The 102,595-nt window shown below is 42.7% G+C and overlaps 1 protein-coding gene and 1 long non-coding RNA gene across 7 annotated transcripts; one reads left to right on the top strand and one right to left on the bottom strand.

Annotated features, from left to right (window-relative positions):
* Window positions 1–18,291: 18,291 nt before the first annotated feature.
* Window positions 18,292–88,472, bottom strand: LOC138767483 (fibroblast growth factor receptor 1). Of its 6 annotated transcripts, none has more exons than XM_069945013.1 (18): window positions 87,899–88,472; window positions 75,068–75,233; window positions 51,376–51,639; window positions 48,434–48,520; window positions 44,263–44,429; window positions 43,480–43,603; window positions 37,156–37,346; window positions 35,454–35,604; window positions 30,300–30,502; window positions 27,589–27,734; window positions 27,176–27,297; window positions 26,088–26,198; window positions 23,485–23,675; window positions 22,290–22,412; window positions 21,612–21,682; window positions 21,367–21,504; window positions 20,925–21,030; window positions 18,292–20,826 (listed from the first exon to the last, which is right to left on the bottom strand). In XM_069945013.1, exons 2-18 carry the CDS (start codon window positions 75,156–75,158, stop codon window positions 20,662–20,664), a joined length of 2,451 nt encoding a protein of 816 aa, XP_069801114.1. In that variant the 5' UTR covers window positions 75,159–75,233; window positions 87,899–88,472; the 3' UTR covers window positions 18,292–20,661. The 6 variants fall into 6 exon arrangements, with proteins under 6 accessions (XP_069801114.1, XP_069801106.1, XP_069801136.1 ...); XM_069945005.1 differs by having other exon boundaries at window positions 87,903–88,472; XM_069945035.1 differs by lacking the exon at window positions 35,454–35,604 and adding an exon at window positions 33,443–33,587 and having other exon boundaries at window positions 87,903–88,469.
* A 1,651-nt stretch (window positions 88,473–90,123) lies between these two features.
* On the top strand, window positions 90,124–92,953 carry LOC138788507 (uncharacterized). Its single transcript, XR_011362612.1, has 4 exons — window positions 90,124–90,349; window positions 90,616–90,823; window positions 91,535–91,953; window positions 92,755–92,953. It is a non-coding gene; the product is annotated as an uncharacterized lncRNA (long non-coding RNA).
* Window positions 92,954–102,595: the final 9,642 nt, after the last annotated feature.

Here is a 102,595-nt window from a genome sequence, read left to right as displayed (position 1 = left end):
GGGAACAATCTGCTAAGTGCCTCGCTCTATATGAATGAGTGGTACATCTTAAAACGTGTGTATGCGCAAATTCCGAAATTATGAGTGCGATGTTTTCCTGTAGAAAAATGACCTTTACAAGATAGGTCTTGTTTTTATTACCTCGGCTCCCTGAGATTTCCTGCCTAGCCTCGCTAATATCCACAGGCTCATAAATCATACAGGCCTTTCAGGAGATTGACCCGTAGAGCAGACGGCCCAGAATTCCCAGCACTTATCAGCGGCTGTCACTCAATCAAGTAATCAGGTGAAAGGTTGGCACTCGGTGCTGGCATAATAAATCTGCCCGTCTGGAATTAATACCATGTAAATCAATGAAATTAAACTAAATATGTAAATCCAGCGCAGAGAGCGTTTATTACAGTGTCCTGTTTTACCTTGGTGGTGCATGCATTGTGCTGAGCTGCCGAGATGGTGAGGGGTGTGGGGGGTGCGTGGGGTGCTGGGCCCCCCATTATGCTGCAGGGTTGTACAAGATCTGCAGCAGATTTGATGGCGCAGATTTAAAGTTGCGGATTCAAAGCAAATCTGCAGCCTCAAATCTGTGCCATCAAATCTGCTGCAGATCCTGTACATGTGATCGCACCCTTGAAGGGAATCTTTCACTAGGTTTATGCTGCCCTAAATGAGCATGAGCACGGCATAAACTAGTGACAGAAATGCTGAATGGTGGGCGGAGTTTTCTGCTTCTCATGAATATCCAGGACTACTGGGCTTATGCACATAATGGAGAGGACTACTTATTGTCCAGAGGGAGGAGACAGAGGGAAAAGCTCACACACAGATTTTTGTGTCTTCAGCAGAAAGCAGCAGCTACGAACTGGGGGAAGGAGACTGAATAGCTAATAACAAGTATGGAAGGAATTGTTAGTCTCACCATGGGCAGCAACATATCAAAAGTTATGTTTAAGAGGAATACCCCTTTAAAGGACAACTCCGAGCAGAGAGATTTTTTGTAAAAGTGTCGAGGAGGCTGAAAGAAATAACATGCTCTCATCTCCCCGGGTCCAGTGCTGATGCTGTGTACTGCCGCTACGGTCCCCCGGGTCTTCAGTCGCTTCCTAGTTAGAGAGGGGACCCATGATGTGACCACAGCCATTCAACCAGTCAGCGGCCGTAACAGGGTCCCACCTCCGCCGCAGACTGGCTAAGCAGCCCTGACCTGTCACGTCCCGCATTCCCTCACTAACCAGGAAGTGGTCGGAGACCCAGGGGACTGTAGTGGCGGTGGAGATGAGAGCATGTTATTTCTTTCAGCCTTACCCTTGGCACTTTTACCAAAAATTGCAATTCCCGAAGTTGTCCTTTAAAAAAGAAAAGTATTTTATCAGTCCTTTTTATTATGAGTATATAAAAAAATATTATTAGTAAATATTGCATTTTTTGTGTTGCCCACTAGGTGTCAGCATAACAAACTGCGCTCTTTCTTTTTTTCTTGTTTTTATTTTTAAAAACCATAACTGCACGACCGTAAGTAAACTTTTTACATTTTATCACTAGTTATTGTTGTGGCCACCCAGAAAAATTAATAAAATATTGCAATAACACTGTTGTCCACCAGATGTCAGCACAACGAGCTGGTTAAGAAAACCATCTTGTTTTATGTCCTGCTGTAAAACTGAAAGTGTAATCTCAATATGATTAATAGACAGCATGGATTGTCTTCCTGATTTGTAAGTTTCTTATCAGTTATTGAGTACTGCTGTAGGGATATAATTAAAAGCTCAATTGTTAACAGATTTGAAGTTTGTCTTTGGTAAATTAAAAATGATGTATTGCACCTCAGTAACAGTGAAAAAAAAAGAAGAATAAGAAAACCGCAATTCAGCAAGGTCCCATTCACCTTTCCTTTTTGCTGCCCATTACTGGTATATGTACTGGCAGGAGTGCTGTGGGAGGGGAGTAGGCAGGGTGGGAGGGCTGTGATGAAAAGCTTTCTGGGAATTGTAGCACTGAGTAACTCATCCACCAGGAAGTACTGAATTAAAACCTCTAAAACAAATGGTTTTATGGTGGTTTCAGAACTGAAACAGACAAATAAGAAATGCTATATGCTTCTGAAGCAAGTTTTTTTTTTTTACTTGATATTGGAGTACCCCTTTAAAAAGCGATAAGATTGTTTTATGTTTTCTAGTAAGTGCCTGTTCACACTATGGAATCCGTGCAGAACCCCCACCCGCGGCTTGGAATCTTGTTTGCTATCTGTTTCAATAGGAGGCCTCGCACACCTCCACTTCACACAGCGGAATACAGACAGAAATTCCGAGCGGAACCCCCGCCCGCGGACTCTGCTCAGAAATCTGCCCGCCTCAGTGCTTCCATGTTAAGTATAGGGCGCCTCTGCTCTCCGCTGAAAGAATTGTCATGTCAATTCTTTCAATGGAGAGTGGAGGCGCCCTATAATTAACATGGAGTCACTGAGGCAGGTGGGTTTTCGTGTGGATTCTGTAGTGTGAACGGGCCCTAACAGTGCCGATCCTGCCTATAGGCTCTGCCTGGTATTGCAGCTTATTCCCATTCATGTAAAGGGGGCACAGTCCATGCACAAAGTTTTTTTTCTGGAGAAAAGAAAATATATTTTCTAGTCTTCTAGAATCCCTTTAAGCTGAGATGTGAGCAGTGACTAATGTAGGCCCTGATACATTAATATACAAATATCTGCCCTGTCATAGCAGAGTTGGTTTAGCGGCTTAGAATTGGGGTTTGTGGTGTAACAATAATTCCTGGCGCTTCCTGTAGTAAGAAACACGCGGCGGCCATTGATCCATTTATTTGGCTACCCAAGACATATAATTATGACAACCGAACCACAGCCCCCCCTACCCTAAGCCTGGTGAGGTCATGACCTCTGTACAATGTAGTCATGTTCTATAGCTCTATGTGAAAGGTTTATTTAAACCACGTTCAGGATATCCAGACGGGGTGCGGAGACTTCTCACGTACATGTCAGCAAACTGGATACCGGATTGAACTGTCGGTGATGTCGTTTTTATTGAACGAGGCTCCGGCATTGGGAAGAACTCAACAATAACATTTCTGAAGGCTCCACAAGTCCAGGTTTGTTCGGGAACCCTATAAGGAACCTGATTTGAACCACATCCTTCCCCTTAAGAAAACACCCTTCAAAGTAAATGAAGGTTCTTGGCAGCGAAAGTGAAATTCTCTGTTTGAGGCAAATTCTCTTAGAGGGATGTGTGTCCCAGGCAATAATATGTCATACCTTCTGATGCCAGACCATATTGTCCTGTAGTCAAAGGACCATTGTTCGGAATTGGGTTAAAATAATCCCATCTGATCCATAGACTGTCGACAACCTGACGTGACTGTGGGCAGGGTTGTCAGTCCTTTGTTTTGTTCATTGCCTCATACTAAACACGACCTGCGAAGAAGAGGACAAGAGCATCAGGCATTTAAAGGGGTTATGCAGTGTTAGAAAAACATGGCCACTTTCTTCCAGAGACAGCACTGCTCTTGTCTCCAGGTCAGGTGCGGTTTGCAATTAAGCTCTATTCACTTCAATGGAACTGAGCTGCAAAAGCTGCACCCAAACTGGAGACAAGAGTCATGCTGTTTCTGGAAGAAAGTCGCCATGTTATCCAAGTCCAATAGGTTCAGCCTTTTCCCATTCCCGATCTAGGATTACAGCTCAGCTCCATTCACTTGAATAGGGCTGAGCAACAGTATCAAACACCACCTGGGTTAAGCAATGGGCTAGCTGGTACTTGTAGTTCCACAGAAGCAGCAATGTCAGGAGTAAAGTGAAAGGCTGCAACGGATGAAATAGTATTTAGTCCTCCGGGGACCTCCCTAGTTAAATGGGTACTCCGGAGAGAATTTATTTATTTGTATTTTTACATCAACTGGTGTCAGAAAGTTATATACATTTGTCAGTTACCTTTATTTAAAAATCCGAAGTCTTCCTCTACTTAGCAGCTGCTGTATGCCCAGCAGGAAGTGGTGTATTCTTTCCAGTCTGACACTGTGCTCTCTTATGTGGGTTTGCTACTGCTCTGGACAGTTCCTGATATGGACAGAGGTGGCAGCAGAGAGCACTGTGTCAGACTGGAAGGAATACACCTCTTCCTGCAGGACATGCAGCAGCTGTTAAGTATTGGAAGACTTCAGAAGGGCTGGTCACAGAATGGTGTTGTTACTGAAGATCATCCCAGCCGGGGTGATCTTCACTTCTGGAGATTTCGGATGTGGGCACACCCGTGTGCACCCGCATCCCAATTCTCCACTGCGCACAATGGAGTGTGCGGCCGGAGCCGCACGCTCCATTGTGTGAACTGACATGTCAGTTTTTCTTGCGGCCGGATGGAATCTTGGCCGGAGGGTATGCGGGTATACTATGTGTATACACTCCAGCTGGGATTCCATTCTTTCCAATACAGCATATGTTTTGTATAAATCACGGCCATTGTTGCAAATTGCAACAACGGCCGTGATTCATGCAAAACATACGTTGGCTGAATTTAGCCTTAATGGGAAGACGGGGAAAAAAAAGCGATTGTTCAATCTCTGATCACCATAAAGTGACAGTATTTTCTAGTGACAGTATTATAGTAGTACTATATGAGAAATTCTAGGATGAGATACTATATTTCATTATTATGTTATGCACCTGCAGAATTCGCTTTCTTACTAGCTGTAAACCCTAAAGCTGTAGTTAATACATTCGACAAATCCCCCCCAACGTGTTTCACTAAAACACAGTAGCATCATCAGGGGTAAATGGGGGTAACGGCCATAAAAGAGGGATTTTATTTGGGAGGAAAGTTTCTACTAATTTATGTACAATAAAAGTGGGCTTTGGCTCATACATGTATGAATGAATACATACTGTATCTTTAGCAATGGGGATCAAACAGAAGGAAAGTTTGCATTTTCTTTTCATCAAAGCCACAGCTGAAAAATCAAATAACCGCGACCGGGTTAACATTTTTTTTGTGGGTTCGGAGGGCTTTTAAGTAAATGCAAAGTATACCATAATTAGGGAAAGGGTTTCCAATCCTAGTGCCAGCTATAATAAGCCGCCGGTACTGCACATTGCTTCTTTTATCCCCAGCTCCATCTCCTAGGCCGCAGCACATTGCTTCTTTCATCCCCAGCTCCATCTCCTAGGCCGCAGCACATTGCTTCTTTATACGCTGCAGCAATCTCATCATCCATGGTTTGATCATCCGCCACCCACCAGAGGATATTACTAACCCTTTTTTATACTTTGTGGGGTTTGTGTGTGAGATTTATGAGCTCGGACTTTTTAGGCTCAGTCTGGAAACCTGTTAATGATCCTTTACTATAAAGAAAACAGAGAGATTTGCTGACAAGGTGTAATGGGCAGGAGAATGTGCGCCGGGTGCCGCAGAGAGGAAGTGGCTTTGTGCTTTCAGCAGCTGTTCGGGAGGAATTGCTTCATGGCTCCGCTCCCACTTCTAGTTTGGAAAAGACCCTGGGGCATTTGGCGGATAAATTATTGCGTGGATCCTGCTGTAAAAGCACAGAGATTGTCTATCTATGAACAATGAATAATGACGGGTTTCTCTATACAGTCATAATGTACACGGGCACTGTATAGCATTATGTGGGCACTGTGTGGCACTATTTGGGCACTGTATGGCATTATGTGGGCACTGTATGGCACTATTTGGACACTGTATGGCATTATGTGGGCACTGTATGGCACTATATGGGCACTGTATGGCATTATGTGGGCACTGTATGGCATTATGTGGGGTCTGTATGGCACTCTGTGGTTACTGCATGGCACTATGTGGGCACTTGGTGTAATAGGGCCTTTACCCTCCGATACGCTCTTATGTTAAAAAAAAGCCATAAGCTGTCTTTGGGCAATTGTGCTGCTATTTGTTTGTATCCTCAGCCACTGATGGGCTACTTGGCCGCTTGTGCACTTTATTACCCTGAGATTGCTCGTATCTCCCCTGATGAGTCTTATTAGATAATATACATGTGTAGAGAAATGTGTTGAGTGGACTGGCAACATTCTTGGAGTCCGAACTCTTGGCCTTTGACTCCTGGCAGCTGGAAAAGTTAGATGCCACCCTAGGGAGTCCTGGAAAACATAGGCTATGTTCACACCATGTTTTTTTTTTCTGGCGCTAAAACGTGTTTCTTTTATGCCCATGACGGCTGTCATTTGCATACGTCGGTTGTGTTTTGGTCAGTAATCGCGCGTGAAAGAAAATCTCTGCCAACCCCTTTGTTCTGGGGGAGATAAACCAGAGCTTGAGCTCTCTGGTTGTGGCTTATCCCTCCCCATAGAGAACACAGCATTTTTGAAGGTGTATGTGTGGTGTCCCACCATGGGTGTTTATAGTGTAGGCACCTGTTGCAAAAGCCTTGTGCTTTAAATTAAAGTGGTGATGAAGGTGTATGTAAGTTTTACGACTAGATTTCACTATGTATCACTTTGTATGTTGCACAGCTGTAGTTATTCAAGGGTTACTGTTTTACTGTGTGGTTCAGTGCACCAATGAGAGATGCTCTTCTCTTCTGCACACTCTCTTCTCCACCACTCACAGGGACTGTTACACACCCCCTGTAGGAAGTAGTCACATGGGGAGAGGAAGTGTAGCGTCACTTTTAGTTAGTTCTTCTCTGATTCTTAGTGAAGCAGGACACAAACAGATCAGGCATCCCTGCTGAACTTAGCCAGGAGCCTGCCTTTGCCAGGTTCCCTGTCTGGGACAGACCAGCTGTGTTAATGGACACACGTATGGAGAACGCAGAAACTCTTTTCCTAACAGCTACACTTACAGTCAAGATGCAGTGCTACGCACTTAAGAAGGACAAGTCAGGGAATACCCCAACCCACTCGTGAACCTCTCTATACAGTGCACCGCGGTATCCTAGACAGAGAAACTCACCCGGATAGATCAAAGCAGCCGTATGCAAGGCCTAGGTACTTTAGCGCAGGTGACACCGGGACACACTCGGACACTTAGCTTAACTCAGGTAACCAGGACTGGGGCTTGTGTCACCCTCGTATGACGGGTAACCCGACACCACAGGGCAGAAGGTGGTTTAGCGACACTCAGGTCAATACACGGGCTCAAGTATTCTTCTTCTCTCGAGTATTTCCTCTTCAAGTATTTCTTCACACATTACGGCAGAGCACATTACTAAATTGGGTTGGGGCTCTCACGACAAACAGCTCTCCACTCCTCTGAACTCTCCTATTCTACCTCAGTACGTCAACATCTCTCAGCACAGATTCAGTGAACTCAAGTCTGTATCACAGAAGTCACTTGTTGCACCACTATTCTGTATCACAAGAGACAGTAAAGATAACATTATTTATTCTACTGGGACTCAGTGATAATTGCACCAGCCCCCATATACACAGGCTACACCATCCTTGGGTCATTCTCCCCTTTTTGTGGGTGGCGGTACCGACAGTCCGGATTGGTCATCTCTCTACTCCAAACCACCGTGATAAGAGCCCAAGGGACTCATCACAGCTCGGCAGGTCACCGACCATTGGGGAGCGATATAGCCAGCCACAAAAAACTAAAAGCAGGTATACCATCACACCTGCGTACTGCACCAGCACTGGCGTCACAACTACATCCTCACCGGCTGAGCTATACACCACCAACCAACCACCATAGCTTAGCAGGTGACCAGTTGAAGCACCACATATGGCCCCCTTTAGTATGTCTCAATTATTGCTTTTAGCTATGGGAAGCAGTAGGGAGAGTTTAAGATCCCCTCCCCAAACCTTTATCATTTTTGTAAAGAAATGTAAAAAAAAAAAAAAAAAAAAAAAAAAAAAAAAAAGCTTAGCCGTCATTCCAAATCCAGAAAATTTAACATCACACAAAATCATTCATAGAAATACACGGCCAAAACTGGGCCAAGGGAAAGTTTCCAGGGCTGCATATGAATCTATTCTTGCTCCCTTACCTGGTGCCTTTCCCGTCCGTGTTGCTCAGGACGTGGTGATATATAAGCTCCTTAATGTTGGAAGCATCATTTCCTGGTCGTTACCGATATTTATTACCCCTGCTGGCACCGCAGACTGATGGACACAGTAAATAAGCTGTTTATATGCTGTTTGTGGCTCTTAGAGGGGGATCGTTCATCATATGAAGTCATCCAGATTATCGCACATAACCGGCCATTCACCAGCCTCATTTACATGGTGAACGCGTTCGGTGTAATCTGTCTTCTTAATATACAAGCAGGAGTCATTTGGATGGAGACGTTTCAGGTGTTTTCTTTCCTATCCCTTAAGGGCCGGTAATAGCAGCCTAATAAATATAATAGATGGCGGATGATTGACAGCTTATTGATGCCTTGCTGCTGCGTGACAGCGAGTATGTTATTCTTATCGTCAAAGACATCAGGCCGTAGAAGAAAGCTGATTCTATAGAGCACTAGGTCCCCTGATAGACATCAAACATATCCCAGCAACGCATTTCGAGAGTTTTGTTTCAGGCCATGAGGAAGAGCACATTCCAAGTCTTGAAACATGTTGTTTGAAAATCACTGTGCCCACCAGGTTTGATGGCTATCGGGGAACCTAGCACTCACCTTTCTTCTATGGTCAGTGGTGCTCGAGGCAGTAGTAGCCAGACAGGTAATAGAGAAGACCTGGCAGTCACCAAGTATGTTCTGCTAAGTTATTATAGTGCAGGCGACATCAGGTACATACAGGACGCATTTCAGACAAGCATGTCCTTCATCAGCTCAGTGGTAGTACTGAGCCGATGAAGGACATGCTTGGCCGAAATGCGCCCTGTATTTACCGGATGTCACCTGCATTATAAATAAACTAGCAGAACATACTTGGTGAGTGCTGGGTCTTCTCTATTACAAGTATGTTCTGCTAAGTTATTATAGTGCAGGCGACATCAGGTACATACAGGACGCACTTCGGACAAGCATGTCCTTCATCAGCTGATGTAGGACATGCTTGACCAAAACACGTCCTGTATGTACTTGATGTCACCTGCACTTTAATAACTTAGCAAAACATACTTGGTGAGTGCCGGGTCTTCTCTATTACCTGTATGGTTTCATGTAAGACCCGGGTCATCATGAACTGCAATCCCGCCACATTACAGTAGTTCCTAATGAATGACCTGCATTCCCATATAATTTCATGTGGATTCACCCACCTAGTTTAAACTGCAGAGGCAGAGCCTGTTTAGTCCTTTTTTTTTTCTTCATATTTCTCTATTCTTATAATCATCATAGATATAATAACCTCTCCTCAAATGGCCTATTTGGGTATATCTATCTAAACTGAGGACTTATCCCCTATGCTGCTCTACAATGCCCTCCATGTGATCAGGGTCTAAACACTCAAACACTGATCATTCAAAACTTTTGATATGTCTGACAGTTTTCTACAACCCATCACCTCCCTCATCAGGGGCGCAGACTGCTTCTTCACATCACTGTCTTATGCTGCAGCTCTGCTTGTTCTGATTGGCTGTTATGTTTAAGCAAAGGCTCCTTCTAATGTCAAGCAGCTGATTTCATCAAAGAATGAATATAAAGATCAGATAAAAGAATTTTATTTTCTTATACATATTATGCCATGTTATGTTTCTATATACTCTTATGTACAACTATATACTTCCTCAGATATGCAGTTATTAAAGGGATTGACCACTTTATAGTAAAATAGTTCAGTGTACAGTATTAGTAAGTTTACTCACTGCATATACAGACAGCAGCTCCCTGTGTACCTCATAGAGCTAAAATCAGACTCCTCTCACCCAGGCTGTGCTGTCCTGCTCTGTGGTGAGTCTGTCCATAAGATGGCCGACATGGAGGAGCATGTGACCATGCCTCGCTCCCCAGTGTCCACCACTGAGCCTGTATATTGCTATGGAGGACACTTGGGGGCAGGATATGGTCACATGTTCCTCCATGTCGGCCATCTTATGGACAGACTCACCACAGAGCAGGAGAGCACAGCCTGGAGGAGGGGAGCCTGATTTTAGCTCTATGAGGTACGCAGGGAGCTGCTGTCAGTATATACAGTGAGTACACTTACTAATACTGTACACCGAACTATTTTACTATAAAGTGGCCAACCCCTTCAAAGGGTGGGGTGACTCTTTATCAGGGGTAGGAAACCTTGGCTCTCCCACTGTTGCAAAACTACAATTCCCATCATGCCTGGACTGCCAAAGCAGAGGTACTTGTCGAACCAGAACCCTGATGCCTGGGCATCATTAAAGCCAGATAAATTGGAAACATTTGCACCTTTTCCTGTGTTTTATACCTACTACTAGTTTGGATAAATATACCGACCAATTTACTATGTATAAAGCCAGTCTAATAGGTGGCACGTGGCTACTGGGGGCTAGTTACAGATATTGCATGGGGGCCTCAAGTGATGCTATGAGACGTCTAGCAATCAGATGTAATGTGTAAGCAATATAAAGTAATATGCCTGGATGTTTGTGTTTAATTCCCCCTACAGCACTACCACAGGGAGGATAAAGCATTACACAATGCTCATCAAGAGCTATACAGCATTAGAACAACATGTCTGCTTTCTTCCAGAAACTGCGCCACTCTTGTCCTCAGTTTGGGTGTGTTATTGCAGCTCAGTTCTACTGTATAGTATAGAGCTGGGTCATAATACCACACACATACACAACCTGAGGAGAGGTGTGGTGCTGGTTTTGAAAGAAAGTGGCTATTGGGGATAGTCCGAAACTGCCGTGGTTCAGGTTTGTATGAACCCGAACGCTTGGCATCAGATTCCCGCTGTCTGCCCGCTCCGTGCAGCGGGTGGATACAGCGGGAGGACCGCCTGGAAAACTGGGATACAGCCTATGGCTATGGCTGTATCCCGGTTTTCCAGGCGGTCCTCCCGCTGTATCCGCCCTCTCCAAGGAGCGGGCAGACAGCGGGAATCATTACAGAGAGTTCGGGTTCATACGAACCCGAACCGAACTCGGTTCGGACCATCCCTAGTGGCTATGTTTTACTAATCCTGGACAACCCCTTTAATTCAGCATTTTTTAGTATTCTATTAGTAAGAGGGTGTTTTAATCCAGACAACCTCTTAAAGGGAACCTGTCATCACATTCATGCTACCTGTACCATGGGCCATGGTGTCTTCTCCTTGCCCCACAAATCGTGACTAATAGACGTTTAGGTATAGGGAGAGATTGATGACTGACGGCTGACAGAAAGAATCAAAGGCACTAGGGATTGCCCCAATGACTCCTGGTTTAGGCATACTTCAGTGAAATGTTTTTTTTTTCTTTCAAACCAACTAGCTTTAGAAAATAAGACAGATTTGTAATGTACTTTTATTTAAAAACCTCCAGTCTTCCAGTACTTTTCACCTGCTGTATGTCCTGCAGGAAGTTGTGTTTTGTCTGCAGTCGGACACAGTGCTCCCTACTGTCACCTCTGTCCATGACAGGTAGTGTCCGGAGCAGGGGAGGTTTTCTATGAGGATTTGCTACTGCTCTGGACAGTACCAGGGGTGGCAGCAGAGAGCACTGAGTCAGACTGGAGACAATACACAACTTCCTGCTGGACTTACAGCAGCTGATAAGTACTGAAATACTGGAGATATTTAAATAGAAGTCATTTACAATTCTATATAACTTTCTGACGCCAGTTGATTTGAAAGAAAAAAAATCCGCTGCAGTACCCCTTTAAGAGAATGTTTGGATTAGAAGGCCCCTTTACATAATACTAGAAAATGCTGAGGAAGGGTATATGGACACATAGTAATTCTGGCGCACTCCTGCTTCCCTCTCCATAGACTCCATTATATGGTCGGGCAGGTTCTGTTGTCTGCCCAAAGAATTGACATTTCAGCGGAGGCGCCGTAGGGTTACTGAACACTTCCAGGTTTTCCTACATATATTACTTATATATTATGTGGATCACAGATTATATCAGATTGCTAGAAGTGTCAGCAGAATTTATAATCTGGGGGACCTTCCACCTTAAAGTGGATAACCCCTTTAAATCCAGTGTTACGTATCACCTGCCTCTCCATAAAGGATACTATGATGTATTTCCATGTAGCGGGAAGTGTACTGTGACAGTGCAGACTCCATACTAAGGGATCATGATCAAAGATCAATGCAAAACGTGTTTCTTCTCCTTTATTTATGGTGTTATGCCGTCTACCCACAGCTTTCATTAGACACAGCAAAACAAGTGCGTCTCGGCAATTTCCCGAGGAGTTCATAGAAAACGAAATGACTCATTAAGCCCAGTTAGATCATGGAAAATCTACACACCTCTCCCCTCCGTCTATCCTCTACCTGATCAAGCATCCTAATGCCAAATGCCAGCAAAAGACTATTTTCTGCATCGCTGCCAGAGATGACTTTATGGCTATTTATAGACAATTACTCACAGTTTCCATTTTCAAATATATTTTGCTTCTCAGCTTCCAAATTTTTAGAAATTTTAGAAACAAAAAAAAAAAAAAAAATCCAAACAAACAAAACCAGTTAGAAGTTAAAGGGGTTATCCAGCAAAAATTGTTTTCTTTCAAATCAACTGATATCAGAAAGTTATATAGATTTGTAGTTAAATAAAAAAAAAATCTCAAGTCATCCCATACTTATCAGCTGTTGTATGTCATGCAGGAAATGTTTTATTTTCAGTCTGACACAGTGCTCTCTGCTGACATCTCTGGCCGAGACAGGAACTTTGTTTCTGTCTCGGCAAGAGATGTCAGCAGAGAGCACTGTGTCAGACTGAAAATAAAACATTTCCTGCATGACATACAGCAGCTGATAAATAAGGAAAGACTTGATATTTTTAAATTAAAAAATTTACAAATCTATATAACTTTCTTACACCAGTTGATTTGAAAGGAAAAAAAATTTGCTGGCACCCCTTTAATATCATATATTGGACAGATCTGATGCCTGTAGGCGTCATATAGTACTGAATGGGGTTAAAGGTGTGGAATCTAACTTTTGATATGTTGCTGCCCATGATGTTGCTGCCCATGGTGAGACTAACAGTTCCCTCCATACTTATGTATTCAGTCTCCTTCCCCCAGTTCTCAGCTGCTGATTTGTACTGAAGATCTGTGTGTGAGCTTTTATCTCTGTCTCTCCCCCCTCCCTTCTGAGACAGCTGATGTAAATATGTCCCTGGCAGGTTGTATCTGCAACATTGTTGCTGATGAACTCACTGTGATTAATCTTCCCAGCATTACAAAGAAGCTACAATGTTACAGATACAACCTGCCAGGGACTTATTTACATCATCTGTCTCAGAAGGGAGGGGGGAGGAGGGGGAGACAGAGAGAGAGAATCACCATGAGCAGAAACATATCAAAAGTAACGTTTGATTGAAATACCCCTTTAAAAGGGGGTTATCTATATAAAACATAGTTGTTTTCTAATAGAAACAGCACAACCCACAATCACGCAAGCTGCATAGTCTCTTCAATGATGATGGATGCTTGTCCTTGCATTACATGTGGTAGAGACCCTGACCGGCTAGGAGCTCAGCCTGCAGCTGACTGTCAGTCAAGCAGGGTCAGGTACAGGAGGAGGAGGTAATACAGCAGATCAGGAGCTTGGAAAAGACATTGTGACACTTCGCACCAGAGAATAAAAACATTTGTCTACATTCTGGAAGCACAGCTGGATATATGAAAGGTACCATGTGTCTCCTTGTCCTAACAGCTATCTAAGGATCCTATTCCACCGGACGAGCAGGACCCGATCAACGACGTAAACGAGCGCCGATCTGCTAGTTTACTGGGTCTATTCCACGGCCCCGATGACAGTGAAATAAGGGCTGCATGGACATCGTTACCGATGTCCTTGCTTCATACATTACCTGTCCGGGCGCAGGTCTTCTTCTCCCGGTCCCGCAAGCCGCAGCAGCTTCAGAGCGGGGCTGTCTGAACTGACAGCCCCGCTCCGAAGCCGATGCTGCCGTGCGGGACAGGAAGAAGAAGACGACCTGCGGCCCGGACAGGTAATGATTGGTTCTGCTGAAATCGTCGGTCGCCACCGAACACTGCTATTCAACCGTAGCGATGCACTGGTGGCGAACGACAATTTTAGGTCTGAACCCAAATGAACGATCAGCCAATGACACGATCATCGGCTGATCGTTCTCTCTATTCCATCGAGCGATAATCGGCTGATTCTCGCTCCTGTGGAATAGGCCCCTGGCAGTGTCAGCAGTTTGGAACCTGAATTACAGCTGGCAGATTCGCTTTAACGTTTCACCCCCTTTTTTTCTATAGATGTGAGGCATTGTGGCAGTCATACCCCTACTAATCAGTCGGGGGGCTAGAATAGTGATGTCATTTCTTATCATCATGGAAATATCCCAATAATGGGTTTGCATAACCCCTTCAAACTGAGCAACTATAGAAAGTTACATGGTTATCTCCTAGATAAATGAACTTGTTGACCACTACTGGTTTTTTAAGGCAGTAATGCCATAAATGCAATGTGAATGCATCATTAAATTGCAGTAATTGATCATTTAATTAACGCAGTAAATCTCCAGAGTGTGTGAGCATACCCGGACTCCTTCATTCTTTGATTTCTCAGCTTAGCCTGGCTAGAAGACAATATTGTTTCTACATGTGATTTGAGCGTTTTACAAAAAGGGAGAAAATAACCAAAACTGCCTGCATACAAAATCTTTGCACAAAAAAAAGGAAGAAACAAACAAACAAACAAAAAAAAAACATCCCCCCCAAATGCTTATATTTATTGTGGGGAGAATTGTGTCTCTATTCCTGGGATTGGTGGGGTCTTATTGGTTGGAGCCCCAGCTTGTTATAACAAACTGAGTTGGGAATACTCCCTGAAAAGGGGGTTGTCCAGTGAAAATCTTTTTCTTTCAAATCAACTAGTGCCGGAAAGTTATAGAGATTTGTAATTTACTTCTATAAAAAAATCTCAAGTCTTGCAATACTTATTAGCTGCTGTATGTCACGCAGGAAATGTTGTTTTATTTTCAGTCTGAGGCAGTGCTCTCTGCTGACATCTCTGGCCGAGACAGGAACTGTCCAGAGCAGGAGAGGTTTTCTATGGGGATTCATATAAAACAGAGACAAGAGTTCCTGTCTTGGCCAGAGATGAGAACACTGTGTCAGGCAGAAAATAAAACATTTCCTGCAGGACATACAGCAGCTAATTAGTATGGGAAGACTTGAGATTTTTTAATAGAAGTAAATTACAAATCTATATAACTTTTTGATACCAGTTGATTTGAAAGAAAAAGATTTTCGCTGGACAACCCCTTTAAGTACGTAAAATGCACCACAATTCTGCCCTAAAACTAAGCCAGTTTCCCCTGACTTCTCATTGTAATTGTCTGTACATCCAGAACCATATCTGCCATGAGACGAGATAAGTATCTTGCCTCAGGCAGCACATTGCAGAGTCCTTGAGGAGCAGCACCTTCTATGATGTGCCTCTAAAGGTTCTGTCTAGCACAGGGGTAGAGAACATTGGCTCTCCAGCAGTTGCAAAACTACAACTCCCATCATGCCTGGACAGCCAAAGCTTTAGCTTTGGCTGTCCAGGTACGATAGGAGTTGTAATTTTGCAACAGCTGGAGAGCCAAGGTTCCATAGCCCTGTGCTAGAATCTTTATCTACACACCACACTCCCCTCATCTTCCCCATTCTGTACCATTTCTGTTTTCACCTTAGGGAGAAGGAAAGCTAGAATCGGGCTTGTGTACTGTGTACAACCCCAAGCTCCCATATAATTGATATCTGGTGAAATACAGTAGATTTCATAAAAGATTCTCTTGAGAAAACACAGACATGGTAGCACATCTATATACTTATCACTGACCGCTCTGCTTCTCAGCTCTATATACTACTAACATCAGGAGTTAGTTACATTTTGATCAAAGTGCATAAGCCCACACACCACATTAGGGTTCCTGATACTTGTGGGCTCCTAACTAAAAAAAAAAAAAGAAAAGAAAAAAAAATACTGCAGCCCCATGTGGCGACCACCATTGCAACAGCAGCAGCACCAGAGGGGGGAGCCCAGCAGCCCCAATGTTGCTAGACATAAATTAGATATTTTTACAGGATAAATACCATTGGGTGGGTTGACCTAAATTACAAGAGCAGCTACATACTGTAGGTCTAGGACCATTTTATGCATATATACCGTATTTTTCGCATTTTAGGACGCGCCTTTTGATAAGACGCACCCCTGATTTTAGGGGGGAAAAATAGAAAAAAAAAATATTTTGCTCATTGTCACAGTTTGGAGATAGCAGCAGTGTGATTGGTGCCAATCCCCCCATATAGTGCCCCACATAGTAGCCAATGCCCCCATATAGTGCCCCACATAGTAGCCAATGCCCCTATATAGTAGCCAATGCCCCACATAGTAGCCAATGCCCCCATACAGTGCCCCCCATTGTAGCCAGTGCCCCCCATAGTAGCCAATGCCCCCATACAGTGCCCCCCATAGTAGCCAGTGCCCCCATACAGTAGCCAATGCCCCCATATAGTGCCCCCCATAGTACCCAATCCCCCCTGCGACCAGAAAAACAACAAACAGGCTACTCATCTCCCAAAACTCCGGTCTCCCGTCATCCTCCGGCACAGGCAGCGGGGTACAGAGAGACTGCCTGTGCCAGAAGTGTCCTGCAACCGCTGCAGAACACTTCCGGGACACAGGCAGCGTCTCTGTACCCCGCTGCCTGTGCCGGAGGATGACGGGAGGCCGGAGTGTCGGGAGAGGAGCAGCTCGCCCCCTCCATCGCCGCTTAGCCGATCAGGAGCCCAGGAAAGTGCTGCTCATTGCACTTTTCCGGGCTTCTGATCGGCTCAGCTGAGCAGCGATGGAGGGGGCGGGCTGGGTGGGCGGAGGGGGTCGCTCAGGGCCGCTCACTATGCATATGCATAGTGAGCGGCAATACAGGGGTCGGGCGGGACAGCTTCCTTGCGGTGCTCGGCACTGCTTGGGAGCCGTCTTCGCTTTATAGGACGCACTTGGTTTTTCCCCCCACTTTGGGAGGAAAAAAAGTTCGTCTTATAAAGCGAAAAATACGGTATATCATAAAAATACTTATATACAATAAAATTAAATAAAAAAAAATAAATAAATTGAACCTTTGGAACTAGGCCGATAATTAGAGATGAGCGAACTCATGGTAAGTTTGGGTTCGCTTAAACCCGAACTATCAGCATTTGATTCCTGCAGCCTGGAAAAGATGGATGCAGCCCTAATGCCGATAGTTGGGATTTGCGTGAAACCAGGCTTAGGGCCCTATTCTACGGGACGATTATCGTTCGCATAATCATTAACAATAAACTATACAAATGACCGCTTGCGGAAGACCTGAAATCGTCCACCCATTTACATGGAAAGATAATTGTTACTTATGATCGTTCTTGCGGTCGTCTTGTCGTCGCTATTGCGTTCGTCACTACTGCGAACGACTGACTGATGTCTTATTCAATGCGAACGATTTGCGAATGAGCAACGATAAAAATAGGTCCAGGTCTTATTAAACGATCAATGATTTCTCGTTCGGTCGTTAGTCGTTAACTGCTATTCAACCGAATAATTATCATTTAGATTCGAACGATTTAACGATTAACTGAACAATAATTGTCCCGTGAATAGGGCCCTTACTGTAAGGGTCCTATTACACAGGGCGATTATGTGCCCAATCAGATGCCACTTCATGTAATAAAGAGAATGATCAGCTGAAGAGCTGAGTTGTTTTTCACAAAGTTAAAAAAAAATCATTGGGCGTCAACTGTGCCCTGCTCCATGTAATAGGAGGTGCACGGTTAGCAGCCGATGAAAGTGTATAGAAAACAATAAAGTTATGTACTTACCTCTCTATGCTTCCAGGTGTTGTCCTGCTCTTCTTCATTCACTGTAGCCGCCACTGGCACATCTGAAGGAAGCAGTCTGGGCACTAACAGACCACTCAGCCACTAACTGTCCTGTATCGGCACAGTGGGCCTGTATGTCGCTGCCCAGACTGCTTCAGACGTGCCAGCGGCGGCTCCGGTGAGTGGGGAAAAGTAGGACAACACCAGGAAGCATGGAGAGGTAAGTACAACTTTACTATTTTCAATATATGCAGCAAAAACTGCAGGGACATCCCTGCGGATCATCGAGCTGTGTAATAGGCTTGGTAAGCAAGCGCCGATCCAGCACATCGACGCTTGCTAACATAAAAATATTGTGTAATTCGGCCCCAAGTTTGCTCATCTCTACCCATAATGACCAGTTTGAAACCATATGTAAAAATAGGAAATGAAGCCGAATCTCTTTATTAAGGGACTTGTACTGGAAATAAGAAAAGGTTTAGAACATAATTTAAAAAAATACAAACTGAAAACATAGCAAAATAGATGATTTTTTTTTTCGTTTATAGCAACTGAGCTACCAGCCAATTTACTACCAAACTGGTAAATATTTCATAATAGTTTTTTTTTTTTTTCTTAAAAAGACATGTAAATATATAATTCATATTTATACATTTCTAGCTATATACACAAGGAAAGCATTAACCATTCTGCTGACCATTTTTATATTACATAATTAGCTTGAAATCTGTAAAAAAAAAAAAAAAAAAAAAAAAAAGGGTTTTTTTTTATGTTTTCAGGATGATCTGACCTAGGCCTTTATTCTGGAACTTTGCCCCTGGGTGTAGGTCTGAGCTACACTTATACTAGAACTACACTACCATGAGGCTTCTGGCTAAGAGCTGAAAAATAGGCCTGGCTCAAACAATCGAGAAAACAAACGGTAAACTGGAATCTAGCTCGTACCGATAGCTGGCCAGCAGAATTTCACTTAATATGGAATAAAATCAGTGTGCAAGATTAGAGCACAGTCCATTTGTGGTAGGTGCTTTAACATTCCTTCAGTTTATTAAGACATGACACATTCATAATATATGAAGAATAGTGGCGTCCGTATCAGTGTGTCTGCATTCGGCATACAGTTCAACTAATGGTGGACCGAGCTGGGTAGAGACTTCTCCTAATCTCTTCGTGCAAAAGCACACACAGTCATTTTTGTAGTATTTGTAGCGTCTTCATGGCTAAGGCATGCCCTTAATGTGTAGAAAGGATTGAGATCACTATGCACTGAACAGACTCCAGATCAGAGGTGAATGGTGACGTGAACATAGAAGACCATGAGTTGTGATGGCACGTAAAAGGCGAGAATCCGACGGATGCTTTTATTCCAATGTGTGTAGTATGATGAGTTTTCCCATAAAGAAAAACAACCACCACGTCTAATGTTGCGCCTATGAGATCATCAGATGTTCTGGTGCTGTCACTACTAAAAGTGCACTGGCCATATGTTAAAGAGAACCTATCACTGTATAAGAGCAGCACTAAGGAAACAACTCCTTCTGAAATTGGCAGTTCAGCCACAAGACACGTCCCCAGATTTGACATTTGTACGCTCAAGTATTCCAAGCTTGTGCGTATCAATTTTTTTTAAATCAAATTTTAGAGGATTCACCATTTGTTTTATCAGGGTTACGCACTTTGCAATGTACAGGGACTTTGATGGTGCCCTATGCTGTTCACAAAGGACATTATGGAAATAGGAGCAGGAATAGTAAGTCAGGGATGTTTTATGCATCCCTGACTTATTGTTAATAAACACACGTCTGAGCATACTGGTAAGGAGTAGCTGCAGAGCTCTGCACACAGCTCCTTGTACTGGGAGCTGCTGCCGTTCTCTGTATCTTCTGGGCCTGTTCCAATGATAGCCTAGTCCTGATGGGCTCACCCCCCTGCTATAGAAACATATATGATCTGTGTCTTAGAGGGAAGGGGGGAAATCACACCATCCACCATGATTAATCACAGTGGGACAGCATCATACACCATGAGGAATCGCGGCACAGTGGGGACATAGTCATCCACTGCGAGAAATCAGAGCACAGTGGGGACAGCCCTATCCCCCGTGAGGAATCAGAGCACAGTGGGGACAGCGCCATATGCAATGAAAAGCCTCTGTGGTTGGCTGAGCAGGCAGTACAGTGAATAAATTATGCAAACTAACAAGAGCAGGACACGGTGTGGCAGATTGCCAGAGTTGGAGTGCTCCTGCCTATATAGCTGCTCACAGTGTCAACTTCAAAGCCTTATTTACACTTTACGCATATACCTAGGAGCTTCTTCAAGGTTTCCTATCAGCCACTTTAAGATGCCTGCTGTGCTGACCTAGCTGAAGTCTCAAGATTACATACCTATAGCATCATGGAAAGGCGGTGTAACAAGTCAGGGGTCGCTGGGACCTTTTGAGCAGACTCCGCTCATAAGCATGAAGCTCAAAACATACATAAGCTTTTCAGGTTTTGGTAATTTTTCTTTTTTAGTAACTTATATTGGAAAATATATATATATATTTTTTACATGTGCTATTAAAAACAAAAGGTAATCATTTTAGTGATAGGTCCTCTTTAAGTAATACTTGAGTCTCCATTCCGAACATCTGAAATATAAAGGAGTTCCATCAATGCATGAGGTAAGACTAAAGACACAGGCTCAAATGGTCCATTGGGTCTTGGAAATCAAGAAGCAGGTTGAATGTTTTTCGGTTTCAGGAATGCGTACAACCATGTGTCCATAAGCTGTGGCGATGGCCTTGAATAAGGTGATCAACGCTTTTTAAGTCCACCATTAGCATATTTGGGAAGACATGGTTCGTCTGGTAAGGGATCGTGAGAAAAAACAGAATCTTCCCCCGATGAACACGTGGAGCTTCGTGTATCTGGGAAGCATGGAGAATACTGACTGATTGGCATGACAAGGTCGAGATACTCCTGCAAAAAGAGAAAGGGCCATTAATATATATAGTTAATATATAAAGACAACGCAATGATCAGGTGCTGTCCCACCTCCCTCGACAGACATTCCATACCTGGTTAGAGCTTAGGGCCACAATACGGTCCAAATCTTCCACCAGTTGTACAAAGGTCGGTCTCTGACTGGGAACTGCATGCCAGCAATCTCTCATCATCATGTATCTGCAAAAAAACAGCACAAAGGGTACAAGGTTACAGGACTGACGATCACCAGAGTCCTAATTGAATGGGTGCCGATCAACGAGATTGGTGCTTGTTTTTACAAGTGGTTCAGGTAGTGTAATACAGTACAACCCTATCCCTATAACATTTATGGTAACTGTGCACACATCCTAATAAAAAGTCTTTCAGGGCAAACAATTTTAGAAAAAGGGGTCAGTGACCCATCGGTAAGGTGTACATTGGTTGTCAATGCAAGTAAATATATATATATATATATATATATATATATATATGGACAGTTGTATATGAAGACTTCTCATCGAGTTCTATACTCACAACTCATTGGTGCAGTTTGTTGGCTTGTCCATCCGATGGCCTTCCTTCAGTAACTTGAACAGTTCTTCCATTGGGACACCGGGGTATGGAGAACCTCCTAGTGTAAATATTTCCCACAATAAAACTCCAAAAGACCACCTAGAGAAAAACACAATAGTCATTTTTTTTGTATTACGATATCGAAAAAGCCACAAGGAGGATTTCTGGGTAAACTCTATTGAGTAAGAACTTGACATTGTACTTACACATCACTTTGATGAGTGTAAATTCGGTCGAATAGGGCTTCTGGGGCCATCCATTTTACAGGCAAACGACCCTATAAAAAAAAATAAATAACGTCAATGTCCAACTTTGTTTTTAATTCTGTCTATGGTGTAATTTCTGCTCATTCAAGATCATCAATGACCAGGTCAGCTATAACCAACTCTGCATTTAATGAAATGTAAGCATGTTGCATACATTGCAAGCACCATGGACCATGCAACAATAGACAGGCCCAGTCCCATCAGGATGGAATAAAAAGGGCTTCTGAGTGTTCTCAGTGACCTTTACAGAGGTCAATGTACAGGAAGAGGGTGTTGAGTTGTAAGCAAGAGCCATGTGTGTGAACCCCTGTTATCTATATACTGGTGTCACCTCATAGGAGGAGGACACTGCTGGGGTATAACCTGTACAGGCAAGGAAGTCGCAGCTTAGTTTTAGGCCTAGTGGCCAGAATGTAAAACTGCAAGATTCCAGATATTATTTAAAAATATAAATTATAAATTAAAAAATTAGAAAAAATAACCCTCAAAAAAACAAAAACTTCTAAAAAAATATCAGTGAATATGTGGCAGCTAAGGGTATGTAGAAGACCAGCCCGCATCAATAACCAAGAGCGAATACATGCACATCTGATATGAGGACTAGTCAAAAACACTTACATTTGTTGTCTTTTTGTAATAGTCAATGTGGTGGATATCTCGAGCAAGGCCAAAGTCGGCAATCTTCATCACATTATCGTCTGTGACGAGAACGTTCCGTGCTGCCAGGTCTCTATGAATGCACTGCACAAAACAATGAGAAACAGGACATTAAGTATAATTTATCACAGGTTTACAGCATGAACAGAACGTTCAGAAATCATCAAATTCAGCGTTAACATTTTGTTACCTACTGAAGGGGAGCACTGAGAATCATCAACTAGCCCCCAGGCAATAAGGGTCATGAGAATCTGCGTATACATCTGGATCTGTACATGTACGGCCCCCCCTAAAGGTAGTGGAAGGTAACCAGAATTCTATCTTTTACCTTGAAAAAAGTCAGCCTCCCACTAATTCTTTGGCCCAGTTGCTTGCATGGTCCCTTTGTCCATCTTACTCTATTTTGGCTCCCACTTTTATATTTGTTGACTGAGAGCATTGTTTCTCATTGAAGAGATCTCTTATTTTCAGGCAATGATTCATAGGTAAAGAATATGCAAATAAGCTAAACCCCATAACTCAGAAAACTTTCAGAGAAGCCAAGGTCTTCTTTAAAGGGAACCTGTCACCCCCCTGTGGTGGGGCAGAGCCCGGCCGACCCCTGGTGGAGACTCTTATGCTTACCCCGTGCACGAAGTCCCGCTCCTGAGATATCGCCGTTGGAAGCCCAGCGCGCGCTCATCAGAGATGAGTCCGACGCTCAGAGAATGACTGGAACAGTCATTCTCTATGAGCGTCGGACTCATCTCTGATGAGCGCGCGCTGGGCTTCCGACGGCGATATCTCGGGAGCGGGACTTTAGTGCACGGGGTAAGTATAAGGGTCTCCACCGGAGAATTGGCTGGGCTCTGCCCCGGCACGGGGGTGACAGGTCCTCTTAAAAAGAGGAGATGCCCATATTTACGTGCATATTGTTTTCCTTCACTTGTGTCTTCTCCAGTAAGAATACAACCCCTAGCATGCACAGATATCTGCTTCTAACACTACACTTCCATTGTAGTAGTCATTGTAGGGGAAATGAGCAACCAGCAATTACTTCTAGCTGATGTAGCCAGAACTCTCTGGAGCTGGACCCAAGATCATTAGCAAATTGCCCCAGCGGCTATTAAAAAGGGTCGTCAACTTTGACTTAGCAAATTCATCATTTGTAAAATACCTTTTTAGAGGCCAGATATTCCATGCCCCGGGACACCTGATAGGCACAGGAGACAAGGTCTTTGAAGGAGAGCAATTCATCAGGGGCACAGCTGGGATTGTAGCAATATTCCATGCCTGGTGGACGTCTTGCACGCAAGTACTCACGCAAGTTCCCTTTGGAGGCGTATTCTACAATCACATATAGAGGACCTAGAAGGAACAGACAAAAAAAATAATCAGAAACAAACGACAGATCCATCTGGATATAGTTACAACTTTTTATTTTTTCCTCCGGAAGACGATTCTGTGTCTTGTCCTGAAATGTCTTCTTTTAGACGATGCGAAATTCACCCAACCCTGTTTCATATTTTACACTTTTATGATGATACTAAACCACTTCCCTGGGGTTTTCTGTAGGACATAAATGATAGTTCTTGGAAGCCCTTATATGCATTTTATCCCCTGTCTACAGGATACATGAAATGTGTAATCAATGGGAGTCTGACCACTGGGGCCTCCACTGACCATGGGAACAGGGGCCTCCTGTGTCCCTCTGTTTAATAAGAGGGTAAGTTAGGCATGTATACTTCATACTGTATGAATGGGGTGGCAGTTGAACATGCATACAAAACAGCAGGGACATGGGTCACCCATTTTGATGATCATGGATGTCCTAGAGGTTTGACCCTCCCACTGATCAGACACTTCACATATCCTGTAGAGCAGGGGTCCTCAACTGGCGGACCTTGGTCCGAAAACGTACCACGGAGGCCAGCTGTCCAGACCCCTGCTGCAGCTCAGTATACCTGCATACTGAGCTGTGCTGCTCCCCTCTGCACAGTAACTATGAGCGCTCGTAACAAGCGCTCATAGTAACCGCGCAGGAGCAGCACTGTCAGTCACTCTTGTGGCCGCAAAGGTCACAAGAGGCCACTCTGTGTCTCTGGTGCCAGTGCTCGAGTGACGTCACTGGAGCTCCGACACCAGGACAAGGGGAGAGCGGCCTCTTGTAACCGCTGCAGTGCGACCACAAAAGGGGAAGAGAAGAGGAGACGCCCGGACCCAGGTGAGTATAAGTGTTTTTTTTTTAATGTTATATACTATATGGGAGGGAGAGCACAGGGGGGCTATATAACTGGGGGAGCACACAGCAGGGGGGGGTTATATACTTGAGGTGGAGCACAAAGCGGGGGTCTATATACTACTTGGGTAGCACACAACAGGGGCTATATGCTACTAGGGAGCACAAAGCGGGATCTATATACTGCCTGGGGAGCGCACAGGGGAACTATATACTACTGGGGGAGCGCAAGTTTACTAATGATGTTCAGTTTGGACCTTCACCTGACAATAGACCCCGGTAAGTGGACCTTCACTAAAAGCTGTTGAGTAGCCCTGTAGAGGTTCAGTTCAGGCCATTGTAGGTGTCTGGACTGAGGAACTCAGGCACCACTTGAAGTTAGGATTCATGTCTGAATATGAATGCCCGTCGGCTTGATACAAAATAAAAGTAGTAATTTACTGGATATTACAATACTGTGCATAAAACCACAAACTACTGACATACTAGTACTCTATATACTCATAGGGGGAGATTTATCAAACATGGTGTAAAGTGAAACTGGCTCAGTTGCCCCTAGCAACCAGATTCCACCTTTAATTTTTCAAAGAATCTGTAAGGAATGAAAAGTGGAATCTGATTGGTTGCTAAGGGCAATTGAGCCAATTCTACTTAACACCATGTTTGATAAATCTCCCTAACAGATACTAGTAAGTTGGAGGGCTGGTTGCTTGTTTGCCCACATCCTCCACCATTGTTAGGGTACTATTATAAGGAATGATAATTGGCCGATTATCGTTCCGTGTAATAAACACAACCATCAGCCGATGACAGCGATCATCGGCTGATCATTGATATAGGTTTGGACCTATAATTGTCGGACACCGACCACGCATCTCTACGTGTAATAGCAGTGCGCGGTTGGCGGCTGATGATTTGCAAAGTGCATACATTACCTATCTCTGGTCCAGGGCTCCTCCTGCGCTCTTTGCTTCTCTCCGGGTCCCATGCGCTGCAGCTTCAGAGCGGCCTGTCTTAGCTGACAGGCCGCTCAGCCAATCACTGACCGGGACCACCACAGCCAGTGATTGGCTGAGCGGCCTGTCAGCTAAGCGTGCGGGACTCAGGAAGAAGCGAACCGCAAGAGGAGCCTGGACCTTGGATAGGTAATGTAAGCAGTTTAATCATTGTTACCGATGTCCATGCAGCCCTTGTTAAACGATAATTGGGCTGTGTAATAGGTCCAGTTTACAGTTACTATCGGGCCCCCATTGGGCCATGTAATAGTACCCTTAGAAAGGAATAGCTTGGGACAGTTGTCTCCATCCCTAGTTAATTTCCGTTCTTTGGCTCGTGAAGATGGTGAAAACCAACCCAAGAACCGTCATAGTCATCGGGAGTACTCTAGAGAAGGTAGTCCTGTATGTGCGGAGCATGGTGGACACTCTTTAGTCATGTTGACATGATTCTTAGTATTAATAATCTTACATTTTTTTTTTCCCCTTCACACTAAAGCCATAGTCCTCTATTATTACTATGCATTAGTTTTTACAAAAACTCACCATCCTGTGTACAGGCTCCCAGAAGATTAATGATATTTTTGTGCTTGCCTATCATCTTCATCATTTCCATTTCCGAAATTAGATCTGAGAGGTCCTTCTCACTGGCGTCAGCTAAAACAGGAAAGGAACAGGTAATGATAGAGTATGGAAGAAAAGCACACAGAACACACCGTCGTCCTCCCCCCTCCCTATCACCAGCTTTCTATTTCGGCTCTCACTAATATTACAGCGACTCGCTTTACTATAACACCATAGCAGTATCCCATCAGGAAAACACAGCATAGGATTAGACTATATAATGCAGGTTAAATCAGGTCTTGAAAATGTTCTAGGCTGGTTTCACACTGCCTTAAAATCTTGGAAAAACACCAATAAAAACACCATGTTTTTTTTTTTTTTTTTTGCAAAAATGCCAGCGGCCAGATGTTAGCTGGAGTTCAATGGAAGTTTATGATCTGCCTCAAAAACGCCATTACTGTTCAGATGACCTTTTTTTCCTGGCATCCCTGTCACTTTATGTGGTGCAGCAACTAGGTTATGTGATAGCAGAGGGGGGAAATAAAAAAGGCAGCACAAAAAAAAACAAACCAAAAACTCATTCACGCATAGTCAAAAACGCCAGAAAACAAAAAAAAACAAAAAAAAAATAAAAAACACAAAACACAAATGCATGAAAAAAAAAAAAGTATTGTCAGTTTATCTTTTTTTTTCTTGAGGTCTGAAAGATGCCACACAAAAAAGGATGTGTGAGGGCACCCTTAAAGGGGCTTAAATGTGTTACCCAGTATTAGAAAAATATAGCCGCTTTCTTCAACAGACAGCCCAACTGTTGTCTCCAGTTTGGGTGTAGGTTTTGAAACTGAGCTCCATTGAATTAAATAAAGCCTAACTGCAACCCACACCTGAACTGGAGACGAGAGCCGTGTTATCTCTGGAAGAAAGTAACCATGTTTTTCTAACACTGGATAACCCCTTTAAGCAAAAAGGCATCGCATCCTGTGTCAATCAATGCTGAACCAAGCTTCAAGGATAGAAAGGAGATAAAACCTAATATACCAAAATAATCAGTAAAATATCAAAACACTCACATTTTAACATCTTCACTGCTACTTTGATGACCTTGTTTGGTTTCTCCTTGTCCAGACCTATGGCCTCTGCCATGACTACTTGACCAAAGCAGCCTTCTCCCAGTGGCTTTCCAAGGATCAACCTATGAGGAAGAATAATGTTAACCAGCTGTAGATGGACAAGGTTGGAGATGAGCGTGACTGGAGCATGCTCGAGTGCGATTGCTCGGCATTTGAATACCAGTGGCTGGCAAAGTTGGATGCAGCCCTAGGGAGTCCAGGACTCCCTTAGGCTGCATCCAACTTCGTCAGCCACCGGTATTCGAATATAGAGCAATTGCACTCGAGCACACTTGAGTCGCTCTCACCTCTAAGACAAGGTAGTATGACCAGTGACACAATGTATAGGAACATGCAGTGGATTAGGGTCTTACCTGTCTCTTGCTACTTCCCATCTGGGGTCTTCAGGAAGCTCATATTCAGACACCCCAGCCAGCATAGGCGTTCCACTAGATGACAACCGAGAAGGTCTAACCAATATAACTCCAGAATTCATGGAAGAACTTGAGTCTGCAGACACCTGTATCAGAACATCAAAACCAGCAGGTTATCATATGGTTCTTACATGTTTTATAAGGAGGTGGAGATGTGTTTTTCCTAATAGTAAACTAGAGGACAGACACCCCGTATATTAAATTGTGGGATGACTTCTATATTTATGAACTCAGTCCTCCCAAATGATCTACAATTTGCAGAGTAAAACTTCACTACTTGCCCTAGTTATAAAACAAACACGGAAAGAGCAGCTGGAAATAAAACTGTGGTCAGTAGGTCGGCCAGCGGCATCTGGGTTAGCGGATGAGTCAGAGATAATAGTATTTACCTGGAGGTGTTACGGAGGAAGTGGGAAAGTATAGGGATTGCATAAAACAAAGCTGTCATTTCAAAACAGGCGTGCAGGAAGATGTGGACACAGCGTGGACAAGATAAAGTTTATATAGTCGAAAAGAAGAGTGAAAAGAGCGGTGAAAAAAAGAGTGAAAAGAGCGGTGAAAAGAAGAGTGAAAAGAGCGGTGAAAAGAAGAGTGAAAAGAGCGGTGAAAAGAAGAGTGAAAAGAGCGGTGAAAAGAAGAGTGAAAAGAAGAGTGAAAAGAAGAGTGAAAAGAAGAGTGAAAAGAAGAGTGAAAAGAAGAGTGAAAAGAAGAGTGAAAAGAAGAGTGAAAAGAAGAGTGAAAAGAAGAGTGAAATCAATGTACTGCGTGTTAATCACTTAAAAAAACGTCCACAATAATGGCTGCGATTAAATGGAATGAAGATTATTTTGACGCCCACTGTGAACAATGGTTATTAATACACTATGGGGAATATTTATCAAACATGGTGTAAAGTGAAACTGGCTAAGTTACCCCTAGCAACCAATCAGATTCCACCTTTCATTCCTCACAGACTGTTTGGAAAATGAAAGGTGGAATCTGATTGGTTGCTAGGGGCAACTGAGCCAGTTTCACTTTACACCATGTTTGATAAATATTCCCCATAGTGTATAGAACAGCCGTCATTTCATTGACTTCAATTATAGAATCAACGAAATTGGACATTATTTAAAAAAGAAAAAGCGGATGCCTTTTCTTGATAGGGAAAGGACCCCCCATTAAGGATACTTAATTCTTCATTGGAGCAGAACACAAGTAAAAACAGTGTCTCTCTTTGTTCTGCATTACCCAGACAAGCCATTGATGTGAAGGGGCAATGTGTAATACTTAACGTTTCCCTGTGGTGGCGCTGCAGGGAAACTGAACACTTAGGGTACTATTACACGGAAAGATAAATCGGCCCTATCCGGCCGATTATTATTTCGTGTAATAAAGACAACGATCAGCCGATGATCGCGGTCATCGACTGATCATTGATATAGGTTCTGACCTATAATTGTCGGGCGCCGACCACCCACCGCTACGTGTAATATGCAAAGAAGAATACATTACCTATCCAGGCTGCAGGGCTCCTCTTGTTCTGTGCTTCTCCCCTGATCCGCCGTGGCCAGTGATTGAATGAGCGGCCTGTCAGCTGAGACAGGCCACTCTAAATCTGGTGCACGCGGGACCCGGGAAAAGCAGAGAACAAGAGAAACCCTGCAGCATGGACAGGTAATGTATAAAGTTTAAACAAGGGCTGCAAGGACCTCGAGAACGATGTCCCTGCAGCCCTTGTTAAACGATTATCGGGCCGTGTAATAGACCCAGTAAAGGAGCGCCGATCTAGCAGATCGGTGCTCGCTTACATTTGTTATTGGGCCCCCATCGGACAGTGTAATAATACCCTTACTGCCAGGTCTCCCCACAGATTGCTGAGCGTTGGGGTTTTAGCAGAGGGACGCTGACCGTTGGCTTATTGTCAAGAGATCCTTCTAACACAAGAAGGGATTATGCAATGTGAAGAATCCCTTTAAATAAATAATTTTTCCATAAGGATTACAGAGGATGATACATTACTGGCAAGACTGAATGAGAATCGGATTTCAATGTTATTTTAGAAGAAACATTGTATTCAATGACATGTTGGGTAATAGAATAGCAATTAAAGGGGACCTCTATAGATAAACAATCTGATAGCATCATGTTACAGAACTGGAGGAGCTGAGCAGATCTATATATATTTTGAAGGAAAGCCTTAGATATACCTTGTATTTTATTTAGTTTGAATCTTGTTTCATGTGCCCTTACTAGTCCAGTGGGTGGTTCTCATCGGTAACTGAAGGCTGTCAGTCATTGTATGAGACTGCCCACTGGACTCCTAAGCATAGGAAAAGCAGGGATTATGATCAACTCGCATGTTATCACAAATCGCATCCCACAAAACTATATATCAATCTGTTTGGCTTGTATCTCTATCTCATAGTGACAGGTTCCTTTAAAGGATGAGTTACAGTAGTCAAGGTGGGAAAGACTTAGGGCCAGGACTGGACAGGATGGATATTTTTTATAAAGACAACGCAATATGGCAGAGGATGGAAGAGAGGATGAAGTGCACACTGAGAATTCATAGTAATAGGGAAGTAAGGGAGTATTATATGTGAATTACATCCACTAGAGCAGTCTAACAAGTGTTGTGTAGGTAAAGCATTGTAAACTCTCTATATACTTACCGTTACCTGTCTACGCAGCGGTATGCTCTTGGCCAGCTTGTGAACAGCCATCTGACTATTGAATTCCGTCTTCTTGGATGGATGTTTCATCTTTAGGATGATGATGGTCACCAACATGGCCGACACAATGGCGGCTCCAGCACAGTAGATGATAATCTCCAGATGTAGGGAGGTCGTCATAAGCGATGGCTTGTCTTCAGAAGCTGCACTCATGCGTACACGAAGGTTGTTATTATTAAAACATTTAGAACTTTTTTTTAATAATGTTTTTGTTAATTATTGAATGCATTAGATAACACAGAAATCTGTGGATTGTGTTTTATACGTAAGGCTGGGTTCACACTACCTTTCTGCAATCCGTTTTTTTTTAAATCCCTTTTTTTGCAAAATAAAACGGATGAAAAACTGATGAAACAACCTGATGCAATTGTGTGCATCCGTTTTACGTTCTACCATTATAAAAAAAAAAAAGGGATCCGTTTTTTTAACGGACACAAAAATGAGGTTGACTATGTTTTTGTGTAGGTTAAAAAAAAAACGATCAGTTTTGATCCTTTTCTTATAATGGAAGTCAACGGAAAAACTGATCAAAACAGATGCAAACAATTGCATCAGCTTTTTTGCAAAAAAAAAAAAAAAACGGATTGCAAAAACGTAGTGTGAATCCAGCCTTAAAAAGAAAAAAAAAAGAAAAAAAAAAAAATACAGGTTCATGTGCAAATTAACAACATGCAATGCAGATAATCTAGTAACTAAAACATTATATTTATATTTAAAAAAAATTAAATAACAACAAGAAAATATACATATATGGCAAAAGAGGAATTGAAGGCCATATATGCAGATTACCCACGCAAGACAGTCAGAAAAGGTTAGAAACACAGTCGAAAAAATCCAGTTGGCTACCAGTGTTTGTTTGTTTTTTGTTTTTTTTTAAATAGTATTTTTTTTATATAATAAATTTACCATTTCTTTTTAAATTGTCTTTTTAGTTGAATAAAATGTATTTAAAGAAAGGGGGAGGAAAAAAAAACAAAACACTGGAGCCCTCAGCACAACACATGCATTTCATATTAGCCAAAAAGGATCCAGTTTTAGGGCCACTTCAAAGTGAAACATTGTCGATCTATAAATTTCGCTGCAGTCCCCAGCTGAGAGTTAAGTCAGGATAATACAGGTCACATGGGCCCGCTAAATACGCAAATTACCAAGTTGTAAATAAATCAAACAATTTGTTCATACTAAAGTCTCAAACAATGTGTGGTGGGCGGGAAGCTGTACCGTGCATTAAAGCAGAGCAGGAAGGATTGTTGCTTTGTCGCTTTTTTAAAATTTTTTATAGCCATGTAAGATTTTTACTGTTTTAGGTAATGGTGATGTTTATGTGTTATTGATTATACATATAACCTAGAACCAACCAAGTTAGTCACTGACTATCAGTGTGGCTTGCTGAGTGAGGGAGTCACTTTACCTACGGGAATTCTGAGGGGTTTTCTTAAATGATAGCCCGCTTCCACATCAGCATCAGGATCCCCCGTTAATCTGGAAGTTTGGATCTCCATGGTTACGGAGACCATAATGCATGCAACCCTCCATTGGATCAAATCAAATTATGGTCTCATTGTGTTTCCGTATCCATGGAGATGCGAACTTCTGAATTAACAGAACATCCCACCGCCGGACACCATGACAGGTACGCTTTAAGATGGCTATATATTTTAGAGCTCACCCAATCCTCTCATATACATTCATGCTTGTTTTTTTTAACAGGGAGATGGGAGAAAAAAAACAATGCTAAGAACTCCTGGTGGTGGCTTATCTGCCTGGAAGGGATCTGCCATGTTCAAAACCAACATGCACACTTAAAAAAGAGTTATCCATTAGAAAAAACATAGCCGGTCTTCTTCCAAAAACGGCACCACCCCTTTTCTCAGGTTGTGGGTGGTATTACAACTCTGATCTATTCACTTGATGGAACGGAGTTGCAATATCACACACAAACTGAGGACAAGAATGGCGCGGTGTCTAGAGGAAAGCAGCACTGTTACTCTAATCCTGCATAACCCCATTAATCTAATTATCCAGCTTTAGAAAACCCTGAATACTCTACCACTGAACACTATACACTGAATGTAGAAATAGAGGTATTGCACGCAGTATTATATCAGCGTGCAATTATAAGGTGTCTGTCAAATGGTTATATGTAGCGTACCACCCTGGCATATCTATGCATAATATGGACAATTCATTTATTTCAGTGGGCAAAGGTAATACTTTAATTTGCCTGCGGGGGTGCTGCAGGGAATTTGAACACTGGATTTTGCAGGATTACATAAATCTTTACCGGATTGCATCAGATTCCTGAGGCTTTGTGCACTGTGTACTCAGATAATTATTGGGGTACCCTTTTGCCATAAGTGGATTATCCAAAGCAGACAACTACTGTAAGCGAGCCATGCTAAGCCCAGAGAGTCTTAGGCTATATGCTCAAACAGATTGCTTGGTCTGACCTACTAGGTGTAAGAGTCTGGATAGTCGCAGAATATTGTTATGAATTTTTGTTTTATATTATATCTGTGTAATTTATTTAAGTTTAGAATAAAACTGTCAAAACTACAGTAGATTGTAATAAAACAACATGGCTCTAGGCAACAGCAGGGCCTTCAAATGATATTAAAAAGGGAATTCAATCTTAAGCTTGTATACAGAGGGGCCGACTCAGAGTCATAATTATTCCCTGTGAAATTGCAAACCTAATGTAATATTGAGAGTTACAATTTATACGTAACTATGGGTAATGCTGTCTTATAAGTAAACCTTGTTTCTTTGCAGAACTGCAGCACTGTCTGCCCGACTAAATTTTAGCTTTCCAGTTAAAGGGGGTATCCAGAATTAGGAAAAACATGGCAGCTTTCTTGCCAAAACGGTACCCCTCTTGTTCATGGGTTGTTTTAATTTTGCAGCTCCGCTATAAAAAAGTGAGCTCTAATATCACACGCAAATTTAGGGCAGATATGGTTCTGAAGACGGCAGCCATGTTTTTTTTTATCCTACAAAATTGGCACACAAAAGTCTAGAGATTGATTCTTTTTGGCTCTGAAATGCATGCCACATTTTAGAAGACAGAAGAGAACCTTATATACCTTCAAGAACGGTCAACCATGCAGTATGAAAAGAGTGCCCAATGGAATTAGCAGCCAAGCAGGTATACTGGCCAGCATCCTCAAAAGTAACATTCGTCAGGTGGAGAACCTCCATTTCCTTGTCGGTGGTGTTGACTCCTGCAGTCTATAGAGAAGAGTATAGAAGAAAGGGAAGGAAACGGACAAGCGAAATGCCATGAGAACAAGAAGAGACGTGGGCAGGTGCTGTCCTGGAACCATGCAAGGTGCCATGGACCAAAAAAAAAAAACAAAAAAAGAGAAACCACTGGAAGAAATCTGGTTAGAAGATTTGAGGAATACTTCTCCCTTAAGCCTGACCTAAAGAGAAGCTACCTTAGTTGAACCCGTCACCAAAATCGAGACCTCCTGCCCACTTAAAACATGCTAGAGATTGACAACATGGAAAAATGGAACCTGAGTGTGACAGCCATGTTTGTTTCCATAAAAAGGGAAGAAAGTAGGAGTAAAATAGAAGAAAGAAAACCAGACCAAATAGATTAAGCATAATTAGAATGAGTAATGTCAGTTTACGTTAAGTGTCAACCAATATGACCATTGCTTCAACTCCAAAGCTATCTGGCTATTCTTCACAAGTCTTGGCATAAAATCATGGGGATTGCCGGAGCTATTGCTATAGGATGTAGCAGATGCACCCAGACCCTGGTGCCTAGGAAGACCTTCTGCTACATCAAAAGGCACCAGCATCCTAACGGTTCATTGTAAGTGGGGACCTCTCTTACAGGTACTACATTGGGATGCAGAAGCTACAAGTATGAACATGAAGTATGAAGATTAAGGAGGTACCTAGGGGTGGGCATAGGGCCAGTTCTCCAGAACCTGCTCTGGTAATTGGTAAAAAGCAAGATGTTAACCCAGGTCCCCCAGGATTTAATGCTATCCATGTCCTTAGGACATAGAATAGTCAACCGCCAATTGGTAAATGTGAGGTAGCCATCGGCTTGGTAGCCATCTCAGCCATTCCGGCAGGAGCCAGGTCTGGCACCAGAAGAGACAAGACCGGCATCTCTCTTTTTTTTTTTTACAGTAGGGATAATATTCTAAGGAAACCTCTATCATGGCATAATGCCATATTAATCCAGCCCATAGATGTATAGCCTGGTAGACCAGGCCTCGAGAGTAAGAAAAGCATTGATTGTGGTCATACTGATTGTACCAAAGATATAGCAAAAGATGAACAGATGTTTTCAAGAATGGAAGGAAACCAGAACGGATATATAATTGGGATTTTTTTTTTATTTGGGTGGATACACTCCTTAATGACTAAGACTTCTGCATATGTGCATAATTCAAGGAAATTGACTTTGTCATGAGTCTAAATCTACAGCAAAGGACTTGAGATTCCACTACTTCCTGCTCCAGCCATTTTTGAACACTTGCAGTTATCGACATGACTAAGACGTGCTCCGAGAGCCAAGGAGAGGAGCCAAGCAATATGAAGTTCTAAAAAGCTGTTCAGCTGGAATACAGAAGATTTTCCACTCTTGATCGACAAAGACATCTATAATTTCCAGATGGATAGTTACAACGTGTATAATTTATGAAATCTAACAGTAACGGGAAACAGTCGTGTAGGGAAGATTAATCTGTCAATCTAGGGCAGTGGTCTTCCAACCTTTGGCTCTACAGCTGTTTGGAAACTACAACTGCCATTGGCTTTCAGGGCATGTTTGGAGTTGTAGTCTCCCCAATAACAGAAGACTACTAATCTATGGGAAAGAGTTTGGAAGACATTGGCAGAGAACACTGGGCAGATGTTAGCAGTTTAGTCCAGTTAGGAGGAGCAGAAGATACATAGTATAGAAACGAAACCAGGCTGCACACACAAGTATTTTTCCATGGAAATAAAGCAGACAAAAAAAAGGGGGGAAAATACAATTTGCCCGCTGAGAGTTTTGCGGAGCAATTGTTCTAAATTTCGCTCGAGTTTTCTGGTGTTCTCAGGAGGTGCCACCGATTTTCTTTATTTTACCTTGTATTTCGGGTCTGGTGACGGTAAGCCACGCAGACTGATTGGCCTCACCAATATAATTGGACACTTTACATATGTATTCCCCACTTTCTGCCTCTGTCACATTGTACAAGGTCAAAACTTCTGCGTCTGAGCTATATATCCCAGAGTGCTGAAATAAACCGATAACACGAGGTGGTCAACACAGTAACATCATGACGGGTAAGATCTCACATCATCTCCTAGCTCCTGATAGGGTACTCAAGTGTGAATGTAGGCTCTGACAATCTATTGGAAAAGAACAGATACTAAATTCCTTAAAGGGGTTATCCAGTGCTACAAAAACATGGCCACTTTTGCACCACTCTTCTCTGCAGATGGGGTGGGGTTTGAAACTCAGTTTCATTGAAGTAAATGGAGTTTAATTGCAAACCACACCTGAAATGGAGACAAGAGTGGGGCAAAAGTGGCCATGTTTTTGTAGCGCTGGATAACCCCTTTAAGCGGGCCTGTCAACAGCTTTCTGCTGACTAAAGTAAAGGCAGTGTACAATAGGGCTTCCTACCATAAACCAGGAGGTAAACTCTTATTTCATTCTGTTGTTCCAGCTCTGAGACAAAAGCTTCCGAAATTTTATGCAAAGGGAGAGATAAAGCCCACAAGGTTGCAGAACATTTTGCCCCTTCTCTTTTAACTACTGCATTTATACCTGCATGCAAACGCCCACTCTGAACTTATCTCCCAATTTGCATAAAACTTCTAAAGCTTATATCTCAGCGCTGGAGTGACGGATTGGAATAAGAGTTTCTATCTCCGGGTTCATTATAAGAAGCCCTATTGTACTGACTTTAGTCAACAAAAAGCTGCCAACAGGTCCGTTTTAAAGACTTCCTTATGAAAGGGTCTGTTCAAAACATGGCTACTTTTTTCCCAAAAACAGTCGCTACAGGTTGCGGTGTAGTACTGCATTGTACTGTAGCTAACCAGGAACAGGGGCATAACCTATGGACTGCTATATGGGAAAGACAGCAGCCATGTTTTTAAAATCTGGACAACCCTTTCAGTGACTACTGATGGCCAGTAAAGCATCCAGTAATATTCATAATGCAATGATTTATATACAATTCACATTATGCGCAGGAGAGCAGCAGTAGTCTCTGAGGAAGTTCTAGTGTAGCTAAGCAGCCTCATTTAGAGTAGAAATGCCGTTAAAAGGAAGGCTGCATACAAATCGATCACTCCGAGATTCTTCTTGTACCACAATTCAGACATATATTAAACCATAAGACGTGCATAAAACAATGTAGTTACCTATAGAAATAACATTTTAGTGGTCAGCAAGGAAATCATAAGGTCAATATAAGCTGTACAATGCAAATTATATGACTTTATGTTCTATAAAAAGTTCATTGTTTATATGGAAAAGCTCTATATATCATATTGGCCGTACCAGACAGTACACCTCACTTGAATAAAACCAAGTTGTCCCCTTGACACACTGGATCAGAGTCAGTCCGTTGTCAGGATATGCTCATAAATAGATCTATATTTAGCAGGTGCTTAGTTAATAAATAATACATATCCTGGCTAACTGTATTCAGAGAGTACACTCACTGCACTTAGCTGACTGCGTTTAGGCCACTGTACATAGACAGGACACATGAACCTCTTCATCTCCAGACATCACCCCAACATCAGCATGTTATACATTATCTGACCATACCTTTAGGACCTCCACGTAGGGCATGCCATCAGACCCTAGTTTACTCCCATTGATTTCGAGGTGCCTGAGCCATTGGATGTGAGGCTGGGGGTCACTGTAGACTTTGCAGTGGAACTCTGCGTTGCTTCCTACAGTGACAGTCTTATTTGCTGGCAGACCGGCCTGGAGGATCGGCCGATGTGGGGAGCGTTCTAAAGGAAAAAATATATATATGTACTTAGGGAGTGTGTGATTGGGAGCTTCATAATTATACCCCCTGAATGTGATTCACCCCCCATCAGTCTCCAAAATCCCACCAAAGTCCTCCCCTCTAACTATCCTGTAAAAAGTACAGACAGTACAACCCCTATATCTCGAGACATGACAAGAAAGAAAAAAAAAAAAAAGAATATATTGGAATCAAGGCACCAAAAGGTTATAAAATCATAAAAAAAAAACAACAAAAAACTGTCAAAAAGAAATCACAAAGACGTGGCAAAAATTTTGATGGATCAAGGGTCCTATTACACGGGCCGACCATTTTAGTAAACAAGGGCAGATCTGCTAGATTGGCGCTCGTTTACTGGACCTATTAGATGGCTCGATAATCAGTAATGGTGGTTTTACACTGAGCGATAATTCGCCCGATCGCACGATTAACGATTTTGAATGAACCACGTTTTTTTTATAATGATCAGCGTTTAGACTGAACGATACATCGTACGGAAAAATCTTTATGCGATCGTTTAAGCCTCTCACACATAGGTGAAATCGTTGAAAGACTGTTTACACGGAACGATCTGCAAATTTTTTGCCAACGATCAACGACGATTATGTTGAAAGATCAAAATAAACGATTTCTCGCTCGTCGCTTGATCGTTCGCGGTGTTTACACATATGATTAGCGTTCGAATTCGATCGTTATCGTGCAAATTTGAGTGATAAATCGTTCCGTGTAAAACCACCATAAGGCAGTAAGGGCTGCATGGACATCATTAGCAATGTTCTTGCCCAAACACCTGATAGTACTGGGAATCTGCAGAGCACAGGAGCGAAGACCAGGAAGCAGGGAGAGGTATGGTGTCAGGTGTTTGGGCAATCAGTTGATTGTGGTTTCTATTACATGGAGCGATAATTGGCCGACTATCGCTCCGTGTAATGTTTCATTTACACAGAAAGATTATCTGACAGATCTGCCAAAGATTTGAAGCCAAAGCCAGAAACAGACTATAAACAGAGATCAGGTCATAAAGGAAAGCCTGAGATTTCTCCTCTTTTCAAATTCATTCCAGGCTTTGGCTTCAAATCTTTGGCAGATAATCGGTCAGATAATATTTCTTTGCAAATGGACCGTTACGGGGCTCTAAGGGCCCTATTCCACCGGACGATTATTGTTCAGATTATTGTTAAATCGTTCGAATCTAAACGATAATCGTTCGGTTGAAATGCAGTTAACGATTAACGACCGAACGAGAAATCGTTGATCGCTTTATAAGACCTGGACCTATTTTTATCGTTGCTCGTTCGCAAAACGTTCGCAAATCATTCGCATTGAATAAGACGTCGTTCGGTCGTTTGCAATAGATACGAATGCGATAGCGAATAAATAGCGAAGAAAAAACGATCGCAATTACGATCATAAGTAACGATTATCGTTCCATGGAAATGAGTGAACGTTTTCAGGTCTTTCGCAATAGCGGTCGTTTGAGATCGTTAATGATTATGCAAACGATAATCGTCCGGTGGAATAGGGCCCTAAGTGTTCAGATGCCCACTGATCATTAGACTCTGGCTAAGCACTTTTCTCCCCAGATGAGGAAAGCAGCACTGGGGAAAGTTGTGTGCTTCTCTGGCTTATGCCCCTATTCCACAGGTCGTTTAGAGGAGCAAACGAGCGATCTCAGCGCTTGTTTGCTCCTCGTTCCCCGCTCGCTGCCGCTGCTATTCAACGCGGCTGCAGCGAGCGGGTGAGTGCGGGAGGGGGCGGCGGGGAGCTGCGGGGGTCTGCCCGGGGGATCGCTGATCATCCGGGCAGCCCATAGGACATAGCAACGTCTGCTGCCGATGCTCCTATTCAACGGAGCGACGGCAGCAGATCGCTGCTATATCAGTCGCTTGTTTTTCAACATGTTGAAAAACAAGCGACTGCAACGATCAGCCGACATGAACGATGTCGGCTGATCGTTGCACTCTATTCCACCGGACGATTATCGTCCGTAGCGGCCGATATCGGCCGAATACGAACGATAATCGTTCCGTGGAATAGGGCCTTTATTCTAATAAATGGTGGAGGATGGGAAACCCAGACCCCGACTCATCAAAACATGCTGCTTTAGGTGAAACTGCAGTAAGAGGTGAAAAAAAGCTTCTAGTTAGTACTTACTTGGCTGGCATAAAAAGTTGCTAATCTTTGTGCAAATAAGTATTTTGTAAACCATAAAACCAGCACTCCTTCAAAAATTCCCCAGGGAAACAAAGGACATTAGCCAACTTTTTTTTTTTTGACAGACGTATCCTGCAATATATTGTAGCAGGCATTTAGACATAATCCATCCATGTTCTTTCCTGACAAATCAAAACTCTCAGAGGTGGAAGGTGAAGACTAAAAAAAAGAAAAAGCTGACAGACTAAATAAACTCAGCACCTCAAGTAGGCCTCACATTGCCCCCTGAACAGGAAATATCTGAAATCGAATAGGATCTGTGAGGTGGAAATGGTGGGGGGAAGCTGGAAAAAGAAAAAGAAAAAACTAAAATATGTCAGATAATTAAAGGCGGATGTTGAATGAAGGAAATATTTGTGTGGAGAATTGGCTACTTATTGGAGGAAATGGAGGATAATTTCATGATTTGTCAGATATAGGCCAGAAAAACAACCAAGTTTTTTCCCCCCCCTTCACATTGAAACGGCCTGAACGCTATCATAACATGCACAAATGCCTGATTTCTTTCCATTCACGTCTCAAATAACACAGCTGTTTGTGAAATTTTTGTTTTGATTTTTTTTTTTTTTATCTGGAGCGTATCATAGAAGACATCTGTGTGGGGGAATTAGAAAAATGTCCAGCTCAGAGTTATTACACATCGTTCAGCCATGATATACCACGGTCGAGATCACCAAATTACCTCAGCTCCGCAGAGCCGGCAATCAGTATTGTTTAATGTAATGCTAGGCATTTATTATCTAGTGGACTTGGGCCCGAAAGCTTTTACCTTTCAAGAGTATAATGCTAAAATACGACGTGAATAATAATTGTTACACATGGCGACTCTGACCTCTTCAAGAGCCCAATTTATCTACTGTATCCACATTTTTTCATAGGTTATAGGTTACGAATGTAGTGCTATGCCAAGTACTGAAAGACTTTTACGTGACCATAGAACATGGGTGATTTTTGGTTGCACCCTAATGGTACTTTTACACGGATCGATAATTCGCCCGATCGCACGATTAACAATTTTGAATGAACGAGGTTTTTTTTTTTATAACGATCAGCATTTAGACGGAAAGATACATTGTACGGAAAAATCGTTATGCGATCGTTTAAGCCTATCTCACACATAGGTGAAATCATTGAAAGACTATTTCCACTGAACTATATGCAAATTTTTTGCGAATGACCAACGATAATTTGAGAACATGTTGAAAGATCAAAATGAACGATTTCTCGCTCGTCGTTTGCACGTGCGATTATCGTTCGAATTTGATCGTTATCATGCAAAAACGAACAATCGTTCCGTGTAAAAGGGTAACGAAGAAAAAATAGCCAGTTGCACTCACCCAAGAAGTCTTCTGCTGTTTATTTCACTTTAAAAGCAAGGACATAGTGCGGACATTTTGTGAGCAGGCGCTCAGTGTAAGGAGTGGTGACAGTCTGTTTCACGCTCGACGGCGCCTCTACGGACCTCCGTAGAAGCGCCGTCGAGCGTGAAACAGACTGTCACCACTCCTTACACTGAGCGCCTGCTCACAAAATGTCCGCACTATGTCCTTGCTTTTAAAGTGAAATAAACAGCAGAAGACTTCTTGGGTGAGTGCAACTGGCTATTTTTTCTTCGTTACTGGATTTGCTATTACTGTTTTCAGTGAGCACCACCCGGTCCAGCCATTTTCCGACTGACTTTATATATATTTTTGGCAACATTCACGTGTAGTCCTATAGTGCCGCTAACCTTTCTCCATACATATGTTCCGTGTAAAAGGACCATTAGGGTTCTATTTCATGGACTGATTATCCGTACTAATCATTCATAGTATCTTAATAATCGACCCTTATAAATGGTCCAGCAATCGGCCGGCCAAACACTCATTCGTCGGCTGACTGAATTTTTTGTGCTCCCAGATGTATCGGCCGTACATCTCCCTTTCTAAATAGGGGATGTGTGGCCAATAACAGGCACATGAATGATCTTGCCATCGTTCACGAACCAAGGCCACACAATTTATCGAGCCTTGTAAAACAAGCTGATCGGCCCTTGTTTGACAACGTAGGCGCGATTTTTCCATCTGTATTATGGACGCAACTCCTGGCTTGACCTGGTTTGATCACTATGGTGCAGTCAGCTCAGGTTATTAGAGTCAAGGTTGGACTTCCACCCACAATCCAGGTTCAAAAATTCACCTGAAGAGTCCTTGCGGTTAGTAATATGAAGCTCTAAATCTTAATGTCATTATTCCAGATATCCCTATGCCACAGGAAATCTTTGACAACTATATATCGATGCCTAAAAACCACCACTGCTAGTTAGTTAAAGTGGTCATGGTCAACACAGGTTTTATCCTAGTGGAGGACACAGTGGGGACTCTGTTCAGTTATTGGTCCCATCGATGTGCCTGCCATAAAGATTTTCTGTCTATGGGGATAGATCGGCTAACATTTACCAATGGGGGAAAAAAAGATTAGGTTAGGTTTCAGGCCATCCAATGTAACCAACTGGTGCCTGCCGGCCACTTAAATACTTCTGTTTGTAGAAAGAACATGTTGGCCAAGCTGAAGTGTGTTTATGATGGGTTAGAAAGCTATATGATGTCTTATGGCCAACTTCATCTGAACTTATTATAAGGACAGGTTCCCTAGCCATACACAATATACTAAAAGTAATAAGCAGATAGATTCCTATCAAGTCTCAAACCTTAAAAAAAAGGTTTTGCTGTATTAGTCTATAAAGGAAAACCATAAAAAATTAACAAATCTGTCAAAACCAGAGTAATGCTCTGAAGTTGCTCTCAGGAACATCTAGACAGACTATAGAGCTATAGTACCCAGCATGCACTGGGGACAAACAGCTGTCTAACTTTTCTAGTTCGAGGCCGACTGGAGAACAATGGCAGTGGTAAAACAAGTGGTCTGTGAACAGCTGATGAACTGCTGCCAATGGGAACTGTGTTGATAAGCAGTAGGGAAAAGGAACGGGAGGAAATAGTCAATGTAAATGATATATACTTCAGATTTGCTATGAGAAGAGGGATATTTCACCCAATAAATTTGCAAAACACAAAAAAAAAAATCTCTTTTATTCAGCATCCTATAATCCTGAAACTCTGAAATATAGAGGCAAAACATAAAAATCGAAAATTTAAGAGGTTAAAGAAAAAAATAAACCAGTTAGAAGACCCTTGTGAAGCGAACCTGGTGATGGGACAACTCCAGACAAAGCTGATGCTGGCCAGACATAGACCATTATAAGGCTATGTAGCATTACATATCAGCCTTTCAATTAAATATATGGACAGACTGGGTTTGGCAGAGTGAGCAGAGTTAGCGGCCGTCTACTGTGGTTTAGAGGTCCTAAGTGGAACATCCCCCTCAATCACGTCCATATGGCCTGTTGGGGCAGTAGGCATGAAACAAGCCCTTTAGGGGATGTTATAAAATAAAGTAACATAAGGCATTAGTGTTAAGAGTCTTTTTTTATAGCCATGTAATACTATTGCATTACCAAGCTATACTCTCACATGGGACTGTGGGGGCAACGCTGAGATCTGAACCTTCTTAGTCTAAAGGCTTTAAGGATATTCCCCTAAACGTTTTAGCATTTTGATCCAACCAGGCCAATGCTTGCCGTAGAAATATTAGTCAGGCTTGGCTCAGCAATCATACAACACCTTTCAAGTTTGTACTCCAGGATAAGCAAAAAGAAGAAACATGATCATAAAGAATAATAAGACAAACGGTGTCCTCAACTTCAAGTGGTGGCCATAGTGATCATAAACCTAATGGAAACCATAGCGGCCATCAATGCCAGCCACCTGGCCTTGGTTCCTTTCGGGCACAAAAAAAGGCAGTTATAGATGAACACCATAGCTAATAAAATTGTAGATGTACGTGAATGTTCTGTTTCTTACCGACTACGTCCAGCTGATACGTGTGGTTGATGCTACCGTACTTATTCTCGACAATACATGTGTAATTTCCCTTATCGGATGGGACCACTGAATCCATAATAAGACTCCAAGATTGAGAACGGACCTAAGAGTGATCAAAGTATAAAGTTATTTTATGTCAAATCAATCCCGAGTGTCCTCTTGGTGTTTGTTTTGGCACCATAGATGGCTCCTTATTGTGGAATCACTCTTAGATCAGTAGATAAGTCAGTATGAAGGGGTGGAGTAAAAGATAAGTGGAATCTGAGATGTCTCAGGGGTGGAGATAAATGGTATCCGAGATGTCTCAGTGAAAGGGTCTTCGTGGCCTATCAAATGGGGGACTACATGGCCCCGAACATACTTGAGGAACTTAAAACTCCAAACAAGGAGGTTCTACAAGATGCCAATCTGCAAAAAGAACATGGTTAATAGGTGGGAGAGCAGTGCTGACACCAGCATCGCTTCCTTCTTTCCATCCATTTGTTAATTACCCTCAGTTTGTTGAGCCATCTAACAAGCTCAGTAATCAGCAGGGGGAAAGATTAATGAGCGTCAGTTCTAAACCCACTCAGACAAGCAGGGATACCATGCTGGGCAGGGAGAAAGGATGGTCCCACTTCAAAGACCGGCCTGGCATGCAAGGTGATCTCATGTACTGGCACAATCCCAGTTAAAGTGGAGCATCACTGGTGTTGACACGCATACACCACAAGACACCTTATTATGAATACAGGACTCAATGGTTAGCACTGTTGCCCGTACCTTATAGCCACCGATCCGATGATCTGGTTTAAACTCTTTGCCATTCTTCAGCCAACGTAGAGTAGGCAGTGGTGTGCCCCCTGCTGGACACCTAAACCTTATGGTCTTGGCTGCAGGTACAGCATGTAGTTTCTTCTCCATTTTTTCCGGGTTCGCCCAAAAAGGTCCTGTGGTCAATGAAAAGGGAAAACCTATTTGAACCTTAATTCTGCTGGTTATTGGAAACCATCAACAAGACTGACACCCTTAACAGCATTTTATTTTGACATTGTTCAGAGGATCTATTTATAGGCTGGAAAGTGTTATATTGCTCCCCAAACTGTGAATCTCCCAGCATGCCCTGTGTTAAAGTCGTTCTGAAGATTATGCCATTACCCCGAGGAGTGTAGATATACACCTGGGCCCTGGGCCATTAGCCCCCTACATACTGTAGGTAGGGGACCCGTTATACATTTTTGCATTGGGGCCCAGGAGACTTGAGGCCAGATTGGACTACTTACAAGTTTTCCAGTCATTGTATCTTAGTCTAGGCCTCTAGTTTCCTCTCAGCCCTAGCGTCTTAGTAATAAAAGGGTTAATGCTACACTAGAGCCAGTCTTTATTCAATTAGGATGGCATGGGGCCTGGAGGAATCCCACAGGAATTTAAGGTATGTGTTGTTTAAACGCAAATGGTTACCGGAGAAGGGGATAATATGGCACCAGTCCTGATGGTTTCATTATTAGTTAAGGCCTGAGGTTAGAGGGTTTTTTTTTTTTTTTTTTTTTTTAAAGCAGATTTTGGGGGTAGAATCAAAAATGATAGAATACACATTTGTGGGAAATGGAATCCAAACCTTACAAGTATTATTACAGAGCAGGATGGAAGTCTGTAATGAGGAATCAGCAGGCTTTTTTTTACCCCTTAGTTTACCATTTGGTATCTTTCAGACTGACAGCCATACGTACACATACTGTACTTCATGAATTAATATGCAAGAAGAAATCCATGTCATTATTGCTCCTATTAATTATGTCAATTATCAGTTTAGCATATACACATGCTATACAGCGGATTGTTTGCCATGGTTGGTCCGGGGTTCCAAAACCCCAAAACCCAAGGAAACCCATTATCACTGTCATGCAGCCTGAAGTTACTGGGGTAGCAGCCCTGAGCAGGTTTTCTCCATCACACCGGCCTTTATTGACAGATTTTACCCCGTTAGAGCATAGAGAAAGATCTATCCATCAAGGCTGGTGGGGAAAAAAAAGTCTTCATTAGAGATCACCATGTTGACGCACAGTTCAGACAACACGAAAAAGGTGACAGGTTCCCTTTAAGGGGCTATTCCGGGTCCTATGGTAAAAACCAATATGGAACCCCATTGTGGTGCATTGGGTTTTCCTACCCAAATACCCTGTGGCCAGGTGTTTATATCCTCCAAGGCATGGGCCAATTCTACACACATTTGTCTGCTAACAGTGCAATTCCTCACCATAGTAGTAAAGCGGATGACATCACTCATGGCTGGGTTCCATCTCGTCAGGAGTCTCATAGTAGCCACATGGCCAGCCTCTATGGTATGTAATCCCCAATGTTCTCTCACTCACTTATACATTTTAGTAGACCCCTTTCATACGGTCACCTATAACTATTGCCAGAAATAAAGACTGACACTGAGGTATAACAGCTAAAGAAAAAGCAGAAGGTGGTGGTGCAAGATCACGTCACACGGTCTGCCCAATTGTATCAACATCCTCAAGAACCCGTATATAGGTCGGTAGGGGCAAACACACCTACACACTGCAATTTTAACAATTATTTTACCACTTTTACAATATTAGGCTGCATTCACACTACGTATATTTCAGTCAGTATATGTATATTTCAGTCAGTATAGCAACCAAAACCAGGAGTGGATTAAAAACACAGAAAGGCTCTGTTCACACAATGATGAAATTGAGTGGATGGCCGCCATTTAATGGCAAATATTTGCTGTTATTTTAGAACAACGGCTGTTATATTAACCCATAGCTGCACCAGGACGTTATTTAACGTCCTCGTGCCGCTATGGGAGTTCAGAGGGGGGTCGCACGGCGACCACCCTCTGAACTGCCGCGATCCCGGGTGCCGCGTGTAGCCCGGGATCACGGCTATTAGCGGGCACGGTCCGATCGCCGTGCCCGCTAATTAAGTACTTAGAAGCAGCTGTCAAAGTTGACAGCTGCTTCTAAATACTTGCGGTTATACACGCCTGGTGGTCTAGTGGGGGGATCGCCCCCCTGCGGCGCGATTGCGGGGGGGCGATCCCTGCATCCATACCGGGCCGGGGTCTGCTCCGTAATGGCGCTGATCCCGGCTCGGCATTCTATTGCTTTTGGCTGCAGCAGCCAAAAGTAATAGAACACCGATCTCATGGATTCATGCAGTATAACTATACTGCATGGATCTCTATGAGAGATCAGAGTGCATATACTAGAAGCCCCCCAGGGGGGCTTCTAGTATATGTCTAAAGTAAAAGAAAAAAGTATTTTTAATAACACAAAACCCCCTCCCCTAATAAAAGTCTGAATCACCCCCCTTTCCCCATTTTATAAATAAAAATAAATAAATAAATTAATAAACAAACATGTTTGCTATCGCCGCGTGCGTAATCGCCCGAACTATTAATTAATCACATTCCTGATCTCACACGGTAAACGGCGTCAGCACAAAAAAATCCCAAAGTGCAAAATTGCGCATTTTTGGTCGCATCAAATCCAGAATAATTGTAATAAAAAGCGATCAAAAAGTCATATATGCGCAATCAAGGTACCGATAGAAAGATCACATCATGGCGCAAAAAATGACACCTCACACAGACCCATAGACCAAAGGATAAAAGCGCTATAAGCCCGGGAATGGAGCGATTTTAAGGAACGTATATTGGTTAACAACGGTTTGAATTTTATACAGGCCATCAGATACAATATAAGTTATACATGTTACATATCGTTTTAATCGTAACGACTTGAGGAACATGCATAACAAGTCAGTTTTACCCCAGGGCGAATGGCGTAAAAACACATTTCCCCCAAATAAAAGAAATGCGTTTTTTTTTTCAATTTCACCACACATATAATTTTTTTCTGGTTTCCCGGCACATTTTAGGCAAAAATTACATCTGCCATAGCAAAGTACAATTAGTTGCGCAAAAAATAAGGGCTCATTTGGGTCTCTAGGTGGAAAAATGCAGGCGCTATGGCCTTATATACACGAGGAGGGAAAAACGAAAACGCAAAAATGAAAACTGGCTGTGTCCCCTAAGGGTTAAAATAATGGCAGTTATTTACCGTTATATGGCGGCGATCCACTCAATTTCACCATTGTGTGAACAGATCCTTTCTGTGTTTTTAATCCACTCCTGGTTTTGGTTGCAACACTGACTGAAATATACTGACTGAAATATACGTAGTGTGAACATAGCCTTACAACGCGAAAGTGTTTAGATGACGTTGGTTTTCTTAGAAGATCATTCTTGGACAAGGACAACACATCAGTTTATTGTAGAGAGTAATGCAGCACAATACCCAATATGGCACAATGGCTTATTGTTTTCTACATTGAATGACGTCTGTCCTCCACAATATGTATACACCAAAAGAAATTGTTTTGGAGCTTTGATATTTTTTTTAATGTTTCTTATTTTGTCTTTTTTTGTTAGGAAATGTCAAGGATTAGAGCATTGTCAGATGGTAAATGTTTGCGCAGACTGTTTCCCTCTGTCTCTGGTTTTACGTTATTCTATTACATATAACAATGTACAGTAGACTAACTGAAGACTTCTCTATTCCAGTCTCTCTATACGTCTCATAAGACATGAAATTTGTGGTTTAAAACATCAAATCTGCTAAAAGTTTTTCTTGAAATTAGTCGAATAACTTCACTTCAAAAAAGTAAAATTTTTTCTATTGGTTAAAAAAAAGGCCTTTTTGGAATAATTGTACACAATGTAATTCCCACCGTGCCATTATAATTGCCCATACTTTTAATTCATGTGACGATTTATGAAGCTGGGACTGCCCTAAGGGACTTCTTGGCATCCCGCCACTTGTGCCAGTCATCCAAGCAGACATCTTTTGGAGTGATTGAACAGCAAGGAGATCTGGGTACATCCTTGTATCACACAACAGGTCTTCAGTTAATAACTTACGGTTCGGTTTGGAGTTCTCTGCAGCTTTCTCTTCTGAAGAAGAATTGTCATCGTCGTCATCTTCATCTTCGGCAGACGGTAGCGCATCTACAACAAAAAGAATTCAGTCAGCACTTCATCTTTTAAATATGGCGGAACCAACATTTTCTGCAATCATCCGTATTAAGGACACGTGGTAAAACATACAATGGACAATGTAGAAATAGCATGAAAAAATAAATGGCCTTGTTGCTTATAAAAATTTAGCTTTAAAGGGGTTATCCACAGAATTTTTTTTTTTTCATATCAACTGTTTCTAAAAGTTACATAGATTTTTAATTTACTTCTATTTTAAAAATCTCAAGCGTTCCCAGACTTGTCAGCTCCTGTATGTCCTGTAGGAAATGTTGCTTTCTTTCCAGTCATTGCTCTATGCTGACATCTCTGTACTGTCTAGATCAGTAGCAAATCCCCATAGAAAACTTCTACTGCTCTGCACAGTTCCTGACATGGACAGAGGTGGCAGCAGAGAGCACCGTGTCAGACTGGAGACAATACACCATTTCCTGCAGGACATACAGTAGCTGATAATTACAGTAGCTGATAATTATGGGAAGATCTGAGATTTTTTTAATAATTTTCTGAAACCAGTTGATTTGAAAGAAAAAGATTTTCACTGGATAACCCCTTTAAACAAGAAATACCCATTGTTTCCTATGGGCAACAAGGATAACTTTTGAACCAAAAAGCACTTTATACATTAAAATATACTAAGAAATATTTAAGTATAAGCTGTTTTTGACCACGATGACATACAACACATGACCGACCACCTGTCATCTGGTAGCTATTGAAAAACGTTTTCCCCTTTTTTATTATCTTTTTATTTCCTGCCACACAGGATCATAGAGACATCTGTCAGTTCTTGGCCTCAAATGGACAGAGCGTTAAAAAATAAAAATAATAATATATGTGTTTAGCTTTCTGTTGGCCAATTTCTTGATTTTCAGCCCTCAATAATTTGAACAGATAAAACTGCACATCTGATTTTAAAGTGTCACTGTCATTATAACTTCAAAGTCTAAATCAACAGTAGATGTGATATAAAGCAAGTTTGCAATTTGCATTCATTTTTTTTTTTTTTTTAGTTATCATGGAAAAACACGGCACTTCCTGTTTTCTGACTTTTTTTTTTCTCAAAAAACAGGAAACTGTCAGAAAACAGGAAGTCCTGTGTATCCCAGGCCATCTGATCGCTCACAGAAAGAAGGCAGTCATACCTATAAATCACAAACTATCAGCACCCAAAATGATCAAAATTAGACATTTCAGGTGGCTTTTATAGTGTGTGGGTAGATTTAGATGTCTGCCTGGCCCCATGGACAGATCCTTGTTACAAAAATAGGAGTGATATAGAATTAAAGGTAACCTGTCACGTGAAACGCTGGAGCTGATCAACCAGCATTAGGTTATACAGCAGGAGGAGATGAGCAGATCGATATAAAATTTGTTGGAATGGATTCATTGTTACAGCCCATTCTTTTAATGCTTGGAAATCCAAAAGGCAAACATCTCAAGTCCACTCACTTCCATACCATACCAATGCCATACACAAACTGAGGACAAAAATGGTGCTATTTTTTTTTTTTTTTAGAAATAATCAGCCATGATTTTTAAATCCTAAATAACCCCTTCAAGTGACACCGCCCACTTGACTCTTGAGATTAGATAAGTACAAGTTAATAAAATACAAGTTATACCCAATCTTTTCCTACTAAATTAAATGTTATTCTGCTCAGCTCCTCCTGCTCTATAACATGATACTGGTTAAGTTAACCGCATTTTCACGCTAAACAAAACCAGAAACAAGTCAACCCTTTCAAAGCGAATACAAAAAAAAAAAGCCCATTTGGGCTACACATGTCAAAAACTACATGTGTCACTTCTCCCAAAAAGGAATTTAAAGATCCTATGGCCTATACACAATGGGCCAACAGGAAAATGCTCCATTACATGAGGTGTCGTACAAAAACTGATAAGATGACATGTCAAGACACAACAGGGCCATGTTAAATTGATCAGCAATTTCAAAGGAATGGAGCCAAATGGCTGGAAAGGTCTGATAAGAAAGCACTTAGCCCTGAATTTCCATTGTCGTAGGGACCATGTGGCCCAAGAGGTGACTTATCTGTAGAAAAGCTATGAAAGTTCAGCCAAGTCATAGATTATCTGCATATAGAAAAACCTTGTGGCCTCTCTGGTAAAATAATGGAAATTAACTAAGCGGTTAGGGGTCCTGAAGGGCCTTTCCACCAGTTCTATAGGAAGTGCTAATGTGATGCCTTTCATTATAGATCAGAGCGCAAAGGCCATTCACAAGAGAGCTATACTGCAGGGGCGCATTTGCATGTCACATGGAGTGGAAACAATGGACATTGTGGCAATCATAGTAGGGTGTACTTCTATTTCATTGGGCCATTGAAAATGTTCAAGCTATTTGCAAGTTAAGTGTCGGAACCTCAATCGATCTTGTAGCAATAGACTACCTTCTCCAACATGGGCAGCTTAATGACCATAAAGACATTAAATTGTTTAGAGGTTCCCCCCCCCCCTTCCATTATCCCCCAATTTATTTCTTTGGAGGAAGGAGAGGCTACAAGACTCCTCTGATGTTGCTTATATCTCGAAGTAGAATAGAAGAATCAGCCGGTAAAAATATCCAACATGGCAGATTTATTCAAACCCTTCCCTTTCGAGAACAGATGTACATAAAGGGCTTTGTATGAGGCACACCTTGCACCTCTCCTTCCGAATGTCCAAGGCCAGTGGTCAGACATGGAACAGAATGTATAAGAAGCGCTCATTTATTTTTGCCAAATTGAGAAATTTTGGGGAGAAGTGAAATTGGAGATTCAAACCACAAAGAACATCTTACAAAAATCAGGCGAAAATCTGCTACAAACCTGATATGTTAACTTTGAATAAAACAGTATCTGTTCCGAATGGGCCACTAGTAATGCAGACATACAACCCAGAATCCTCTTGCCTTGCGTTGAGAATCTGGATCGCATCGCCTGTTATGCGAGTGCGGTTAGTCTCCGAAAGCTGAACTCCGTTTTTCACCCAGTTGATGCTCTGAACATCCTTTCGAAGCCTGCACTGTAATACTATTGGGTCTCCGGGATGAGCCAAAACCGATTCCATCTCTTGTTTGGACTCTGGGGCAACTGAGTGGGGGAAAAAAAAAAATCTGAATTAAATTTTTTTTTTTTTTTTTTTAAATATAAGGCTTTATATGTGTGAGCCTTTATTGTTGAAGGAAATACTGATTTACATGAAAGATGTTGGGACTGGATGGAGGGTGACTAGCTCCAAATAAATAGACAACTCATGAGGTGGTCTGAAAGGCGTTTCTAATGAGGGTAGGTCACCCATCAAGCAATTTAAGGTAAATTTTGATGGTATGACCAAAAAAAAAAAAATTAAGTAAAAAAACACTCATTAATGCATATGTGAACATCCCTAAAATCCACCATAATGGGGATTTGGGTGGAGAACATAACAGTTCGGCAGGCACTTCATGGGTGAAGAACAGGTTGGATAGCAAGCTAGAAAATGTTAGTGTTAATATCAAAAAAGAGTAATACCATAAGCTGCGAGTCATAACAATATAAATAAATACACAAAAATACAATAAAAAAAAAACAGGCAAACATAAAAAAGTCTAAATATCACACCTGTGGAACAGAACCATCATGTGCAATGTGACAGCAGATCTGGCTCTATTAACTTTTTCTATGCTATAATTCATATGGGGCACCATTTCACATCACAACAAACACTCGGCCATCAGTTAAGCCTCCCGCCTGCCGCCAGTCCTCCCCATACTTCTGTAGGGGAGGGGTAAGCCACAGCAAGGGCACTTTCGCTGTAGCTTATCTCTTTCTGAACTAAGAGATTGGCTGCAATTTTCCATCATGGCCAACCCCATCATCACCGACATCTTTCGGCGATTGTTCTAGACAGGCCCATACACCTTAGATTGATGGCAGAATGGCAAGAGTGGTGGGTTCGGTCGACTAAGGTCTAAAGTGTCTCGGGACCTTTAGGGTCAATACTGCCCCCTGTATGTGTATGTGCACACTACGGAATCCTAAAGGAACACCAGTCGCGGATTCCGCAACTCGGACCCGCTCGCGGACTCTGGCGGTCCCGTGCATCTCCGCTGCTCCCATAGGCTTCATTGTATGGTTTGAAGGTTCCGCTGTACGCCCAAAGAATGAGCAGGTTCATTCTTTGGGCGAACGGAGGGATCTGGCAAACCATAGAATGGAGTCTTTGAAAGCAGCGGAGATGCGATCAGCCGCCAGAGTCTGCAAGATGCAGAGTCCACAACGGGTGTTCCATCAGGATTCTGTAGTGTGCGCTTCTTGGATATCAATGTATTTTTAAACTATGTTTATTAAATAAAAATTCTACTTTAACGCCCTTGCTGGAGCTGGTTCTATACCGTTTTTGCGCTAAGCACTGTAGTGTGTGCATACCCTCATAGGGCTAATGATCAGACTGACAAACAAGTACTGACCACGGATATCAACGCTAATTTACAGACATAATTTGGCCTTCAAATATGGTCTTTATTTTCAAGCTGTGAATCATGGGAACTATGTATGCAAATTAACTCATGATTAACTAATTATATAAAACAGACCTCCAAGGGACCTCTGATTTTCTGGCCAACAGATTCCTACTGGTGGGCATTGTAGACATGATAAATGGCTTGCTATAAAATGGGAACTCCATTAATGGCTTGTTGTTTGATTAACCCTTTGAGAAGAAGCCATATGTTTTCTTAGTCCACTTCTTATCAGTGTCAATAAGATAAGGGGACATTCTCTATGACTTTAGCAAACTTTTCCTAAATACGCAGGAAGAAGGGGATCATTTAGAGGGCAGACTACTTTCCTAAAGCGGCAGCACACCAAGTTTTTGCCATTGAGAAAAATTTTCAGTAGCCAATTAAATGCATCAGAATTCAGATACAGAACTAGCAACACAACATAGGCCATTTCAACTAGCATTATTCGAATTTGATTTTTTTTTTTTAAAGAAAAGGAACTGTACACATTTAGTAGCCATGTATACTTCTTACTGGCCAACTTTCCTGGTACAGAACAATTTTTGTTGATCACAAGTGGCTCTTTTGCTAGGGACTCCCACTAAGCAACTAGGGACTTGACAGCAAGTATTCAAGTTTCCCTGCAGTGCCTCCACAGGAAAAACAAAGCATTACAACATGAATGTGCCAGGTCCTCCAGGACGAGAGGCCCTCTTTGTAGCTGCTTTCTCCTCTACTAAAATGGAACATGTCACTTTGAAAAAAAATATACTCCAATCAACACGTGTTATGGAGCCGAGCAGATGGATATCTATTTGTATGGAAAAACTTCCGGGATCACTACTTATTTATTCATGAAAGTCTCTGCTCATTCTGTGATAAGTAGTCAAGTGGACAGTCCTACTCAGTGACTGACAGCTTCCTCTATATGCACACTCCTATAGAGCAGCTGTCAGTCACTGATTGTTCCGCCCACTTGCCTACTAAGGAGAGAATGGGCAGATTTTTACATGAATAAGTGATACGTTATTCTGAAACGTTTCCCACAAAACTATTAATCCGCTCAGCCACTCCTGCTCTATAACATGATGCCTGATAATTGGGTGACGTTTAATGTGACAGGTTCCCTTTAAAAGAGGAGGGTCCTGAATGGAAGAACTTTTTCTGTTAGGAGGATTTTCTAAGCAAAATTGTGACCATATTGGTTCTCCACAAACCGTTCCTGATCTAAAGACAGGCTCAATCTAGATGTAAAATTTAAAATATTTTAAAAACTTAAATATTTGCAGATGAATAAAAAACAAAACAAAAAAAAACAAACTATATTTTTGTGACTTTTCATTCCATCCTTATAATTATAATAAAGTATTAAAAGACACATAAAAATGAATTCTTGAAAAAACTAAATTATATAACTTGACCTTTAAACACAGCCTTTATACACCAACCCGGCATAGGCCGGAGTCCAGCTATCTATGAATCAGTACCAAGTGTACGTCCAAAAGGCAAAGTGCAATAGTAAAGGAATAAAAGAGCAAGTACATGGCCAAGACAGTTAACAGATCTATGTGGTGGTTTTTATTCTTTTTAAGATCATGAATTATTCAAGGCTTTCACTTTTATTATACAACCAAGTAATAAGCAGCCACTTATAACAATATTCAGACTCTTGACAAGTGGAAAGAAAAAAACAAAAACAAAAAACAAAACAGGTTTAGCTTTTCCTTTGCTCCCATATCTAATTCAGTCATTATAGAATATAATAAGCCTGAAGTATAACTTGAAAGGGGTTACAGTTACTTAAAGGGAACGTATCATATAGTTTGTTTTTTATACAGGATTTTTTTTTCTAAACGGTTTCTATTTTCTGATTGTAATTTTATTTCAAATGTTATGGAGGAACATCTTTATGGGGCAGTCATCTTGCCTGAGCTGTTTTTAACAGCACTTAGTAATAGGCTGTACAGCAAACGCCATGGACATAGGCAACAATGGACAGGACCTGTCTAATTGACATGAATGAGAAATATTACTGAACATACTCTGACCTTTGAAAAGGCCATTCCACAGAGAGGGGGGAGGTTGAGCTGTGAGCTTCATCTATTGTCTTAACTATCCTGCAATGCTTTTCATGTTCTGCTGTAAAGATCAGCTTACAGCCTCCTCAGCATCCCATGGAGAACAGGAAAGTCTCAGCTTAGTTTTAGGACTTGCGAGGATGAAAATGGCAACATTTATAATAGACAGTTAAATGTAAAATTGCAAAAATCTAAAATTCTTGAAAAATATTTTTAATGTAAAGAGTTGATGCAAAGAATAGCTTATTGTCTGAAAAAAAAAAATAAAAAAAAAATCGGCCAGGTGGCATTTCTGAATTGAGAATGATCTCTAGATTCAGGTGTCAGGCTGTGTACTCCACTCCCCAGCAAGCCACTCTATCCAACTTGTCGCAGAAGATTTTTGTTTTTTTTTAATTACAGCAGTGCCTAAATCTCATTGGCCCAACACTCTCATATTTGCCATCATAATTGTATTATACAGCACAAAGGACTTTGGGCACCAAGACACGGGTGCTACTGCTACCCCTTTAAATTATTATTATAATTTTTTTGTGCTTAAAAAGATTGAAAAAAAAATAATGTAGTTCTAGAATATGTTGCCACTACATAAGCACTGGGAAATAAAAATAGAAAATGGCAATTTCTTTTTCTTCTTCTAAACGACAATTTACTTGGCTCCTACAAGAAGAAGCTTCAATAAAGAAGCTTTAGAAAGGTAATGGGTTGCTAGGAAACTATTCTTAATCGGAAAGAGTTACACAAGCTATTTTGCATTTTTAACAGCGCTTTTGTTTTTTTTTTTGTTCTTCACCTTTAAGAGTTTTCCAAAGTGACAGATGCAGCTTGTCTCTTTTTATGCCGCTTTATACGGTCATAAAACATTGCGCTTAAGAGGAGACCCTAAAGATTATTTAAAAACAAGTGAATAACCCTGTTACACCCATAATGGGGCCATTACTGGAATGGCCCTAAACCAGGTCAGATGGGCTGTAGATGCCAAACAAGCTAATTTTTTTCACCGTTTAATGACATTAAATGCCAGGACTTCTGACACGTTACATGGCCGATCACTTACGGTTATTGCCCACTGCAGGTTTTCTGACAACCGAGACGAGAGCCTTATTTAATCTGTTGTTGTTCTCCGCGTGACAGGAGAGATGGTGGGAAAATTAACTTAAGAGCTCAAATTTTTGCTGGAGGCAAGTGATGTAAATGATGATGCTCAGGTGGCACGATGGACACAGCAGAGGATTTAATTTCAGACATGCCCTGGGCTATATCTATCCAACACGAGGACAACAATCCCCTGAACAGCTCAATCATAGGAACACAAGATATCTTTTACACAGGTTTGTGGTGGAAATCACAATTTTTCAAAATCAAAATTAAGAGCCATATCGCCCTAACAGTAAATAATTTATGCCATCGCATAGCACGCACGTAATAATACCGTAACAGGTTTACAGTAATATAAGCACATAATAGCTAAATATTTTAAATGAACAAATTCTAAAATATTGCAAGGGTTAACTCCATGACATAATTTTAAGCCACAGAGGGAAGCGCGGTGGTAAAAGTAATATAAAAATAAATAAATAAATAAAAAAGGGGAGTGGTGGGAACATAATAAAGAAGTAATACTGACCCATCCCAGTGCCCCTACGCTGGTCTCCCGAAGCGGTGACGTCACATTTAAAATTGCCTGCTCAGCCAATCAGTGGCTGAGGTTGGACACCTCTGCAGTCCCTGACTGGCTGAGCGGAGAGTTCCTGTCATGTCACGAGGACACAACAACCCAGGAGATCAAAAGAGTGACAGTGAGTGGTAGCACTGTGGGGGCACTGGGATGGGTAAGTATTACTTTATTATCTTTCCACCACCCTTTGCCCAGAATACCCCTTCAACTGCTGAGATGATATTCGGCATTACTAAAATTTCTGGTCACGTGTATAAGTACCTGCCTTACTAAGAAACTCTGGACATTTTCCTAGGCCATATTGAAGGAAATGCAATCTGTAACAGAAATATTAAAAAAGTTGGACATATCTTCTTTAGAACTTTGTCAACCTTTGACCCTAAGCTTTTGTTGCAATGATGACATTTTATTGTACAATTTTCTTTATAGGGGTTTTGCCATCAAATACAAGTTATACCCGAGACTCAGAATAGGGCACACCTATCTCAACAGTCAGAACCCATCCATAACAGGGAACAAAGTCTCCCCTTTAAATGAAATGGTGGTAGTGTTTGCACACAGTTGTTTTATTCATTCTCTATGGGAACTGCTAAATACTATCTTCAGCCGTTCCTATAGAGAATGAATGGAGTGGCAGTCCATGCTTGGGGTAGACTCTGTTCCCCATTCTGGAGATCACAGGGTTTTCCAGCAGTCGGCCATCCCATGATCAGAGATAGATATGCCCTATTGTATTCATGGGCAAACCCCTTTAAGAAAAGAACCTGTATGATGCAGGAGAACTCGTCCGTGCTATCAGTTTCTCATAAACCTTCTAAACAAAAAGGTAAATACTATGTCGGTGTTTCCAACAAAACTGTCATATCATGTGACTAGGCAACCTGTGAAAATCAGTGACAGGCCACCCAAGGGTATAACAAATGAAGAATGTGAACATAATATATCCGTAAAATTGCGCCTTTCAAAAAAAATAAATAAAAATTTATTTTATTTAAACCCAGCTAATGTTTCATCTCAAATATAGTACAAAGTCACCTATTGTTTTAGAGTCTGACTATTTCAATTGAAATTCTCCTTCTCCATAAGCCTTTAGGATCATCAAATGATGTATGTATACCATAGCTTTATTTGGATTTACATTTAATTCTAGAGCCAGCAAAAAAAATTATTATACTTGTGTTGGCTGAACCCAATGATTTCCGTAGGACCACCTAATGTTTCTGGTGTCCTAACAATTATCAACTTTGGTCTATGAAGGAGATCTGTATAAGGAAAAACAGAGAATTTCCTTAACCATAACCATTAACTAGTCATGTATATTGTACGTAACGCCATCACTAACAACATTCCTGGGCTTTACTTTATGGGCACATATCAATCCGGCTGATTAAAGGGAGGATTTCTGTATCACTAAACACCATAATACTTCATTAACTTAGATCGTATACGAGTCATCAACTCTTGCCCTGTAAACCATGGATAATGTTTAACCCTGTTCTGCTTGACGGGATAGGGTAAAGAGTGCTCAGTCACATTGTCTTACTGTCACTTGGAACAGATTTTTTTCTTCAAAGTTGCATCTTAAATAATCATATTATTGAGGGCAAATAAAAACTTTTTTTTAATAATTTTTTTTTTTGCCTATGAATATAGGCGAGTTATTCCAGCTTTTTATATGATGCGCTGCTGCTGGTGGTGGTCTTAGGAGGTGGTAAATACTATTTCCTTTGAAATTAAATCCTTTGCGCCTCCTTCCTCTGATCTCCCACAGAACGTGAGAGAAAACAAAATGAAACACTACGGTCACCTTAGCTTTCCAATTACATGTGCAAAAACAAGATGTGCAATGTACCTGGAATTTTTTTTTCCTTTTTGATTCACAACTCATTTATCTATTTTGTATTGATCTGTGTGTATTATATATATATATATATATATATATATATATATATATATATATATATATATATATATTATATATTATATATAAATAAATATATTTATTTATTTATTTATTTTATACACAAACATATATAATCAGACATTAAATGAAATATTCTAATATGTATATACTAATCAGTTGCCAAAACAGATCTGGCCCATAGACTTTACAAGACCTCAAATGGTGTCCTCTGACATCTCTACCAAGACAAGAATGCAGATATTTTAACGCGTACTTGCCATTAGAAATTTTTTTTGCCACGTCACAGAGAAATGTCAAAAGTTTTTCTTCATCAGTCTGGGTCTGAGTGTTCAGACCACGGCCAATCAGGAGAACAAGCAGATAGAAGACCGCCCTACGTGTGTTCTCTCCTGGCTCTGTGTTGTGTGACCTGGATGGTCTATAGGACTGTCCAGGTCAGACGGATACAGAGCGAGGAGAGAAACGCAAAGCAGAGCGGACTACTCTTGGCTTGTTCTCCTGATCAGTGATATGTCAAAGTACTTGTCGCTAGAAAAATCTTTTAAACCGCTTGTACCTTCGGATAGCTGCTTTTAATCCAAGATCTGTCCTGGGGTTTGTTCGGCAGGTGATGCAGCTATTGTCCTAAAAAACAACTTTTAAACTTGCAGCCCTGTGACCAACGGCTGGGGCTTAGATTGTGTATGCATTAGGTAGGTACAACCTCTCTGTCCCTCCTCACCGCCCTCCTCATCATTAGGAATGCTCCAGGCAGATTGTCTACTATTCATCAGCTGTGTGAATACTGAAGATGGGCTGGATCGTTAAGGCACCTGTGCAATGTTCAGACAGGAGAAAATGTTCCAGTGGCATTCCTAATGATGAAAAGGGTGGGGAGGAGAGACAGAGGGGTGGTGCAAAGTTAGGGCACAGATACTCCCAGTTGGTCATGGGGCTGTAAGTTTGAAAGTTGTTTTCTAGGACAATCACTGCATCAGCTGCCGAACGGACCCCAGGACAGATCTTGGATTAAAAGCAGCTATCCGAAGGTACAAGTGGTTTGGGGGGGGGGGGGGGGGCAGATTGTGGGTACAGAGTCGCTTTAGATCCTGTAGGTTGTAGAGGTGCAGCCTCCATAGATCAGACTTATTTTCCCAGTACAGCCCACAGATTGATGATCGTTTAGATTGAGATTTGCGGAATTTAGAGACCAAGGCAACGGGCTGAATTCTTTGTCACTTGGCTTATTCCTAAACAATGTTTACGGTGAGGCCAGGGCATTATCCTGCTGAAAGAGGCCACTACCTCCTTTTTAAATATATATACACACATACATAGATATATATATATATATATATATATATATATATCTATATCTGAGAGAGAGAGAGAGATTTATATATTATATATATATATTATATATATATATATATATATATATATATATATATATATATATATATATATATTACACACACACACACATACATGTTTGTCAGGAGGCCTGTATTTAGCCGGGGCTGGACAGGAATGTTTAAGAAAAACAGGAAGAGGAATGAGGAAAATAACCAGGGAACTAAAAGCAGGCCCTGTATGTACAGCGCATGGAAGGAATCCTTAATAAACAGTGACGCAACATGTTTTGAAGTTAGAAGGAGCTGAAGGAAGAAAAAAAATAAAGTTAAAAACATTGAAGCTTTCAAATGCAAATTGGGCAAAGCTTGGGATGCAAACTTTAGCTAAGCTGATGCTGATGGAGATTTAACCATAAAGGCCTTAAACAAAGCCTAACTAGGACAAAAGATAGTGAATGGCTCTAAGCAGCAGGCACTGGCTGGTTTCCATGGAAACGCCAATGGGGCCTAGTTAAATTTTTCCCTTCTACTTCCTGAAGCATACAAAAAGGCCTGTGGGTACCCTAATCCCAAAACCTTCAAGGAGGGATGGGGGTCAGAAGTTTCCCACATATTAGAGCAGGAAGAAAGCAGAAGCACTCAGCCACGTAACACCTTTTAATCCCCTTTCAATGACAGGAAAGCAGAATGTTTATATTTTACTCATCACTGAAAACACAGGGTTAAACCTGTCTTGGGTCATGTGGAACAACGCGCGCAAAAAAAAAAAAAAAAAAAAAAAATAGAAGATTTTACAATTTAGTTTAAAAGCTTGAAAAAAATATAAGGAAAAAAGTTATGCCCCATGTTCAATGATCAATGATCAACAAAACAAGAACTATGTTACATATGAAGCAAAGGGACCCACATTGTACTATAATAATGTATATATTGTTCTATGGAATGCCATAGTCTACTATACTATTCTATACTTTAATTATGCAGTTAAAAAAAAAAAAGGGAGGGAGGGAGGGAACAAAGTCACCAGTAGGGTACAAACCCACTTGACGTATTTGCTGCGTAATCAGTCTTAAAAATAAGCAGGCAAAACGCAGGTTGGCTTTATACGATTGTTCTGCGCTAAAATACGCAATTGAGTATTTTTGAAGTGTGAAGCTTGTTGTTAGCAAAGCATCAGTTAATAACCTGTGCGAAAAACGCATGTAGCTTCACGCTTCAAAAATACGCAATTGCGTATTTTTACAACTGATGCTTTGCTAACAACAAGCTTCACGCTTCAAAAATACGCAATTGCGTATTTTAACGCAGAACAATGGTATAAAGCCAACCTGCGTTTTGCCTGCTTATTTTTAAGACTGATTCACGCAGCAAATACGTCAAGTGGGTTTGTTAAAGTCACTGAAAATGGCATAGGTTCACTACAGTATATGCCAGTATACTGTCCTGCTACTATCCCCCCAAAAAAGGGTATTTATCTCATAACTAAGCCTTAGGCTACGTTCATACAATTCCTTTTATTGGCCGCTTCAGAGACTTTTTTGGAAGGCCGTAATTTTAGCGCCAAAACGCATCTGTTTTATGCAAATGACAGTAAACAGGACCTGTCCCATTCAGATGAAGAAAAGCTTCTGGGCATGCTCAGCGACCTTTGTTTAGGTTATCCTACAATGAGGGGGGTGCCAAGTTGTGAGCTACAGCTACTGTTTGTACCTCTATAATCTATATACTGCTGTCACCTCTCACTATACACGTCTGCGATAAAGACATGATCTGGGAAATGATCAGGACAGGCGGTCTAACCATATTTTTAGGCCTAGTGGCCAGAATGGATATTATAATTATATATATACACTCACCGGCCACTTTATTAGGTACACCTGTCCAACTGCACGTTACCACTTAATTTCTAATCAGCCAATCACATGGCGGCAACTCAGTGCATTTAGGCATGTAGACATGGTCAAGACAATCTCCTGCAGTTCAAACCGAGCATCAGTATGGGAAAGAAAGGTGATTTGAGTGCCTTTGAACGTGGCATGGTTGTTGGTGCCAGAAGGGCTGGTCTGAGTATTTCAGAAACTGCTGATCTACTGGGATTTTCACGCACAACCATCTCTAGGGTTTACAGAGAATGGTCCGAAAAAGAAAAAACATCCAGTGAGCGGCAGTTCTGTGGGCGGAAATGCCTTGTTGATGCCAGAGGTCAGAGGAGAATGGGCAGACTGGTTCGTGCTAATAGAAAGGCAACAGTGACTCAAATAGCCAACCATTACAACCAAGGTAGGCAGAAGAGCATCTCTGAACGCACAGTACGTCGAACTTTGAGGCAGATGGGCTACAGCAGCAGAAGACCACACCGGGTGCCACTCCTTTCAGCTAAGAACAGGAAACTGAGGCTACAATTTGCACAAGCTCATCGAAATTGGACAGTAGAAGATTGGAAAAACGTTGCCTGGTCTGAGGAGTCTCGATTTCTGCTGCGACATTCGGATGGTAGGGTCAGAATTTGGCGTCAACAACATGAAAGCATGGATCCATCCTGCCTTGTATCAACGGTTCAGGCTGGTGGTGGTGGTGTCATGGTGTGGGGAATATTTTCTTGGCACTCTTTGGGCCCCTTGGTACCAATTGAGCATCGTTGCAACGCCACAGCCTACCTGAGTATTGTTGCTGACCATGTCCATCCCTTTATGACCACAATGTACCCAACATCTGATGGCTACTTTCAGCAGGATAATGCGCCATGTCATAAAGCTAGAATCATCTCAGACTGGTTTCTTGAACATGACAATGAGTTCACTGTACTCCAATGGCCTCCACAGTCACCAGATCTCAATCCAATAGAGCATCTTTGGGATGTGCAGGGCCGGCGTTAGGGGGGGGGGCAAAGTAGGCACTTGCCCAGGGCCCCCATCCCCCAGGGGCCCCCTAGCTCCTTCCTTCATTAGTGGAGCAGGAAGCAGAGCAGCACAAGCAGCTCCCCTGCTCCACTAATGAACGAAGGAGCTGAGCTGTGAGGACGGAGCGCCCCTCCTGCAGAGCTGCCTGTGCCCTACAGAAGCGGAGGAACGGCAAGCCCAGGTAAAGAAATAGAGGGGGGGGGGTTTCGGGTTAGAGGGTCACGGAGACTGGGGGCGGGACTTGCGGCCAGGGGGCGGTGCTTACGGCCGCGGGTGGGCGGAGCCTCGGGTGTCTTTATAAAACAGTAACCCCCTCCCCATATACTAGCCTAGCGAACAGTATACAGGAAGGGGGCAGGGGATCTTGTAAGATGCAGTCCCCCCTTCCACCATATACTGTTCAGGGCCCTCCTCCCTCTGTATCTATGGCCACCAGGCCCTGAGCAGTACATGATGGAGGTGGGTGCTGAATCACACAGTATCCTGTATGATAAAGTACCCCCATATCTCTCCTCTGCTCTACTACTACCCCCAATACTACTCCTAATACTGCCCTACTATTACCCCCAATAGTGCCCTACTACTACCCCCAATACTACTCCTAATACTGCCCTACTACTACCCCCAATACTACTCCTAATATTGCTCTACTACTACCCCCAATAGTGCCCTACTACTACCACCATCAATACTACTCCTAATACTGCCCTACTATTACCCCCAATAGTGCCCTACTACTACCCCAATACTACTCCTAATACTACCCCAATACTACTCCTAATACTGCCCTACTATTACCCCCAATACTACTCCTAATACTGCCCTACTACTACCCCCAATAGTGCCCTACTATTACCCCCAATACTACTCCTAATACTGCTCTACTACTCCGAATACTACTCCTAATACTGCTCTACTATTACCCCCAATAGTGCCCTACTACTACCCCCAATACTACTCCTAATACTGCCCTACTACTACCCCCAATAGTGCCCTACTACTACCACCATCAATACTACTCCTAATACTGCTCTACTACCCCCAATAGTGCCCTACTACTACCACCATCAATACTACTCCTAATACTGCTCTACTACCCCCAATAGTGCCCTACTACTACCACCATCAATACTACTCCTAATACTGCTCTACTACTACCCCCAATAGTGCCTTACTACTACCCCAATACTACTCCTAATACTGCCCTACTACTACCCCCAGTAGTGCCCTACTACTACCCCCAATACTACTCCTAATATTGCTCTACTACTACCCCCAGTAGTGCCCTACTATTACCCCCAATACTACTCCTAATACTGCCCTACTACTACCCCCAATAGTGCCCTACTATTACCCCCAATACTACTCCAAATACTGCTCTACTACCCCCAATACTGCCCTACTACTACCCCCAATACTACTCCCAATACTGCTCTACTACTACCACAAATACTGCCCTACTACTACCCCAATACTACTCCTAATACTGCTCTACTACTACTCCCAATGCTGCCCTACTACTACTCCTAATACTGCTCTACTACTACCCCCAATACTGCTCTACTACTACCACAAATACTGCCCTACTACTACCCCAATACTACTCCTAATACTGCTCTACTACTACCCCCAATACTGCCCTACTACTACCCCCAATACTACTCCCAATACTGCTCTACTACTACCACAAATACTGCCCTACTACTACCCCAATACTACTCCTAATACTGCTCTACTACTACTCCCAATGCTGCCCTACTACTACTCCTAATACTGCTCTACTACTACCCCCAATACTGCTCTACTACTACCCCCATACTGCCCTACTACTACCCCCAATACTACTCCTAATACTGCTCTACTACTACCCCCAATACTGCTCTACTACTACCCCCAATACTGCTATACTACTACCCCCATACTGCCCTACTACTACCCCCAATACTACTCCTAATACTGCTCTACTACTACCCCAATACTGCTCTACTACTACCCCCAATACTGCTCTACTACTACTCCCAATACTACTCTACTACTACCCCTAATACTGCTCTACTACTACCCCCAATACTGCTCTACTACTACCCCCAATACTGCTCTACTACTACCCCCAATACTGCTCTACTACTACCCCTAATACTGCTCTACTACTACCCCCAATACTGCTCTACTACTACCCCCAATACTGCTCTACTACCATTGCTATTATTACCTCCACTCCTGATACTACTACTACTCCCAAAACTGCTACTCCCCTTATCTACTACTACACCCCTCATCTTATATGCTTCTACTATTGCTACACCCCTTATCCACTATGCCTATACTACTACACCCATCAAAAAATAAATAAAAAAAATCGAGAAAAGAAAAAACGAGATTTTATTTTTTGCCCACATCACCCCAGCCCTAGGAGATGCTATGTGCTGGGGGGGGGGGGGGGGAACTATCAGTGGAGATGCTATCTGCTGAGGGGGCAACTATCAGTGGAGATGCTATCTGCTGAGGGGGCAACTATCAGTGGAGATGCTATGTGCTGGGGGGGGGGGGGGGGGACAGGGGAGATGCTATGTGCTGGGGGGGGGGGGGTAACTATCAGGGGAGCTGCTATCTGCTGAGGGGGCAACTATCAGGGGGCTAGCTAACAGGTGTAAAACCTACAGTGAGATGTCTCCTATATTGGTGGATACTACATACTGGGTGGTGGAGGTAACTACCAGAAGAATTACCTACAGAGGGATACCGACTATATGTACTATGGAGGCACAGAGGGGTCTTATTTAAGGTCACAGAAGATCACCCCACCTCGAGCAGCGCGCCAACCGCTGACAAAAAAGTATCGGGACCTTAAATTGCTGCTACAATGTTTTAGCATTTGGGGCCCCACCTTCAACTTTGCCCAGGGCCACATTTTGTCTAAAACCGGCCCTGGGGATGTGGTGGAACGGGAGATTAGAATCATGGATTCATGGATGTGCAGCCGACAAATCTGGCGCAACTGTGTGATGCCATCATGTCAATATGGACCAAAATCTCTGAGCAATGCTTCCAGCACCTTGTTGAATCTATCCCACGAAGAATTGAGGCAGTTCTGAAGGCAAAAGGGGGTCCAACCCGTTACTAGCATGGTGTACCTAATAAAGTGGCCGGTGAGTGTATATATAATTTTTTTTATGAAAAAAAAAAAAAAAACTAAAAAAAAAAGTAATTTTCTGATGACAATGGGAAATGGGTCTCTGTTCTTGAGATCTGACACCTAAGTCTGCTGTTGAAATGGAGATGCAGGTAATGCATGCATAAGGCTGCTCCGCTTAATAGACAAACACGCTATTCCATGGTGCAACTCAGGTCTTGACCTCAGGATCTGACACTTGTGAATAGTGAATGTTTTAAGTTGGAATACCCCTTTAAGTAGTAGGAAACATATCTATATAGACCAACCTATGAATCTAAAAAAAAAAAAATTTATATATATATATATATATACATCCACTTAACTTAAATTAAAGGTTCTGTTTTTTTCTTCCATTTTTCCATTAGAGGACATTAGCATTTACCCCAGTATGTCTATGGAGAGACAGTACAATGTATCTACACAATTTGGCCGGATGAGGACTGTAGCTGCCAATTCCACAAATGATACTTCATTATTTATATGCATGCTGGGATAAATATCATTTAATTGCTAGCGACTAATTACATCTTGGATTCTTCCCAAAACTATCGTTTGTTAACTATTTCCCCTAAGAAAAAGCAAGGAAAAAAGTGTTTTCTCATTAAACACACAAATCCCTTATCCATCCTGACCCAGGAAATACCTTTAGGACAAGCAAACACCCTTTGTCTGCTGGGGTGGGGGGAGGTGATTCATTAATTCTGCACATACAAGCCCTAATGCCTGAATACAGATTCATCGGTATAAGTGATTATACAAGACGCGGATTATCTCTGCACTTAATTGGGTTAAAAAACATGGCACAAAGGTTCAGAGTGCACTTACAGGTAATGAGCGATGTACAAAACCAAAGAGTCTGCGGGGATCCTGAATAATATATACACCCCACATCTCAGACCACATATAAAGCGTTTCTCTATGATACTGTTAATATTATTATGTCATATATATACACATTTGGGGTTCCAGAATAGATTTGGACACAAATTTAACAGTCAAGTTTCTGGGTGACTTAAGTTTTCAAAAATTTTTAATCCTTTTCTAGGAGTATACACCAAAGATGCATTTTTAGGAAAGACAACCAATGGATTACTCCAAAGTATTAGGCACAGCTATAGCTATACGTATGATTGAGCCGCTGTGCCTGGGTGAGCGACTCTGCCCTTTTATTCTGCTGGGGGGGGGGGGTCATAGGGACTGACGCTCACCAATCACATACTGATGACCAATGCTAAGGATAGCCGATAAATATATAATCCCATTATTTATTGGGGGATCTACCCATGTATGTGAATGTGGGCTATTAGACCTCCTCAGGTTACCATTATGAGTTGAAAGGACCTATACACCACCAAAAACCATCATCCAAAAGATAATTTGGCCAACAGTTAACTGTCCCGGCTTCCTCATATACATGGATGTTAAATCCCCATTACAGGAAACGATTGTCGGCCAATCGTCTCATGTATTAGAAGACAACAATCAGCCAACGTGAACAATGGCGGCTGATCGTTGTCAGTCGTTGTCTTTCAACATGTTGAAAGACAAAAGACTAAATGGAACATTTACACAGACAGATTTATCTGACAGATTTTGGAAGCCAAAGCCAGGAACAGACTATATACAGGGAGCAGGTCATAAAGGAAAGACTGAGACTTTTTTCAAATCCAGTGCTGGCTTTGGCTTCCAAAATCTGTCAGATAAATCTGTCTGTGTAAACGCACCATAAGATAGCAGCTATCTGCTGCCGTCACCCAGCGGAATAGTAGCGGCAGCAGCAGACCGCTGCTATCTTCTATGCGCTGCCCGGATGATCTAGGGATCACCCAGGCAGCACCCCTGCAGCTCCCTGCGCTACATGTAATGGTGGCAGCGAGCGGGGAACGAGGGGGCTGTAATAGGGGCTTTAGACACGGCCAAACATTTATATCTTCCCTATGGGGAGGGGCAAGCTGCAGCCAGATGCTTTATCGCTGGCTTCTCCCTCTGAGAACAAAAGGTCAGACAGTGAAAATCCATCACGTCAGACCCATTTCTCCAGTGACACAATTTCTTGGTAATTAACTGGGAGGTCCCCATATACTTTAGTAGAAGAAGTGTCAGTAGGTTGTATTTCAACATGCCCAAACATTTTGTTCTTGGGGAGAGGAGCCACTGTTAGGTGTCTGGCAGCAGCTTTCTGTCCATTCAGCGCACACATACCAGGCTAAGTGTGCATGTGTGGGGAACGGGAGAAACAGCTAACAGCTATCTGAAATGTATGACCGGCTTTATGACTCAGGGTTAGTGGGGGTCCCAGTGGCTAAATTCCTCCCTCCCAATTCCTAATTTACAGGTCATAAAATCAATTTTTCGGGATAGTGATGGAAGGAATAACTGGAGACGACATCTTGGTATATCCACATGGACTAGCATCCATAAACCAAACTTATTATAAAATAAAAAGTGTACAGCAAAACTACATGTGTACATAAGCCAGTGCATTGTGACCACCTAGACCTCCATTACCACACACTTCCATCCTTATCTTTATTGGTTCCTTTTGATAAAGTCTACTGGACAAACACAGATAACATCAGTTCCCAAAAAAAGTAACATTATTTATCACCAAACTGTTACATATAGGAAGTAGCAACAGATAGATGTATTGGTTTCATGCCGATCACATGATAGACCGGTTTGTGCCCCTCCAATTGGATTCACACGTTGTAACATAAGTCAAAGAACATTTGCCGGGGTTAATTAGAACAGATTCTAGATGTCAAGACACTGTAGGGATCAGCTTTCTAGTCCATCATTAGGCCATAATTTACTTTTTTTTCCCGTTATTACGCTGAGTTCACTTAATGTCATCCATTTTTTTTTTTTACAAAAAAAACGGATGGAAAAACGGCTCAAAACTGGGGGGAAAAAAAAAATAGAAAGATAAAAGATTTCAACTGCTCATCTCTTTTACCCTTTGACGCTAGAGCCAAGTGAACCTCAAGCAGCCTATGGCCTAAGGCAGCATCCAACTTCAGCAGCCACCGCTAATCACATGCAGCACACTTAGGGCCCTATTCCACCGGACGATTATCGTTCAGATTATCGTTAAATCGTTCCAATCTAAACAATAATCGTTCGGTTGAAATGCAGTTAACGATTAACGACTGAACGAGAAATCGTTGATCGTTTTATAAGACCTGGACCTATTTTTATCGTTGCTCGTTCGCAAAACGTTCGCATTGAATAAGACATCGTTTGGTCGTTCGCAATAGATACGAACGCAATAGCGAATAAATAGCGAATAAAAACGATCGCAATTACGATCATAAGTAACGATTATCGTTCCATGGAAATGAGTGAACGTTTTCAGGTCTTTCGCAATAGCGGTCGTTTAAGATCGTTAATGATTATGCAAACGATAAAAGTCTGGTGGAATAGGGCCCTTAGATTTGGCCCAACCAGGGCGTGATCGAAGTTGGACAGGGAACATGGACAGCTAATGTACACTATTTTGGCAAAGGCTGCACAGATATCGCTAATGATGTCTGTGTAGCCCTTGCTAAACGATTATCGGGACGTGTAATAGGACCAGTAAATGAGTAGCGATCTACAGTGTTTATCGGGCTGTCATCTGCCCGTGTAATAGGACCCTTTTGTGGACTATGGTGCAAAAGCACATGGATGTGTGCAGGAGGCTTTGCGGTCTTTCTGGATAACCATTTGCCTACGATACTGCATTGATCTGCAAATCCATTAGAAGAAACACAATGCCAAGGGTCTGTAATCCACAAAGCCATACTTGCAATCTGGTTAAGGTTTCGCAGGGGCAAAAAACCGAAGAAATCCACAAAGTGATGCTATATTGAGAAATTGCCACTTACGAACTACCTTAATATATTCAGGTTCAGCCTACAATATACATAAAGCTAAACCGACAGAGACCGCGTGGAATCGTGGGAAAATTCATAAGTCTATATTCGCCTTATTTGAGCGCAGAGTTCATAGTGCAAAGCAATACATAACACAGAAGAGGATGCTCAACAATTATAATCATGCAAAGCTGCTAAACTTCTCTAAGGCCAGGAAATCATTGTCTCTGGAAAGGTCAGGAAGGTGCTGCACGGCTCAGTGATTTATATTTTCAACTCTGGCGGGTAAAGATTTTATTCCTCAGAAGAGGGATTAATTCCTGAAGGAGGGTAGAAAAAACATACAACATAGGACCCCAGCTGTTCCAGTTGGCCTCTGACCTTCTTCTTCAGTAAAGTGTGATTCCCCCCCCCCTCACCCCTCTTGTGAAGCGGCCTTTTTCTCTCCCTTCCCCCTGCCTCACAAGCCCAGACACAAAAGCTTCCTCAGTGCCTCTTGTTGAGGCAGCACAAAAATGTTTCTGGCCCCTTTGGCTAATGAAGTGTGTGGGTCAAAATGACTGTTTATATATGTTAATCTACTTCCTCTCTGTGCTCCAGACAGGCCTCTCATTCTAAACACAAGCCGAGGCAAGAGCCATTATAAATCACTCGCATGCACGTGGTGATGGAGCAAGAAGCGCTTCTAGGACTATTTCATAGCAGGTCTTTATTTTATATCCATAAAACTGACCATCGGGAGAGCGGTGTAACAAAAACCTAAGAATAAAGTAAACTAAACAGCAATTAGAGATAACGTTTCGATCACTCAAAGCACAATTTTTTCTATATAACGTTATAGGGAGACTTGTTTTACCTACTGTGGAAAACATGGATACAGCCTATGGCTATGTTCACACAACCTATGTTTTGTATAAATCAAGGCTGTGGTTGCAATTTGCAAGAACGGCAATGATTTAGACAAAACATAGGTTGTGAATGAATGGAATCCCGGACGAGGGGTATACACATAGTATATGCTTTGTCCGGGATTCCATCTGGTCGCACGAAAAACTGACATGTCGGTTTCCTGTGGCCGCTATTCATTGAATAGCGACCGCACAGAACCTGCCAGTTCCTACAATGGAGCGGCGGCTCTGGCCACACGCTCCATTGTGTGCAGCAGTGAATTGGGATGCGGGCGCACACGATGTGCCCGCATCCCAATTCAACATAAATAAAGATCATCAGTACTGGCCGGGATGATCTTCAGTAACACCGGCCGATCTTCAGTAACACTGGCCGATCTGTGAACCTATGCAGTGTGAACCTAGCCCATGGCTGTATTCATGTTTTCCAGGCAGCCTTAAGGCTGCATCCAAACTCTTCCAAAAGTCTCTCATCTCTAATCTCATGCTAGTGGGTTAGGGTGCTATTACATGGCACGATCAATATGGTAAATAAATGCCAATCTGCTAGATCGGCGTTCATTTACTCTGACTATTACACAGCCCCATAATCATTTAGCAATGGCTGCATGGACATTGTTAGCAATGTCCATGCAGTCTTTGCCTAAACAGTTTTTACATAACCTATCCACGTTCCTGGTCTCCTCCTGCATTCTGCATGCTTCAGCTTCAAAGCTGCCCATCAGAGCTGACAGGCCAATCACTGGGGAGGAAGGACGCAGAACGCAGTAGGAGACCAGGAATGTGGATAAGTAATGTAAAAACCGTTTGTTGAATACTCAGCCGCCGGCTGCGCAACGCTATTTTAGGTCAGGACCTAAAGAACTGAACAGGCAATAATCGTTTCATCGGCTGATCGTTGTCTCTGTTACACAGAGCGATAATCGGTTCTTAAAGGTGCCCATATACCTTAAATAGCTTTTGGCCGAATAGCTATTCTTCTCGATCCCTCCATACACATGTACACTCAGCTAAGCATGCATGTGTGGACAGGGCCTATAGGTTTTATATTTTGCCCTTGATCTGGGAAGGTTGTCTTTATGTAGTAAAAGTGCCTATAAACCTTCAATAACTGTTGGCCAAAGTTCTCTTTCTTGTACTCCCCAACGTTGGTCACTGCTGAATTTTCTTGTGCACCCTATAAGGAGGGGTAAGCTGTCAGACTTCTCTGGCGCCAGCTTACTCCTCTGAGAATAAAGGGTCAAGCAGTGAAAATTCATCAACCTCAACTGACATGCCCCCCAATCCCCCCCCTCCCCCCCCCCAAAAAAAAAACACCTCATATTGCCAGGAGCGGATTCTGTTGATTTAGGACTGTGTTACATGGCACAATAATCCGGGGGAAGAGAGTGCGGACCTGTCAGTTCAGCGTTCGCTTTCCCCTCGTTCCCCACTCACTACCTGTGCTATTACACAGACAGTGGGAGGGGCTGCCCAAGCAATCCTTAGATAGTTCGGGTGGCCGACTGAAGTCAGCGCTCCTCTTACAATGAGCAATTCGCAGCAGACCTTCGCTGCACAAATCGTGCTTTTTCAGCATGTTGAAAGACCTCGATCAGCAGACATCATGCATGTTGGCTAATCGTTGCCTTTCAACATGCGCTATTATTAACGATTATTGGCCTTTAGTGTAATAGGGCCTTTAAGTGTAAAGTGTATGGGTACAGTCATTGTTTAAACTCTAGCTGGACCTCAAAAGAAAACATAATTAAGACAGCACCTTTTTGGTCAATGATGGTGCCCATAAGTCCCACAATGCAACTGGTGGAAACGGAGCACGTTTGGTGACATAACCCAGACATTTCAAATAGCTATTTATAAAGCTTTTAATTCCAACCGTGGCTGGAACAATTTGGAGTCTCTGATGTCACTGAACCCCCTCCATTTTTCTCGCTTGACCAGTGCAAATCTAGATTATGCTTCTATTAATGGGGTCACAAATTCAACAAAACACCTTCCCAACGACACCCAATAATGGCTGAAAATGGTCTCCATTTGCCTCTTCGGAGGTCTAATATCTGTAGTGTAAGGTCAATGGCCGATTCTGAGGAATGTTCCAAGTTTACTTTATACGTTGGCTAATTCTTGCCTGACCCGTCTATTGTTCTCTCTTCTTGAACCATGCAGGGCCAGGTGCGACTGCTACCTCTGCACTCTCTATAGCTACATATATATGTTAAGGATGCTTCTCAGGTACCATTAAACAAGGAGTCAATTGGACTAATGCTGTAAACAACCATGTTACCATACACACTAGACCTCCAAAACTGTACTATGTATTGCGGGACTGTATAGAACAGTTATTAAAGTGTCCTACATAAAAGTCAATCTTTACACTGTAGCTAATAATTGGCGACTAGACAAAGTCTTCTGTTAGGACTCATAAACTACTTGGTTTAGAGGTGCAAATCTTTAACCAGGATCATCTAGTGTCCCAAATACAGAGAGTGCTAAGTGACCTGGACAAAAGCGCAATAGTGGGAACGTAACCTCAGGTGGACTTCAATTTTAGGTGAATAAATGGAGCTCTATCAAGCAGAACTAACCACCATAATAAATTTTCGTGAGACATTATTCAACTTACTGGTGGCTTACGGGCAACAGGATTTAACACTGAAACTCTTTAGGTGAAGTGCTGCAAGTGATTTATAGGCAAGGATTCCAGAAGAGATAAACCAGATGTTCTCTACACTGAAGAATGGCAAAAGGAAGCAGAACATTTTTCGGAAGAGATTACTGGGATGCCCTTGGAGAAAATACTGCTCGGAAATGCTCATCTTGTAATGCACAATTCAAAATAATGCAAAGCACGTCTACTACTCTCTGGGGTGGATGACACACCATAGGAAGATTCTTCATGAGCACCAATGGTTGGGGGTGACCTACTCATCACCTACACTGCCCAAAAGAAACTCTTCCATGCTCTAAACACAGAGTAGGAAGCACTTTCTGGTGTTGTATACCAACCACAGTCACCAACCGTAGTAGAGTAGAGTACCATGTCTACACGCAAGTTGCCCCAGATGGGTGACCCTATAACCCAACCCCAGCTGGGCCCACCACTCATCTCTCCTATAGAAAATACAAAGTTCCTGTAGGGTCTTTACAAACTTTACTGCAAATGTTTCTGACCTAGTGGGTTTAGTATTTGCACCCTCCAACAAACTGCCAACAACAAAACCCCATAGACCGTGCTCTCTATACAATTAAAAGTGAATCATAGAATGTATTTTCATATTACATGCATATATGCACTCTGGAAGACATAATATAACTACGTCTTGTGTTGACAGATAAACCAGAAATTGTGCAGTACAGGTGGGACGTTCATTCATATATTGTATTTTTATCCACCCACATCATCCTATGTCGGTAAGAAAACTTATCTACTTTAGTGTATAGAAGGATCAGTAACCTGGGGCTGTGTTCTGGTAGATGCACAACAGACTGTCAGAGAGGTATGCAATGTGTTGGGACAAAGGCAGAACAGGAAGTCTGTGCTGGATTATCTGAGCCCTAAGGCTGGGAACCTGCTTTGCTCTATATGGTTTGGCATCTAAAATTTCATTTATCACCATTGACAAATATAGGTGAACAGAATGCAGAATTTTTTTTTTATCATGATCCACCCATCACCATCACAGTAACAAAGAAAATGAACGCAATTGTTTATGATTCGAGTGTAACAAATATTAACAATGAATCTCGATTCATTAGTCCAAAAAGTTTATTCATTTTGAATCCAACAGAGATAAGACTTTGATGCAAAAGGGGCCACCTTGGCATTTCCCTATTAATGCTCCAATTCTCACAACCGAGTGGGACTATGTATCAGGGTGGTCTGGTGATCTCCCCACTGGGAGGCACCACTTGACAACTGGTTTTCTTTCTCACGAGAGATATCTGGTTATTCCTGTGTTTTGGGACTCGCAACTGAGGCTCCACGGATCTTTTTTTGAATCCACTATCAGCCAAAGTCTTCATCCCAACTCCTATCACATCAGTGGAGGTTTTCCTTTTTAAACTAATATTAAGATACCAGAATTTTTGGTAAAAACTATTAAATCACTATCTTTCACCTTTGACTTCTTGCTATCAACAACCCCTTCCCAGTGACACTAAAAAACAAATGGCAACAATAACTTACCTTGGTCTGGCAAGGTGGAAGGGGGCCGGGCAGCTGAGAGAGCCGCACCGAGGAGGACACCCCAGAGAAGCAGTGACCTTCCAGAGAACATCCCCACTTGGCTAGTGCAGGCCGCCGGAATCCATGAGGCCTCCAGTGTCGAGAGGAGACAAGCCTCAAGCTGCTCCTGAATAAACAGACATAAACAAGTTATAGGCCGGCGATTCACTAATCCTATTATCTAATAAACCAAAAGAAAACATAGTAAATGGGACACACACAATTTGCAGCAGATGTAGCTGCTCCTACGAAGAACCACATGGAAGGTCATCAACTACTATATAAGTATATGATGGCAGCTACATGAAATAGGTATCCTAGGCCAGGGACTTTGCCAAGTTTCATAATTTTTTTTTACGTTAGCCTACAACCATAAGGTAATGGTGGTCCTTCACTCCACCACTAAAGATTAAGCTGTAGAGAACTTCAATAGAGTTTCCCAAGTCCGAGTGAGAACAGACAGGAAACATATTAAGCTGATTATATATTTTAAACAAACAAAAGAGCAGGCATGTGACTGTGTCTCAGCCAAGATTTAGATTATTTTTTTTCTGAACACAACACTGACCCGGCAACAGGGTCAAAGACAGGCATTCAACTTATTGCAACAATTGGCTTCTAATATTGTTGAACATAGCAATGGAAAACTAGAGCGACCCAGAGTTTTTCGCTTTGGAACAAAAGTTATAGACGATGCATATGCAGAAATAGTCAATGAATCTTATAGGTATCCACCCAAAATAATGGAATCACCAGATCTAGAGGCTGTTCAATGACTTTTTCATAGCAAATTCAAAAAACACAGATAAAACAGATACAAAATTTAATAGCTGGACACTCTGGCTTCATGAAACATCCCGCAAACACATGAAAGGAAAGGATTCTAATTAATGGTATAAGAAATGATGGAGTCACCAACAAATAAATCTCAGTAAGTACTTTGTTGCTCCTCCTTGGGCTTTTATGAAGTCGGAATGCTTTGAGGCCTGAACTTCACCAACAATAAACATTCTACATCAGACCGCCTCCTACTATCTACCAGAGCAGTGACGCATCAGATTTACTTGGTCAGGAATCAATTTTTGGGGGATTTCCACCATAAATTTTAACTTGTATTGATCTAGATCCAGACTGTTCACTGCCAATCTCATTCCTAAAGAAACATCAACCCTTTTCCTTCACAGTAAGATACAGAATCATCTAGAAAACTTAATTTTATAGAAAAATTATGAAATGAGAAAAGAAAACAGGGTAATCGTTTTCATGGCCAATTCAGGTTGGTGATTTATCACTGAAGATCACTTTTACCTATTCGCTTGTATTCACTCGTAAGTATAGAAACTTACAACCAACTTCAGCCGATTTCTTAAGGCCCTATTACACAAAGCGATTATCGGCCGTACTCAGCTGATATCAGCAATTACGACTGATAAGCGTTGCGTATAATAGAAGACAGCAATCAGCTGACGTGCACGATCGTTGCCGAAACGCCAATGATCAGCCTGGCAACGATCTGCTGCTGTCGCACACAGTCGCACAGACTGCCACTGTCTCCTAGGGCTGCCTGGAAGATTTGACGATCGCCCGGACAGGCCCCCCCCAACAGCTACACGAGCCCCCCCACTCTTATCTGCTCGCTGTTGGCACATGTAACAGCGCCAGCAGTGGGTGGGGGAATGAAAAGCATGCGAGCGGTGACCTGACAGGTCAGCGCTCGCTCTCCACATCGCCCCATATCATAGGTTAACAGATTTGTTGCAAACTTTGAGAGGGCATTCACACATGGATGATGTGCTATAGACCGGAATTCGGAACTCCTAGTTCAGAATGATCGCGGGAGCTCCAAAAATGTTAAAATTTTTGTGCTACTGTACGGACACACGTTGTCCATTCCTTTGGATTTCCGCTGTATGGTAGAATAATAGTGGTCCAGCCACTCAAAGATGCACTGAAGTTCTACAATAAGTACAGGTCAAGGATCCATTAATTACTGTATATGGGAAAGATGGAAGGTTTCATGAGTCCATATGGACATTCAAGAGACATTGGAAGCAGTGGCGTAGCTACAGGGGGTGCACCTGAGCTCAGGAGCCCCATAAAGTCTCTCCTTCCCATATGAAGAGGCCAGTACTATAAATGGTTGAGGGACCTTGTGACAGATTTGGCCAAAGTTACGCCTCTGATTGAGAGAAAACCAATATTTCTAGACCCATATCCTGGTGTAATTCATCTAGACAGATTTTATAGCAGGCAAACTTATTCATAAGACATAGAAATTCTAAAGCACAAAACGGCACTGGAGACAGAAACCGATCGATTTGTCCCACCGCGTGCGACTTTGTATCAGATCTGAATTGTAGACTCATCAGTACCAGATGAACAATTACTGGAATGAGGACGACACTAACATTAATGATTTATAAAGTATGATATAAAATAACTGACTGGTACATAGACACATTACATTTTACTCAGCTTTGTATTTATAGTAACAGAAGCTCTAAAAGACTCAATATACACAAAGAATAACACACTATGTGCAATACAAGAAAGACTTCCTTCCTACTATGGCCTCCACACCCTGACCTCATGTCACCTCTTTAAAACTTCTCTTCGTCAAATGCAAGAGGGCTCCAATAATCTCCAATATCAAGGTGAGCAGCCTATACGGAAACAGCGGATGTTCTACATAACCCAAAACAATGGACTTGGCGGATATGAATTACTGTGAGATTATACGTCAGGGAATTAAGGGAGAGTTACCAAAAAATTTCACAATTTCACAGTCTTATAAAAGTCCCAGCATACAGATGGCCAAATGCACACTGTTAAAACAGTTGTTGTTTATAATCGGAATCCATAGAAGTCTTGCTTATAATGGGATATAAAATACTTGATGACTCTATACATCACCATATTATAAGATGGTGCATGAATTCATCTCTGGGACTCAAGCGTTTGTAGGGTTGTCGCACAACCACATAGTGTGTTAGGGGACACTCACACGTTCCGTAATTATAGTTTGTGCTACTGACCGGAAATTGGAACTCTTGTCATCTTCATTCATGAGGTGGCCAGGAGCTCTGAAACTTTTTAAAGCTTTACGCTACTGTACTGACACATCGCCCATGCACAGACTCCAATTACGGAATGTGTGAATGCCCCCTTAAGGTACCCATACGCTGGAGGTGGGTTTGGCTGACAGAGGGCCTCCCGAGACTCGGTGTATATAGGGGTTTGGTGTGATGGATTTTCACGTCCAACCCTTTTATTCTCTGGAGGGATAAGCTGGCACAGGAGCAGTCTGGCTGTGGCTTATCCCTCCCCCCATAGGGAACACATGAACGTTCCCAACCAGGCCAAACATTCATGTTTATGGCGATCCTTTAACCAAGCGATCATTCAGCTGACAATTATTGAGGGTGTATAGGCAGGCACCTTTACTCTCAAACATGAACCTCTTGATTTTGCCAGTCTCTAATATCATAGAGAAAGGATATCCAGTGTACATGGATAATGTACCGTATCTCTACACACAACAATTACATTAAAACCATCGCCAATACAGCGCACAACTAATAGAGTCTCATTTAGACATGTGGTGCAGCTGCACAGATGGTCATAAGGGAAACAGAGGTGAAAGGGCTTTAGGGCATATTTTATTTTAACGCCATTACAAGAGGTGACAGGACTGATGTACAGATGGAATTCTTAAAATTCTATCAATTAAAGAACAGCTATTGTTTACCATGGCCATGTCGGCTGCAACCATCGTTCAAGTAGTAATACAGACTGGATATATCACACTGCAACATGAAAAAACAATGCTGACAAGGATCCCTGACATTTTCTTGTATAGTCTTAAAGAAACGTTCTTTACATGAATAGGAAAATTGCTGAGACCCACACCGATCAGGAGTACGAGTCAGGGGAAGTATGCTGTAGGGCATTTCACGCCCCAGTCATCTCCATCCAAGTAGCCCTTATAATGGGCCGCTAGACAGTGATTACTGACTGCAGGGACACATGCTTCTACCTGCTCATTCTGCTGATCAGTGGGGGTGGCAGGAAGACCTTGAAAAAAAAAAAATCAAAATTTGCATGCACGCATTGCTAAAGAGGGAGAACATTGCTGAAATACAACTCTAAGGCTATGTTCTACGGGATACGCGAGGAAGTTTCAGGCGGACGGACTCTGCTTGAAGTTTTGCCTGTCTCATTGACTGAATGAATTTCTAAAACTCAAATCTGCCACTCACCCAAAGAACTGACATGTCAATTTTTTGGGGGGACGACAGATTGCCCTTGAGAAATTCATTGAGTCAATAGGAAAGGCTGAATCTCAAACAGAGCCCGTTTGCCTGAAACTTCCTTGCATATTCCACAGTGTGAACATACCCTTATGTAGCTTATATTCACTAAGAACAATGGGATAGGGCATGGTAAAACAGTCCAATTCCTTTCCGCCATATACGTTGGGCAGCCAGCAGCGTTGCCTAGATCAGTGGGTTCCACTTATGTTAATTTAATGTGTATGGCCAGCTTTATTGAAATGTTGCCTAAACTTTCTACCGCTTATGGTTTTACTTCATTCATCTTCATGCAAACATCAGGTGTGGCACAATTTCTGGAAGAAGCCAGCCATGTTTTTCTAATCCTGGATTACCCCTTTAAACTCCTAGATAGCTTTCCTTTAGCATAAACATTCCATAAAAAGGAAGAAGAGCAGAGCCTGGAAGACTGGAAACTAAACATGTCAAACTAGGACGGCAGACTTCCTCAATTGATCACAGGGCATGTCAAGTATCAAGAGATACATAAACCACTCAGACACATCCTAACTGCTGAGCGATGGTCAATTCCTGGGGGATCATCTGCTTTCCCTCATGTTCCTGATTATTACATAGACATAAAAATTGCAAAAGATAAGGTTAGATGGGTCTGCTTCTTAGAGAAGTCAATGGAGTCTGGCCTTCCAGAGAAAGCCAATAATGCAGCGCCAGTGCTGCAAAGCTATAAAAAACTATGAGCAGGACAGCCACTATATCAAAGGCCAACTAAGACATCAGCCAACACTTCTTTTACTTTTTAAGTATGATGTATGAATTAAATATATAAAAATATATATCTAGATAACAATATTACAAAGAAATTGACTGCCTACTAGATCAGATTATAGGTAGGCCCAATGTTATCCAAGACATGGTAACCACCACCCAGATTAGATTTCCAAGTTTGCAGTAAACCCCCAGCGACGTATATAAAGGCTTGTGTAGAATATATTTCATTACTGTTCCTTTAAGACTTTCCTACTATTCTACACATTGACCATAAAAACGGCGCACAATAGGTTCATTGAGACACACCCATAAACATGATATTTCCTATGGTGACCGTCAAAAGATCAAGTGTTAACGCAACCCAAGCCTTATAACGTTAAAAAGGAACTAGGATTTCCTATTTTATCATTTTAAGGTGGAGCTGCTACTGTTCTAGGTCAACAATGTTATAGAAGGAACATACAAGAGCTACATAAGGAGAGGGAAAACCCATATAGACATTGTGCCATCCTCATTATGAAAGATAATCCTTGTGAGAAAACCGTATAACGTTAACGTTACCGGAATAAGAGGGAGGCGGCCGAGCTAAGGACTTAATATTACACTAACAGAATATATAAACCTAACTTGTTTATGAGCAATGTGTGATCCATTTTCTTGGAATTGAATGTTTTCCAACCTTAGCGATAGAAATAATCAGCAGAAAATCCAGTGGGAAGATAAGTATAAAGAAGCCAGGAACATGTAAACTACTAGAGGAAGAAGGGAAGATTTTTCAATTAACCGTTTGCAGAGAATCTGTACAAGCACTAGGTTGTCACTTTATGGCGCTGTTCGCATCAGCGTTGTGGCCTCCTTTTATAGGATAGCAATGGTTTCCATTGATTTATAATGGTGTTCACAGGAAAAATGAGAGTATCTGACCTTCTGACACTGATGTGAACAGGACCTTAAGGCAATAATGGTGCCGAGTAGAGATTAAGATGAGGAAAACTTGCTCTGCTCTTTCCGAACATGCAGCATTCGATTATTGGCTGCTAAAAAAGTTTCATGCAGCGCTAAGGCTGCCTGGTAAAAATGGATACAGCCATAGGTTGTATCCATGTTTTTCAGGACTCTGTCCAAAGTTTGGGTTCGGACAGAGCAAAGAAAGCTTCAGGTTCACTCATCTCTAGTGTTGAGTCACATTGAGTATTTACACCTCTACACAATTTAGCATGGAAGTACAGCTCGCTCTGGGGGATCGGGTTGCGAAGGCAACTGTCCACAATGGGCGAATATCGGCCATGAGCACTAATAATTAGAATAGGGCTTGAGTATAGAACTCAAGGGGCATGGGACGTTGCCTCCGCAACCTGATCACCAAGCATGATTGAAGTCTCTCCATGCTAAACCATGGGCAGCCACAGTCACAGGTACCTTTTAAAACAACATGACACGTCACAGGTATCCTGCACAACATGACAGCGATACGGCTTTGACTCTTGTACCAATTGCATCTGTCAGCAGTTACTGGATCGTTCATGTAGCCCTCTATTCTTATTATTTGTCAGCTACACATTACATATAACACAGGGTGAACCATGGCCAACAAATGAGGATATTTTTTGCAGGTTAAAATCATCAGCCAACAAACAGGCAAACTGATTGCTAGGCCTATTACAAAGGGTGATAACCGTTGCATGTAATAGGGCACTTAAAGGAATCAGGTATATAGACGACATCACTTATTTGGAGGTGAAGGCCAATAAGGGATCAGTGGTTAAGGAGCCAATCAGGTCTACTTATACCCACAGGCGTGATCATTCCACCCCTAGTGAAAAATTGTGGGTTCTTATATCCCACTTAATAGGATGATTAGACTGTCCACCTTTGGACCATACCCTTTGAAGTCTTGAGTGCCTCGCCTCACTTCTATAAGTCTACCATACCGGTTGTTGCACCTATACCACCCTTCCCAATGATATAATTATTAGTTTAGTGTGTTTTGTTATATGTACGTTTTATAGTCATCCGGCTAAGCGTCCATTAAAAACACGTATAGGTGAGAACAAAGAGATTTGCAAGCCTGGAAGCAGCAAGCTATGAAATGCACAATGATACGCTCTTATTACTGTACACACCTGGAAGGCAGAAAGAAAAAAAAAATCCAGCAGCCAGATGGCACCAGCCCGCAATACTCAAATAATTTATGTTTCCAGACGCGTGGGTTAATAACATGCGATCGTTTATCTATTAACAAAGATCTATATTTAGTATTCAGGCAAAACTGGCACGTACCGAGGGCACCTCAGTTTACACCCTATTGGACGGTACAACTTTTTTTTTTGCCCATAGGGTCATGGTCTTATCCTTGTAAATAGATCATGCAAATTTTACTATTCATCAGATCCAAAAGCAATAACATTGGAGAGCAATCATTATTTTTAACCATGATCAGTATCTGAATAAGTGGCATAGCCAACCGGCCACACCAGAACTTAACACTACCAGGGCAATATACCCCTCATGTGTACCTCCATTACCTAGACCATGTGCCTTATTGGTGCACTATATCTTATTAAACTGCATCCTTGTGGTCAAATGGCCTTAAAGATAATAAAATTATCGTAAACCAAGTAATAGAGGATTGGAAGAGGTGCAAACATTGTGGGTAAGAACCTTACGTTCTTGAAGGGATTTCCGGGTTCTTGTCATAGACAGATCTGGATTATTATTTGTAGACAACCTGATCTATAACAATGACATAATGATGGCTAGAGTAAAAAAAAAATATAGACACTGTGGCATATGGAACTCATTGATGTTTGGCCAGATTCTTACAGATGTGACCTTCACCAGTCTCTAGAATGAAGTAGCAGAAGTGATAGGAAGAAGTCATGGTTGGTCAATTACCATCAATGACCTATCATGAATCTGGAGATGGCAAGGAACCTAGTGGAAAGATGCTTTTTAGTGATGACCCCACTTTGTCTACAAATGCGGGATCAGAAAGTTGTTTTCTTGGCATAAACCTCTTTTAGGCTGCGTTCACACTACGTATATTTCAGTCAGTATATGTATATTTCAGTCAGTATTGCAACCAAAACCAGGAGTGGATTACAAACACAGAAAGGATCTGTTCACACAATGTTGAAACTGAGTGGATGGCCGCCATGTAACAGTAAATAACTGCCATTATTTCAATATAACAGCCGTTGTTCTAAAATAACAGCAAATAACCGCAGCGGTTCTGGCCAGTGATTGACTGAGCGGCCTGTCAGCTCAGACAGGCCGCTCCGAAGTTGGAGCGTGCAGGACGCAGGGAGAAGCAAAGCTCAAGAGAAGCCCTGCAGCATGGACAGGTAATGTATAGAGTTTGGAAATCGTCAGCTGCGCACCGCTATTACACGTAGCGATGCGCGGTCGGCGCCAGACAATTATAGGTCCAAACCTATATCAGAGCTGTACAAAAGCTCCAAAAACTTTAAGACAATGTTTGTTATAGACATCAATTGCCCCATGACTAGTACAGGGTTAACAGGATCAGTGTTGTGTCTGATCAATATTACCCAAGCAACACTATATTAAATTGTCAGTGCCAAGTACATTAAAAAAAGTAAATCATTCATCACCCATAACGGAACAAAAACAAATACTTTAAGATTCATATTCCAAGTGTTAAATCTGGTTGATAAGGAAACCGAAGCAACTGCATATGCTAAAGCAGGGATGGGGAACCTTTGGCTCTCCAGCTGTTGCAAAACTACAATTCCCATCATGCCTGGACAGCCAAAGCGAAGCTTTGGCTGTCCAGGCATGATGGGAATTGTAGTTTTGCAACAGCTGAAGAGCCAAAGGTTCCCCATCCTTGTGCTAAAGAGTGAAGGAAAAAAAATAAAGAAACACAAGTAAAGTCTCATTGACAATATGTGCAAACATAAAACCCTATTTATCCAGCACAGATTGATGGCTACATGAGGGTAAGTTTTAGGGCCAGTCCATCTGGAAACCTAATATTTCCATGGGTTTGCAAACCACCTGTGAAAACAATTTCATGTTTAGCTCATGTGGCCTACAGCTTCTTCACACCTAACCTTATGCCTCTTTCCAACAGAGCTACTTCAAAGGACAGTCATTAAAGCAGATGGTCATTGTCGCCTATTTGGAACTGGGAAGACCTGCAAAAGAGCCAGTAATACCCGAAAAACAAACAACCCCTTCTACATTAACATCTATTCTGCATATGCACATGCCTTATCACATACAACTGTTTCCTATACTCCTCTGGTATTAGCTTGGGTGGGCTTCAGGGGTGTACGGAGCATCCACCAATGTCCTATCACAAAAGTTTAATAAGAAAACCATCGATGTGACATTGGTTGGATATACAGGTCACAAGTATGTTATTAAAATCGGCTTCTAAATTGCAAAAGGAGTTTTAGTTGCTGGGTTATAGGACAGACTAAAATGTGTCCTCACTAGGGATGAGGGAATTCACCATGCTAGTGAAGAATCTGGCTGCCTTTAAACCCTGTGTCACTCCTCTGCAGGTGCCAGATCCAGTCCGGGGAATTTGGGGCGTTTCCCAGGACTGGATCCAGCTTTTCCAGACACCCGTAGCAGAGCGGCACACAGTTCAAAGACAGACGGCTGACACGACGAAGTACTTCCCTACAACTGTAAATTTGTTTATCCCTAGTCCTCACCTTACAGCTGATGAAAATGGATCACTTGAACCAAAACAATTGTTCGACAAGTGACATTTAAAGGGTACCTGTCACTATGTGTTGCCACATACTCTCCACAGCTTACACCGGGGGATCGGGTACATCCAATGCCCAGAGATATCTGGGCATGAGCCCTACCTAAATGCTGGGCATGAGATGGTTGCCATGGCAACCTGACCACCCAACATGAGCTGCGTCTCTACGCAATAAACTGTGGCAGGTGACAGGTAGCCCGTTCTAGCTGATAGATGACAAAATATCATCTGAAAGGAGGTTAGCTGTGGTCTAAATATTCGGGGAACAGTCAAACGAAAGATTGTTTGTGAACTAAAGGACAGTGTCAAGGTTCATGTACGGCCCTCTGAACAACTTGGACTAAAATGTGAAACGCTGCATTCGTTTAACCTATTTTTATACAATGAGCATGGCCACCTTAAAGGGGTTATCCAGGATAAATTTCTTACAAAACAGCACTGCCCCCATCCTCAGGTATTACAATTCAGCTCCATTCATTTCAATGGGAACAGAGCTACAAACTCACACCCAAACTGAGGACAAGAGCGGTGCGGTTTCTGGTAGAAAGCAGCCATGTTTTTTTTCTAAGCCTTTAAGTAGATGTGTTGTTGTCATTACCAACCCAATGCAGCCATGGAACAAAGCTGTTGACAGCAACTTGGCAGCCTTTGCTATCCATCAATGTGGAGATTGGACTCGGCCAAACGTGCTTGCCATTTTAATAGAACTGGGGGGAATAAAAGCTGTTGATGGGAAAAGCCATTGGGTATTGAGAATCAGACAGGTTCAACTGCATTTCCTTCTTCCCAGAATTCCCAGTACAACATGACCGGCCTATATGTTTCCACACGACTTTGTCGCTGGTACCAAACCCATTAGAGGGTCAATGGATTCCAGTAATCTTGTTGTGATCTACGTGGTCATAACTAACCAGATCATCCAAAATATATGCTTGGGACTAGAGATGAGCGAACCTCGAGCACGCTCGAGTCCATCCGAACCCGATCGTTCGGCATTTGATTAGCGGCGGCTGCTGAACTTGGGTAAAGCCCTAAGGCTATGTGGAAAACATGGATATAGTCATTGGCTGTATCCATGTTTTCCAGACAACCTTAGGGCTTTATCCAAGTTCAGCAGCCCCAGCTAATCAAATGCCGAACGATTGGGTTTGGATGGACTCGAGCATGCTCGAGGTTCGCTAATCTCTACTTGGAACCAACCAAACCCATCAAGCCCACGTATTGACGGTCACAGTGCGAAGTGCCAAAAATTCTCATCAATACCCAAAATGACAAGTATAATCTACCGTGGCAGTAAATAAAGCCGACGTACGTCATAGAGCTTTATAATTAGGTGTCCAGGTCCCGAGACGTCACCGTAAAAGTCGACCCCCCCCCCCCCCCCCCCGCAGGCAGAGAACTGTAAAGGTTTCACAGAGCCATCTCTTCAGCCAACAGGTTGAGATAAGCAAGACGAATTATCGACGTATGTGGAACGCCAGCATTTAATCTAATTATTTACTGAAAATCAGACACATTTGTAACACACGGCTGGAAACAATAGAGCCAGGATTCAATCACCAAGAGATGGAGAGGAGGACTTGCCGGAAACCTAGCATCACCCACAGTACAAAATTTCCACGTCAAGAGAACATATCTATTACACTAACTCATCTTGTTTACACGTGTCAGTGTGTCATATACCGTCAAAAGGAACAAGGACGACATTTTTACATTTTTGGGGAATGGCTACCAGTTTTTCCTATACTATAGTAGTAGTGGTGCAGTTCTAGGGTTAAAATCCTCACAGTGTAATGCGAGGAATTTATTGGGCTCCATCATAATAAACAGTCCAGCAAGTTAGCAACCACCCTCTCAAAGACAGGCTTGTGCTGCTATGGATGGAGAAGGGAAAGGCAAGCTGGGACTTGCAGTTCTACACTACCTAGTGGTCTGCTGACTGTCTATGGTGAATGGCCTATGGGCTTCGTTCTTTGAGGTGTATAAAAAAAACATGTTTAGCCGTATACTTGGGTTCTGAGCTCCTGTAGTGTGAGCTTTGCACCTGCCTAAATAGACACAGGCAAATGAGAGGGAGTGAATGGATAAAGGATGCAAAGAGGTAGAAGGGAAGAGTAGAGAGAGGTATGGAGGGAGCGGATATAACAGTCACATATAGAGACCATAGATACAAGATACATGATAGATAGATAGATAGATAGATATCTCCCCAATAGGATGACAGGAACAAGTTACTGAGCCTGACACAGCAAAGTTGTTCATCCCCAGACTGGGCTTATACTGCAGTCATGGAACATTTTACAAACACTTTCCGAACCTCCCTCAAGAACTACGTCTGCTGTATAAAAATACAAACGTCACGCAAGGAAGAGATCTAAGCTATATATACAGTATACATGAGCTATAATGGGGGATATAGACAGAGCTACCAATGTCCCAGCAGAGGATCCAAGATCCACAAGAACAGTGGAACTACATTAACCAGAATGCCCCTAGTAAGAAAGGTATATAAAGGAATATAAAGGAGGGGATCAGAACTAAATCACACATAATATAATACATACACACCCACACATAAAATACTTTTTCTAACCTTATATTAAAACCAAAGACATAAAAAAAAAAAAAAAAAAAAAAAAAAAAGATAGACAAATAATATTTATAGGATAAACTCCTGGCCGGAAAGTTGGAGAGAGAATCATGGCAGAGGGAGACATTCAAGTCACCTATTGTACAAGTATGAAAACATAGGAACCGAGCAGGAAACTCTGATAGAAAACATATGTGCGGAATGGATCCCACTGACTTATACTTCATCAAAGGAAATAAAAAAGAAAAAATACACCAGTCATACAGTCACCTTCTCATATCTACACTAAAAGAACTAAAAAATATATATATATATAATAAAAACCTTGGTCAACACACAAAGCCCAATACTAACAGCAACCACCGGTCTCCTATGTAAGGGAAATAGACAATATTTACCCACTTGAAACGTTGGAGTCTTCTCCTTTATCCTCCCGGAGATGAAGAGTTAAAATATTTTTAAAAAACTAAAATAAATAAAAAGTAACAAAAGCAAACAAAAGTTTGTTTCTTTGTTGTCCCCAACTTCCAAAAAGTCTTAACCCTATAGTTTCTCTCCAAAAAGATAAATACCAGTAAAATCTGTATAAAAGTACTTGAATACTTAAAAAAAAAAGAAAAAATAAATTAAATAAAAAATCTGAAGTATTTAAGAAAAAAAAACAGGAGAGAGTTTAATTTAAACCATCTGGTGCCCTGAAGACAAAATGTGGACTGTGTGTAGCACCTTGAGGAGATCCAGGCAAGGGCAAAAAATATATATGTATAAAAAAAGTTTTAAATAAGCGAAAAAAAAGTTTCCTTTCCAGTGATTAAAAAGGAATCTTGAAGCAGCTGAATACTAGAGGTTTGTGAGCCAGTGTATCCAGCTCTGCTAGGAGTGCATGAGGCTGTAGTATCCCTCCAAGTGTGCAGGATTCCTTGGGCATGGAGAGAAGTGAGGCAGCTCCTATTCAGACTTAACAATACACAGCAGTCCCATCCCCCATGTTCCCTACAAGAATTTGCAGCCCCTCCCAGGCAGAGTTCATTTACACAATCCCCTCCCAGCCTCTCAGATTTCTCCCTGTGCACACTGGGGCTTGTAGTTTACACGCCTGGCTCCCTTCTCTCTGCTTCTCAGGCTGCACTGAGTGTGAATACACACATAGGCAGCAGTGTACACACCCCAGGCAATGGGGTCAGAGGGCATGGAGCTGTGACTGCTGGGTTATCTCTAGCCCTGGCTCTGAGAGTAATCTATCTCTATATATCATATATCTGTCTATATAATACCTCTCCTATAGATCTAATTACCCATCTATAATATAACATGCATCTATATACAACTAGCTCATGTCTGTCTGTCTAGTACAATTCAGATGAACCTGCCTGATCTTTTTGTTCTTGGTAACATAAGCCACTAGAATCGTCTGACAGTAGCTTGCCCCCCTTCTCTCCATTCCAAACACATGTATGCTCGGCCAAGCTGAGCGGGCACGTGTATGGAGCGGCCGTCCTTTGGCTGACAACCTTTGTTATTTGCATAGTTGAATTTATCATTCCTGGTGATTTCTACTCTTTGCCGGGGAATGGGGGGAGGAACAGACCAATCAGTAATTGAATAACAGCTGTCAGTTGTTGAGGCTATGTTCACACAACGTATTTTTTCCTAAAAGTACGGCTGTTGTTGAAATCAGCAACAACGGCCGGACTTTTCACGAAAAGATACGTTGCCTTGTGCTCTATAGGATCCCGGCCGGAGTGTATACACGTGGTATATACTCCAGCCGGGATCTCTCGCGGCGCCACAAACAACTGACATGTCAGTTTTCTGCGAACGCTATTCAGTGAATAGTGGCCGCAGAAAACCCTGTCAGTTCATACAATAGAGCGAGCGGCTCCAGCCCTACGCTCTATTGTGTGCTATGGGGAGTTCTGATGCGGGCGCGTACAGATGCGCCCGCATCAGAACTCTGTGGCCTGAAAGATCATCCGGCTGGTACTGTGGGTCGCGGAATGGCCGGCCTCTTACGCTGTGGGAACCTGGCCTGAAGGTGTATGGCCCCCTTTATAACTTTTAAAAGATGCTTAGATTCTATCCATGGACCCCTATAGAGTAGTGCCTCAATAGGCTATAAATTAAAGGGTTATCCAGCAAAAAATGTTTTCTTTCAAATTAACTAGTGCCAGAAATTTGTAATTTACTTCTATTAAAAAAATCTCAAGTCTTCCAGTACTTATCAGCTGCTGCATGTCTTACAGGAAGTGGTGTATTCTTTTCAGCCTAGAGAGCAGGAGAGGTTTTCTATGGGGATTTGCTACTGGTCTGGACAGTTCCTGACATGGACAGAGGTGGCAGCAGAGAGCACTGTGTCAGACTGGAAAGAATACACCACTTCCTGCAGGACATACAGGACATCATTGGCACCTAAGCACTGTTCTATCACAACCTATATGATTCTTTAATTTCCATGTATCGGGCTATAGCTGCACCATGTCTTAATGGGATACTCCAGCACTGATAAAAAAAAAAAAAACAATCAATCAAACATAGTTTTTACATTGACCATCCCTCCGGAGTCTGTCTCCATTTGAATTTCCCACTGTTTGCAGGTCCCTGAAGCTCCAGTTGGTGTCTTCATTCTTTCCTTACTTCCTGGTTTGGGTTTTCCCATGATGCACTTTGTCTCCTGTGATGTCTAACTGACTCTGTAAAACTGTTAGATGGCTTACAGCAAGTTCAGAAAATCAGAGCTGAGCAACCTGAGTCATCTGACATCTTAATACGGCTTAGACCCGCCTCGCTCTTGATGATGTCATTGTCACAAAATGGCTGCCACAGAGCAGTCTGGGGTCAACAGTCATTAGGTAAGAATGAGTTTACTTCACTTCCTGGTGGGGGGTTGAGGGGGGAAAAAGATAGGGAAGGGGGGCAGATAGATGATTGAAGCATAGTACAAAGATATATAACTTTGTAATGTGCTTCAATTACTGATAGAAAGAAAAGCAAAGCCAGCAGATCTCCTGCACATAGGACTCTAGGACACCTGGTGTCCTATGTGCTATGGTGTCCTAGAGTCCTATGTGCAGGAGATCTGCTGGCTTTGCTTTTCTTTTCCTTCTTCTGCTTTCAGACAGAACAGATGCAGAGAAAAGCGATCCTCCATATATGCAGGTGTGAACATGGCCTTACAAGGCATTGGTGAGCTCAGGCCTGGATGCATTCCACAGTCATGGACACCAAACCCTTCCATAGTAATGACAATCCCTTCAGTGACTTTAGGACTGCAGGAGAAAGGAAAGTGTTAATGGAGTCCACCTTTTGGCATGACTGATTTCTAGGTGAGAACAGCTTTCCTTCCATCCACAGCCAGCTCCTGTGTAAATATTTGCCATGGAAAGAAGCCATCTTGTATCATGACACCTAATTCCTGATTTTCCACATAAATTTAGTGCAGGTGTCATATGAAGACTTGCTGTTTTTTTTTTTTCTTTAAGTAAATTTTGGATTGTAATAAATAAGGGATGATTCAAATATAGATCTATCTATTTATTATCTATGTATGTATAATCTATCTTCTATCTATCTATCTATCTATCTATCTATCTCCTATCTATCTATCTATCTATCTCCTATCTATCTATCTATCTATCTATCTATCTATCTATCTATCTAACTTTCTATTATCTATCTATCTATCTATCTATCTATCTATCTATCTATCTGTATATGTCCTATCTATCTATCTATCTATCTATCTATCTATCTATCGATCTATCTTTTATCTATCTATCTATCTATCTATCTATCTCATATCTATCTATCTATCTATCTATCTATCTATCTATCTATCATCTATCTATCTATCTATCTATCTATCTATCTATCTATTTTCTATCTATCTATCTATCTATCTATCTATCTATCTATCTATCTATTTTTCTATCTATCTAATGCCAGCCACCGGTGGAAACTAACATTAGTATCAGATACTTATAAATTAAAGACAAATTTTACCTAATTTTTAAATTATTCAATTCCTTGTCATACAGGAGACGCACACATCCCGTAGGACGTTTTCAGAAAATCCTAGCCTTGGTATTTGCTGCCAATGAGATACTTGTTATGGATTTACTGAATACACTGGGGAGAACTGCATTCTTCTTCATCCATTCCATTGAGGACTTCATCCGGAGCAGGGCTCACCCCACCAGGGAAGGACATGAGATACCTCCCTAAATCCATCAGCTCCTGTCCACATGGCCTGAGGCACAGCTGGACCTCGGCTCTGCATGACATCTTCACCTTCTGTTGTCCCCAGAGGGTCAGCTGGACACTTTCTTTTCCCCAAACATCCACCTTCTGCTTTTCTAGTGAGAACATGTGAGTGGTCTTACCACAGTGCACAACATCAACAAAGATTTCCCACCTTCTACTTCTAGGTGGTAACAGCTGAGCATCCATGTAAGAGGTGATTTTTAAGGGGGTAGAAAAAAATTCTGTTACATTGTTCCATTGGGTTATTATTAGTTCTGGTTGACTTTTGGCAGAAATTCTTTGTCTGGTCCACATTATACCGCTATTGGAGATGACCGAATCTAGAGCACCCTCTGGTTCATCTGAACCCGAGCATGTGGCATTTGATTATGAAGAGGTTGGATAAAGCCTTAGGGAGTCCTGGAAAACATGGACCTTAGGAGCCTTCGGGTACTATTACACAGGCTGAGGAAGGCCTGATCAATGTTGTAAACGAGCGCTGATCTGCTACATCAGCCTATTACACGGCCTATAATCATTTAGCAAGGGCTACACGGACATTCTTATTGATGTCCATGCAGCCCTTGCCCAAATAGTTACACTCTCCTGGTCCTACATTTCTCCTGCACATCAAGTTATCCAGCCACTGGTGATCAAAGGTCTGGTGATCATAGGTCTGTATTACTAATATTGAGTACCTGAAGGTCACCATCTTAGAGAGAACATCTACAGAGATGCCACCTATGCCAATAAGCACATATAGGCAACATATGGACTTGGGTCAAAATGTAGATGGTGGATCAGCAAGCTTCCAGTCTTAGACCTCAGTCACACATGGTCCGCAATTCACCGACCTCTGATAGTTATCCATGACGTGTGAATGAGGCCTCAGTCTACATTCACATTGGATACGTAGTCTACATGTGTTTGTATGCCAACACATACCATAGTGTTGTGTCTACTAGAGACTAGCTATGGTCGATCTATTTCTAAGCGTATATCGTTTTTTTTTCAGGACTTCTCAGAAGTGCAGACGGATGATGCACTGAAATCAATGGCATATACATCAGCATAGCCTTTGGCCAGTATACTGATGGGACTCATCTCTTGTGATGGACATAACCTATGACAAAAGTTATAAAACATTACTGTCACTTAAAAAAAAACTGACATGTTGAATGCTTTGATCCTTTGGGGTCTGGGTATATATATTAGCACAGATTAGCATAAACCCCATAATAAAACATAAACCAGTGAAGTGTAAACCCAGTCTAAATGAACATGTTGTGTTCCCATACAGCAAAACTCCATTGCACATTGGTGAAGACGGGGTAAATATTAGAGGAATCTTTAGCCCGTGTGGGTGCCCACATGAAACATCATTAGAAAGTGTCAAATGAAGATATATACAGTATGAGCCACTGCTTGCCTTACAGTCACAGTCAATACAGACATATAAATGTAGTAATGAACAATCCAGCATCTGTAAGTTACTAGTTAGGGGCATCATAGAGGAAACCATTTTTCCAAGTGATAGTGCCTATTTAAAATTGACATTTAAGTTTAAAGGTCCCAGTCTGTAAATCTGTTCAAGTTCCCTTTTCCACCAAAATAGGTAACCTCTTCCGCTTATTTTGGGTTGGGTATATGGTCACTGACTGTGAACCAAAATTCAGCTTCTTAGGGTCCTATTACACAGGACGATTATTGTTCGAAAAATCATTATATTGTTCGAACTTAAACGATAATCATTGTGTAATTGCAGGCAACCATCGAAAAATCGTTCATGTGTCAATGATCGTTGATTTAGATCTGAACCTAAAATAATCGTTAATCATTCACTAATCGTTCAATGTAATTCCACTTTCGTTCGCTCAAGTTCCGCATTTTTTCACTAATCGTTCAGTGTAATTGCACATTGTTCATTGTTTTGCTGGGATCAGATGGATTATACAATCATAGTAACGATCATATCTAATGACCATCGTTCTGTGTAATATGGTGAACGATTTCAGGTTAACAATAAACAATCTCATTTACAATTGTTTATCGTTAGTCGTTAATCGTTTAAAATCGCTCCGTGTAATAGGACCCTTAGATATAATTTTTCAAGATGCAAGTTCTCTAGTTCACATGATGCATTGCTTAAAGGGGTTTTCCGGGGAGCAGATTCCACATTTCTGTGTGTGTCGGGGAGTAGAAGGCTTAAAGGGAACCAATCACGCTAAAAATCCATCTTAAGATAAGGAAACGTGCTGGCACATCACCCAGCACGTTTCCTAAATATCCCCCTGTAACCTCCGTGCCCCCCTCCATCAGTCAGTAATCTTACTTTGAAGAAGTCCCGCGCTGTATGTAAATTTCTGGCAAGTAGTCACGGTGGGCGGATTTAGTCAAGGTGGGCAGAATCAGTCACAGGTCCTGGGCGTCTGTAATGGCTGTAATCACGCCCAGAGGGGCGTGCTTGAGGTCTGCCTTCCATCCACGTGACCTGGCGGCTTGCGTTTCATGTCGGCGGCGCGCTGAAGTCATCTGCACGCAGCGCCGTCGTATTCCGGAGTCCGCGCATGCGCAGTACGTTGGCGTCGTCTCCTGTCGTACTGCGCATGCGCGGACTACAGAAGACGTCTGCGCTGCGTGCGGATGATGTCAGCGCGCCGACGACGTGAAACGCAAGCCGCCGGGCCACGTGGATGGAAGGCAGACCTCAAGCACGCCCCTCTGGGCGTGATTACAGCCATTACAGACGCCCAGGACCTGTGACTGATTCTGCCCACCTTGACTAAATCCGCCCACCGTGACTACTTGCCGGAAATTTACATACAGCGCGGGACTTCTTCAAAGTAAGATTACTGACTGATGGAGGGGGGCACAGAGGTTACAGGGGGATGTTTAGGAAACGTGCTGGGTGAGGTGCCAGCACGTTTCCTTATCTTAAGATGGATTTTCGGCGTGATTGGTTCCCTTTAAGACGTCTTCTGCTCTCCGGACAAACCCTTTAAAAAAATGTTTTTTTGGAGGACCCTTTGAGAAACTAACAGAATGCTCAATTATTTGTAAGGTAAATACATTAAACAAAACCTTATTGTGAGGCGGCAGCTTTTATGAAAGAGACAAGTGACCTCTGCTGTGTGGTCAACTTAAAGTGACACTACTATTTGCATGTGACATGACCACCTCCTGTAGAGGAATATTGATCACCCCCATGCAACCTTTTGTTAGCCAAGAAAGGATGGATTCTTCCCTTACATTACGTTATATCCAGATGGGGGACATGCCACGGCAAGTACAGTATGGATGATATAGCCTGCCCTGCTGCCAGCCATTTGCAGTTGTGTGTATTCGAAGAGATAATTCACTTAGTCAATGGCCCCATATGAATGGTTACTGGCCCTTTCATAGGATGCAGATTGAAGACAAGGGACGAAGAGAGAGACATGTCCAGCAATGTAAAGAGAACCAAAAATTTGGATTTGTTCAAAGTTTAAAAGTGGAAGAACGTGTGATATCGTCACAGTCTCCAACTTCAACAAGAACAGTATGGATAATTTAGCCTGCCCTGCTGCCAGCCATTTGCAGTTGTGTCTATTTGAAGAGATACTCTATTACACAGAAAATTTATTGTGGGAAAAATCGTTATAGAGTTCAAGTTTTGGGTCCTATTACACCAAACAATGATTGGCCGTACTTGGCTGATTATCGGCCATTCCAAATGATAATCGTTTGGTGTAATAGGTCATGTTAAAAAGCAATGATCAGCCAACATGTACGATGTCGGCTGATCATTGTTTCAGCACATGACCTATCAAAAAAACTGTTGGCCGTCACTCCATTCAGTAGCGAATTATAATAGGTCCGTTTTGCCCGGGGCCCTGAGCTCCTGGGGGGCACATGGCCACCCAAAAAGACTAAAACTTTTTGTGGTGAAATGTCTCCTGGCTAAAGTTCTGCCATAATTTGCAAAAAATCGCCGATTTTCTACTGCAATTTTGCACAATTCAGGGCATCATGGTATTATCTATCCTGTACTATTAACACCACACTAGTGCTGCCATAGTTACAGTGGGCTGGGGGGCCCCAGGCTTGGCGAACAGCCTGGGGGTTATGGTAAGGTTAATCCGCATCTGACTCCGTGTAATAGAAGCGGTTGCAGCAGACTGCTGCTATCTTCTATGGGCCACCCAAATGATCTAAAGCCCCTATTACACGGGGCGACTAGAGGAGCAAACAAGCGCAGTCATAGCGGCGGCAGCCATCCGGTAAGTGCAGGGGAGGCCGCGGGGAGCTGTGGGGGGGCTGCCTGGGTGATCGCTAGATTGTCTGGGCATCCCGTAAGGGATAGTGGCGGTCTGCTTCCGCCGCTCCTATTCCACAGGGTGACGGCAGCAGATCATTGCTATCACAGTCGTTTGTCTTTCAACATATTGAAAGACAAACGACAGCAACGATCAGCCAACATCGTTCATGTTGGCTGATCGTTGCCTTCTATTACACGGGACGATTATCGCCTGTGACGACCGATAATCGTTCCGTGTAATAGGGCCTTAAGGATCGTCCGGGCAGCCTCTCCCGCTGCTCCCTGCGCTCCACTCCCCTGCTCTTCCTCACGCGATGTCTGTTTATGTAATAGCACAGACAGACAGCAGGGAATGAGGAGCAAGCGAGCGCCGACCTGACAGTAAGCCTTCGCTTGTTCCCTTATATCGGCCTCTGTAATAGGGCTTAAATTGATAACCTTTCCATGTGTGTGCAGGCAACGATCGAAAGACTAACAAAAATTTGTTTGTGTGTCGTTGGTCGCTTCTTCTGAGCTAACCATAAAGTCTGTATGTATGTATCCTAAAAAGGCAAAGATGAGAAGGCCACTGCCCAACACCTATAGTGCATTTTACCAAGATTAAAAAACAATTGGGCAGCTGAAATCCAACATGCCTGACCCATCTCTTGCCAATTTCCGCTCCAATGGAGGAGTAGGAAGGCGTGGATACACATTTGGTGGTGGGTCAGTCCTGCAGAAATAGACTGCCTAGGCCAACATTAAGCTAATGAGTATGGCCAACTTTATTGCATATATTGCAGCTTTATGCCTCCCTCCATATATCCCTGGTACAAAGCAAACAAAAGGCAAGGTCATTGATTGATAGATGTCTCACCAACAACATTCAGTGGGAAGAACTGTATTCAACACAAAGAAATTTTCAAGTTTCATTTATGCTTCTACCCCCTACATGGACTGATTCTTTATATTATTAGACCATAAAACCACTTTTTTCTTCTTTCCACCCAAGATCATATATCTGCTCCAGGCCCTGTTTCTGGGAAGCTCAAGTCCTTGCAGTGTTTCCATGAGTTGGTGGGTCTGGAGACATTTTTTTGTCGTTGGCTTCTTGTTATATCAGAATATGCTGACTGTCCTCTATGTTATCCAGTCCGGCAATCCGTCAGCGGAGCCCTTGATCAGTAGTCTGTCTGTTCTTACTGCCCTGCCATAAACTCCATTACAAAGACCCTCTTTTGTCTTCCAAAGATCCCGTTTATGTGTCGTTTACTGCTAATAGATCTTGTGGTCTTAAACAATCCAGGATAGTGACTGTGACTAATGTATATGATACATGTAATTCTTAGCTGTGTTGATGGACATCATGGTATAGCCAGACAGGGCCCGCTAAGAGCACAGACTGATTAATTTGTGGCTTGAGGAAGTTTTCAATGCTTAAAAGGCCATTATCCTGAAACATTACCTATTCCAGATCAGTAAATGTTTGCTTTTACAGCACTTGTTTTGTCTCGCTGCATAAAACCACGCTCCATCTGTGTCTGCTCTCCACTATTTGGTATACCCTTTGATGTTGTGTCTGGACTTCACCACTGGGAGCGTAATTTCTGATGTCTAACATAGTGAATATATCTGCGGTGTCTACACATCTTCAATAACTTGTTTGGTTCACAGTTCTCTCACCCATCGTAATGCTGCCGGATGAGACTCACCGGTGGCAGCTCCGTCCTGTCCGCTACTGTCCCTACTATACTCCATGTTCATCCTGGGGCTGCTCATGTCTTCTTTTTCCTTCTACTGCAACTGATTTGGATTTATAGAAATACCTCGCTTCACCTGCTACAGCGGTCTGCCAATCCAGAGCCACCTGCGCCTATTAAAACCAGATCCAGCAGTCCCCCCTTCCCTGCCTGAGCATTGTTGCATTTGTGCATTTTAAGCAAGGTGCATTTCTGATGATTTTTCAGCCCCTCCCCCCTGCACCTTACATCATGGGTGACATCTGTTATTTTATATAGCACATTATTATACTACGTCATTATATTTTACATTGTAAACTGTCAGTTGCACTTTATTTTGGGGCTATTCATTTTGCCTTATTAGGTTTACTATTTACTTGCACCTCAACGTCTTTTTTGGCCGTCTGTATTTGTATGCTGCGGTCAGGGCCGTTTTAATACATTGGTGGGCCCAGTGCACAGCCCTCAAGAGTGGGCCCCCCCTTCCCTTTCGGCACATTGTATAATGTACTGAATTTGCCCCCACACTGTATCAAGAGCCCCAATACATACAGTAGTTACCTTATAACACTATTTCCACCATACAGTGATTACATACTACATAAAAACTGCACTAAACAAAACAGAAAGATATCACCAATGATACCATTACATAATACCGCCACATCATGACCCCTAACACTACAACCCTATAACAGAGTGCAGTTACATCCAGTGACTCACCGGGGGCGTCTTCTCTGATCAGAGTCTGTCACCTTTTCTTTTTCTCTCCATCCAGCCTGGGCCACCTTGAAGTCTTCTCCTGGCTGTGAATCTTCTCTCCAGAATCTGCCAGACAAATATTTTAGGCTCCAACACATACAATAGTTAGGTCCCTTGTACCCCTATACAGTAGTTACACCCCTCTGTACCCCTACATAGTTACACCCCTCTGTGCCTCCATAGTTTTAAGTTATCCCTGTAGTATATAGCCCCTCATGTGCTCCTCCAGTTATATACAGCCCTCCTGTGCGCTCCTCCATTAGTATATAGCCCCCCTGTGCACTCTCCCCAGTAGTATATAGCCCCCCTGTGCTCTCCAATAGTATATAGACCCCTATGCTCTCCCACAATAGTATATAGCCCCCTGTGCTCTCCCCCAATAGTATATAGCCCCCCTGTGCTCCCCCAATAGTATATAGCCCCCTGTGCTCTCCCCAATAGTATATAGCCCCCTGTGCTCTCCATAATATATAGCCCCCCTGTGCTCTCCCCCATAGTATATAGACCCCTGTGCTCCCCAATAGTATATAGACCCCTGTGCTCCCCAATAGTATATAGCTCCCTGTGCTCCCCAATAGTATATAGCTCCCCTGTGCTCCCCAATAGTATATAGCCCCCTGTGCTCCCCAATAGTATATAGCTCCCCTGTGCTCCCCCATAGTATATAGCCCCCTGTGCTCCCCCATAGTATATAGCCCCCTGTGCTCCCCCATAGTATATAGCCCCCTGTGCTCCCCAGTAGTATATAGCCCCCTGTGCTCCCCAGTAGTATATAGCCCCTGTGCTCCCCAGTAGTATATAGCTCCCCTGTGCTCCCCAGTAGTATATAGCTCCCCTGTGCTCCCCCATAGTATATAGCTCCCCTGTGCTACCCATAGTATATAGCTTCCCTGTGCTCCCCAGTAGTATATAGTCCCCTGTGCTCCCCCATAGTATATAGCTCCCCTGTGCTCCCCCATAGTATATAGCTCCCCTGTGCTCCCCATAGTATATAGAATCCTGTGCTCCCCATAGTATATAGACCCCTGTGCTCCCCAGTAGTATATAGTCCCCTGTGCTCCCCCATAGTATATAGCTCCCCTGTGCTCCCCCATAGTATATAGCCCCCTGTGCTCCCCCATAGTATATAACTCCCCTGTGCTCCCCCATAGTATATAGCCCCTGTGCTCCCCCATAGTATATAGCTCCTCTGTGCTCCCCCATAGTATATAGCCCCCTGTGCTCCCCAATAGTATATAGCCCCCTGTGCTCCCCTATAGTATATAGCTCCCCTGTGCTCCCCCATAGTATGTAGCTCCCCCATAGTATATAGCTCCCCTGTGCTCCCCCATAGTATATAGCTCCCCTGTGCTCCCCCATAGTATATAGCTCCCCTGTGCTCCCCCATAGTATATAGCTCCCCTGTGCTCCCCAGTAGTATATAGCCCCCTGTGCTCCCCCATAGTATATAGCTCCCCTGTGCTCCCCAGTAGTATATAGCTCCCCTGTGCTCCCCCACAGTATATAGCTCCCCTGTGCTCCCCCACAGTATATAGCTCCCCTGTGCTCCCCCATAGTATATAGCTCCCTGTGCTCCCCCATAGTATATAGCTCCCCTGTGCTCCCCTATAGTATATAGATCCCTGTGCTCCCCCATAGTATATAGCCCCCTGTGCTCCCCAATAGTATATAGCTCCCCATAGTATATAGCCCCCTGTGCTCTCCCCCAATAGTATATAGCCCCCCTGTGCTCCCCCAATAGTATATAGCCCCCTGTGCTCTCCCAAATAGTATATAGCCCCCCTGTGCTCTCCATAATGTATAGCCCCCCTGTGCTCTCCCCCATAGTATATAGACCCCTGTGCTCCCCAATAGTATATAGACCCCTGTGCTCCCCAATAGTATATAGCTCCCTGTGCTCCCCAATAGTATATAGCTCCCCTGTGCTCCCCAATAGTATATAGCCCCCTGTGCTCCCCAATAGTATATAGCTCCCCTGTGCTCCCCCATAGTATATAGCCCCCTGTGCTTCCCCATAGTATATAGCCCCCTGTGCTCCCCCATAGTATATAGCCCCCTGTGCTCCCCAGTAGTATATAGCCCCCTGTGCTCCCCAGTAGTATATAGCCCCCTGTGCTCCCCAGTAGTATATAGCCCCCTGTGCTCCCCAGTAGTATATAGCTCCCCTGTGCTCCCCAGTAGTATATAGCTCCCCTGTGCTCCCCCATAGTATATAGCTTCCCTGTGCTCCCCATAGTATATAGCTTCCCTGTGCTCCCCAGTAGTATATAGTCCCCTGTGCTCCCCCATAGTATACAGCTCCCCTGTGCTCCCCCATAGTATATAGCTCCCCTGTGCTCCCCATAGTATATAGACCCCTGTGCTCCCCATAGTATATAGACCCCTGTGCTCCCCAGTAGTATATAGTCCCCTGTGCTCCCCCATAGTATATAGCTCCCCTGTGCTCCCCCATAGTATATAGCCCCCTGTGCTCCCCCATAGTATATAACTCCCCTGTGCTCCCCCATAGTATATAGCCCCCTGTGCTCCCCCATAGTATATAGCTCCTCTGTGCTCCCCCATAGTATATAGCCCCCTGTGCTCCCCAATAGTATATAGCCCCCTGTGCTCCCCTATAGTATATAGCCCCCCTGTGCTCCCCCATAGTATATAGCTCCCCTGTGCTCCCCCATAGTATATAGCTCCCCCATAGTATATAGCTCCCCTGTGCTCCCCCATAGTATATAGCTCCCCTGTGCTCCCCCATAGTATATAGCTCCCCTGTGCTCCCCCATAGTATATAGCTCCCCTGTGCTCCCCATAGTATATAGCTTCCCTGTGCTCCCCAGTAGTATATAGTCCCCTGTGCTCCCCCATAGTATATAGCTCCCCTGTGCTCCCCCATAGTATATAGCTCCCCTGTGCTCCCCATAGTATATAGACCCCTGTGCTCCCCATAGTATATAGACCCCTGTGCTCCCCAGTAGTATATAGTCCCCTGTGCTCCCCCATAGTATATAGCTCCCCTGTGCTCCCCCATAGTATATAGCCCCCTGTGCTCCCCCATAGTATATAACTCCCCTGTGCTCCCCCATAGTATATAGCCCCCTGTGCTCCCCCATAGTATATAGCTCCTCTGTGCTCCCCCATAGTATATAGCCCCCTGTGCTCCCCAATAGTATATAGCCCCCTGTGCTCCCCTATAGTATATAGCTCCCCTGTGCTCCCCCATAGTATGTAGCTCCCCCATAGTATATAGCTCCCCTGTGCTCCCCCATAGTATATAGCTCCCCTGTGCTCCCCCATAGTATATAGCTCCCCTGTGCTCCCCCATAGTATATAGCTCCCCTGTGCTCCCCAGTAGTATATAGCCCCCTGTGCTCCCCCATAGTATATAGCTCCCCTGTGCTCCCCAGTAGTATATAGCTCCCCTGTGCTCCCCCACAGTATATAGCTCCCCTGTGCTCCCCCACAGTATATAGCTCCCCTGTGCTCCCCCATAGTATATAGCTCCCTGTGCTCCCCCATAGTATATAGCTCCCCTGTGCTCCCCTATAGTATATAGCTCCCTGTGCTCCCCCATAGTATATAGCCCCCTGTGCTCCCCAATAGTATATAGCTCCCCATAGTATATAGCCCCCTGTGCTCTCCCCCAATAGTATATAGCCCCCCTGTGCTCCCCCAATAGTATATAGCCCCCTGTGCTCTCCCCAATAGTATATAGCCCCCCTGTGCTCTCCATAATGTATAGCCCCCCTGTGCTCTCCCCCATAGTATATAGACCCCTGTGCTCCCCAATAGTATATAGACCCCTGTGCTCCCCAATAGTATATAGCTCCCTGTGCTCCCCAATAGTATATAGCTCCCCTGTGCTCCCCAATAGTATATAGCCCCCTGTGCTCCCCAATAGTATATAGCTCCCCTGTGCTCCCCCATAGTATATAGCCCCCTGTGCTTCCCCATAGTATATAGCCCCCTGTGCTCCCCCATAGTATATAGCCCCCTGTGCTCCCCAGTAGTATATAGCCCCCTGTGCTCCCCAGTAGTATATAGCCCCCTGTGCTTCCCAGTAGTATATAGCCCCCTGTGCTCCCCAGTAG

Source organism: Dendropsophus ebraccatus, chromosome 1 (genome assembly GCF_027789765.1).
Source record: "Dendropsophus ebraccatus isolate aDenEbr1 chromosome 1, aDenEbr1.pat, whole genome shotgun sequence".
Classification (NCBI taxonomy): Eukaryota; Metazoa; Chordata; class Amphibia; order Anura; family Hylidae; genus Dendropsophus; species Dendropsophus ebraccatus.
This window is presented reverse-complemented; position numbering and strand designations above follow the sequence as displayed.

Bases quoted from the DNA above. Each gene is read 5' to 3' on its own strand.
- LOC138767483 (XM_069945013.1), bottom strand. From the start codon at position 75,158: ATGTTCTCTGGAAGGTCACTGCTTCTCTGGGGTGTCCTCCTCGGTGCG. The intron at 48,521-51,375 runs GTTTGTAGCAGA...TTTTTGTTGTAG, and splicing joins ATTCAAAGTTAACATATCAG to ATGCGCTACCGTCTGCCGAA. The intron at 37,347-43,479 runs GTAAGAAACAGA...TTTTTCCTTTAG, and splicing joins GTATCAGCTGGACGTAGTCG to AACGCTCCCCACATCGGCCG.